The following is a 125322-nucleotide window of genomic DNA, read 5'->3' on the forward strand; positions in this document are numbered from 1 at the left end:
TGCTGCCCCGGCCCGTCTGCAGCGGATGATGCTACAGCTACAGCGGTTCGATTTCAACATTGTGTATAGGAGGGGTACCGAGATGCATGTTGCCGATGCTCTGTCGAGGGCACCTCGGTCCTCCTGTGCCCAGCATCCTTACGAGCAGGAGGACCTGCACGTTCTGAATGTGAATTTTGTTCCTTCAAAGCAGCTGCGGTGCCTGCTCGAGCACACTGCTGCCGACCCCGACTTGCAACAGCTGTCTGCTGTCATTATGCGCGGGTGGCCCCGCAAGCCTGCCTCTCTGTCTGCTGGCGTGCAGCCCTTCTTCCTGGTTCGGGATGAGCTTGTGGTTCGGGAGGGTATCGTCGTGAAAGGTCACAGGGTGGTGATCCCTGCCTCACTCCCAAATGATGCTTACTACTCTGCTGCTCATTTGGGGCATCCGGGCGCTGACGCTACCATTGCTCATGCTCAAGGGCAGTACTATTGGCCTGCCATGGCCAAGTATATCAAGGCTCGAGTGGCGGTGTGCTCCGAGTGCAACTCCATGGCCCCTCACCAGCAGCGGCAGCCCCTGTTGCAGCAGCCGGCCCCCGACATGCCCTGGTCTTCACCGGCTGCAGATATTTTTGAGTGGCGTGGGAAGCACTACCTGGTGGTGGTGGACTCGTATTCATCCTGGTTTGAAGTGGACCTTCTTCCCACCATTACATCGGAGATGGTCATCGGCAAGCTGCGACGTCATTTTGCTGTCTTTGGTTCCCTGGTCAAGCTCCAGACTGACAACGGCCGTCAATTTACTAGCGCCGAATTTGCTGCCTTCGCTACGAAATGGAACTTTACTCACTTTACTAGCAGCCCTGAATTCCCTCAGAGTAACGGACTGGCTGAACGTGCTGTGTGCAGCGCGAAGACGTTGCTGGAGCAGTCTCGCTTGTCAAACTGCGATTTTTATCAGGGACTGTTAAATTTGCGAAATGTGTCTAGAGACGGTGTTTTGGGTTCACCTGCTCAGCGGCTCATGTCCCGTGTCCTCCAGCCGCCAATGCCGATCGCTCAGCAGTCGCTTGTGCCGGTGGTACGCCACCCTGATGCGGTCCACCGCCGTATTTCTCAACGCCACGAAATCCAGCGCCGGTCCCACGACAAGTCTTGCCGCCCCCTACCCCCCCTCACGACGGGTCAGGTTGTCCGTTTGCAGTCACCTACCGGATTTTCCAAGCTTGCCACTGTAGTAGGAGTGGCGGACTCACCCCGTTCCTATTTAGTAGACTACGAGGGCACTATGTACCGTCGCAGTCGCCAACATCTGTTAGCTGTCCGGGAGCCTGCGCCCCCGCTTCCATTCCCGGAGCCTCCCTCTCCGTGGCTCGACTCTCCTCCTCGGATTGTGCCGCCTAGTCCTGTTGTTGTTCGTGCCCCAACCGTGCCTCTAACGGTGCCTCCGAGTTTCGCCTCCCCGGCTGGCACGTCTCCTCCATGTCTTTCGTCTACTGATTCTTCTTCTTCTTCTACTTCTTCTCATCCGCCTCGGCAGTCGCCATCTAGCAGTCCACCGGTTTCTGGCCAGTCTCCTGTTTTTATGTCTGATCCGCAGTCCCCACGTTGTTCTCCGCCTCTGCCTTTCTCTTTGGGGGAGGGGAATGAGGGTGAGGGTGCTGTACGGACCCGCTCAGGTAGAGTTGTCTGGCCCCCTGATCGGTATGGCGACTTTGCTTAATATTGTGCTGTTTGATTAATTGATACTGTTACTATGTTGCAGGTCTGTATAATTACCCTGCTGCTGTTTATTCTACGGGAGAGGATGTAGGTGGTTATGCATGCAACCAAATATGTAGCTGCCTCATTACCATTTGACACTCCCACCTTAGGTAGTATAACTGTAGTATCTGCATGCACCCTCCCCCTGTTGGTTCCAGTACGTGTGTAGACCAGTTGTGGTCAGTGCTGGGACGTGTGGATGTAGTGTCTTAATAAAGACTTAGTGAAGGACTAAGGACCACGTCTATAGACCTTTACAGATTCATTTACATATGCCTTTGCAGGAGCACAAGCACTTGGTGAACGTTCCATTGTGTGATGTCACAATGCCCAATGTTCAAATACATTGTTGCCATAGAGGGAGTACAGAGAAGGTTCACCAGACTGATTCCTGGGATGTCAAGATTTTCATATGAAGAAAGACTGGATAGACTCGCCTTGTACTCGCTAGATTTTAGAAGATTGAGGGGGTATCTTATAGAAACGTACAAAATTCTTAAGGGGTTGGACAGACTAGATGCAGGAAAATTGTTCCAGATGTTGGGGAAGTCCAGAACAAGGGGTCACAGTTTAAGGATAAGGGGTAAATCTTTTAGGACCGAGATGAGAAAAACATTTTTCACACAGAGAGTGGTGAGTCTCTGGAATTCACTGGCACAGAAGGTAGTTGAGGCCTGTTCATTGGTTGTATTTAAGAGGGAGTTAGATGTGGCCCTTGTGGCTAAAGGGATCAGGGGGTATGGAGAGAAGGCAGGTACAGGATACTGTTGGATAATCAGCCACGATCATATTGAATGGTGGTGCAGGCTCGAAGGGCCGAATGGCCTACTCCTGCACTTAATTTCAATGGTTCCATGTTTCCCTCTCCTCACCCCTCTGCCTCTCCCACCCATCCCTCTCTCCCCCACCTTCCTTCCCTCTCTACGCCACCCCCTTCCCTCTCTCCACCCGCCCCCTTCCTCCTACCCCTCTGTCCCTCTTCCATCACTCCCCCTACCCCTCTCCACCTCCCTCCCCACTCTTCCACCTCTCCCCCTTCCCCCTCCACTCTCCCTCCCCACTCTTTCCCCTCTCTCCCCCACCCCTCTCCCCCTCCCTCCCTCCTCCCCTACCTCCCCATCCTCCCCCTCCCCCACATCTCTCTCCCCATCCCCCTCGCTCACCCCCTACCTCGCTCTCCTTTCCCTCCCAAATCTGTCCCGTTTCCTCCACCTCCTCTCCCCTCCCTCCCCTCTTCACATCCCCCCACCCCCCACCTGTGTGTTTGGGGGGTGGTTAATGTGAGTTTGATGCCGCAGCCCCCCCCCCCCCCCCCCCCCCTGCAAAACGCCGTTGGGGAAACAGACCCAACGGGTCTGCACTTGGTCTAGTAAAGATTAAAAAGGACTGGGGACAAAATCCCCCCTTGTCTAACATCATTGCTAATCACGAATGGGGCTGAGACCCTATTGCCCCATTTTATTTGCATAGTCTGGTGGGCATACCAGTAAGCCAGAATTCTCACAATGTATTTAGGCACCCCTCTTTGACTCATTTTAACAAACAGCTTTCTGTAATTAACACGATCAAAGGCTTTGGAAGCATCAATAAAGCACATAAGGATTGAAGAGTTTTTGCCTCTATATTTGTTTACAATCTCCTTTAGGGCATATATGCATAAGTCAGTGCCATGTTTAGCTTTAAAACCAAACTGGTTATCTGTGGAGTTAACAAACTCATTTACTCTATCCAGCAGAACTCTTTCTAAAACTTTTGACAATATGTTGGCTAAAGCTATGGGCCTGTAATTATTTAGGCTGCCTATTTTACCAGCTTTGTCCTTAATGATCGGTACTAACAGACAGACACCATTGAGTCTGGTAATATACAAGTTCTCATAGAATAATCCCTTCATCCTAGATCAGTCTAGTGAATCTACACTGCACTAATTTATAGTAAATACTAGACTAAGTGGGACCCGTTGGGTCCCATGTTCACACGGGAGAGCTGGTCCCCCGACGCAATATTCCACCTCTCCACCAATTCCAATATTGGTGGCCAGTGGGGGGGCTTTCTGGAGTGCTTGTATGGGTTCTTGGGGTGGCAGCTCAGTGCCTCAAGCCTGATCTGCTGGCAGCTCACTCACGGCTGGTGGGCTGACAGTTGACTCATGACTATTCCTTGAAATTGCATTTCAAGCAGGGTGCAAGGCCACCAAATTCAAATCCATGTTCCTACCATTACAAGCAGGGTGCAAGGCCACCAAATTCAAGTGCAGTTTCTTCCCACTATGAGCAGGGTGCAAGGCCACCGAATTCAAGTGCAGTTTCCAACCACTTCAAGCAGGGTGCAAGGCCACCGAATTAAAGTGCATTTTCATACCACTTCAAGCTGGATCCAAGGCCACCAAATTCAAGTGCAGTTTCATACCACTTTCAGCAGGGTGCAAGGCCACCAAATTCAGTGCAGTTTCATACCACTTTAAGCAGGATGCAAGGCTGCCAAATTCAAGTGCAGTTTCATTCCACTTCAAGCAGGGTCCAAGGCCACCAAATTCAAATGCAGCTTCTTACCATTTCATGCAGGGTGAAACCACCATAAAACAACACCAAACACCTAACTCACAGTTCAGTAGACATTCAGTGTGTTCAGTTGATTCACAGCTCAGACAGAGTCATGACAACTCCCTCCCCCATCATGCAGAGACTGAGCCACACCCACACTTCCGGGTTTTATAACCCCTCCCCCTCCCACCGGAAAAAGGTGTGGCTTTCAGGGCGTGATTGACAGGAGAGAGATTCTCAACATTTTTTAAACACTAATAACACTTTTATTTTTCAATGATGGGAAGAATTCTCTGCACCTGCACAGCGGACGGGGGACTGAGTAAGATGGCCAAAAATCACAGCCGTAAGTGGTAGCGTTTTATCTAAAATCAATATACAGTGCAAACAGGAAGTAAGTGCATTTGCAATATTGCCTTTCAACTTCAAGCCAATGCACCCAAGCCACCATTTGCAGTAAGTAGTGCCTTTCAACTTCAAGCCAAAGCACCCAAGCCACCATTTGCAGTAAGTAGTGCTTTTCAACTTCAAGCCAAAGCACCCAATCAACCATTTGCAGTAAGTGGTGCCTTTCAACTTCAAGCAAAAGCACCCAAGCCACCATTTGCCATAAGTAGTGCCTTTCAACTTCATGACACCATTTGCAGTAAGTAGTGCCTTTCAACTTCAAGCCAATGCACCCACGCCACCATTTGCAGTAAGTAGTGCCTTTCAACTTCATGCCACCTTGCAGTAAGTAGTGCCTTTCAACTTCAAGCCAAAGCACCCAAGCCACCATTTGCAATAAGAAGTGCCTTTCAACTTCAAGCCAAAGCACCCAAGCCACCATTTGCAATAAGAAGTGCTTTCAACTTCAAGCCAGTAGTGCCTTTCAACTTCAAGCCAAAGCTCCCAAGCCACCATTTGCAGTAAGTAGTGCCTTTCAACTTTAAACCAAAGCTCCCAAGCCACCACTTGCAGTAAGTAGTGCCTTTCAACTTCAAATCAAAGCACCCAAGCCACCATTTGCAGTAAGTAGTGCCTTTCAACTTCAAGCCAAAGCACCTAAACAACCATTTGCAGGCAATGTCTTTTTACTTCAAACAAACCATATTTTCATTTTCAAACCACATTAAGGGTACTCACAGTTGTGTAGACATTTGTTCAGTGTTATTCAGAGCTCAGAGAGACGTGACCCTTGTCTTCATCCATCTTGCAGAGACTGAATGAGGCCCACCACTTCCTGGTTTTTTAGTCCCTCCCCCTCCCTCCAGCAGGGGCAGCAGAGAGAATGGTGAATTTTTTAAACTTCAAGCCAAAGGTCCCAAGCCACCATTTGTAGTTAAGTAGTGCCTTTCAACTTCATGCCACCTTGCAGTAAGTAGTGCCTTTCATCTTCAAGCCAAAGCACCCAAGCCACCATTTGCAATAAGAAGTGCTTTCAACTTCAAGCCAAAGCACACAAGCCATCATTTGCAGTAAGTAGTGCCTTTCAACTTCATGCCACCATTTGCAGTAAGTAGTGCCTTTCAACTTCAAGCCAAAGCACCCAAGCCACCATTTGCAATGTAGTGCCTTTCAACTTCAAGCCAAAGCACCCAAGCCACCATTTGCAATAAGAAGTGCTTTCAACTTCAAGCCAAAGCACACAAGCCACCATTTGCAGTAAGTAGTGCCTTTCAACTTCATGCCACCATTTGCAGTAAGTAGTGCCTTTCAACTTCAAGCCAAATCACCCAAGCCCTCATTTGCAGTAAGTAGTGCCTTTCAACTTCAAGCCAGAGCACCCAAGCCACCATTTGCAGTAAGTAGTGCCTTTCTACCTCAAGCCAAAGCACCCAAGCCACCATTTGCAGTAAGTAGTGCCTTTTAACTTCAAGCCAAAGCACCCAAGCCACCATTTCCAGTAAGTAGTGCCTTTCAACTTCAAGCAGTGCCTTTCAACTTCAAGCCAAAGCTCCCAAGCCACCATTTGCAGTAAGTAGTGCCTTTCAACTTCAAGCCAAAGCACCCAAACAACCATTTGCAGGCAGTGCCTTTTTACTTCAAACAAACCATATTTTCATTTTCAAACCACATTAAGGGTACTCACAGTTGTGTAGACATTTGTTCAGTGTTATTCAGAGCTCAGAGATGCGTGACCTTTGGCTTCATCCATCTTGCAGAGACTGATTGAGGCCCACCACTTCTTGGTTTTATAGTCCCTCCCCCTCCCTCCAGCAGGGGCAGCAGAGAGAATGGCGATTTAAAAAAAAAACATTAATATCTCTCTGATTTGCCATCGATGGGACAAATCCTCCACTCCCGTAAGGTGGAGGGGGGCTCTGAGCGAGGTGGCCAAAAATGACGGCCGCAGGTGGCGGCGTTCTGTCGGAAATTGCAGCACAGTGGGCCAAAAGTGGTCAAGATCAGAGATTTAGTAATATAAATAGATTAGACTAAGTGGGACCCGTTGGGTCCCATGTTCACACGGGAGGGCTAGTCCCACGACGCAATATTCCACCTCTCCACCAATTCCAATATTGGTGGCCAGTGGAGGGGCTTTCTGGAGTGCTTGTATGGGTTCTTGAGGTGGCAGCTCAGTCACAGCTGGTGGGGTGGCAGTTAACTCATGGCTATTCCTTGAAATTCCATTTCAAGCAGGGTGCAAGGCCACCAAATTCAAATCCATTTTCCTACCATTTCAAGCAGGGTACAAGGCCACCAAATTCAAATCCATTTTCCTACCATTTCAAGTAAGGTGCAAGGCCACCAAATTCTTTTTTTTTTTTTTTAATATTTTTATTAGAAGTCATACACAGTAGTATAAACCAAGAATAATATAATACATTTCAAGTACAACTTTTTAATTTTAAATTTAATAATAAAAAAAGTAGAAGCAAGAAAGAGAGAGGAAAAGAAAGTTAGGTAAGGTGGTGAAAGTGATAGTTCGTGAAAAATACAAGAAAAAGAGAGAAAAAAAAAAAAAAGAAACGAAAAGGAAAAATAAAAAAAAATTAAAATAAAATAAAAAGGATATACCTGCTTCGTATCTTTGCGCATCCCACACCCGGTTCTGAAACAGTTAATTTCCAGGGTTATGTTGCACCATATGCTTGTAATAAGTCGATAAAGGGAGACCAAATCTTTAAGAATTGGTTTGATTTGCCTGCTAGGACGAATCTCATATCTTCTAGGTGTAACACTTCAGACATGCTTGAAATCCACATTTTAAGCGTTGGCGTTGGTGCATTTTTCCAGAATTTTAATATGTTTTTTTGCCGTTATTAATCAATAGTTAAGGAAACTCTTTTGGAATGAAGCCAGCACAGAGCCGACTTCCAATGTTCCAAACATAATCAGTTCTGCATTGGGGTTCAATTTTATTTTAAATAATTTTGTAAAAATTTCAAAAATGTCCTTCCAAAACTTCTGAAGTTTTATGCAGAAGACAAAAGAGTGTGCTATAGTTGCATCTTGAGATAAGCATTTATCGCAGATGGGAGACACATTTGAAAACATTTTATTCAGTTTAGTTTTCGAGTAATATAATCTATGTAACATTTTTAAATTAAATTAAGGTGTGTCTTACATTAATCGAACATTTATGTACATACTAGACCAAGTGCAGACCCGTTGGGTCTGTTCCCCCAACGTGCGGTTGCGGGGGGGGGGGGGGGAGGCGGCATGCAGCGTCACACACTAACTATCCCACCCCCCCCGCACTCACGCTAATTACCCCCCTTGATATTATATTAATATTATTAATTTGCTCCTTTTACCCCATAACCACCATTCTACTGACGCATAGCCCCCAACTTGCAGTCACATCTAGAGAGGGGGGGGGGGGGTAGAGAGTGAGGGCAGAGAGAGAAGGGGCAGAGACAGAGAGAGAGACAGAGACACAGAGAGAGGGGCAAGAGGGATAGGGGGGAGGGGGGGAGGAGGGGGAGGGGGGAGGAGAGAGGGGGGGAGGAGAGAGGGGGAGAGGGGGAGAGAGAGGGTGTGCTGAGAGGGGGGGGAGATGAGGGGCGGGGAGAGGTGGGGAGCAGGGAGGGGGAGGGAGGGGGGAGGGAACGGGGTAGGGGGTGAGGAGGGGAGGGGGGTTTAGGGTAGGGACGGTTGTGGGAGGGGATGGAGGGGAGGAGGGGGAGAAAAAGAGGGGAGAGAGAGAGAGAGGGGGGGAGAGGAGATGGGGGGGAGAGGAGAGGGGGGAGTGAAGAGGGGGGGATAGGAGAGGGGGGAGACGAGAGGGGGGGGAAGGAGAGGGGGGGGGGAGGAGAGTGGGGGAAAGGAGAGGGGGGGAAAGGAGAGGGGGGGAAAGGAGAGGGGGGAGAGGATGAGGGGGGAGAGGCGAGGGGTGAGCGGAGGGGGGAGAGGTAGAGAAGGGGAGGAGAAGGGGGAGGAGAGGAGGGGGGAGGAGAGGAGGGGGGAGGAGAGGAGGGGGGGAGGAGAGGAGGGGGGGAGGAGCGGAGAGGAGGGGGAGAGGAGGGGGGGAGAGGATGAGGGGGGAGAGGACGAGGGGGTGGAGAGGAGAGGAGAGGGAGGGGGAGAGAGGAGAGGGAGAGGGGCGGGAGAGGAGGAGGGGGGGGAGAGGAGAGGGGGATAGAGGAGGGGGAGAGGAGGATGAGGAGTGGGGATGAGGAGGGGAGAGGAGGAGAGGGGGGAGAGGAGAGGGGGGAGAGGAGGAGAGGGGGGAGTGGGGGAGGAGAGGAGAGGGAGGGGGGGAGAGGAGAGGGAGGGGGGAGAGGAGAGGGGGTAGAGGAGAGGGGGGGAAGAGAGGAGAGGGGGGGGAAGAGAGGAGAGGGGGGGAAGAGAGGAGAGGGGGGGAAGAGAGGAGAGGGGGGGAGAGAGTGGGGTGGAGGAGAGGAGGGGGGGAGAGAGGAGGAGAGAGGAGGGGGAGAGGAGGAGAGGGGGGGAGAGGAGGGGGGGGAGAGAGGGGGAGAGAGGAGGGGGGAGAGAGGAGGGGGGGAGAGAGAGGAGGGGGGAGAGAGGAAGGAGGGGGGTGGAGAGGGGGGGGGAGAGGAGAGGGGGGAGAGAAAGAGAGAGGGATAGGGAGAGAGAGAGAGAAGTGGGGAGAGAGAGGAGGGGAGAGAGAGAGAGAGAGTGCCTTTTTACTTCAACCCAAACCCAAACAACCATTTGCAGGCAGTGCTTTTTTACCTCTAACCATATTTTCATTTTCAAACCAAATTAAGGGTACTCACAGTGCTGTAGAATTTGTTCAGTGTCATTCAGAGCTCAGAGTGACAGAGACTAATTGACAGAGCTCCATCTTGCAGAGATTAATTGAGGCACACCACTTCCTGGTTTTATAGTTCCTCCCTCCCCCCTGCCACCAGCGGGGGCAGCAGAGAGAATGGGAAATTTTGTAAAAACATTAATATCTCTGTCATTATTCATCGACGTGAAAAATCCTCGGCACACATGCGGCGGAGGGGGCTCTGAGCGAGGTGGCCAAAAATGACGGTCGTAGGTGGCGGCGTTCTCTCAGAAATCGCAGCACAGAAGGCCAAAAGCGGTCAAGAACAGAGATTTAGTAATATAGATAGCAAATATTTATCCCATCTGTCTTTCGAGATATTTATAGATAATTCTTGATCCCAATCTTTTCTAATTGCATCAGATGATGGTATCTCTATATTTAGAATGATACTAGACCAGGTGCAGACCCGTTGGGTCCGTTACCCCAACGTGCGGTTGTGGGGGGGAGGCGGCATGCAGCGTCACACACACTAACTATCCCCCCCCCCCGCACTCACGCTAATTACCCCCCTTGATATTATATTAATATTATTAATTTGCTCCTTTTACCCCATAACCACCCTATCTACTGACGCATAGCCCCCAACTTGCAGTCACATCTAGAGAGGGGGGGGAAGGCGGGGGTAGAGAGTGAGGGCAGATAGAGAAGGGGCAGAGACAGAGAGAGAGAGACAGAAACACAGAGAGAGGGGCAAGAGGGAGGGGGGGGTGGAGAGGAGGAGAAGAGGAAGGGTGGGTAAGGGTGGAAAGGTGGGGGAGGAGGGGAGGAGAGAGAGAATGAAAGTGAGGGGGAGGGAGCAGGGAGGGTGGAGGGAAGAGGGTAGGGGGTGTGGAGGGGAGGGGAGGGGGTTTAGGGGAGGGAGGGAGGGTGGGGGAGGGGATGGAGGGGAGGAGGGGAGGAGGGGAGAGAGAGACAGGGGGAGAGAGAGACAGGGGGAGAGAGAGAGAGGGGGAGGGAGGGGGGGGGAGAGGGGGGGGAGGAGAGGGGGGGAGAGAGAGAGTGTGCTGATAGGGGGTTGAGGTGAGGGGAGGGGGAGATGTGGGGAGCAGGGAGGGGGAGGGAGGGGGGTAGGGGTGTGTGGAGGGGAGGGGGGTTTAGGGGAGGGACGGTGGGGGAGGGGATGGGCGGGAGGGTGAGAAAAAGAGGGGAGAGAGAGAGGGGGGGGAGGGGGGGAGAGGAGAGAGGGGAGGGGGGGAGGAGAGAGGGGGAGGAGATTTTAACCATATTATATTTTCAAACCACATTAAGGGTACTTACTCACAGGTGTGAAGAAATTTGTTCAGTGTCATTCAGAGCTCAGAGTGCCCTCCATGTTGCAGAGTGATTGAGGCACACCACTTGCAGAGACTGATTGAGGCACACCACTTCCTGGTTTTATAGTCCCCCCCTCCCTCCAGCAGGGGCACCAGAGAGAATGGGGAATTGTGTAAAAACATTAATATCTCTGTCATTATTCATCGACGGGAAAAATCCTCGGCACACATGCGGCGGAGGGGGGCTCTGAGCAAGGTGGCCAAAAATGACGGCCGTAGGTGGCGGCGTTCTCTCGGAAATCGCAGCACAGAAGGCCAAAAGCGGTCAAGAACAGAGATTTAGTAATATAGATTATACAAATATGATATTGAATTAATTGAATCCGCCTTTCTGTTCATAGCTTCATCTAATATATCTGAAGTCAAAGTTTGATGTTCTTGTGTATGTTTTTTCAAGTAGTCACGGATTTGAAGATATTTAAAGTATTGATTACTTTTCAGGTTGTATTTAAGTTGTAGTTGTTGGAATGATAAAAGGTTTCCCATTTCATACATATCTCCAAATGTTTTAATTCCTATTCTTTCCCAATGTGTAAACGTTTTGTCGATAATAGATGGTTTAAACGACGGATTATTAACAATAGGAGAGAGCAGCGATAGATTTCTTAATTTGAAAGTTGATTTTATTTGTTTCCTAGTTCGTATTGTACTATGAATAATTGGATTTTTCTTGTATATTGTATTATTCAGTTTTATCGGTGAAAGAAGGATCGCTCCTTCTTTCACCGATAAATTCAAGTGCAGTTTCTTACCACTTCGAGCAGGATGCAAGGCCACCAAATTCAAGTGCAGTTTCATACCACTTCAAGCAGGGTGCAAGGCCACCAAATTCAAGTGCAGTGTCATACCACTTCAAGCTGGATCCAAGGCCACCAAATTCAAGTGCAGTTTCATACCACTTTCAGCAGGGTGCAAGGCCACCAAATTCAGTGCAGTTTCATACCACTTTCAGCAGGGTGCAAGACCGCAAAATTCAAGTGCAGTTTCATACCACGTCAAGCAGGGTACAAGGCCACCAAATTCAAGTGCAGTTTCATACCATTTCAAGCAGGGTGCAAGGCCACCAAATTCAAATACAGCTTCATATCATTTCATGCAGGGTGAAACGCCACCACATTCAAATGCAGTTTCATACCATCTCATGCAGGGTGCAAGGCCACCACCTTCAAATGCAGTTTCATACCATTTCAAGCAGGGTGAAACCACCATAAAACCACACAAAACACCAAACTCAGTTCAGTAGACATTCAGTGTGTTCAGTTGATTCACAGCTCAGACAGAGTCGTGACCTCTCCCTCCCCCATCATGCAGTGACTGAGCCACACCCACACTTCCGGGTTTTATAACCCCTCCCCTACCACCAGAAAAGGTGTGGCCTTCATGGCGTGATTGACAGGAGAGAGATTCTCAACATTTTTTAAACACTAATAACACTTTTATTTTTCATTGATGGGAAGAATCCTCTGCACCTTCCGAGCGGAGGGGGACTGAGTAAGATGGCCAAAAATCACAGCCGTAAGTGGTAGCGTTTTATCTAAAATCAATATACAGTGCAAACAGGAAGTTACCCAAAGCACCCAAACCACCATTTGCAGGCAGTGCCTTTTTACTTAAAACCAACCATATTTTCATTTTCAAACCACATTAAGGGGACTCACAGTTGAGTAGACATGTGTTCAGTATTATTCAGAGCTCAGAGAGACGTGACCCTCTGGCTTCCTCCATCTTGCAGAGACTGAGTGAGGCACACCGCTTCCGGGTTTTATTGTCCCTCCCCCCTCCCACCAGCAGGGGCAGCAGAGAGAATGGCAAATTTTTAAATAACATTCATATCTCTCTGATTTTTCATCGATGGAAAAATCCTCCGGTCCTGGAAGGCGGAGGGGGGCTCTGAGCGAGGTGGCCAAAAATGACGGCCATAGGTGGCGGTGTTCTCTCGGAAATCACAGCACAGTGAGCCAAAAGCGGTCAAGATCAGACTTTTAGTAATATAGAAGATAGATAGATAGAAGTGCACCATTCTTACAATAGCCTCAGCTTCCAAATGAAAGATAATTGAACTGAAACAGGAACTCAATATTGTGAATGCAGATTATCTGAAATATAAATAGAATATCTTTAGAAAATGTAACTATCCTTAGCAGTTTTATAGGAGCATAAACTATGAAGATTTTAGACATGGATAAGGCATGGTTTGGCTAAAGAACATGCTGAAGTTAGGGCCTTGATGCCAACATTTGGGGGAGCAATTGATGTTGGGAATGAAACCCCCATCTGTATTCCAGATTTGCAGGTGTTGTTGGCAACGTTATTATTTATTTTTGTTCTAATTGGCACTGAACTGATAAGACTTAAGGGTCAACTATATTATGATTGATATGATTGGGTGGTGTCAAAGAGTCAAACAGCAAGGAAAAAGATGTTTTGGTCCAACTTGTCGATGTCAGCCAAGATGCCCCATCTACACTAGTCCCGTCTGTCCATTTGTCCCATATCCCTCTAAATATTTTCTACCCATATACCTGTCCATATGTCTTTTAAATGCTGTTATAGTACATACCTCAACTACCTCATTTGGCAGCTCATTCCATATACCCACCACAATGGGTGAAAATGTCGTGTGCGGACGTGGCGCCGACAGACGAGAGGCCGAAGCAAAGAAGTCGAAGCCAAAGAACGGAATAGAAACGAGGCCGAAACAACAATAAACCGAAAGAGTCCGAAAACGAAACGCCTACTAACCGAAAGGGTGGGTGCCTAAATGCAAACTAACCGAAGGGGCGGGATGCCTAAAACCCAAGGAACCGAAAAGCTGCGTTGCCTAAAAGCAAACTTACCGAATGGCTGCTCTGTCGAAATGCCACCTACCTGAAAGGCGGCGTCGCCTAGAAGCCAAAGGACCGACTGCCGCTCAACAGAAAAGTCCAATAAAGGACTTGACGTTGCCGCGGGGCGGGACTTGTCAGTGATTGGTCCATCACATCACTGTGAAGGCATGAGTATTGTCCCAAACCTACGCTCCAAGCAGCCGCAGAGGGTGGCCGTGGGAGAGTGGGGCTGTCCCGAGCGATGCACGCCTTCGGCCGCTTTCAAATTGGTGCTTGGGTTCAGATTGCAGTCACCTATGGCTTGTGTGGAAAATGAACCACATGCTCCCGTCGAGAACCTGGAAGACAGGGTCCTCTCTCGAGCGAACTCCTCTCAGAGATTTCGGAGAGAGAGAACGGATAGAAAGAGGAAAGAGAGAAGGGAGCTCTCCCAGCCTCCCTCTCCCCAGTACTCTATACCTTCGCATATCGCCATTCTCTCCCCTCTTCTCCTCTCCACTTCTTCTCTATCATCTCCTCTCTCTCCACTCTTCTCTCTCTCTCCTCTCTCTCCCTCCTCTCTCCCCCCTCTCTCTCCCTCCCTTCGACAGAGCGGCTATTCGGTAAGTTGCTTTTAGGCGACGCAGCTTTTCGGTTCCTTGGGATTTAGGCGTCCCGCCCTTTCGGTTAGTAGGCATTTCGTCTTCGGACTTTCAGTTTATTGGCGTTTCAGCCTCGTTTTCCATTCCGTTCTTGGCTTCGACTTCTATGCTTCAGCTTCTTGTCTGTCGGCGCCACGTCCGGGTACCGAAAATGTTGTCCCTTGGGTTCCTATTAAATCTTTCTCATTTTAAATCAATGTCCTCTTGATTCCCCTACTCTGGGTAAAAGACTGTGCATGAACCCTATCTATTCTTTCATGATTTTATACACCTCTATAAGATTACCCCTCAGCCTCCTGCACTTCAAAGAATAAGTCCTAGCCTACCCAACCTCTCTCCCTATTGTTTAGGCCCTCAAGTCCTGGCAACATCCTCGTAAATCTTCTCTGTACTCTTTCCAGCTTAACAACATTCTTCCTATAGGAAGGTAACTTTCCAGCTTAACATCCTTCCTACAGCAAGGTAACCAAAACTGAACACAATATTCCAAATCTGACCTTACCAATGTCTTGTATAACTGTAACATAACATCCCAGCTTCTGTTCTCAATACACCGACTGATGAAGGCTAATATACTGAAAGTCTTCCTGACAACCCCATATACCTGTAACATCACTAAGAATAACATATTTTATTTGAAGGGCATTAATGCACCCAATAAGTCTTTATGGCAGCCTTTTAAAAATCATTGACTTACTTATTTATAAAATTAAGTCCTCCCCCCCCCCCCCCCCCCCCCCCCCCCCCCATTACTTTTGATAGAAATACCTTTTGGGCTGCAGAAACCATTTGGAAGATGGCTTTGAAGACAGTCAATAAAAATAAATCCTTACATTTATGCAGCATCTTTCACAAGGAACATTACAGCCAGAGCTGTACCTTTCAAGCATTGTCACTGATGCAATGTAACAAAAATTGATATCAATCTCTACACAGTAAACTCCCAACTCTACCAATTAGAAAATAAACCAATAACCTGTTCTTGGCGACATTGACTATGGAATGAATATAAGCGAGTTCGGTAATACAACTGCGCATGCCCAGGTCATGGGTCATTTGGGATAAACATTCTCGCCGGCTGAGCTACTGTGTGTGTACGGACCTGCGTATTCATTTCAATTAGATTTATAAATAAATGTATCCGTCAAATATGTCAGCAATAGGCTGCAGCGCACTGCAGGCTGCACAAATCCACTATTGTATCTATTTAAATAATTGACAATACAGCACCAGCCTTGAAAATGCAAGAATGCCTGGAACAAACCTGTCAATTATCAAATGCCGGGCATTAGCCTGAGTCACAGCCATTCAAATTTGATATTGATTTACACAAATTACAAGTTGTGTGGTCAACCAATTTGAGACAGTCCTTACATTCCTATCTAAACAACCTTCCTGGAATGAAGGAAACAAAGAGAATGTGCTGTGTGTGGGGGGTAGGTTGGAAAGTTCAGATTGGATTCGAACAGACTGGTTAAACTTTCAAGGTGGGTTGGCTTAAATAAAGATGCTCTCGCTTTAACCTCTGGGGTTGGTTCCAGTCTGACAGGGCACACAGTTGGGAGCTGGGTCCAGGTGATCGGGTGGTGATAATTATGAGAATTTGCAGCCATTTGAACTGTAGCCAAACTAGAGGCTTCACTCAGGAGTTGGTCGTAGCTCCCCAACTGACGGGACGTGTTCCCGCTCGCTTTGAAGGAGGCATCGCCCGCACCAGTGAGTGGACAAACGCGGACCTAACCCATAATATGAGTGGGAGTATTTTCTCAGTCAGACTTTGTCGACTGTTGGGGTGGGGGATCTGGAAGAGAGAGAGTTGGCAATGTTGCACAGATGGAATAGTTTAATAACAACCCATTAAAATCCGTCCTTCAGCTACTCGGCAACCTGGGCTGATCTGATCTGACAGCCCTCTCGCTAGCTTGCTGCGTGCCTGATCCTAATGCAGAACCTCCACAAAACCTTTGGGCTTTGAGTAACACCTGCACAAAGAGCCTCTGTTAACAAGGCCTGGTAAACTGTGCTGGTCAATGTGCACTGGTCGAGATGGCTGGGGGGAAACGCACCGCAACCACCGCAAACTTGGAACACTCTACTCAATCTATCCAATACTAAAGGGCAGGCATTTCACAGTTAAATGTCTTATATCGGATTGGCGGCTCCTTCACAGGGCCAACCCTGTACTCAGTTTTCCTCGTAGATTAATCTTTGCCTTAACAGTACATTCACACCGCCCACATCATACTGATACAGTTGCTGCCTGCCACAGATTAAATATATTTTTACACATTAATTATGAATAAAGATACGAAAATGTTTCAAACAAGTTATATTTTCTTATTCCAGTAGCAAACACATTGATTAAATGAAAATAATAATTTTTTCAACTTTTTGCATATCTCATAATTGCAGATTAATGAACTGAACTAGAACTGGGACTGTGTAAGTAGTGTGCGAACAGCAGAACAAGAAAGGAAGCTATTGAGTTGACAGAATTCTAGATTAATTCCTTGGTAGAATAGTTAACAATTTATACAGTTTATACAGCGCTGCGTTCTTTTTTTTAATCCCGAATAAACTTTTGACAAATCCCATGATTCCTTGCATTTATCGAGATACCAAACTCGCTTATTGAACAAGATCAAAGATACTAGAGGAGCGCTCCTCTAGTATCTTTGAACAAGATTACCAGGGTATTTTTACATACATCTGGACTTTGGAAATGACAATGTAGCATTCCCCAAACTAAATAATTCTGTTCAAATCATTAGACTTTGGCTTGAACCATCTTTCCGACTCAAAGAGAGCTTATAGGGAGGTTGCACGAAAGGTCACTGGGTCATAGGGCTCGACGCACGGAGCCGCTAAATCCAACTGGAAGACATCCGTCATATGTTATTAATGCTAGAAGCGCGTACTTTCCTACCTGTTAAAAACCGCCAAAATGTTGAATTTCTGCGCTGAAAAAAATTGTGGGAGTCGGGGTAAGTGTGAGAGACATGTACCCAACTTTAGAATTCCAAACGTGAAGCGAAATGAAGGTACAGAGAAGCGAGAACTGAAGGGACTACAGCAGCTAAAGTGCTTGGTAAACATTGAAAATATTGGGAATTATCGCGTTTGCTCACTGCATTTCATCAAGTAAGGCATTATTTGTGTTTTTTCTTGATTCCTTTGATATCTAAAAATTCTCAGAAGTGATAAATCTGGCTGTAAATTTTTCTTCAGATGCGTTTTCATTTTGTATGTAAAAACCCACGAGAACCATGGGCGATTTAAAAAAATTACAGCCAGATTTATCACTTCTGAAACTTTTTAAGATGCCAAAGGAATCAAGAAAAAACACAAATAATGCCTTACTGTTGATGAAATGCAGTGAGCAAACGGCCAATGTTCGCCAAGCACTCTGGCTGTTGTTGTCCCCTTCAGCTCTCGTTTTTATCTACCGTAATTTCTCCTCATTTTTGGAATTCTGAAGTATGCTAAATGTCTCACGCGCTTATCCCGATTAACATAATTATTTACAGCGCAAAAATTGACAATTTCAGCGGGTTTTAACGGGCCCGCTATGCTGGAAACAATGGTAAGTGCCTACCTACAGTACATCGCGTGTAATCCATTTGGAGTAGCGTAGCAACAGTACGGGTCATGGATCGTGACCCGACTGCCGTGATTATTTGTGTTTTTTCTTGATTCCTTTGGCATCTAAAAAGTTTCAGAAGTGATAAATCTGGCTGTAATTTTTTTTAATCGCCCATGGTTCCCAAGTGGGTTTTACAGCCAGATTTATCACTTCTAAACCTCCCTATAGGGTAATTTCACGAAAGGTCACTGGAACGTTGATCCGCACCCACGTGACCGCAAAATTTAACTGGGGGACAAGCGTCACTTCCGGTACATGTTAGTGAATGGGAAAACACGCACTTTCACACCCGTTAAAAACATCGAAAACGGCCAGTTTTTGAGCTGCAATTTACTGTACCAGTCGGGGTGACAGTGAGGCACAGTTACCTAAATTTACAATTAAAAAAAAAGATAGAAACTAAGGTAAATTCAAGAGGGAGCTGAAGGTGCAAAAACAGCGGAAGTTGTTAGCGGACATTTGTCGTGGAGATTTAACATAGATCCAAAATATCGGGAATTATCGCGTTTGCTCGCTGCAAGTAAGGCATTATTGGCTTTGTTATCTTTATTCATTTGTTAGATGAAAAGTATTAAAAGTTAGAAATCCTTCAGTAAAATTGCAAAATCGCCCATTGTTCTCAGGTGGGTTTCAACATGCAAAATGAAAACGCTTCTGAAGCTCCATTTACCATTTAAATAATCGTAAACTCTCAATGCGTTTGGAAATAAATTTTACTCAGATGCAAGCTAAGGAATGGGATAATTGTCAGCTGTTAGTTGGACAAAATCAGGAGATTTTATTATTTGCCAAAATATATTTCTCAATGTTTCTTGTTTAAAGCCTGCACAATCACCCAAACTACTTATTTATTTATCATCTAATAACAGACAAGCCTGCAGCATGGAATGATGTCAACAATCCTGATTGGGCACCCACTGTGAGCAGGATAGACAATGTGCACAAGAACGCCATGCACGTGCAACAAGAAGAGAGTATTAAAGCAGATTTGGTCGCAGCTCAAGCATCTATAGCTCTGCAAGTTGATGCTGAACTTTGAACGGTTATTTAAATGGTAAATGGAGCTTCAGAAGCGTTTTCATTTTGCATGTTAAAACCCACCTGAGAACCATGGGCGATTTTGCAATTTTACTGACGGATTTTTCACTTTAAAAACTTTTCATCTAACAAATGAATAAAGATAACAAAGCCAATAATGCCACTTTTGATGAAATGCAGCGAGCAAACGCGATAATTCCCGATATTTTGGATCTTTAAATCTCCACGACAAATGTCCGCTAACAACTTCCGCTGTTTTTGCACCTTCAGCTCCCTCTTGAATTTACCTTAGTTTCTATCTTTTTTTTTTACTGTAAATTTAGGTAGCTGTTCCTCACGGTCACCCCGACTGGTACAGTAAATTTCAGCTCAAAAACTGGCCGTTTTCGATGTTTTTAACGGGTGTGAAAGTGCGTGTTTTCCCATTCACTAACATGTACCGGAAGTGACGCTTGTCCCCCAGTTAAATTTTGCGGTCACGTGGGTGCGGATCTACGCTCCAGTGACCTTTCGTGAAATCACCATATACCTTCATTTCGCTTCACTTTTGGAATTCGAAAGTTGGGTACATGTCTCTCACACTTACCCCGACTCCCACAATTTCTTTCAGCGCAAAAATTCAACATTTTGGCGGTTTTTAACAGGTAGGAAAGTACGCGTTTCTTGTATTAATAACATATAAGTGACGGATGCCCTCCAGATGGATTGAGCGGCTCCGTGCGTCAAGCCCTATGACCCAGTGACCTTACGTGCAACCCCCCTATGGGGAGAAGGCAGCAGAATGGGGGGGGGGGGGGTTAGGAGGGAGAGATAGATCAGCCATGATTGAATGGCGGAGTAGACTTGATGGGCCGAATGGCCTGATTCTGCTCCTGTCACTTGTGACATTCTGATCAAAGATACAAGAGCAAGATCTTTGCTCATGCTTACAGCGTGCAGAAGACATCCCCCGCCGCCGCCACGCGCATGCGCTGGGAAGGGAAGCCCGTGTCCGAGGCCCCGACGCCGTGAGCGCGCATGTCGATGCGTACAGCGCTCCGCGTGCGCGCGCGCGCTACGCTCGACGCCGTCGCCATTGTCTCCATCACCGCCTGCGTAGGTGCGTGCGTGCGCGCTCCCGCGGCGCGTGGTGTGGGCTCGACCTCCAGTCGGCGCCGCTGCTGCAAGATGGCTGCCCAGGATGAGCTGAGTAAGTTTGGAGAGAGAGGGGGAGTTAAATGGCTGATAAAAGGGGCTCGAAGAAGCATGATTACTCGACACGGATATAAATACCCGTTCCAATTTTACGCACAGCGGGAAGGGAGGCAATAAAATCCCCTGATGTAGGCTTATACCTTTAGGTATATATTTTTAAACTCTCAACGTCGGACTCTTAATCATCCTGAGCAGGTTTAAATTGCACGTGAATTATTCTGTGCTTTAAAAAGTTGGGTTAGAAGAGTGGCCGTGCCCCCGTGGAGAAGGTGAAGGCCCTATGGCAGGATCTCAGACCTCGGTCACAATCACAACCACATCTTTCGGCTGCAAAGCAGTTGGAGTCCAGCACTGCCACTGCCACTGCCACCGCCACCGCCACCGCCACCGCCCCGCGGGTGCTGACAACCTATTTTCTGATCATTCAGAGGCAGGTTGGAAACTGTCGACCGCTGTCGGGCCACAGATGTGTTGCAATTGATTCCTACTGGCGGGGAAGGTTTAATGTGAATCCACTCAATTTACAGTAAACCGAAAGTGAAATTTAATATAGAACCAAGTATGTAAATTTTAAGCCTGTTACATTCCCGTGACAAAGCTGTGTATTCCCACAATATTCTCCTTAATATACATTTTACTCTTGTATTAAACTGGTGAGATTCTTCGTATTGAAAGGCTGTCAGTTAAGACTGGTATGGTGCAAAGTCATTGCACCATAAAATGACAAGAGGCATGTAGACGGACGCTTAAATGGGCAAAGCATGGAAGTTATATAGTCTTAACGCGCAGAGGTGGACAGAAAGATCACCGTGAGCTTGGTAGGCCAGAGTCAGTATCTGTGCTATACAACTGTAACTCTATATCCCTAAATCTCCAGATCAGAACTCAGGGACTCCCCTAATACTATATTGTACTGTAAAAACCTCGATAATTCCTAGTCCAGAGGATGTCAACTAAACTTGAGGCAACTTTTTCACTGTCAGTGCGCCAGTCCAGGGAGAAATTATTTTTCAGGTTTAAATTTTGAAATCCTCTATGAAATGCTTTGTCCATTTTCTCCTTTAGAATGTAAATATATCTCTTTGATTAAGCAATTGATCAGCTGGCCTAATAATCTGTAATGTGTAATGTGACTGATAAAATTACTTCTGTGAAGAGACTTGGAATTACTTGCTACATTAAATATACTTTGTAAATATTAGTAGACAAAAATGCTGGAGAAACTCAGTGGGTGAGGCAGCATCTATGGAGCGAAGGAATAGGCGACGTTTCGGGTTGAGCCCCTTCAGACTGATGTGGGGGGAGGGGGGGTGGGAAAAAGAAAGGAAGAGGCGTAGACAGTAGGCTGTGTGAGAGCTGGGAAGGAGGGAGAAAGCAAGGACTACCTGAAATTGGAGGTCAATGTTCATACTGCTGGGGTGTAAACTACCCAAGCGAAATATGAGGTGCTGCTCCTCCAAATTGCAGTGGAACTCACTCTGGCCATGGAGGAGGCCCAGGACAGAAAGGTTAGATTCGGAATGGGAGGGGATGTTGAAGTGCTGAGCCACCAGGAAATCAGGTCGGTTATTGCGAACTGAGCGGAGGTGTTGGGCGAAGCGATTGCCAAGCAGTTGACACCTGGAACAGCGGATGCAATAGATGAGGTTGGAGGAAGTGCAGGTGAACCTGCTTGAGTCCTTGGATGGAGTTGAGGGGGGAGGTAAAGCGACAAGTGTAGCATTTCCTGCAGTTGCAAGGGAAAGTACCAGGGGAGGGGGTGGTTTGGGTGGGAAGGGACAAATTGACCAGGGAGTTATTGAGGGAACGGTCTCTGCGGAAAGCCGTAAGGGGAGGAGATGGGAAGATGTGGCCAGTGGTGGGATCCCGTTGGAGGTGGCGAAAATGTTGGAGGATTATCTGTTGTATGCCTTCTTGCGTATAGCGTGCACAGCCTAAAGTTGTAGGACAACTTGTTCTATTTGATCTTATTTGATTGTGCACGCTGGGTTGATTGCATTCGTCGAAACTGGGCGGACCACGTGAAGGTTGCAATCTTCCACATCTGTTGTATGTGACGGCTGGTAGGGTGGAAGGTGAGGACAAGGGGTACTCTGTCCTTATTTCGAGTGGGGGGGTGGGGAGTGAGAACGGAGCTACGGGATATAGAGGAGACCCTGGTGAGAGCATCATCTATAGTCAAAGAGGGGTACCCCCGTTCCCTAAAGAATGAGGACATCTCCAATGCCCTGGTTTGGAACACCTCATCCTGGGTGTAGACGGAGGAATTAGGAGTAGGGGATAGAGTCCATACAGGAAGCAGGGTGGGAAGAAGCCATGGGAGTCAGTGGGTTTGTAGTAAATGTTGTTCAGTAGTCGGTTACCTGCAATGGAGATGGTGAGGTCTAGAAACAGTAGGGAGGTGTCGGAAATGGTCCAGGTGAATTTGAAAATGTATTAAAATTAAAATATTAATAGAATTAAAAATATTAGTTGTCACTTCTGAGCATAGCTGCAATAGTGGGGACCAATTGAGTCTGAACTTAACTACATTACCTCCAATCAGTTAAAAAATATGTATTCAGACATGGTAACAAAGTTTGCCAGCACCTGTGATGATATACCTGAATGTTATTGGCAGTAAAAGTGAGAAAGTAATGACAGGTTAACAGTAATTGGGGTCTCTCTGGTTTTCGAAATGGATGGATATACACCATATTCAAATTAGTTTGTCATCTACACCAATGTGCCATAAAATTCCTTGTTCACATGGAACTCCTAGAGTAAACTGTACAAGAGGTTCTGCTATAACACATGTTTCCATACCACTAATTGGATTTAATGTGATTTATAAAGTAGGGAATACTATTTGTAATACATGGGCCAAATTAGTTATAATATGATTTCAATCGGGTACAAGAACATGAATTAAAAGTTACTTTGGAAATAGACAAGCTGAAAATCTGTCTCGCTAAAACAGTCTAGGAAAGGGAAAATGCTTCCAGAGAAGCTTTCCACAGTAATCTGCCACCTCTGTCTCAGAACACCGTCTGTCAGTTTCACTACATTTAGCCATTGAAGTTTACAAACAATCATTTCAATTGACACATGTGCAACAATAGTGTCAAGTCAAGTCACATTTATTTATATAGCACATTTAAAAAACAACTCGTTGGCCAAAGTGCTTTACATTTGTTATAACAATAGCACAACAAAACAAGCTACATACATCTATACATGTAGCCCTCACTCAGAGGACGTCAGGAAAGGCTTGGGAGTATAGATAAGTCTTTAGTCTTGACTTAAAAGAGTCGATGGAGGGGGCAGTTCGGATGGGAAAGGGGATGCTGTTCCACAGTGTAACCAATACAACATATGGCCTTTAGCATTTCTAGCTAGCAGTAACAAAAATAAGCTTAAAACTATAAAAAGACCTTTAATTTTGAAAATCCTGTGGATGGGAACTTTGTAATTCCGAATCTGAAATTCTCTTGTTCCTAACCCCCTTTTCCTATCCATAGATGCTACCTCACCCGCTGAGTTTCTCCAGCATTTTTGTCTCCCTTTCTTATTAACAATTGTTTTCCAAATGCAATTTTGTATAACACGAGGTTTCTTAAGGGCAGAACTATTGTGTTATAGCAGAACTACATGAAAATGATAGAAACAATAAATACATGAACAATGCAAAGCAGAATAGTGCAAAGGTTGTCATGCAATATTTTTTTTTTAAATTTCAAAATATACTTTATTCAATTGGTAAATATATACAATTTCTGAACCATTCAAAACAAAATTCATCCGACATTTTCGGAGACTATACAAACTTTTTCCAGTACAATTTTTTTCATTTGTCAAATTTCACCAAACAGTCCCCCACCAGTGCCACTCTGTGGCCCCTGTTCAAGTAATAAATATATACAATGTGTACACAGTGCGAAAATTTCCATCTGACATTTCAAGTTCCACAAAAAATGTCCCCCACCCGTGCCACTCATGTGGCCCTCTGGTGTGGGATACCTTCCCTTAATTTAATTTGAGGGGCGTCTCCACCATACTGTGCCCCCCATGTCCAGCAGCGGAAGGACCCTAGACTGTGGCCCTCCCCCACCGAGCCTTGGCGTTGGCTGCACCAAGCTTCAGCGAGTCCCTTAGCACGTACTCCTGCAGTCTGCAGTGGGCCAGTCGGCAACATTCCCTGACGGACATCTCGCTCTGCTGGGTGGTGAGCAACGCTCGGGCAGACCAAAGAGCGTCTTTCACCGAGTTGATGACCCTCCAGCAGCACTCGATGTCAGTCTCTGAATGTGTCCCTGGGAACAGTCCGTAAATCACAGAGTCCTCTGTGACGGAGCTGTTCGGGATAAATCGTTCCAGGGACCCTTTCATACCTCTCCAGACTCGTTTTGCATATCCACACTCTGCAAAGAGGTGGGCAACCGTCTCCTCTCCATAGCAACCGTCCCGGGGGCAGCGTGCGCTGGTAGTGAGGTTCCGACGGTGCAGGAAGGATCTAACCGAGAGGGCTCCCCTCACCGCCAGCCAAGCCAGGTCTTGGTGCTTGTTGGTCAGTTCTGGCGATGAGGCATTTTGCCAGACAAGCTGGGCAGTCTGCTCTGGGAACCACGCCACCGGATCCATCGAGTCCTTTTACCCGGACCAAACCTGTGCTGTACCTGGCAGGAAAATCTCAGACAGCCTAGCGCTGCTGAGAGATACCATCGCCTACGTGCAGGACAGACGGGTGGATGCCTGCCTAGTCAGCTTGGACCAGGAGAAGGCCTTCGACAGGATATCGCACACGTACATGAGGGACGTGCTCTCCAAAATGGGTTTTGGGGAGGGAATCCGAAATTGGATCAAACTGCTCTACACCGACATCCGTAGTGCAGTCCAAATCAATGGGTGGGAATCAGACAGTTTCCCTGTAAGGTCTGGAGTCAGGCAGGGTTGCCCTCTCTCTCCTGTCTTGTTTGTCTGCTGTATTGAACCTTTTGCCGAGTCCATCAGGAAGGATGCGAGCATAAGAGGAGTGACATTGCCAGGCAGTGGGGGCATTCAGGTCAAGACCTCCCTGTACATGGACGATGTCGCCGTCTTCTGCTCGGATCCAAGGTCGGTCCGCAGATTGATCAGCATCTGTGACCAGTTTGAGTCGGCCACGGGAGCCAGGGTGAACCGCAGGAAGAGCGAGGCCATGCTCTTTGGCAACTGGCCCGACCGATCTTCCATCCCCTTCACCATCAAGCCTGACTTCTTGAAGGTGCTGGGGATCTGGTTCGGGGGGGCTGAGTCGAGTAACAAGAATTGGCTGGAGCGGATAGCCAAGGTGGGGAGGAAGCTGGAGCTGTGGAGGCAACGCTCCCTCTCCATAACCGGGAAAAATTTGGTCATCAGGTGTGAGGTGCTCTCGGGTCTGCTGTACTTGGCACAAGTGTGGCCTGTCCCTCCCTCCTACGCCACGGGGATCACCCGGGCCGTCTTCCAGTTCATCTGGGGGTCGAGGATGGACCGGGTACGACGGGTCACCATGTACAAGTCGGCAGACAACGGGGGTAAAAGCGTGCCCAACGTCGCCCTCATCCTGATGGCCACCTTTGTGTGTGGCTGCATCAGGCGGAGTGTAGAGCCAAGGCACGTGGGCACTAAGTGCCACTACCTGCTGAGGTTCTACCTGTCCCCGGTGTTGCGAAGGATGGGCCTGGCGCAGATGCCACGCAATGTACCAGTCAGCTGGACATTGCCGCCCCATCTGACGTCTGTTGACAGGTTCTTCCGGACCAACACCTTTGACCACAGGTTGTCATGCAATATGCAATGTCAAAAATAAATACTGAAGTGCAATAACAGAATTACAAAATGAGATAGAATTAAGAGTAAGAGTATGTGGTAGCACCTCTGAGAAAGGGGTGTGGAATAGGTTATTAGTTCAGTTTGATAATAGGGGAAAAGATGAATTTATGATGATTATGAAGGAATGATTTTATGAGAGCTTAAAAAACATGAAAGTTTTCTTTATTCAGATACTACACAAAGTTAAAAATTATGAATTTAATAGCAGTAATTATAAGGTGTTAGAGGTCCTCACCACCAGGCAGAACAGTTGAAGCAGACAGCTTTGGCACAATTACAATTTGATTTAATGAATACAAGAGTAATGAATTTGAGGTATAGACAAAGTGGTAAATAAAGAGAGGGAAAACATGCATGGAATACATGCCCCTTCAATATGTTGGCCCAATATGCCTACTTCTTTGCCATCATTTTCAGAAGAGTTTCTCATGGTTGATGATGGCTTGTTTGTACTCCAGATCTTTGGAATGGAAGACGTTGGTGTGTAAATAATTTTAATGTAGGTTGGTTGTTGCACACCTACAGAAATTTTGACAAAGCAAAGTCAAGACAAGAAGTCAAGAGTTTAATTGTCATATGCACTGGGAACTGAACAATGCCATTCTTGCTGCAGCTTTACATACATGTTAATGCAACATAACTGCAAATAAGTATAATACAATAAATTTTCAGTAATACTAGGCAACTAGGCCATTATTGTGTAAATCGAAATTCGTAGTACAACCTTTAAACAATGTCCATAGTAGACTGTAGTTCAGGTATGGTTGTGGATATGATTGTGCAATGTGGTCCAAGATTTTGATGGTTGATGGGAAGAATCTGTTCTTGAACCTGGAGGTCACAGCTCTCGGGCATGTATACTGTCATCTCAATGGTAGCAGTGATTTGATAGTGTGACCAGGGTGACGTAGACCTTTGATGATATTAGCTTCCATTTTGAGGCACCGCTTCCTGCAAAGCCCCTTTCATGATGGGGAAGGTCAATGCCTGGCTAATGTCCACCACTTTCTGCAACTTCCTTTATTCTTGGGCATTCAAGTTTATAACCAGGCTGTGGTGAAACAATATAACCCCTACTGTACACCTGTAGAAGTTTGATAGAATGCTCGGTGATTTGTTGAATCTCCTGAGTCTTCTCAGGAAGTAGAGGCGTTGATGAGCTTTCTTTGTGATTGTATCAATGTGTTGGGCTAAGGACGGTTATTTAAGTTCCCAGCAACACAAAACATGATTCTCGCCACAGCCATCCTGCCACTGAAGACAGGTTCATTGAACCTGGCTTTCCCTTCCAGAAGTCAATATTCAATACAATACACCACCAGTTCCACTTCACAGGAGATTCATCTGTCTTCAACTCTTTGGTCTTGCTAATTTTAAGATCAAGATTGTTTTCTGGCATTATTCAAATTATCAATCTCCCTCCCGTAGAGGCATAGAGTCCTACAACGTGGAAACAGGCCTTTCAGCCCAACTTGCCCACACCAGCCAACATGTCCCATCTACATTAGCCCCACCTGCTTGCGTTTGGCCCATATCCCTCTAAACCTGTTCTATCCATGTACCTGCGTATATATTTCTTAAATGTTGCAATAGTACCTACCTCAACTACTTCTGGCAGCTCATTCCATACACCCACCACCCTTTGTGTGAAAAAGTTACTCATCAGGTTCCTATTAAATCTTTCCCTCCTCGCCTTAAACTATGTCTGGTTCTTGATTCCCCTATTCTGGGCAAGAGAATCTGTGCGTCTACCCGATCTATTTCTCTCATGATTTTGTACACCTCTGTAAGATCACTCCTCATCCTCCTGTGCTCCAAAGAATAGAGTCCTAACCTGCTCAATCTCTCCCTGCACAGGTCTGAGTCCCAGCAACATTCTTGTAAACTTCTCTGCATCCTTTCCAGCTTGATAACATCTTTCTGATAACATGGTGCTCAAAACTGAACACAATACTCTAAATGCAGCCTCACCAACGTCTTATACAACTTCAACATGACATCCCAACTTCTATACTCAATGTTCTAACCAATGTACCCTATACCTGTGATGCCTTTTTCAACGAACAATGTACCTGTACTCCTAGATCTCTCTACTCTACAACACTCCCCAGAGCCCTACTATTCACTGTGTAGGTGTTGCACATGTTAGTGCACCCAAAATGCAACACCTCATACTTCTCTGTATTAAATTCCATCAACTATTCCTTAGCCCACCTGCTCAACCGATCAAGATTCTGCTGTAATTTTTGACAACCATCTTCATTGTCTACAATACCATTAGAATCCGGAAGTGGCGGCGCTGCCCAAGCAGCTGCGGCTCACCTGCAATCTGTCTGTCTTTTATTTATTTTTTGTTTTCTTTTGTCCTGTTTAGTTTATTTCGTTTATTTTAGTTGTGCATGTGTGGGTGGTGTGGGAGAAACTCTTTTTAGTCTCTTCCTTCAGGGGGATGCGACCTTTTCTTGTCGTATCCCCCGTCTCCGTCTGCGCTGAGGCCTAATCCCGGAGCTGGCGGCCTCCAACTAGGACCGACCTCGAGGCTCCAAGATAAATCGGAGCCAGGACTTTCCAACGCCGGGCTGGCCGACTTCAGGGCTGTGGTGGTGTTGCGGCGGCGGCGACCCAACCGGAGGCTCGGCCGCGGACCCAGTGGACGACAACGACGGGAGCTCGCAGGTCCCAGGATGGTGACCGGTTTTCTGGAGCTCCCGCAACGACAGCTTCGTCCGCTGGACTGGAGGGTGGCAGCTTCGGCAGCTTCTACCGTCCCAGGCCGCGGAGTTTGAACCAGCCCGTTTGCAGAGCTCGGATGCGGCCGCTGGACTTACCATCATCTGGCAGGGTCCCTACATCGAAAGCTGGATCGCCTCAACGTAAAGGGAGACAAGCAAAGAAACAAGGACTTTAAGACTTTTGCCTTCCATCACAGTGAGGAGGTGCCTGGTAGACTCACTGTGGTGGATGTTAAACTGTGTTAAGTGTGTGTTTTGTTATTTTATTCTATGTTATGACTGCAAGGTATACAATTTTGTTCAGACTGAAATGTCTGAATGACAATAAAGGATACTTTACCACCCATTTTTGTATCATCTGCAAACTTGTTAATCTTGCCATGTACGTTTTCACCAAACCCTGAGTCACAGGCCTCCAGTCCAAAAAGCAACCTTCCACCATCACCCTCTGCATCCTTCTATCTGATTTTCTATACTTTAACTCATTACCTGTTATTCATCCAACGACTGTGCTATCATCTTGGTGCAATGTCAAGCAGGTCCAAGGCAATTGACAACAATACCACCTAAACTTAGTGCACACATGTGGCCACGCAGTTCAGCATACACATGATTTTGCCAACACACTTCCTTGCTCCTCCCATTAATCTCACTTCCCTGCTCTCCTTCCTCTTCAATCCATCCTTCAGTTTCTTTAGATCTTGCCAATTCCTCCCCTTCTTTCTCAGACTTTTATTCCCTTCTCTACTAGCTTCTCCTTGTGATCCTCCCAGTACTCACCATTCTCCAGCTGCCAGTAGTTCACTTTCTCCTCGGGGGCGGAAATCCCGGGGGGGCAGGGGGGATAATGTGTGTCTCCATGTACCTGATAATGTGATTATTATGTAAAAACTAAATTATTATTCCACCTGCAAAGAACCAAATGAACGACAGTGGGAGAGATAAATTACAGTGGGGTTAGTTGTAGAATAAACTCCAGAATGGTACCAAAGAATTGTACAGAATTTAAACCTTTTCACATCTAATGTTTGGTGATATTATTTTTAACAGAAGCTATCTAGCTTAGTTCTACTGTTGCATTTACTCAACATAATGTTCCCTTTCATGCTACTCCTTTCAATCAATTTCTTATTTTTGGCCATTTATTAAACTGTGGTTGGCAGCAAAGAGTTGCAAATTCAAGCCACATTTTGTCGAGAATTTTATTAAATTGATTAATTATTGCAATTAACCTTTTCATATTATTTATTTGCTTTTGCTAGCGGGATAACCCAATGTAAAGGGAATCACTAATTTTGCAATTCTCCAAAATTTTGAATTTTACACTTTGTCATCCATAAAACTTTCAATTCTAGTTTAAAATACAATTTTTATTTTATTTTTGTCTGAATATAACCTTTCAATCTAGTAATATTTTATTTAATCCAAACTACACCAGCTGTTTTTGCCTTTTCTATTGGGGATCTTGAAAAACTTAAGTAATGCTCCAATTGTAGGTTATCAAAATTTTGTGCAGATGTAAAATAATTTTACATTCTGTGTAAAGTATATTATTAATTTGTGTTTCCACGTTTTGATTATCTGTTTTTTATACTGAAGCTTCAATGCCTTTTGGACTTTTAAATAAAATCTTGCTGATTAATATTTTCTATCCCTGTTCTTACGTCCAAATATATTTGTTCAGTTTAGAGATAAAGCATGGAAACAGGCCCTTCAGCTCATGCTACCCCCCTACCCCCCTACTCAACAGCCTACCCCCCACATTGGATCCCTATCAGTTTGCCTACCGCAAGAACAGGAGTACGGAGATGCCATCTCAACGGCACTTCACTCCGCCCTCTCCCACCTCGACAACAGAGGCACTTACGTTAGAATGCTGTTCATCGATTACAGCTCAGCATTCAACACCATTATACCCTCTAAACTGATCACCAAACTCGGTGACCTGGGCATCGACCCCTCCCTCTGCAACTGGATACTGGACTTTCTAACCAACAGACCCCAGTCTGTTAGGTTAGACAAGCACACCTCTTCAACCCTCACCCTGAGGGCTGTGTGCTGAGCCCCCTCCTCTACTCCCTCTTCACCTACGACTGCACACCTGTACATGGTACTAACACTATCATCAAGTATGCAGATGATACAACGGTGATTGGCCTCATCAGCAACAACGATGAGTCTGCCTATAGGGAGGAGGTCCAGCTCCTAGCAGCATGGTGCGCTGACAACAACCTGGCCCTTAACTCCAAGAAGACCAAGGAGCTCATTGTAGACTTCAGGAAGTCTAGGGGCGGCACGCACACCCCCATCCACATATTATTACTCATATTCTATGTCGCTCTTCTAGGGAGATGCTAACTGCATTTCATTGTCTCTGTACTGTACACTGCACAATGACAATTAAAGTTGAATCGGAATCTGAATCTGAATGCCGATCACTTGCCGACAGTGAGTTCTGTGCGAAAAGCTGAATTTTATTTTGTATTCTTCAGATCAACTTGAGCGGGTTTTTATGCGCCTTGGCCTTGCTGAAACAGATGAGCAACTACAAAGCATTATCTCAAAGTTTCTTCCTCCGGTACTGCTGAAGCTGTCTAGTGTTCAGGAGGGAGTGCGTAAAAAAGTAAGTTTACTGGGCACTTTTGCCAAAGTTAAGTCTTCCATGCGTTAAAATATGCAGCAGTCTATGCAGAGAATTGGTTTGACATCACAGTTATTGCTGCAGAATAGAAATGGGGAAGGTTGCAGTGACTTGATAAAGAGATCATGCCGTGGCAAAGCTTGCAAAACGACAATTTGATTGTACTATCCTGAACTCACTCTTTTGTCCCTTTTTTCACATTCACAAATTATAGGAGTAGAATTAGGCCGTTCGGCCCATCGAGTCTATTCCGCCATTCAATCATGGCTGACCTCTGCCTCCTAATCCCATTTTCCTGCCTTTTCCCCATAACCCTTAACACCCGCTCTAATCAAGAATTTATCGATTTCTGCCTTAAAAATATCCACTGACATGACCTCCATTGCCCTCTGTGGCAATGAGTTCCACAGATTAACTACCCTCTGACAAAATAAATTCCTCCTCGCCTCCTTTCTAAAAGAATGCCCATTAATTCTGAGACTATGACCTCTGGTCCTACAGTATCCCACCAGTGGAAACATGCTTTCCACATCCACTCTATCTATGCCTTTCATTATTCTGTAAGTTCAATGAGGTCCCCCCTCAACCTTCTAAACTCCAGCAAGTACAGGCCCAATGCAGTCAAGCGCTCATCATATGCTAACCCACTCATTCCTGGAATCATTCTTGTAAACCTCCTCTGGACTCTCCAGAGCCAGCACAGCCATCCTCAGCGCCATATGGAGCCTCAGCATTACATGTCTGTTTTTGTATTCCAGTCCTCTTTTTATCTCTAGTGTTCATCCACTTATCTACCATTCATCCCCTCTTACTTGTATACTCCCATCATTTATAGGCTTTGTCCTATCCACGACTTTTCCAGCTTTCCTCCCCTAATAGAATCAGTCTAAAGAAGTGTCCCGACTCGAAACGTCACTCATCCATGTCCTCCAGAGATGCTACCTGACCCAGTGAGTTACTCCCGCATTCATACCACCATCGGCAGTTATTTGTGCCTACGTTTTATGACAATTTGACAACTTCATAGTAACTTTTTAAATTATAGCAATTTAACATTTCCAGATATTTTTGAAACAAATTCAAAATAGTAAACAGAATTTGATTTGAATTTATCCTCTCTAGATTTTTTAATCTGGCCACCTGAATTGTTACTCTAGCAACACAACTGACATAGCATCTTAGTCTAGTAAAAACTAAATTTCTGTGTAATGTGTAATTTATGTCTTTATGTATTGTGAGTCAATATATTGTGATGCCTCTGCAAGCAGGACGTTCATTGTATCTGTACCTCACCGTACTTTGTGCATATGACAATATGTTTAGCTTGAGTTAAGTGACAATTATGCTGTTGTTTGAAAATCAATTGTTTAGGACATAGATGTTTGAGACTAGTTGACCATCTGGTATGGCAGGTTTTTGGAAAAAATCTCTTCAATGTACAATGAAGTAAATGTTTGCTCTTCATTTAAAATTCAGGTCATGGAACTATTGGTTCACCTCAACAAGCGTATTAAGAGTCGACCCAAAATACAATTACCAGTGGAAACTCTCCTGGTTCAGTATCAGGATCCTGCAGCTGTTTCATTTGTCACGGTTAGTACATACCTGATTTATATTTCATAGCCTTTTATTTGGAGATTCTGACAACATAAATAAATAAATAGTTTTAGCTAATTTATTGGGAATGAGTGAGATTGAGTGAAATTAAGGGGAATTTGAAGCTAGTGGATTTTGCATGATGTTGCATGAGAATCATTTTATTTAAAAGGAATTGAAATTGTAAGCAGGAGATAATGATTTTGCTTCTGTGCTAAATCTGTGTTAATAGTTGCTTAGAGATTGCAGGAGTAAAAAAGTTGTTATTTATGATTAGGAATGTCATTTGGAGTTAAATAGACTTAGAACATGTTATGATCAGGCTGATTACACGGTCACTACAAAAAAATCCATCAGATCGTTTCACACCTTGCAGAAAGGACTTTGGCGTATGAGCATCCAAAGATATAAATCTCAAACTGGCTGATAGATTCGATCAAACTAATCATGGGCAGGGCTTGCCCATAGTCCTGATTATAGTGTGCAGGACCTCACTGATTAAGTCTAGGATGCTGTCAGCAAGCAAATTCAACCTTCTTGATGTGAATGTAAGTCCGGGGCACTGATTCTGGGCAGTAATAGGGGCAGTGATTCCCTCTCCAGCTATTTTGCTGTCCATATTCCAAGGTGGGCTCTGTGAGCGAACAACCAGACACCTATAATGCTCCTATTCAGCTTAACAATGTCTGAAAATAATAATTGAATAAATCAGATCATCAAAGGCGTTTGCAGCCAGTTTCCTCAAATTAAGTCATGACATCTTGGCAAAGGTGGAGATTGTGACATCAGATGTCTTACATTTATTGCTCTAATGTTTCACTTCTAATGCAGCCCTGCTTTAGAAACACTATTTAGAACAACCTGCAATGTATGTGATTGGAACTGTTTGAAAAATAACTTGAACTCTTATTGAAGGAAACATTTTTAAAAATGTAAAAAAGGGCATGAGTAAACCAGATTGTCCCTCAAGCATATTCCACCAAGGAATATGGTCATGGTTGATCTGATCTTCACCTCAACTTCAATATTATATATATTCCCCATAATTCTTGACTGCCCTATGTTTCAATAATTTGTCTATGTCAATCTTCAATACATCAAGGGTCTCAACCTACACAATTGTGGGTTAGAGAATTCCACAGGTTTGTAATCCACTGAGAGAAGAAGCATTTCCCATTAAAGGAAACAAAGTGTTGGCAGAACTCAGCGGGTCAGTCAGCATCTCTGGAGAACATGAATAGGTGGCGTTTCGGGTCTGGACCCTTCAGACTGTTCATCCCCATTCAGACCGTTTTACATCTCCCATTAGATTCAGTCACATCAGTTGTCAAAAGCTGGCCATCAAGCTCTTCCCAAAGACAATGTGGCCATATTTGATCAGCCATTGGCCACGTTCTTCCACTGAAAAGATGGAGGTTCTGCATTGAACCTACCTACATTTATTAGTGGGTATATGACTGGGAGTATTATACAAATGTATAAGGTGCAAGCAACTGAATTATTTATAGCTGCCAACAAGGGCACTGCATGCTGCAGTGGAGTGCAAATTTCCGTGGCTTCCCAACAATTATTCAGAAAGTTTTGCTCCTGCACCAAGTTAGAGAAAAGTGCAGCTGCTCCTCGACCTACAATGGGGTTACATTCCGATAAACCCATCGTAAACCGAAAATATTGCAAGTCGAAACGCATTTAATACTTTGCGATGACCGAAAGTGACGTGCGTCTCTCTGCCGTTACCGAGCGTTTGCCAATCATAAAGTCGAAATATCGCAAGTTGAAATATCACAAGTCGACGCATCGTAAATCGGGGAGCACCTGTATATAGTTATTTATGTTTTTTGATTGAACTGGATTTGTACATCTGGTGTCTCAAATTTATATGTCTAACGTTTGAAATTGTTAGCTCATGTTTTGATGCATTTATTAATTGTTTTAAACTTAAAACAGATTTTAATGGTGGATTGATTTTAAAAAGCTTTTTAATGTCAAATATTACAAATTTCAATTGGTTATTTTAATCAGTCGTTATGACAAGGACACATTTTAGTTAGATGTCAAAGCAATTAGTCTGGAAACTGGTGTGTGAAAGATTTAGTGCATGATTCAGCTGGTCAGCTGTCGGTGCGTACCTTTGGCCTCTCCATCAGAAGTTGTGATAACAATTTAGCCGGTCTGTACGCTCCTGATCTCTGTCTTCCAAACCTGTTGGAAAGTAGACTGAGAATGCAGGTTGAAAATATGATTAGTTTCAGGAAGTATGATCTTTGCAGTCAAATGGCCTGTGATTACATAATGGCCGAGATGACTGATTATACTCAGCTTTACAAAAAAACACCCTGCGTTTGAAGAAGGGACTCAACCTAAAATGTCACCTATCCATGTTCATCAGGGATTCGTGCCTGACCTGCTGAGTTACTCTAGCACTTTGTGTCCGAGGGAAATAGCTTTGGCATTATCACGGGAATGTTCTTGAAAGCTGTGGTGGAAATATGAATGAGAGAAAATTGTGTTCATTTTTTTAATTGATTGATATTACTGATACTTGGAATAAGACTAGCAGTCTGCGCTACTGTTTCTGACCTCAGATCATTTTACCAGTGACTCCACTCTGATCATTACCAATAAAGACAGGACATGTTGTCGAAGGACAGGGTTATCAGGGTTTTAATACACACCCTATCAAATATAATTATGTATCTTTGTATTGCAGAATTTTACTATAATATATATAAAGATGGGATATCCTCGCTTACCCATGGAGAAACAATGTGAATTAGCGCCTTCCCTGGTTACCGCAATGGAAAGCAAGCCTCAGCTACAGCAAGACGGGTACAGCATTTATTACTATTCCTGCTTTATATGGGATACTCAGAGTCATTGAATCAGGCCCTTCAGCCCATCATGTCTGTGCCAACCATTAAGTAATCACCTATACTAATCTTAACAGCAGTGGATCAATAGCCTCCCATACCTTCCACTTAAGTACTCATCCAAATGTTATGTGAGTATCTGCCTCTACCACCCACACAAGCAGTTCATTCCTGATCCCATTCACCCTATGGTTAAAAGATTTCTATAGAAATTTAAAACGGTAGGAAGATTGCAGGAATGTTTTCCACTTATTTTGATTAAGTTCTGAATGACCATGTAACCTATCCAAAAAGGCTTTTAATCCTTTTATGAATGTAGAAGGCAAACATAATTTGTAGTTTCACATTGTAACTTTTTCATTCAGCTTGAGAAAGTTGGAGAGATGACAATTAATAAGTCGAGTGTACTCATTACTCATAATATTTTCTCAAGGTCTGTGAGGTTTCTTTATAGCTTAACAGGTCAAGAAATCCAACGCATCTGGTATTCTGTATGTTACTGGAATTGTTTCAGGGTTTATTAAGTTAATGAGCAATTATTTTTGAGAAAGTGAATAATATTCCTAGCTGACACTTTAATGATGGCTTTTCTACATCCCTCAATAACAGTAAGCTTTCTTAATGTATATGTCACGTACTGATGCACAAAATATTCCATCTGTCTCATGGGCCAGGAAAAGAAGGGGTTTCAGGAGATTTTTGTTTTAGGAGGCAGAAAGAGAAAAAGAGACGGTCGTCCCATTCTAAGTAATTTTAGATCCATCTCAATGTTAGATTGTTAGTAACAACTGCCCATCATCACCATAATGCAATTACCTTGCTAACACTGACCACATACTAGCCCGTGAACAATCATTTTCTAGTAAGTTTAACGTAAATTATTTTTCAAAAACTATTGCTATTGATAGGTCTTGTCGTTTTTGTTAAAGTTTTCCAAATGACTAAAAATATTACAGTGCATGTTTATTTCGATTTTCGTTAACGGAAAGAGAACATTTATGAGTATATTGCATAATTTCCTATCAGCTGAGAATCTTTTCCTTTTCAGCCTAATGCAGCTGCTGATACCAACGTTGTATCATGTGAAATATCCAGCTGAAAAAGCAAAAGGAACATCTGTTTTCAACTTGGGAGAGAAACCAGAAATTGTTCAACAGTTATTAGACTTCATGTTGGACGTTTTGTTGATGCCTTATGGGTATGTATAAAAGCATAAGAAATAGAAGCAGATGGAGTTCATTTGGTCCCTTTATATCTGTTCCTGTACTTTCTAAGACCAGCTGATCTTTTTTTACCTCTGTGGCAGTTTTTGTACCAATCCATATTCCTTGATATCCAAAAATCTATTGATCTCTGTTTTAAATCAACTGAGCCTCCATAGCCATCAAGAACCAAAAAAAAGTCAAAATGTATTGTCCTTTGGGTGAAGAAATTTCTCCCCATCTGTTTTCAGATTGACTGATAGCAGCTTTGTATCATCAGCAAATATACATATTTTTTGCTTGGTCCTCATCCAAATTAATGATTACAAATAGAGTCTAAGAAGAAGGGCTGCAGCACAAACTTCTTCAACATCCCGCTGGTCATATCATCCCGACCTAAACATGAGCTGTTTCTTCCTAACTCTGTTTTTTGTCGTGACCAATTATTAGTGCACACTATTACATTGTTTCCAGTGCCATTTTGGCAAGGGCTATGACAAGGTGCCACATGGTACACTGGCTCAGGAGGCTGGATTATAAAAGATCAAGGATGAGCTAGCCAATTGGATGCAAAATTGACTTTGTGGAAGGATTTCGGAGAATGGTAGTGGAGGTTTATTGTCATTTAGGAAGCCTGTGACCATGGTGTGTTGCTGGGATCAGTTCTCAGTACGCCATTATTTTTCATATATATATTAACAATTTGAATGAGGATGTACGTGGCATGTGTAATAATTTTGCAATGGTACCAAAATTGGTAATGTTGTGGACAGTGAAGAGGTTGTCTGAGGTTACAACAAGATATAGATCAACCGGAAAGTGAACGAAGGAATGGTAGGTGGAATTTAACTCCGACAAATGTAAACTGATGCATTGTGGGAATGAAAGTACTGTAAAACGAAGAGATCCAGTGGTACAAATACAGACTTCCCTGCAGGTGGCAACACAGTAACACAAGGTGATGAAGAAGGCGTATGGCATTCTTGTCTTCATCAGTTAGGGCATTGATTACAAGAGTTGGGATGTCATAGATTTGCAAGTTGTTGATGAGATCACATTTGGAGTGTGTGTGCTGTTCAGGTCACCAAAGTTGAGGATAGATGTGTTTAAACTAGAGAGGGTGCAAACAATATTCACAAGACTAAGGGTGGCACGGTGGCGAAGCTGGTAGAGCTTCTGCCTCATAGGTTCAATCCTGATCTTGGGTGTTGTCCTTGTGGAGTTTGCATGTTCTCCCTGTGATTGGGGCCACAGTTTAAGAATAAGGGGTAAGCCATTTAGAACGGAGATGAGGAAAAACTTTTTCACACAGAGAGTTGTGAGTCTGTGGAATTCTTTGCCTCGGAGGGCGGTGGAGGCCGGTTCTCTGGATGCTTTCAAGAGAGAGCTAGACAGAGCTCTTAAAGATAGCGGAGTCAAGGGATATGGGGAGAAGGCAGGAACAAGGTACTGATTGTGGATGATCAGCCATGATCACATTAAATGATGGTGCTGGCTCGAAGAGCCGAATGGCCTACTCCTACTCCTGCACCTATTGTCTATTGTCTATTGATTGGATGGATTTCCTCTGGATGCTCCGGCTTCCTCCCGTATCCCAAAGATGTGTGGATTTGTAGGTCCATTGGCCTCTGTAATAATAAAATAAAAGTTGCCTGTAATGTATCTAGGGAGTGGATGAGAAAATGGGATAACATAGAACTAGTATGAACATGTGATGAATGGTCGGCGTGGTCTAGGTAAGCGAATGGCCAATTTTCATGCTCTTTTTTTAAAAAATGGAAGTAACTCAAGAAGGCATTGTTTATATCCTGTATAACTCTGACTATGACTCTTTTGTAATTTTGTTCAAAGATCTGCCAGAACCTATGAAAAGGTACTTACATTTCAAATACACCACACCTACTACTTCCCCTTTTATCTGTCCTGCTGGTTGTAATCTCAAAAAACATTCACAGATGTGTCTAACATAATTTCCCTCTCATAAATTCATGCTGATTCCATGTTGTCCATTCCTTCAGTTATTTCCTAACAAATCAGTTTTTTTTTAAATAATTAATTTGTTCAGAACTACAAAATAGAGGCAGCCTTTTTTATGAATCTGAAAAGATGCAAGTTTATTTTACAGCTCAATTTCCACCTCAGACATTTCGTTATATTTTGTGATGAGGAATGATGAATTTTGAGAATGATTGTTATCATATTGATAAAGACTCAGTCAAATGAAACAAGGATCAATTTCTCACTTTATTAATTTTAGTGGTCACCAGGGAGGCTTGGAGAAATGAAGTGCAAATGGTTTTAAGATTTCTCACAAGCTGTCAAATACATTAAATATCCTGTACACTTCAATACACTTCAGCATCTAAATTTAAAGAAATAGTTTTCTTGATTGGGTAGTCAGTTGAACAGAGCTGATGTACACGTTTTCACTGCTAGTTCATGCTGAAGCTACTTGAATTGCTTAAAAAGCCCCAACAACTTACCTTTATATTCACAACCTTTGATTATCCCATAATGTCTTGTTATCTACTTTTGAAGTGTATCAATTGTAAAAAAGAAAGCAGCGAATTGGCACACAGCAGGCACCCATTTAAAGAGCAACAAGGTATTGACCAAATCTTTTATTGATGCTGATTAAAAAATAAATTTTAGCCAGGAAACAAGGGATAGTTCAGGATGTTCAGAATCGTGTGTGGTTGGGATCGTTTATCTGAGAGAGCAGACTGGGCTTGTTTAATGTTTCATCCACAATTCACATTATAGCAGCTTCTCAGTAATGTAGATCCTAGGGCTCAGTGTCTGGATGGCACTTGAGCCATTAACTTTCTGACTCATAGAGTCATACAGCACACAGCATAGGCCCAACTTTCCCATGCCAACCAAGATGCCACAGCTACACTAGTCTGAAGTGCCTCTGTTTGGCCCATATTCCTCTAAACCTTTCCTATCCACGTACCTGTCCAAATATCTTTTAAATACTGTCTGGTATCTGCCTCAGCAACCTCCTCTGGCAGCTCGTTTCATATGCCATCACCATCTGTGCCAAAATGTTGTCCGTCTGATTCTTGATTCCCCTATGCTGGGTAAAAGACTCTGTGCATTCGCCCTATCAATTCCACTCATAATGATCATCCTTCAGCCTCCTGCACTCCAAGGAATAAAGTCCTAGTCTGCCCAACCTCTCCCTATAGCTCAGGTTACTTAATGAATGAATGATGAATCTTGAAGGACTATCATATTAAACTTCCACTGCTCCAATTAAAAGGTATGTCAGCCATGAAAAATCTTTGCATTCTCCACTGCTCTCCTAGGAATTAAAATGTGTGTGTCGCCCAGTCCTCCACTAATACTCCAGGAATCTCAAGGTTAACTCCTAATCTCAAACACTGGCCTTTCAAATCACTCTCAATGGTTAGCTCCACCGTTGGGACTAACCATGCACTGATTGGACACTGTGGTCTGAAAGCAAAGCTCCTAGTTATGATAAGTGCATTCAAGTGGTCTCCTGACATGACTATCATGTAGTAAAACAAAACAATTTTTTTTAACTTGCATATTCAGTCAAGATAAAGGGTCTCGACACAAAACGTTGACTACATTGCTCTCCATAGATGCTACCCGACCTGCTGAGTTCATCCAGCTGCTCTCCTATTTTTACTGCAAACAATCTAGCATGCAAATCCCCTTGCATTACACTCTCATGAAGTTATTTTGAGTGCCTCCATTGGTTATCATCAGAGTTGTTGTACTGTACATTCATTTTGGTACATTGTACGGAAATCAGAATTTGAGCAGTAGCATTTCAATAATTCGTGCTCCAAATTTGCTGACCATTTCACCAGCATTGAGTTATGGATGAGTCACAGAAATTCTGGGGAAATCAACCTGCCTTAGAATCCATTTATATATTTTAAAAAACTTGCAATAAACTCTCATGCATCTTACAAGGTAATCATGTTATCATTTGAATCTAAACTATCCTCTCTGTAATTACACTGGGTTCCAGCTTAAATATTGTGCTACATAGGTCACTGAAAATAATTCTTGTAGCCTCTGACAATTGATTCTCACTTTAGGTTTGTGTTGCGTGAGCCCCAAAGTCGGCCAAGTCAAGGTCAGCAGCAAGGTGTCAGTGGTGTTGGGCTTGCTCAGCCACCACCAGGCATGAGTTCATATGGAGCTAAACGTGTCGTTGGTGATAACCCTTGGACAGCTGAACAGTTGGAACAGGTAAAAAATTACCTCAAGAAATCTATTGCAATCTGCTCCTTCTGATCTGTTGAATATAAATCTGTCCACACTGTTATATCCAGTAATAATTGCGACCACGCCATTGCAACCCATATCACGTTTCTATATATCTTTCAATTGGTCATTAATGATTTTAAATTGGTCTTTCTTTGCTTTAATATACCTCACCCAATTAAAAGAAAACAGTGTGGCACTTCTCATGGTGTAGTATTTCGACTTTGCTTGTAGGGTTTGCCTTTCTACAGATCTGTAAAATCTGTGCTGTTTATGAAGAATGCGTTGGAACTATACTGTCTTTGAGTACTTTCACTGCACCTCCACCCTTGTGCACAATTCTCCCAATCCTCCAATACCAGAGTAAGTTTCTTGCATCTAACAAAAAGCTCATCCATAAGTTCCTGAATGGAAGTTCTAAAATTGTATGAAACATGAATGGAGACCAATGGTAAATACAAAGTATGTTATGTGTATACTGACCGACATGACCATCTACACTAGTCCCACTGGCCTGCATTTGGCCCGTATCCCTCTAAACCTGTCCTATCCATATACCTGTCTAAATGCTTCTTAAACAATCCGATAGTACCTGCCTCAACTGCCTCCTCCGGCAGCTCCTTCCATACACCCTCCACCCTTTGTGTAAAAAAAAAGTTACCCCTCAGGTTCTTTCCCCCCCCAACCTTAAACCTATGTCCTCTGGTTCTCGATTTCCCTATCAAAGGACTCTGTGTGTTTATGTGATCTATCCCCCTCATGATTTTGTACACCCTCATAAGAGCACGCCCTCATTCTCCTGCGCTCCAAGGAATAAAGTCCTAGCCTGCTCAACCTCCCCCTATAGGTCAGGCCCTCGGATCCTGACAACATCCTTGTAAATCTTCTCTGCACCCTTTCCAGCTGGACAACATCTTTCCTATAACACGGTGACCAATACTGAACACAATACTCTAAATGTGGCCTCACCAATGTCTTGATATTACTGCAACATGATCTCCCAATGTCTTTGAAAAATTCAGACCGGATCACCCCCTAACAAAGCCATGGTGACTATTTTTGATTAATCCTTATCTTTCCAAATGTACACTAATCCTCTCCCTCAGAATTTTTTCCAATAACCTCCCTGCTATTAATGTTTGACTTGCAGGTCTGTAATTACCAAGCTTACCCCTGCTGCCTCCTTGAATAAAGCTTTGTTTCAGTTAATGTTGGTAATCTTGCAATTGGCAAAAAACCAGAGTGGGGTATCGACGATTGCAACCTATCAGAAGAAATGGGTGGTATTTTTGAAATTGTTTATAAAATCACACATTATCCGAGACATTTGTAATGAAAATTTATCATCCTCTTGGAAAACAAAACTATCAGGTGAAATAGAGTAAGTAGGCAGGGTCTAATTAAACTAAAGGACACATATGTTTAGCCATTCCAATTGTATTTAAAGTCAAACAGTCTCTTGTTTTGATATTACAGTTCTAAATTCTCATGTCCACATTGTTAAAAAAACTGCCTACAGAAATATATTGCATTGAAACAACCATGTCACAGGTCATGGATATAATTTATATTCTATCACTAGAGAAATTACACCTTAATGACTTGTATGCAAACATTGGCACCACTATTAAGGGCCGTTAATATGTTGCAGCACTATCATGAGTATTCAGGGCAAAAATGGTAGCCAACACAGACAAATTAGGAGACTAGAATCTGGTGTGATGCAGATTATATGTACTTGTGTCACCTCCTGGATCATAGATACCTGGTAATGCTGGAGCCCAGAGACTTCCTAAGTCGAATTTCATTAAGAATTCATGAAGATGCAGTTGGACAGTAATTATATCTATAATAGTAACTATAATTATTTCAGATAATTGTTTTCGAAAATTGCGGGAACATTTTTGAAGGGGCATATATATTTAAAATTAACCCGTCACAAAGAAATTATTGCCTCCATTAAAATGATATGCTGCAGGAATTCAAAAAAAAATCTGCCCGCACCTCACTGATAGGTGAGAATGGAACGAGCTGACTTTATCATAAATGTAAAATAACAATTCACCATTGAGTAGGGAAAAGATGGGCAGTGACCCAGTTTAAAATTATCCTTCAGCACAAAACAAATGATCAGCACTTCAATCAGTCATTAGTTGATGCACTAATAACTTGGAAATACTTTTGGGGGTGTAATCAGACAAAAAAAAACAGCTTTGGTGACGGCAAAGAATGTGGTTTGTAGATATCTGAAATAGAAATAATAAAAGTTATAAATAATCAGTAGATTATGCTGTGTTTGTGGAGAGAGAGAAGCATGCATAACGTCCCATAACCTGAAATGTTAGCACTATTTATTCTCCAAGTGCTTCCTGGGTCTGCTGATTATTATCATCATGCTCTGTTTGCATTTTATAAAAAATACTAATTCATTTTAATTAATTTTTGAAAATAGTGCAAATTAGGAATTCTGAAGTTCATCCAATCAGAACAGATCCCAGAAAATGAAGCAATTGTTCATTTGGTGGTGGCATCAAGTGATACTCGGCACAGCGTGGCAACTGCTGCAGATATGGAGGTGAAAAGTTGCCAGGGGTAAGAAATGAAACTTGCACATAGATGCAGTGCTTAGAAATACTAACCGTGCTTGAAGGACATGTTGTTTATATAACTTTAATGGTGATGAAAGTTTTTAAAAGTGAAAGCTGTGCATGTCATTTCAGATGGGCTGAAATAGAAAATTTATATATTTTCCTTTCCTGATTCTGCTAAGTGGGACTTTGTCATTGTCACCATTTCAAAGCAATTAAAAGGCACCTGAATAGTGTCTTGCATCCAACCTAGCTATGTTTTGAGCTCATATTCTGCAAAGCCAACCTGTTTTCCATTGCTTTATACAACGTCAATTCAGTTTGGTATTTCATTGTATTAGTATTCTGTATTTGATGGGTCATGTTTCCACACAGTTTTTCATGATTTTTGAATTTTGGGATTTAAATCTGCTCTCAGCTTCAAAGGTAAAATTGAAGAATATAACATTTGTTATATTTTAAAGACTACAATTTTGTCTTTAAGTTCCTTCCTTTTATAGGTTATGACTTCTTTAATCTATTATTAACATTCCACGTGCAGTTTAAAGGAGAAGCATTGTACTACTAATAATTTTAATGAATCTTTTCACTGTAGTTATTATATGCAGTAGTAATTTAATCTTAATTTTCCAATATTCAAGTTGGTCTATTGTTTACATTTGTTAAGACATAAGTTTGCAGATTGGTGGAAATAATTTGAGGAATGTGTTCAACATGAAAAATTAACCTTCTGAAACCTTTCACAGTATAATTGACTGGAACAATCATATTATTGTCAATAAACTCTACAAGATTTACCTGGGGGACATACCACTGAAAACAAAAGAGGTATGTTTCTTTAGTTTGCTATTTTACCTTTACTTCAGAGATCCTGGTTACCTTGTGTCATTGACCAAATACCTGGCATTCTACTTTTATTACATGATTTTTTGAAATGCTGCAAAACTCGTGAAAACCTGAAAACAAGCAGCATGCAAAATCAAAGTGTGAATTCAAAATTGATTTCTTACAATTTCCTTGGGTGATTGGCAGCATTGCAAAGGTCAATTATTTACCACCTGTCCTAAAATTAACCTTTAAAAAATGTTTGTGAGCCACCTCCTTGAACTACTGAGATCTTTGCAATAAAGCAAATTCTAAGCTATTGAGTAGGGAGTCCCAGCATTTTGAACAGATGATGATGATGTTCTTACAAGTCAATAAAGTATTTGACCTGGAGGGTAGCTTGCAGATGATTATTGAAAATTATGCCCATACCTGCTAAGAATAAATTGTTAATATACATCAGAAAAATTGACGCCTGTGGAACTATACTGAAAATTTCATTCTTGTCTGAAAATCAAACTTTTAGTACTTTTTCAAAACTTGGCCAATTTTTTTTATCGACATCCCTTATTTCAGAGGGTTCGAAAATGTATTACTAGCTTATTATTTGACAGGTTGTGATGCACCTTTTCATAGTCTTTATGTACCGATCACATTTTTCCCCATTGACCAACACTGTTCGTCATAAAAACAAGTGAATTAGGCACAATTTGCTGAAGAAGCAAGGAACCTGGAGACACTCTGGCCATTATCTTCTAAATATTTATGGATTTAAGGATAGTGTCCGAGCACTGGTAAACTGCATGTGTTACCATCTTCAGCACCACAATATTCGCCATAATTAATACTAACACTCACCTTCCTTTCTTTTGTTCCCCATTTTTCCTGAACACCTTGCATCCAAGAATATTTAGAACTTATCCCTGTGCCTTTTTTAGCCTGTTTTTACTACAGCCATGTAATCCTCGGTGGTAACTGCTCTTGCGGCTTGACAACCTTCCTTTCCTGAAAGCTGTGACTGATGCTAATGTGCACTCACCTTCTGGTACATCCCCATCTTCTTTGCAGATGGGGACTCTGTTATAGAGCAATAATTTCATGTTATCCACATATGTCATGCAATATAAAGGGAGGGGTTAAATATTGTATATTTAAAATGCATTTAATAATTCAAGCAATGAGATGGGAAGACAGTGTATCAAAGGTTCAAATTGTTGTTTTCACCTTTGAGTCGTTTTGTCATCCATATGTTATATTTGTTTTAGCTGCCTGTCTCCAGTTTCTGTCAAGAAGTCCTATAATATTCATTGACTGGGTTTTCAAATAAGAAACAATATTTTTGAAAAAAAACTGGAGGGCAATCCATTCCTGTTGAATTTGCGCACAAATAAAAGTATTTGTAACAGGAAAATAAAATTCCTGATGATCTGCTATATTCTGCTCTTCTCTCTGCTATATTCTGCTCTTCTCTCTGCTACCATAGAGCACCTCATTTTACATGCTGTTTTGTGTAAAAATAAATTGGAAAAAAAACCAATTTCAAGGTGCTTAATTTTAATGTGAGCTGCTTTATTCCCCCTGTGTATTGCCGATAACATTTATTGAAGTTTTCTTTTCTGGTCCTACCTATCAAATGAATGCATACTGATCTTTTGCAGGGAGCTGCTTTAAAGCCTGAGCTAAAACGGGAGCCTGTTAGCACCAGAGTTAAACTGAAGATTCTTCCTCATTTGTTGCGGTCCAGGCAGGCAGCAGAGACATTCCCAGCCAGTATACAGGTATTAATGTTGTTAAGCTCGGCTTCTTTTATAACAAACCTAAAATTTATTTCAAGGAAGTTTATGTACAATTAAAAAAATCACAACCACAAAGGATTGAATTTCCATCTTTTCCATCTTGCTAAATGCCGCAACAATCTACATTTCAATGCAAATCGAATGCAAATAAATCTAAAACGTTCATGTGTTATGTATTATCACTTTTATCTATAAATTGGATACGTTCCGCCGAAGAGTCACATATTCCGTTGTGATCATTTTTTTGGCTAATTATAAAGGATGTATGCTATCTTGGATTTCTCTGCACCCCCTCCCCTCCAATATGACAATATAAGATTTGGACACAGCTTTGTGTTTATTGCAATTACATATCTCCAATGGTCTCCAAACGTGTAGCATTGGCAATTATATATAAAGCATACATAGCCCAGCAACATTCTCTTTGCAGCTGTACTAGATGTTTCACATGCAGAAAAAATAATTTTAGTGCATTCTCGTCATGGAATATAAATAACATAATTAAATCTCCATTTACAGGGCTATTCCATGGAGTTCCATAAATAGAATCAAATGAGTCACTGGATTGCTGCAATTTAGCACCAGGAAATTTGCATTCAGCGTGTGCCCATTGAGATGATACTTGTTGGTGTTTTTGGCTGTTTGAAGACTTGTCACATCTTTGTGTGATCACTAAAGAGAGGCAAAGACGGGCGAGGGATGGAAACAAGATAAATGCAACTAAAGCAGTGAAGGTTAATAGGCATTTAGTAGATGTGTTCAAAATTTTGAAAAGTATTGAGAGTCTAAACTAAGATGTTTCTTGCTTCTGACAAGCTGATCATTAACTTGAAGCAGACACAAAGCAGTTGGCAAAAAACAGATGAGGTTTTTTCCAAGTTGCTATCGGGAAATTGAAAAAAAAACAGATGCTAGAAATCTGAATTAAGACAGAAAATGCTGGGCACTGAAGGCCAGGCAACAACTAGAAAGATAAACAGAGATAACATCTCGGGTCGAAGACTCATCTGAACTAGGGAAGTGGGAAAACTTAAATTGTGGATCACAAGGTTGGTGCAGAGAGCAAAAAGAGCATCTCCATCTGGATGAGGCTACAGTCATCTGAGGTGAATCAGATATATACGGAACCATCTAGTTAAGAGATTGTTATCTAGAATGTACTAACAAAAAAGCTGGTAGGTATTCATTTGTTAGTAATTTTGTTAAATAAAATTGGATAAATATGTGAAAATGGAAGGTTTGTTAGGATTGTGGAAGGAGGCAGATGAGTGAGTCAAATTGAATCATTCAGCCAGCATAGGCACAACAGAATAATGAACATAATTTAAAAAAAAAAGTTCATTAAATTAAAAAAAGAAGTGTTATGGACATTGCAAAAAATACCAAGGTGTAAAATATTCAAGAAATCTGCTATCTTGAATTTATTGTGGGATGCTTTAGAACATTGTGTACACCGTTCAGAAATCCAAGGGCTGATTTTTTTTTGTCTTCTGTGACTAAATATGTCTTAAAATTATGATCGGGGGGAGGGGTGTTAAAGTAGGTATTTTCCATTTTTAAGGAATCCAAAAGTAATGACCATATTTCATGACCAAGACCATAAAGATCACAAGTAAATTAATTAAGGAATTTGTGCAGTGATTAAACCAAACAGTTTGCTATAAATGAATATATGTTATGCAAGTAAAAAAGAGAGAGAGAAATTGGAGGATATGTTGAAGTCAAAAGTACGGTGAATGGAGACTTTTCTGGCATTATTACACTGGGACAGTTTGCCTAAAAGGTACATAATTCCTTATGATATCAGAATGCCTTTTCTTGATTAATGTACTGAATATAAAATTTCCCAAAATAAACTCTGTAGTTCCTCAGTGCAAACTTATGCTACCTCACAAAAAACTAAAAACAAATGTATACCGAGGATTAATTTGATCTTTAAACTATTAATTATGTATGTGAGGACATTGTTCTGTTTAAATTGTTATTATTCACAGCCTTGTTTTCGCAGGTGGTATATGATGGGCTGTTTGGTGCAAATACAAATGCCAAGTTGAGAGGACAAAGCCTGCAATTTGTACACCACATATGTTCAGTGTAAGTTCAAATGGTTTGAAGAATTACGGGGCCATATTTTAACAGACCTCTTATAACGGATTTTGGTTACAGGGGATGAATTTTGGCTCACACTGTCCCCAGCCGCTTACAGGCCCAGCAGCCAACACCATCTGATTAACACGGCTGTTGTTGCGGTTCACGTTGTAGCCACTGGGGATAACGATTTCCTCAGGCCGCCGCCACCGACAGGACACGCTCAGTCACTGTGGGGCTCCCTCCCCCACTCACCGGCTGCCGCTTCTTCTTGTCAACCGTCGTTTTGTCCTCTCCCCTCTCCACTGCCGCCTCCTTCTCCCATCGTTTTGTCCACTCCACAGCTGCCTCCTCCTCCACCTCCCTTGGAGTCGCTAACTTATTCCACCGTAGAGGTTGTTGCCAACTACGGGGGAGGAGGGTCAGGAGGTGGCGATGGAGGAAGCAGCAGGAGTGGACAAAGCGACAGGAGAAGGAGGAGGAGGTACCAGTGGAGCAGGTATTGGACAAAGCAAGGGGCGATAGGAAGAAGCGGCAACTGGTGAGAGAGAAAGGAGCCCCTCTGTGACTGAGCGCGTCCAGTCAATAACCCGAAGAAAGCGCTGTAACCAGGGGCAACAACAGCCGTGTCAACCAGACCATGTGGCAGTTGGTGAAGAAGGGGTCGCTGGTGCAGACCAGCAGCATCGGTGCCCAAGGTGAAAGTGCTGGAGTAATTCAGTAGACTGACTCCGTCTGAAGGGTCCCGACCCGAAATGTCACCTATCCATGTTCTTCAGAGATGTTGCCTGGCCTGCTGAGTTACTTCAGCAATTTGTGCCCTGTGTTTTAACCAGCACCTGCAATTCTTTGTTCCTACTACCTACAACGATAATCCCCCCCCCCCCCCCCCCCCCCGGTCTGTTATGAGGAGGGTGTATTTGAAGAGATTAAGATTCATGCAGTTGTTTTTGTGGCCAGTGAGTTTGCTAAATAGCTTTTGTGGATATAAATATAATCTTTAACACTGGCATCACATGCATTAAATCATAATTTTGAGTCTTTACACACTAAGAATTATTTATACGTATCTGAAGCACTTACCTGAGCACTAATTTCTGACTGTAATGTACAAAGAGTGCTACATATGAGGAGAGAGGACTCACTGACAGCAACTGTGGATTTCCTCATTATATTACACGGTTCATTCTCATAATTGTATAGTCATAAAAGTTGATATCAGTTTTGCAGTGAAATAATGGAGAATACTATCCACTTCATTTTCAGTACTACTTTATTTATGTATATTGCAGAAAATCTGAGGCCATTGTAGATTTTAAGCATCCTTTAAAACTAGAAATAAAATGTTGTCTTAATTATCTCTGAAATATAAGAGTGTAATAAGCTACATCCTGCCACAGAGCCTCATTGGTGAAACATGTATGTTAACAGAATAGGTAGTGCCAGAGAAGGGTGGGTTGATGAATTAATGTTCAACATATTTTGAAAACTGAGAAAATCAATCAGTAGAATACAACCATAGGGAATATGCTGATTCAGGTTGTAATTCCACATGCAATGATTCCTTGACCTTTGTTAGCCTATAGGGAGGGTGCTGGAAAGGAAGAGGAGTTTATGTGAATAGCCAGGGAAAAATGGAAGCTATCAGTCAGCTGGTGCAGGTGTAGCATTACCACATGCTAGGAAACGAGTCGCCAAGAAAAACCTAATGAACTTGGAGGTAGAGAAAGTGATTTAATGGTTCAAAGTAGTTTTGCTCCATTGAACTGTTCTACCTGTGTGGCTGCATTATCTGCTACAATTTAATTCCTAGCTATCCCCTTTTGTGATATTCATTTATATGGATCTTAATTCAATTGTAATAGAAATACAGCCACTTAAGGAAATCAATTCCGTCACTGATATTTTTAATGTGATATTACCTACATTATCTAAATAGGCGAGTTTGGTTTAGTACAGAGATACAGCATAGAATTGCGTCCACCCCAACCAGCAATCACCGATTTGCTGGTTCTATCCTACAATTTACAGAAGCCAATTAACCTTCAAACCTATACGTCTTTAAAGTGGGAGGAAACCTGAAGAAAACCCACATGGTCACAGGGAGAATGTACAAACTCCATACAGACAGCAACAGGATCGAACCCAGGTCTCTGGCGCTGTAAGGCAGCAACTCTACTGCTGCGCCACTGTGCCGCCCCAAGTTATTTGCTCCATAGTAGTGTTGAAATTTAAATGTGTGGTTATCTAGATGGTAAACCTAGATTTGCCTACTCTCTGACCCTAAAATAAAGTTTAAATATAAAACAAAAAATGTTCGAAATCCTCAGCAAGTCAGGCAACATCTGTGAAGAGGTAACCAGCATCTAACTTTCACATTGACGTTCTTTCAATAGAACTAGGAAACATTGGTTTGAAACATTTTTTAAGTTACAGAGAAGTGGAGAGGATGGCAAAAACAAAGAAATATATGCATTAGGATGGAGACCAGGAGAAGGTGGACAAACCTTACAATTATAATTAATCTATCTGGGAGGAGATTCGATTAAAAAACAATTAATAAGGAGAGAAAAAATGTTGTGAGATAAAAGCACTAGCTAATAGAAATCTTGAAATAAACAATGTTGTCTGACATACTGGGTAGTTCCAGCATTCTCTTTTATTTCAAATTCATAAGGCCATCAGCCTGTAATGTTAACACAGTTATTCTCTCTTCCCCGACACTGCCTGATGTTGGGGAAGAAAGGAAGGTTGAGGACCTTCCGATAACATCCGCTGGTTGTGAAACAACCTGGAAAAACTGATAATCTGAATTGCTAGTCATAGAGTCATACAGCATGGAAGCATGCAACCTGCCCAACCAAGATGCCCCATCTGCACGAGTTCCACTTGCCCACGTTTGGCCTGTAACCCTCTAAACCTTTCCTATCCACGTACCTGTCAAATGTTGTTATAATACCTGAACTACCTCCTCTGGTAGCTCTTTCCACATACCACTGAAATATTTACCCCTTAAGTTCCTATTAAATCTTTCCCCTCTCACCTTAAACCAATGTCCTCTAGTTCTTGATTCCCCTACCGTTGGTGAAATTCAGTGTGGAGACCTAAGGGCTATGATATGAGATAACGAGATTCTATTGTTCAAGCTTGTGGGCATTGTCGTAATAATAAAACAGACTAAAGATTGAGGTCACAGTGGTAATCATCCAGAGAATTAAAGTAATAGGCTATTGGAAACTGACAATTAACAGGCTAATCAGAAGTGTTCTGCAAAGTGATTCAAAATCTGTGGTTTGGTTTCTCCCCCATGATGGTCTCCTTTACACTGGAGAAGCCAAACAAAGAATGGGTGACCACTTTTCAGAACAGCTTTCTTTGGTCTGCAAGGATGAATCTGACTCCCAGCTACAAAGTAATTTTAATCCCATGCTCCTCTAACTCTGACCTTTAGCAGTGCTCCATTGAAGATAAATTTAAATTGACCTTTGTTCCTTTAGACGTTGGAAATGCAGCGCAGAAACAGGCCCTTCGGCCCACTAAGTCTGCACTGACCAGCTATCACACCATACACTGCACACGAGGGATACTTTACAATTTTACTGAAACCAATTAACCTACAAACCAATACGTCTTTGAAATGTGGAAGGAAACCCGAGTACCCGGAAAAACCCCACGCTGTCACAGGGCGATCGTACAATCTCCATACAGACAGAACCCATAGTTAGGAACAAATCCAGGTCTCTGGTGCTTTAAAAAAGTAACTTTACCACTGTGCCGCCCCAGGTTTCTGACTAAGCACTTTACAATTTCATGATTAACGCTGAATTTGCCAATTTCAGATGATTAGCTTTCCTAGTTTGTATCAGACCAGCCAGTTTTAACAAAGGATCATCAACCAGTAATGTTATCAGTATATGTGTTTTTCTCTTCACATATACTGCCTGACTTTCTGGGATATTTCTACTGTTCCATGTTATATTTCCAGCAGCAGCAATTGGTATTAGTTTTCACATTTTTTCTCTCCACTGCCATCATTCATCTTCAGTTTATATTTCCTCCAGATAGAACAGCTGCAGTTAACAAACCTTCACTCAACCAACACTACTATTTTTTGTGACTTTCAATCGCTCTTGATCTCCATGCTATCACAGACTCCTTTCTCTGTCCCTAGTTGTGACCATGCCACCTGACCTACATTTGATTATTTTATTCCAGAACGCCAGAGCTGCAAGTTTATTTTTGCTTTGTACTGTATTTACTGAAAGGAAGCTTAAGCTGTCAAAGACTATAACTATTAAACTAGTTGGAGAACATTTTAATTTGTTTTTAACCAAATGTTTCATTTCGTGCTTTTTGTTTAACAATTTGAGATAAAATAGACCATTATAACATTTTCTATATTGATTGCATTAATCCATTCTATTGTTCTCACAGTTGTCCTGATAACAAAATAAAACCTTTGGGACCAATGCTTCTAAATGGGCTTACTAAGTTGATCAATGAATACAAGGAGGTAAGTCTTCAGATATCTCTCTGATCAACAAAGTTACACTTCTTTTGACATCTGTTATTTTACTCCCTTTCTCTATTTTACTCTGTTCCTTGAATGTTGTATCGTGAATTGGGCTAGAGATTCTCACTATGCCAACAATTTTCTATTTCATTATCTAAAACATAATCCTTCATAGTATGTCAGGAGAGTATGAAACATTGGGCAGCATCACAATCGTGTAATCTAGCAGAAGCTCTGCAGCAATTAAGAATAGAAACAAAACACTAATGCCAATTAAAGCACTCGCACCTGCTATGCCCAAACCCAGAATCAAATCTGGCATTTGGGTCCACTTTCTATTTTCTCTCAACTGAAAACAGTGAGAATAATTCTACATCATGCTCCTCTTTTGTCAGCCAAATTAAAATCCATATGTCATGTGATTTAAGTTATTAGGTTATTCACCTTTGTGTGCATTATTTCATAGAATAATAGAATCATACAGCATGGAAAAAAATAATTTGACCCAACTCATCAGTGCTAACCAGTGGGCACCTTTCTGTATTCATCTCATTTTTCAGCTCTGGTTCATAGCTTTCCATGGAGAAGAGATTCACATTCTTATTTAGACACTTAAGTGCTGTCAGTGACACTGCCTCGACCACTCTCTGGATCAAGATAGCCCCCCTTCATATTTTCTCTAAATTTCTTCCCGTACTCTAAATCTATGGCCTGCAGTTTTATCTACCTCCAACATGGAGAAATGTTTCTTACAGTCTACTTATATGTGCCTCTTATAATTTTATATACTTCAGTCAACCCCCCTCATGACCTCTTTTGTTCCAGGAAGAAAATACCTAGCCTCTCCATTCTTTCCTCATAACTGGTCTGCTCCATCCTGGTGAATCTCCTCTACACCTTCTCCAGCACTATCATCTCCTTCCTAGTGCAAGGCGGCCTGAATGGCATTCAATACTCCAGCTGTGTTTAGACCAAGTTTTTATAAAGTCGAGGCATAAACTCTCTACGTCTAATTCAATGCCTTAACTAATGAAGGCCAGTAACCCATATGTGTTCCTAACTACGTTATCTACCTGTGTTGCCACCTCACTTGTATGCCATGCTCCGTCTGTTTCTTAAGACCCTAACATTCATCCTATATATCCTAATCCCAATAGTATTTCCAAAATGCATTATCACACAGTTGTCTGGATTTAACTGTATCTTCCATTTTCAGCCCATTTTACCACCAATTGATATATTTCCACAACCTAAAACTCCCTTGTTATACCTGTGTTTCCTTTTTTCTCTTTAAACAACCCTCAATATCCCTTCACATCCAGGGTTCCCTGCATTTGTTATCCCTGGCCTTTTATCCTCACAAGAACACCATGGCCCACTTGATTGCTTGCTATTTCGCCTCTAAATGCTTCCCCGCTGTGCAGATATGGACTCATTTGGAAGTAGATGTTCCCAATCTATCTTTGTCATCTTGCATTTAAAAAGCTCCCTTGCACACATCTCAAACATTTCCTTCTGAGCCTTTAACACTACGGGAATCCCAGTTATTATTTCGGAAATTGTAATTCCCAGTACAATAACCTTATTTGTATTCCATCTCCCTGATATCTGCCATATATATCTTTTCTCCTGTCTCCTGTTGATTGACTATTTGGGGGACTGTAATATGCTCCCAGCAAACTGATGACATCTGTTTTGTTTATAATCTCTGACCATATCTCCTCGTTTGAGGGGTCTTCTAGAATTTTCGCCCTCAATACTAAAGTGATTAGGCACATAGAAGCATAGAAAATATGTGCAGGAGTAGGCCATTCGTCCCTTCGAACCAGCACCACCATGGCTGCTCATCCACAATCAGTACCCCATTCCTGCTTTCTCCCCATATCCCTTGATTCCGTTAGCCCTAAGAGCTATTCAATACCTCCTCCCACTTTATCTCCCCCATGCCTCACTTTAAAATCCTATACCCCGGAACATTTCCACCCACGTCCGACCTGTCTTCCAGAAGGAAGTAATGAATAACCCCAGGCTGCTTGTCCTCTCACTGAGCCCATTTGTCATACCTGTACTGTTCACCAGGTGGAACAGGCTTTAGGGTTTGAATCGGAACCTTTCTCCTTTAGTTGATAGATACGCTCACTATCTTGTCAATTTTCCCATAAGCTAATAATTTAAATGCACAAAAGATGATTTAAAGCTAATTTATTTTTTATTTAAACAAGCCTCAAATATTTCTGCTGGTTCTCTTACAAAACTGTTTGCCATCTTAATTAATGTCTCAACCCTCTAGAAACTATAATATATTGAACTATTTATAAAAAAAACTATTATTCCTTCCAAGGATCCAAAAACTCTTTCTTTGGCATATTCAGCAGTTGGAAAAGTGTCCAGGTAAAAATTTCTACATTTATTTCAGTTTTTTAAATGATGTCTTAACTATTTGTAAGTATGTGTGGATTAAGTATTTATAAATAATTGTTAAACATGTCCTCATTCAAATGTGCAAACAATTACAAGTATTTATAAATGGAAAAATAATTTGCACTTTTGCAGGTGACATGTTTAATAATATAATTATGTGCTGATTTTTAAGCAAATATTTGTGGTGGGATTCCTTTCAGTGGGATGTCTGACTGCATGTCTCCAGAATACAACATCTTTACAAATTAACGTACTTGACTATATCATAAAGATGTGTCAATTACAAAGATAATAAAAGAGACTAGATGGAATATGAGAATTTATTTTAAGTTATTTTACCTAGGGATTCATAATCTGGAGTCCACTATCCAGAGAATTTGAATCACATTTAACCACATCTTTTAAAAGTAACTTGGATAATTGTATGGTAAAAATTTGCAGACTTTTGGGTAAAACGTAAAGGGTATGAGATTAATTTGGATACCTTTGTCACAAACATGGTATACGTCACGTCAATCAATTCACCTTGTTTATTTATGTATTGTATTTATTTACCTTTCCTGGACATCAGTGGAGCTGCACACTAAATCTCGTTGCACTGACGTGCAATGACAATAAAAGATATATTATTATTATATTATACCAAATATTCCCCTTCTATATAGTTCAATTATGCAAAAAATATTATGTAACTAGTCCTTTATTCATGTGCAATTTACATTGTTAGAAATGGTTTGAGTGGACTATGTTGCACAATGTTACCCAGGAAGCAGTAATTTAATAAATTGGACTGTTAACTGAAGATGAAATTTCCTTAAGAAATGTTGCCTTAATTTTACCTTTGACTTACATGCTGAGTAGAGAATACATTTTCCAATCTCTAGTTATATGTAAGCTATTTTGGGGTGCATCATATTTAGATTCTTCATAGTCCAATGCTCTTACACATAAATCAAAAAGCATGGTTTGCTGGAGCATGCATCAGCTGAAGGGCTTGCCTGGACTTAACACAGTGTCTATACATTTTCATGTGTTTTAGCTGGAATCATGGTGAAATGTAGAACATAGGAGACACTTAGAACAGTCTATGATTACATTAATGTAATCTGAAAAACATGGCATAATGCTGATGGAGGATTAACAAGTGGAAAGAATGCAGGCAATTTAAAGGAATGGATTCACCATGAATATACACTTGCATCTTTTGAAAGATCACTCCTTTTCAGAGTAATGCATATTTTCCAATCCAAAACATGGTAGACTTGTATGCGTACTGAACCATTATATTTTTACTAAATTGTGTTTTGTTTTGCTCTACATACATTTAGTCGTTTACCACAACTTTTCACAAAAGATTTAGCCCTGGTGCAGCAGTTTTTTGAAGCTATGTGCAAGGTAAGTGGAAATTCTCAAGAATTTGTTTTACAGTGTAGTGTTTTGTTGTGTTTCTCCACAATTGCAGCACCAACAGTACAGGGAAGTTTTATTTGCTTCATTATTAGGAAGGTCCCGATGTCCGGCTTTCCATTCAGGAAGCATTGGCTATGATGGTGGGAGCCTACTGTTCACTGCAAGGAGCTTCTCTTACGCTAATGGAAGCTTTGGTTGCTGCATATCTGGAGAAGGTATGTGAAAACTATAACATCAGTCCCATTATTTGGTTATAAAGAACAATGCAATAATGTGAAAGCTGCTTTATTTTTAGTGAGTGCTTTAATGGAGAATATAAAATATTTTACAACCTGTATATAGTGTTTGTTGCAGGGACTTTATGAACTAATGGGATGATCTAATACTAATTACCAATGGTCATATCCGCATTATCATTTTTTGCCATACATTTAGGGCAGTTTTTCCCAATTAATTGTTAATTCGGAAAGGGTTAAAATTTCCTCGCACAATTGCACCTACAGAAAAATTGGATACCAGAGGAAGCTTTCCATTGGAATATTTGGAAACTAGATAAATACTAGTAACACCACTAAATGTTGAACTCCATTAAAACGTTTAGAAAGTCGCAGTAAATTTACTTGAGCTGTGGATGAATAATCATTTGGAATCCTATTCTTTTGTTATTTTTTTCAGCCAGAAGTGCAAGTCCGGCAAGTTGCTGTGAAGTTTGCCAGTACAGTGTTTGCCTCCGACCATATACCATCCAGATACATGTTGTTACTTGCTGCTGGAGACCCGTGAGTGTTCTCTTGGAGAGGGAAATATAATGCCTGCACTTATATAGCTTTGTTAAAGTGATAAACTATGCAATGGCATTTCCCGGCCTGTTATCAAATAAAATTACCGTGGATAGATAACAACTGGCAATCAAAGGTTTATACAATAGAGAGACATTAGCTAGACTTTGAGAGATGGCGAGGCTTTGGAAAGAAGTTAAGTTTAGTATAGTTTATTATTGTCACGTATACCGAGGTACAGTGAAAAACTTTTTGTTTCATGCTATCCAATCAAAGAAAAGCTACACATGATTACAATTAAGCAGTCCACGGTGTACAGATAAAGCTACAACTTTTAGTCCAAGATAAAGTCCGATTAAAGATAGTCTAGAGGTCTCCAATTAGATAGATTGTAGGTCAGGACCACACTCGAGCTAATAAGAGGACAGTTCAGTTGCCTGATAACAGCTGGGAAGAAACTGCCCCTGAATCTGGAGGTGTGTGTTTTTAAACTTCTCTACCTCTTGCCTGATGGGAGAGGGGAGAAGATGGTGGATGTCAAGGCCACTGGACGGTAGTAATTAGGGCACAACTCTAACCCTAACCCAGACCCCAGAAGACGATTGAATTTTGGGGTGCACAGCAGTCCAGAATTAGAGGAGCTCACAGTTCTCATTAGACCAGGGAAGGCTATTTAGATGGAGAGAGAAAGGACATGGAATATTTCAAAAAAACAAGAAAATAATTTAAGACTTAGGGGTAACGCCAGGTGGTTTGGACCAATGCAGGTCAACATATACATTGGTGGTGGGTGAGTGGGGTAGACTTGGTACTAGTTCGGATAGGGACAGATTTCGGATGTTCAAGAATTCCACGTAATGAAAAAAATAAGCATGCTTATCAAAGCATTTTTAACTATTCAGCATCCTAAACTATTCACTTTAATTGAATTTCAAATTAAAATGTATCGTGGCCAGTATATAGCTAAATAATTACAATCGGCAGTCAAATTGTGCTTTTAGATTAATGTTATCAAAATCGCAAAGGGAAAGCTTAACAAGTGTTTTTATTTTTCGTCATTTAACATCCAATGTTTAATTAGGAGAGAGGAAGTACATGGGGAAGCAAAACGTGTTCTAAGAGCTCTACCAAATCAAACAACGGAGAAGGAAAGCACCCCTACAATCTTGCCACCATTTCCTGAAATGGTCCATTATATACAGGACAAGGTAAAGTTTCTTAACATTTTATTCAAGGGCTTTAGTTTGAAATCCGATAATGTAGCATGCTTGTGACATTGGTAGATGCAGACTAGTGGATGTTGCTTCTATTAATATGTCAAAATACCGCTCATTTACTTTTTTTTAAAGTTGGACAGTGCACTACCCAGTGTACTTAGTAAGTGTAAATGGAGGAACCAGGCCCCACTTAGTGAAAGTGGACCATTGGAACAGGGGCTGCAGTGAGTGGAAAGGGAGGACAGAAATGGGGTAGAGATAAGCAGGTAGGAGGCGCGGGGACAAGGGCCGCAGCGAGTAGACTGAGTGGACAGGGAGCACAAAAACCAAGGTCCTAGTGAATGGGAAGATAATGTAGTCCATAGAACCTGATGAGCCAAATGCCAAACCATCAGGATTTACGAGTCATCAGGTTACGCATTATCTGAATTTTACTGCATTAAAAAAATGGTGTACAGTGGGCAGAAAGTCCTATTTCTAACCTGTACAACCCTGTTCGCCTCAGTAGATTTAATAACAAGAGTTAAGAATGGATGCTGGGTTATCATTCTGATATGTATAATCTGCTTGCTAGTCCATTTCACTTAATTTACCGTATCAAAATTATTTCAAAATTGTACCACAGTCAACATTTACAATCCAAGTTGCTTTCAAAGGTCATTTATAAAGATGCATGTGGTCAGTTATTGGTATTGATAACAGTCTGAAGAAGGGTTCCAACCCGTAATCCATCTATCCATCTGTCCATTCCATCCACACATGCTGCCTGACTCGCTGAGTTCCTCCAGCACTTTGAATTTTGTGATTGATATTTTTAGTCAAGACTGAAAACACTCAAAAAATTGACCATTTTTGAGCTTTGAAAAACTCCTTTGTTGCTTGAGCAGTATATTTGGGATCATTGGCTTGCTGTAGAATGAACCGCCGAGTTTTGAGTCATTTGTTTGAACTGGAGCAGATAGGATGTGTCTATTCTTAGGCCCCCCTCGGTCATGGCTAACCATGGGTGTCTCCAGGGTTGGAGGACATCTGTGCGTGACTTTGTTTAATGTGGGGAGACTGGTGCACAGACAGACACCACACGGTCCTTGACAGATCTGGGTCAGGATCAGTGGCATGGAGTCCAAGATGACCGGAGACCCTTTTCTGCTGCAGCTTTCATCCGCCTTCCCAAATGTTGTGACGCTCCACTAAGGTCAGCCATCATCCTCCGCCTGTTCCACCATTGAGGTCTTGGTTGGATTGCTCTTTGCCGACCTTACGACCATGGGTGGCCCTACCAGGAGCATAGCTCCAGACAGCATTGCTCTCAGGACCACACAAGCTTCTCCACCATGACATGGTGACAATCCACGGAGAAGAATTGTCTATACACTTCAGAATTCATTATGTTACTACCATCAGCAGTTGTATCATCAATGAAGATAAGTGAGCCAGTACCTTCAGCAGCCATACAAGCCCATGACATAACACCCCCACCACCGTGTTTCACAGATGAGGTGGTATGCTTTGGATCTTGGGCAGTTCCTTCTCTCCTCCATACATTGTTCTTGCCATCACTCTGATATAAGTTAATCTTCATCTCAACTGTCCACAAGACCTTTTTCCAGAACTGTGGTTGCTCTTTTAAGTACTTCTTGGCAAATTGTATCCTCGCCATCCTATTTTTGCGGCTAACCAGTGGTTTGCATCTAGCAATGTAGCCTCTGTATTTCTGTTCATGAAGTCTTCTGTGGACAGTGGTCATTGACAAATCCACACCTGACTCCTGAAGAGTGTTTCTGATCTGTCGGACAGGTGTTTGGGGATTTTTCTTTATTATGGAGAGAATTCTTCTGTTATCAGCTGTGGCCTGCCAGTCCATTTGCAATTAGTAAGCTCACCAGTGCTCTCTTTCTTCTTAATGATGTTCCAAACAGTTGATTTTGGTAAGCATAATGTTTGGCTGATGTCTCTAACAGTTTTGTTCTTGTTTCTCAGTCTCATAATGGCTTATTTGACCTTCATTGGCACAACTTTAGTCCTCATGTTGACAAACAGCAATAAAAGTGTCCAAAGGTGATGTAAAAATTGGACGAAAGACTGAGTGCTGAGAGCTCTCTTATACCTGCATTGAGGAGGCATTTAAACACACCTGAGCAATTACAAACACCTGTGAAGCCATGTGTCCCAAACATTATGGTGCCCTGAAATGGAAGGGAACTATGTATAAACACAGCTGTAATTTCTACATGGTGAAACCAAAAGCTATAGCGGCTCTGAACCGGCCCTAATGAGTGCCCCCCCCACCCACCCCCTATGGACAGTCTCCCTCAGATGGTCACGTCAATCAATCCAGCTTGTTTATTTATGTATTGTATTTATTTACCTTTCCTGGACATCAGTGGAGCTGCACACTAAATCTCGTTGCACTGACGTGCAATGACAATAAAAGATATATTATTATTATATTATTAAATGTATAAAAATACCCTTTAATAAAATTTGACAATGTGCACTTTAACCACATGTGATTTATTTCCTATTACAAATCTCAAATTATGGAGGACAGAGGCAAATAAATAAATGATTGGTCTTTGTCCCATTCATTATGGAAGGCACTGTTTTCCCAACCATATGTTAAGTTACAACCCCATTCCTATGGTTTTAAAGCTTTGATTTGAATCAGTACCTGGATTTGACTGCAGACAATCCTACCAGTCCTGACGTGGTTCTTGTTTATCTCATTCCTGGTCAAGGATATTCTCTGCCGTGATAGCCTCTTAAATTTGATTTTGGCCATAATGCCATGACAGACCATAATGTCATGGTCTAACATTAGTGGGGATGTTTCTTGCAGCTCCATTAAAAAAAAAAAATCACTTCCCTGATTTTAATTCCACATAAGCTATGTTACAATATTTAAACACAATTATACCATCTTATTCTGCATATTGGGAGTAAGAATATTCATTCATTTTTTTTCTATCTTTTCAGGCTTCTCAAAGGATAAATAGTTCAGCAAAGTACACCACTGGAACCCGCGTCCTGCCATTTAACCCAGCTACGTATGCTGAGGTAAGAAAGGCTGAATAATGGAAACTGGTTTCCTTATAAAAGACTACTGCTGCTTTATCCCCGAGTGTCAGTATCTAATATAGAAAAAAATAATGCTGTAGAATGTAAATTGAATAACATTGAATTGAAGAAAGAAAGAAATTATATGGGAGGAGAAAACTGAGTGCATGCTGTTAAGAGTTTCCACATTACATTTTTATAGCAGTCTATTAAATTCGTCTCAGTGTAAAGATTGGAATCGTTATCCATTCATTAGCCGGTAGCTTATTTTAATTTGTAGACATTTGTTGTGTGGGGGTGCTGCTCCTTTTAGAAAGAACATAGAACATAGAAAACAGGTACATGAGGAGGCCATTCGGCTACTTCGAGCCAGCACCGCCATTAATTGTGATCATGGCTGATCGTCCCCAATCAATAACCAGTGCCTGCCTTCTCCCCATATCCCTTGATTCCACTAGCCCCTAGAGCTCTATCTAACTCTCTCTTAAATCCATCCAGTGATTTGGCCTTCACTGCCCTCCGTGGCAGAGAATTCCACAAATTCACAACTCTGGGTTTTTTGGGTCACTATTCTGTTGTGTTCAACTTGAGTTTATGCAGAACGTAAAGATTTTTTTCATTTAATTCTTGAATGTGGCATTTGGGGTGTGCTACTGTTAATATCATAATTTGAGCTGAATATTTTAATATTTATCATGGACAATTTTTCTAGCTAGTGTTCGCTTGGTTATTTCGTTCTGCTTGTTCAATGGCTTCCAAAGATGATCCTTTCACAAACTATAGTAATAAAAACTTTAATGTTATTTCAAGCTGGCTGTTTACCAAAGAGCTTTCTGCATCTAGCCAATGTAAACTTGAAAGGCAAAAGTGAAATCCTGACCTAAGCTGCCACCTGCACACAGCAGGCTGAAATATCTTGCACAGCATAGTAAAGTGCTTGAAGATTCCATTGGATGCTACCCCCACCCCTTCCTCCCTTTGGAATTTTAAACCTACGTGTGACTCATGAGTTAGGGAGGTGTTGGGTTTGCAGAGAACTGTCACAGTTTTCCATAATGTGAAAGTCTATTTCCCATTGAATCCCATGTTATAAGCAGAGATGCTATAGGATGTTTTTTCTCTAAATAGTAATAATGAGTACCACAGCTGTGGGTTTGTGACACAGGTTCGCTTAAGAGATTGTCTTGACAGTCTCCCAAGCATGTTTGTTAATTGGCCAGAGGTTCCTTTGGGAGATGCAAGCAACTGCATATATAGCAAGCCACACCTTTAACTATTACACAAAGCTATGGCAGCATCAAATTTTTGAAAAATATCAAGTTTTACCTCCAGTCTAATTCCTTTATGTGGTCATTTATGTTTACAATTTGCACTTAATTGTTTCAGACATTTTGAGAGTAAATAATACGGAGAACTCTTGGTGGGTGTAGGGGGTGGAGTGGCATTGCAAGGGAGCAAAATGAACCTACCACAGTAAAAGGCCACATTATTTGTGCATGCACCGTTGAAAATATAAAAAATAGGCAAAATTTGTTTATTCAATATTTTATTAATTTTTCCCCACATAGATTTCATAATAGCAAATTTTATTCCGTATCTTAGATTTCCAGGCAGTGATTTGAGAATTCTATAAGGGGGTATTTCCATAACCTGTAAGCCTGTCTGTATTCCATCTCCATTCAAATGCTTAGCCTGCAGATATTCTCGTATTCCCTCCCCACAATATTCAGGCTTCTAACCATAAAAAAGCCTTGCGGTAAATGCGTCCAGGCACATTACTCAAGGGGACTGTTAAAATTGCAACCAGGTAGGGTCAAGTAAAGTGCTGTCCTGTTGAAATACAAACTCTCACCACTAATATTTAAACCTTGTGAAAACAACAACAATTGAATGAAAATACAAAATAATTTTCTGTGTGATATTGCACGTAATCCACTCATAATGATATTGAGATTACAAGTCATTGTTTTACTTTTTCTGTTGCCTCCTGAAGTTAGTAAATCAAAATGAATATACAGTAGTTCTTTGATAGCTTTTTCATGTGAAAGATGTAACAGAGTTCATATGAGAAATAAATGTCTTAACTTGTTTCTCTAACTCTGTTTCGCTAATACTGGATGATAACTAAATTTCTGAGACATTTTCAGAACTTTTCACCATATTTTGCTGGTGCTGAAGATCAATTTAACATCATAATTAAATGATCACAGCTTAGGAGGGGGTAGACAAAAGTGCTGGAGAAACTGCGGCAGCATCTATGGCCCGAAGGAAATAGGCAAAGTTTCGGGCCGAAACCCTTCTTCAGACTTTTTCAGCCACATCCGCTGAGTTTCTCCAGCACTTTTGTCTACCTTCGATTTTGCAGCATCTGCAGTTCCTTAAACAGCTTAGGAGGAGCTTGTCAATTCAATACTTGCACCATATAAAAGCAATATAGTTTGTCCAACTGATCTGCCCTCTCTTTTGAATGCAGCAATGCACCTTTCTCCACTGACTGTGGTTACTGTCTATCCATTGCAGGCCAAGGGCATCTTTCCATTTCTTTGCCTTTCCAACTCCAGATTTAGGTGGTGCTGGACAAGCAAATTTTCTTGGCTGTCGAATGACATTCTTATTAATACTCCAGCATAGATTTAATTCACTTTTTAAGATATTATTCAGTAGATTAATACATTTATCAGTGAACCCTATAAGTTTAGATGGGGAATTGGAAACAGATGAGTTAAGTTTCAAGGGAACGCAGCCAGCAAAACCAGATGAGTGTAAGGAAGTATGGGAACCGGAGCCCCAGTGAGTGCGCGAGATGCACAGGGGCCTGGTGAATGGATGGGGAATGTAGTAAGTATTACCTGGTGAGCAAGATGTTAACAACGTGATTGTATCTGCAGGTTATCCTTTACCTGCGAATGTGTCTAGCACACAGTGCAGGGGTGGTACCCACATCTCGAAGTTTTGTTGACATGCAAGATCAAGCTCCAGCCATTGGCTGTTATGTCAGAAATTTGGCTTCCAACACTTTCATTTCACCATCATCCTCAAAGAATGGTGAAACTGATCCAGTGCAAGCATACATTGATCTACTCGAACAATTGTTAACAACCATTGGAGGTAAGAATGAAAACAGGTTGAATTTTCCCAACTGATTGTGATCTTAATGTATTCCTAATTTTGACAACGTGCCAGATTATGATAGAGTCGCATTCTCGAACCTTAGGCACTTCTATATAATTCCTTTAGTTTTATTGTATGGCACTGAACAACCAATATCTAATTTATTATTGAGATGTGCCTTCATTACTGGTGTTCATTACTTGAGAGGAAGCTATTTCTGTATTGTACTCAAAATAAAATTGTATGTTTTAATACATATTGACTTGCAACCGTTTGTAACCAAATATCTTCGGCGGCAGGTCAAATCCAATTTTTTACAAACTAGCAGACTACATCAAAGAGGAACAGATAAGTATGTAATCAGTAGATTCGTTGTCATTTCTAGCTATTATGACAATTACTGGCCTTGGGACCAGCATAAAAGTTTCCATTAAAAATATTAAAGGATAGGTTAATGCATTTGTGTAAGAGAAGCAAATAGAGAAATAAAGGTGCAGGAAAGGAGCCAGCGGAGAGAAATATATGACTATTAGTATTAACTTAAATCCACGAAGAAGAATGGTTCATTACTATTCTTCATGCTCTTGCATTGAGACACACACAGAATTAAGACAAATTATGCTTTTGTTCTCTGAGTCACAGTGATGATTGGGTAATCACATAATGTTTTCATGTTATAAGCAGGGGTGTCAATCCGCTCTATTGAACTGGAAGGTGATGTCTGATTTTTGTGACAGTTGAATGTAATTTCATGCGTTATGAAATAAAATTTCAATTAATTTAGAGGTTTTTTTTCTATCTTCCCCCTGGAAACAATAGGATTGCCAGTGATGTACTGTCTATTGGAAATAGTCTCTGTCTATCCACAAAAATTAGCTGCACAGTTCACAGAAAAAATAGATTGGATTAAGGTATGATCACTTCTTTGCTTGTGAGGGACAGGCTCTCAGACTGCTGGGATGTATAATGCTGGTAATTGGCATACATTGTACCTTTAACGTTGCTTGTGCAGAATTCTATTACATGTATCAAACCCAGGAGAACACTGAATCAGTTCCAAACTGTAGTATCGAGACTTGCGTCTCAGATAATATAGGGTTCCACTGCCACAAGCCTGAGCCATCCATCACTCTCCACCTAGATGTCGCATTTAACTTTCCAACATTGATTACACCCTTGTCTCTGTCATCCAACTGATGACACAGCCATAACCCATTCACTTTCCTAATCGTTGGTCCGACCCAACCTCCTCCACAATCATCTGCCAGACCCCACGCTAGTCCCATCACTGTTCGACATCCGTAGGTGCCTGCCCTAAAAAGTGTGCATGCTGCGGGTTGGCACCAAGCTGCGTCGCTGTTGCTGTCTCTGTTTGTTGTCCTTTGCCGGACTGAGGTCAGTTGACGGGGCTCACCACGGGGAGGTCGACAACATGAGCCACGGCGGCACAGTGGTGTAGCGATACAGCAGTTGCCTCACAGCACCAGAAACCTATGTTCAATCCTGAGCTCGAGTGCTGTCTTTGTGGAGTTTGCACATTCTCTCTGTGACCACGTGAGTTTCCTCCAGCTGCTCCAGTTTCCTCCCACATCCCAAAGACGTGCGGATTTGTAGGTTAATTGGTCGCTGTAAATCACTCCTAGTGTGTGGAGACTGAGATAATATAGTACGAGTGTGAACGGGTGATTGATGGTTGACACAGACTCGGTCGGCCGAAGCGTCTGTTGCCATGCTCTATCTCTAAACTAAACAATCCTCTCTTTGACATCAAACCGCCTCTGAAGATACCCATATTCACGCAAGCATAGGACATGTGGATGTATGTGCACCACACACGCACATAACAATCATGCATGTGCATCGCCCACACAGCTGTATCACCCAGTCCTTGTCATTCTTTCTCATATCCACAACCAGTCTGATCCTTTCACCAGCTTATTTCCTCTTTGGTGGAGGCAGAAGTGGGAGATTGTAGAAGAGGGACAAAGGGCATGGGCATTGATGTTCAAATCTTTTATTGGAATAAGACATATATTTGCTCTATGTTTCTTTTCTCCTCCCTCCACTATAAAGATATTTATGAGCACAAACAAAGATGAGATGCGTGAGCTGGCAGCACAGTTTTACGCAGTGGTGCTGTCCACCATGTCTGGGAATGATTTCCACTTGGCCGTTCAGAACCTCATTAAGTGCGCTAAAGATAGTGTAAGTATTCACTTTAATGAATATTGCATTAACCTTGAAATACTGTCTTCCCTGTTTTGTCCTTTGAGACTCCTCAGTAAGTATACCACCCCCCATTTCAGAATAAGGTTAGCTAAATGGAAATAGGCAGTGAAGTTGAGACACAATTTAATTTCATACAATAATACTTCCATAATTCTTTAGATTATTTGTGTTGCCCGTCCCCAGTTGATGAAGGTTCTGTTATCCAGATAGTTTTGGTGTTCGTCACAGGGAGTTTCAGAATTCTGAAGCAGAGACATTGCAGCCTTGGTGATAAGTGTTCACATTAATATGGTGTACTTGGAGGAGATGCTCGAAATGTTGGCTTTCCCACACACCTGTAGCTCATTCATCTCGTGATGCAAATTTTCATATGTCAAATTAGTTCTTTTTGCAGGATGTCATTTGCTCTATAAATGATACATATTTTGGCCCCAGTGCTGTATTGGAGCTGTGATAGATGTTGCAATTAGTGAACGGCGTACTGACTGTCAGAACTGATTTGTCATGAATGGATTTTTGAAGTTGCATTGCAGTACTGAAGCTATACCAGTCCAGACAAGTACTGAGGGATCATCACCCTTCTAGGTTGAACTGATGAGCGTCATTGCTACATTTAATGGTGAACTAGACCAAGTGCAGACCCGTTGGGTCGGTCTCCCCAACGTGCGGTTGCGGGGGGGGAGGGGAGGTGGGTTGGAGGGGGCGGCATGCGGCGTCACACACGCTAATGACCCCCACAAACACACTAACTACCCCCCCGCACACAAGCTAACTACCCCCCTTGATATTATATTAATATTATTAATTTGCTCCTTTTACCCCATAACCGCACGTCATCCCATCCACTGACGCATAACCACCCAACTCGCAGGCACGTCTAGAGAGGGAGGGGGCAGTAGAGAGTGAGGGCAGAGAGAGAAGGGGGAGAGGCAGAGAGCGAGTGGGGCAAGAGACAGACGGAGAGGGGGTGGAGGGGAGGAGGAAAGGGTGGGTGAGGGGGGGAGGGTGGGGGAGAGAGGATGAGAGAGAGGGAGGGGAAGGAGGAGGGAGGCAGAGAGGTGGGAAGGGAGGGGGGGGGGGAATTATTCAATGCTACGGTCCCATCGCTGTAGAAGTCATGAGACTCGTCCAGTTGAATCTTGATACTTTCCAGTTCTCTGGATACTTTCAAGAGAGAGCTAGATAGGGCTCTTGAAGATAGCGGAGTCAGGGGACGGGGTACTGATTGTGGATGATCAGCCATGATCACATTGAAAGGTGGTGCTTGCTTGAAGAACCGAATGGCCTACTCCTGCATCTATTGTCTATTTAATCATTGGTGAAGCATTGATATTGATTTTGAGGGGTTGAACAATAATATTGTTATTGATAATCAAGGACTGATTCTTTCTTGTTATCCACTCAACCTTGGATGCTGCTTCTGGGCATTAATTAATTATCTAAGGAACTCACAATGGACTGCGAATCCTCTCTATGTTGAAGCTCTAAGGCACTGGTAAAGCCGCATTTGGAATATTGTGAGCAATTTTGGGCACCATATCTGAGGAAGGATGTGCTGGCTCTGGAGAGGGTCCAGTGGAGGTTTACAAGAATGATCCCAGGAATTAGTAGGTTAACCTATGATGAGCGTTTGTCAGCACTGGGCCTGTACTCGCTGGAGTTTAGAAGAATGAGGGGGGAACCTCATTCAAACATACAGAATAGTGAAAGGCTTGGATAGAGTGGATGTGGAGAGGATGGTCCCATTAGTGAGTGAGTTTAGAACTAGAGGTCATAGCCTCAGAATGAAAGGACTTTGTTTTAGGAAGGAGATGAGGAGAAAATGCTTTAGTCAGGGAGTGGAATTCGTGTCACAGAAGGCTGTAGAGGCCAAGTCAGTGGATATTTTTAAGGCAGAGATAGATTCTTGATTAGTACAGGTGTCAGATTATGGGGAGCAGGCAGGAGAATGGGGTTAGGAGGGAGAAATAGATCAGCCATGATTTAATAGCGGAGTTGACTTGATGGTCTAATTTTACTCCTATTCCTTCTGACATGATCTATGTTGTTTCTGAGGAGGTGATCCTGATGGAGCCTAAAGGGCCTGTCCCACTGTACGAGGTAATTCAAGAGTTCTCCCGAGTTTCCCCTGATTCGAACTCGGAGAATTACGGTAATAGCCACTCGTAGATACTCGGGGCTCTCGTGGACATTTTTCAACATGTTGAAAAAACTTCATGAGCTTACCGCGTTTCCCGAGTACCTGCCGTTAGCGTTACGAGCCGCTAAGAGACGTCCTGAGCTCCGACGTACCCGCTACGTACATTCTACGTACTTACCACAAGTTTTTTTTTAAAACGCGGGACAGCTCTTGGGTAAACTCGTATAGTGGGACAAGCCCTTAACTGAGCACTAATTGAACAGGTTGTTGCTGGAAAAAATCCAACTGGATAGAATTGTTGATGTCAGCCTTCAATTTGCTGCTTATGAGCACTAACATGATGCTGTAATAATTGACTGGATTAGAATTGCCCAACTGTTTGTGGACACAAGCCTGCATAATTTCCCGTAGTCAATTAGGTACAAATGCTAAAGCTGCACTGGAATAGGTTCTTCAACTGTTCCTTGATTTATATTGATGCAGTTTCATCAGAAAACAAAATAATAGACATTTCTTTATATTTTCTGTATCCTTTTCTCATAGAGCCCTGAAACACAGCACGGAGCTTTACTAGCTTTAGGATATATGGTTGGACGCTACTTGAATAGAAAGAAGAAAGCAGGATTAAATATCCAAGATATGGAAGAATTGGAAGCTGAGGAACCTCTGGAGGACCAGTTACTTCAGTTAACCACTGAAGCAATTAGTAATTAAATTGGAATATCATTCTGCATGTGTTTAATAGTTTTGTGAGGCAAAGGTGTTTGGGCTCTCAAAGAGCATTAAGGTGGATAAACACCCAGGGCCTGACAGAATTTCTCCCAGGCTATTGAGAGAGGCAAGAGAGGAGATTGTAAGAGCTTAATTTTTTTTTTCTTCTTCTTCTCTGGCCACAGGCAAGATCCCAGATTACTGAAGTGGCCAATATTCTTCCTTTGTTTTAGAAGGGAAGTAGAGTTAATCCAGGAAAGTATAGATCGGTGAGCCTTACGAAGTCAGTGGTTATGAAGCTATTGGAGAGGAATCTTTGGGATAAGATTTACCAACATTTGGAAAAGAATGGGCTAATTAGAATCAATCAACGTGGCTTTGTCTGGGTACATGGGATCCACAGGGATTTGGTCATTTGGATTCAGAACTGGCTTTCTCATAAAATACATAGGGCAGTTTTATTCTAGCTGGAGGACTGACCAGTGGAGTTTGCAGGATCTGCGCTGGAACCTCTGTTGTTTCTGATATATATAAAAGACTTGGATTTAAATGTAGGTGGGTTGATTAGTATGTTTGCAGACCACATGTTTCCAAAGACACTTGCAGGTTAATTGGCTTGCTATAAGTGTAAATTGTTTCTAGTGTGTGTTAATGTGCGAGACTCGGTGGGCTGAATGTCTAAACACTGCTGTAATTTCTACACGGTGAAACCAAAATGTATAAAAATGGCCTTTATTAAAATCTGACAATGTGTACTTTAGCCACATGTACTTTTTTATATTACAAATCTCAAATTTGTGGAGTACAGAGACAAATAAATAAATGATGGGTCTTTGTCCCAAACATTATGGAGGGCACTGTGTGTGCTGATCTTCAAGAGTCAGTGCACTGAGATGAAGAGTCAGCAAGTCATTCTGCAGCTGTATGGGACTGTGTTAGGCTGCATTTTAAGCATTATGTGCAGTTCAGGTTGCCTCATCACAGGAAGGATGGGGAGGCTTTGGAGAAGGTGCAGAAAATGTTTGCCAACATACTGCTTTGATTAGAGGTTATAAGCAAAAAGGAGAGGTTTCTCTGGCGACTTGGAGGCCGAGGGGCGACATGAGAAGTACCTAAAAGTATGAGAGACATAGATAGAGTAGACAGTCAATATGTTTTTCTAATGGTGGAAAAGTTGTAGTCTAAAGGGCACAGCTTTAAGGTGAGAGGGGCAAAGTTTAAAGGACATATGGTTATACCAACTTTACTTTTGGCAGGCAGCACAGTGGTGCAGCGGTAGAGTTGCTACTTTACAGCACTAGAGCCCCAGGTTTGCTCCTGAGTACGGGTGCTGTCTGTACCCTGTTTGTACATTCTCCCTGTGACCACGTGGGTTTTCTCCAGGAGCTTTGGTTTCCTCCCACACTCCAAAGATGTACAGGTTTGTAGGTTGATTGGCTTTGGTGACAATTGTAAATTGTCCCTAGTGTGTAGGATGATGCTGGTGTACAGGGATCGTTGGTCGATGCGGACTCGATGGGCCTAAGGCCCAGTTTCCGCTCTGTATCTTTAAACTAAATTAAAGAAAGTGGTGGCTGCCTGCAGTGTGTTGCTAGGGGTGGTGGCAGAGGCAGATATGAAAGCATCATTCAAGAGGAATTTGGATAGGCATGTAGATATGCAGAGAATGAAGGGATATGGATCACGTGCAGGCAGAGCAGACTAGTTTAACTTGCTATGGCGTTTGGCACAGACACTTTGGGCTGAAGGGCTTGTTTCTGTGCTGTACTGTTTTATGGTCACTGATTAAATATATGATTTACTTGTATGCATATTTGTGCACACATATTAATCATAAAATCTTTCAGCTTCATTTTTAGATGATGCGTCCCCTTCTCTGGCTTTGGCTGCTTGTGTGGCAATTGGTGAAATGGGGAGGAATGGTGCTTTACCCATTGCAAATGAAGGCCCAGGGTTCACAAAACTGCGCTTAGTTGGAAGCCTGTTGGGTAAACTCTCGTTAAGCAAAGAGAGCAACAAGGTAATGATTCATCTTTATACTATCAGTTATTAATCATGTTTTTGTTCATTCCTTTTGTTCGATCACTCACCTGTAAATAGCAGTCATTAATTATTCCCCTTCACAGTTTGAATTGTCTGTATTTGCGCATTCCTTTGGTTTTTAATTCATCTTCAGGTGACTAATCTATGTTGTTGGAGGAACTCGCGATTCTATGGTTCATGAATAGGTAAAATTGTAGTAGGATAAGGCACTTAGCCTTTCCAAACCTGTTCTGCTATTTATTTTAAACGCGAATAATATCTCTATGCACCATGTTCCCAATATCTTCCCATATCCCTTCATGCCATCTGTGCCTGAAAATCATCCATCTCCCTAAATATATTCAGCAATTTGATCTCTGGACCCTTCTGTGTTAGATAATTCTCCCGTTTATCTCCCACCATCTGAGTGAAGAAATTTCTACTCCTCCAAGTCATGAATTCGCATTTCTTGACACTTGTGCAGATGATGTGGCTTCACATTACGGAAAATCACGATGTGGATGGTTTTCTAGGAATTCAACCTTGCCTGACTGAAGCGCTTGCCAGTAATGTTGATTGAAATTTTTCAGTTCACTGCACTCTAACTCAAATTTTCGTACTCAAATTTTTTTTTAATGTTCAATTATGTACAATTATATTAATCAAATAAAAAAAGGCACAAAGTGCTAGAGTAACCCAGCGGATCAGACAGCATCTCTGGAGAACATGGATAGGTGACATTTTGGGTCGGGACACTTCTTCAGACTCATTATGGGATATAATTTCATTCTATTTCTATAGATGAAAGAACGGGCAGTGCAGACACTGGGTTATTTGCCAATTGGAGATGCTGATTTTCCTTATCAAAAGAAACTATTACAAGGATTGATGGACTCTGTTGAGGTAAGCATTTCAATTAGCATTTGTAGAAAAAGCTACCAAATTTATCACTAATACTGTTATCAAACAATATAAGTATGTATTTTGTTAATGTATCCATTATCCTGATATATTAATCGGCATCAACTACCCCATCTGTTGCTGATGTACGGACGTGCTATCCTCAACCACCACAGTTCATGTCATGAAGTTAATGGTGCAATTAAGCAAGGAGCTTCTGGTTCGAAAGACAATGTTGGGTGATGGTGGTCAACAATAAATTGTAGCTCGTCCCTACTTACCCCGGCCAAAATTTTCCACTCAAGGACTTCTGGAATGTCCTTCTACAAGAAAGATGGCTTCTTCTCTGCCATAGTTGATAGAGCCCCCAGTCACATTTCCCACATGTCTTACATGTTTTCAATCCACCAGAGACAGAACGTAGATAGTGTTCCCCGGTCCTCACCTTTCACCCAACTAGCGTCCAGATCCAACATGTCAACCTTTGCCACTTCCCCCAGCACTAATGTGATCCCACCGACAGCTGCATCTCCTTCCCTCCCACCCCTACTGCAAAGACCACTCTCTGTGACTCCCTGGTCTACTTACACCTTCCCACTATCCATCCCCTGGCACTTATCTTTGCAACCATAGCAAGTGCAGTATTTGTCTCAACTTCACTCCTTCAACCTAATCAGTTGCATTTGCTGCTTGCGATGTGGCTTCCTCTACAATGGTGAAACCAGGCATAGATTAGGCAAATGTTTTGTAGAGCACCTGTGCTCCGTCCACAATGACCATCTTGAGCTGCCTTCCCCATCCCGTACTGATCTATATGTCCTTGGCATTCTCCATAGTTACAAAGTAGCTGGCATTGGCATAATTGCAAACTGGAACAGCACCTTATATTCCACTTGGCTAGCCCACATGTCAATGGTCTGAACATTGAATTTTCCAGTTTCATGTATCTCTCTCCCCCTGTGTTCCTTTCCAACTACTACCAGTCCATCCAAGGGCCCTCTCAATTTTTTCGGATTTTCTACGCATCACACTTTAGATTTGTGCCACATATTGAGAATGAATTCTCTCACAGGATACTGTAGAAAAATGCATTCACTCCAAATGCATTGTTTCCAAAAAAATGTAATTACATTCCATTTATCCCTTAAAATGTATACCTTAAATAATGCATTCAAATTCATTTCTTCCCAGGCAAAGCAAATAGAGCTGCAGTTCACAGTTGGTGAAGCAATCACTAATGCTGCAATAGGGACTAGCTCACTGGCAGCACGTGATCTGTGGATGGTTGCTGAGAGAGAATACACACCTCCGGATAGTAAGTTGAAGACAATTTGTACACTTATGCAAGTGCATTCAAAATGTTAAGTTCATGACAAATTCTTGCAAATTTCCTTTTAACATTCAAGTAGACTGGAGCCTTTGATAAGATGCCACATGATAGGCTGCTCTGAAAAGTTAGATCACATGGGATCCAGGGAGAGCTCGCAAACTGCATACAGAATTGGCTTCATGGAACAAAGCAGAGGATGGAAGTGGAAGGGTGTTTTTCAGACTGGAGGACTGTGACCAGTGGTGTGTCTCATGTTTTTGTGGTTTATGTAAATGATTTTGATGAGAATGTACAAGACATGATTAGTAAGTTTGTAGATGACACTAAAGTGGGTGGTATCATTGTCAGTGAAAATAGCTATCAAAAATACAGCAGGATCTTGATCAGCTCAACATATGACCATGGCAGGACTTTTGCACGGAATGATAGGGCCCTGGGAAGTGTTATAAAGCAGAGATATATAGCACAGGTACATAGTTCCCTGAAAGTGGTGTCATGAGTTGATGGGGTGTTAAAGGAGGCTTTCAGTACATTGGCATTTGTCAGTCAGGGTACTGAGTACAGAAGATGGAATGTTATGTTACAGTTGTACAAGACATTGGTGAGGTTGCATTTGGAGTATAGTGTTCTGTTTTGGTCTCCTTGCTATAGGAACAATGTCATTAGGATGGAAAGAGTACTGAGAAGACTTGCGAGGATGTTGGCTCGATTCGGGAGCTTGACCTGCAGGGAAAGGTTGGGCAGGATAGGACTTGATTCCTTGGAGCACAGGAGCCTGCGGGTGACCTTGCACAGGTGCATTAAGTAATGATGGGAATTGATAGGGTAAATTCAGAGTCCTTTACCCAGGGGAGAAAAGATTTAATATTAATGGGAATAGGATATCAATGTAGGAGGGAAGGAGAAAGTCAATCCTTATGAGGAAACAGAGTCTGGTTAGAGCACTTGAAAACCTGTGAATTGTAATGGGCAAGAAGCGCAAGTAAAGTATACTGTGGAGGCCGAAGGCATTGAATGATCTTGATGGCAGATAAGTTAAAGTATTTATTTGTATCCCCTTCAATACAGTTGGTCATGTTTAGCAAAGATAGAAAGGCAGTGTTAACTATGCAAATCTGGCATCTGTGCAGGAATCCTCAAGATCCAGCATTTGACTCACCAAGTAAATGTGATTTGGACATTCAGATTGCAAGTACAATATAAGGTCAGAACCAGAGATATGAATGCAGCCAGAGCCAGTGGTCCGGACTTTGGGCTGGGCATGCGGCTAGAATCAGTGTTGTGATCAGAAAGGTGGGTAGGTTTGCGGTCAGAGCAACAAATCAGAGTGCTTGTGTTTTTCCCACACCCTTTAAACTCGCCAAGTAAAATGGAAGATTTATTTGATTAGTTTTGGTTTAGTTTATTATTGTCACGTGTACTGAGGTACAGTGAAAAGTTTTTGTCATCCAGTCAAAGAAAAGTCTTTACATGATTACATTCAAGTCGTCTGCTGTGTACGGATAAAGGATACAAAACGGTTGCTGTTCTTGAATTTTGAACATCATTTATATTTGACCACTCGTTCCCCAGCCCCGCACGGCCCAGTTTTACCTTCTCCCATAATCCATAAACACAGCTGTCCTGGCAGACCCATTGTTTCTGCTTGCTCCTGTCCCACTGAAATCATTTCCATGTACCTCAGCTTCATCCTATCCCCCCTGATCCAATCTCTCCCGGCCTATGTCCAAGATGGGACTGACATATGATGAGGATGAGAGGGGATCTTATAGAAATATATAAAATTCTTAAGGGATGGGGCAGGCTAGATGCAGGAAAACAATTCCCGATATTAGGGGAGTCCAGAACCAGGGGTCACAGATTAAGAATGAGATGAGGAAAAAACAGAGCGTTGTGAATCTGTGGAATTCTCTGCCACAGAAGGCAGTGGAGGCCAATTCACTGAATGTTTTCAAGAGAGAGTTAGATGTAGCTCTTGAGGCTAACGGAATCAAGGGACATGGGGAGAAAGCAGAATGGGGTACTGATTTTGTTTGATCAGCCATGATCATATTGGATGGCGGTGCTGGCTCAAAGGGTCGAATGGCCTAACCTGCACCTATTTTCTATGTTTCTAAGATAACTCACATGCCTTTCGTCTCCTTACTGACTTCTGCTCTCCGAGCCCCCACTCCCTCATCTTTACTCGGTCTGAAGAAGGGTCTCGACCTGAAACGTCACCTATTCCTTTTCTCCAGAGATGCTGTCTGACCCGCTGAGGTACTCCAGTTTTTTTGTGTCTAAAGATTAGTTTAACTGGAAGTGCGTAGAAAATTGCACATTTTGCCATGCACCTAATCTGCAGGCCTAGAAACCCTAGTGCCACTGTTGGATTCTGTGCCAAATCGGATTTGTTTTAGAATCTGAGATCTATTTTTCTCCTGCCTCTTAACCCCCCCCCCCCCCTTCGTATTGGGAAAACTAGACTATTATCAGGATCTGTATGGAATCCTGCAGCAAAGCAAATTGATAAATTGAACCCTATGACCTGTCATCAAGTACTGGACATGTGCTCAAATCAGGGCCTTATTTCAATTTAACTGACTGTACCCAGCAGTAAGATTTATCCAACAGCCTTTACTCTTCCCAAAAGAAAGATGCGTTCACATGGTTTGGATATTGGATGTGTCTCATCAACTCAACCATCTTTGTTTTTTTTTAATCCTGAAGCTATTAAAGTAAATGATGTTGTTCCATGGGTACTGGATGAAATCCTCAAGAAATACATTGTTAGTCCTAATCCCCACCACCGCCAAGCTTCCTCTCTCTGGCTTTTATCACTGGTGAGAAAACTGAGTCAACACAAGGAGATCAAGGTAAGGGCATTAATATAATTTAATTTCAAATGATAATGTTGCGAAGTGTCCATAATTTATGAATGCATAGGGAAGAATAATGAAATAACAGTGGATGCAATGAAATGGATTTTTTTAAATATTAAAATTGTTCTGTGGCACGGGCATCGTTTTGAAATGGGTGAACATACTAGAATTGTATCAAAATGTACCTGCATTTATATTGAAAAGATTTTCAAGACTGAGCTGTTTGTTTTTTAATGTTTCAAACTAAACTTGTTCCGTGGAAATAATATTCCACATGAGAAATTGATTGCTCATTAGTACTATTTCTCATGCCCCAAAATGTCAGAATAGTTACTACATTATGTTCAAAGTTTGATTTATAAAAGGATTTCCTTTTCAACAATTTCTGCAAACTCAGATGGATTGTTCACATAATTTTTTACAGAGTCATTTAAAAGAAATTCAGGGTGCATTCATCTCTATTTTATCAGAGAATGATGGTAAGTTTTCTTACATTTTAATCTGAGCTCATGCTATTTCTTTTGCTGCTTATGAAGGAATACTGAATTTAAATATAAATACTCAAGCTTGTTACTCATTAACTTTCTCATCCCCAGAGCATATTTTTTACTGAATCAGTTCAATCCTGTACATGCAAGTCAGAAATGTGCTTAATTCCAAATGTAATAATGCATCAAATAGAAACTGCTTTTATTTATCATCAAAGTTAAAACTTTTAAGGCAATTAATAAAATATTTGATTGAATAAATAAATATTCAATTTTTCAAATTTTGTGAACGAATAATTGCAATATTATCTATCTCAAGATTTAATTAGAATTGAAATCTTAAAAAGCCGTGAACATCCTTTAACTATGTACTTTAATTTGGATAGTGCACTGGGCATTACAGAAAAATATGAACATAAAAACAAAACCTTACAATAAAGAAAATTCAATGTCAGAAATTATCACTAGGGAAACAATTTACTCAATTTAACGTATGAAGTTTGAAGGCTCTGGGCCTGTACACGCTGGAGTTTAGAAGAGTGAGAGTGTGGTGGGGTGGGGGGATCTCGTTGAAACCTACCGGATAATGAAAGGTCTAGATAGAGTGAACAAGGAAAGGGTGTTTCTAGTAATGGGAGGGTCTGAAACCAGAAGACACAGTCTCAGAAAAAAAAGGAGGTACTTTTAGAATGGAGACGAGGGGGAAAATTGTTTTGCCAGAGGGTGATGTATCTGTGAGATTAGAAACATAGATTTCTTCCCATATTCCTTGATTCTGTTAGCCCTAGCAACTCTCTCTTGAAAATATCAAGTGAATTGGCCTCCACTGCCTTCTGTTGCAGAGAATTTCACAGATTCACAACTCTCTGGTTGAAAAGGTTTTTCCTCATATCAGTCCTAAATGGCCTACCCCTTTTTCTTAAACTGTGACCCCTGGTGCTGGACTCCCCCAACATCAGGATCATTTTTCCTGCATCTAGCCTGCCCAATTCCTTAAGAATTATATGTGTTTCTATAAGATCCCATCTCATCCTTCTAAATTCCAGTGAATATAAGCCCAGTCGATCCATTCTTTCATCATATCAGTCCCGCCATCCCGGGAATTAACGTGGTGAACCTGAGCTGCACTCCCTCAAGAATGTCTTTCCTCAAATTAGGAGACCAAAACTGCACACAATACTCCAGGTGTGGTCTCACCAGGACCCTGTACACCTGCAGTAGGACCTCCTTGGTCCTATACTCAAATCTTCTCGCTGTGAAGACCAACATGCCATTTGCTTTCTTCACTGCCTGCTGTACCTGCATACTTACTTTCAGTGACGGATGTACAAGCACACCCAGGTCTTGTTGCACCTCCCCTTTTCCTAATCTTACACCATTCAGATAATAATCTGCCTTCTTGTTCTTGCCACCAAAGTGGATAACCTCACATTTATCCACATTATACTGCATCTTCCATGCATCTGCCCACCCACTCAACCTATCCAAGTTACCCTGCAGCCTCATAAGTAATTAAGTAAGTATGTTTATTGGCCGAGTATTCACATACAAGGAATTTGCCTTGGTGCTCCGCCCACAAGTAACAACATGACATACAGTGACAGTTACGAATGACTCAGAAAACACTAAACACTAATAATAATAAAACATTAATGATAAAACACCATTGATCAAGCATGTGAACCAACAAAATATCCTGCTAGCAGCTCCAAAATATCCTCCTTGCAACTCACACTGCCACCCAACTTTATGTGATCTGCAAACTTGGAGGTGTTGCATTTAATTCCTTTGTTTAAATCGTTAATATATATCAGGGGCTTCCAAACCTTTCAGCATGAGGGTCACATTATATATTTGGCACATTTTTGCGAGCCGTTGGAAAATATAAAGAAATGTCTCACACATACACACACACAGTGACATACACACACACACACACACACACACACACACACACACACACACACTGACACACACATAGAAACACACACGTGGACTCCAACATACTGAGACACACACACACACACACACACACACACACACACACTGACACACACACACACACTGACACACACAGTGACATACACACACACTGACACACACATAGAAACGCACACGTGGACTCCCACAGACTGAGACACATAGACCGACACACACACACACACACTGATAGAAACACATACACATACTGACACACACCTAGAAACGCACACGCACACGTGGACTCCCACATACTGAGACACATAGACCCACACACACACACACACACACACACACACACACACACACACACACACACACACACACACTGACATACACACACATACACTGACACACACATAGAAACGCACACGCACACGCACACGTGGACTCCCACATACTGAAACACATAGACTCATAGACCGACAAACACAGACACACACACACACATACACACACACACACACACACACACACACACACACACACACACACACACACACACACACACACACACACACACACAGACAAACACACGTAGACAGACATAGACACACACACACAGACTCACATGCAGGCTCTCTCGCACTCTATCTCTGTCTCTCTCCCTCTCACACACACACATGCACACGTACTGTGATCACCCCTCAGGCATATTAACAAAGACCCACGCATGCAGAATGCTCACCCATCGGGCACACACACACACACAGAGCCGGCTACCAATCCGCTGATCTCCGCAGGGTTGGCGAGAAAGAGAGAGGGGGGGGAGAGAGAGAGGGGGGAGAGAGTGTGTGTGTGAGAGAGAGAGAGAGAGAGAGAGAGAGGAGGGGAGAGAGAGTGAAAGGAGAGAGAGAGACAGGAGAGAGAGAGACAGGAGGGGAGGGCAAGGGAGGATTCCCCTGCCATGCCGGCACACGTCGGCGGAGACCCGGTCAAATGGTCCAGGTCATTGTGGCGCCCCGGAGCTGTAGCTGTTCATGGGTCACCCTCACGGAGGGAGACCGCTGCACACCGACCCTGCCGCCAACTAGCTCACCCCCTCTCCCATGATCAACTCCCCACCCCATGCTACCACTCCGCACAACTTGCCTTTGCAACACAGGAGCAGTGTCACGTTGGTGCAGCGGTAGAGTCGCAGTCTCACAGTGCCAGAGTCATGGGTTCAATCCTGATTACGGGTGCTGTCTGTACGGAGTCTGTACTTGTGCGGGTTTTCTCCGCGTGCTCTGGTTTCCTCCCACACTCCACGTTTGCAGGTCATTTAAATTTGTCCCGAGTGTGTGTAGGATAGTGCTAGTGCATACGGGCATCGCTTCAATGGGCCGAAGGGCCTGTTTCCGCACTGTATCTCAAAAGCTGTGCTGCCATAGAACCCGCTAAATAGCCCGCCGCATGGAACGTGTTAAGAGCTTGCTGCAGCCCGAATAAAATCTCGTGGTGGGCCAGATGTGGCCTGCGGGCCATAGTTTGGAGACCCCTGATATATATTGTAAATAACTGGGGTTGCAGCACTGAGCCTTGCAGTACCCCACTAGTCACTGCCTGCCATTTTGAAAAGGACCCGTTAATTCCTACTGTTTGCTTCCTGTCTGCCAATCAGTTCTCTATCCATGTTAATGCCCTACCCCCAATTCCATGTGCTCTAATTTTGCACGCTAATCTTTTGTGTGGGACCTTGTCAAAGGCTTTTTGAAAGTCCATTGCCACAGATGGCTATAGAGGCCAAGACATTGGGTATTTTTAAAACACATATTGATAAGTTCTAGATTAGGAAGGGTGTCAAAGGTTACGGGGAGAAGGTAGGAGAATCGGGGTGATAGATCAGTCATGATTGAATGATGTAGTAGGAGGCCTAATTCTGCTCCTATGTTTTATGGTCTTATGGTATAGTCAACAAATTATTTGAGACAATACAGTTCTTTGATCACAAATATAGCTGAAATATATTAAACAATTTTTCCCTGATTTATTATTTGCTTAATACTTTAGAGCTTAGCCAAGATGTGGCTTCAAAAGGCCTTGGATTGGTATTTGAACTAGGCAGTGAACAGGATCAACAGGAGCTGGTATCATTGCTTGTGGACACACTTATGACAGGAAAAAGGTAAGAGTACATCCTTCAATTGATCACTTTTGTATATAGCTACAATCTGGTATAAGTGCAAAATATTTCAACAATGTTAATACCCTTTCCTCAGGCATTTGGATCTGAAGTGGTTCATATTCTTATTTGCATGTTTAATGTATTGAATTAGCCATATTAATCTTGCCGCCTGTTCTAGTGCTCTTTTTTGCTGCAAAATCCATTCAACTACAGAATGTTATATGTTAAGAGTTAATTTATTTGCTGGGAATTAACAAATTTAAGTTTTAAGTGGAGGTGTAACAAAGCCTTATTGATTGATCCAATACCAAAGAGAAATTCATGAATTGGCAATCTAATAATTGCTTCTATTTTACAGTACTTTGACTTTGGTTCTCGACATTTTATAAATAATTATTTTGTAATGTATAAATCATTATCTTCAATAACCTATTACTGAAGAGTACTGTTTATTCATCACATCCTCCCACACTCATCAATGTCATAATGATCGGATAATCCTACATGATGTTGATAAGGGATAATTATCATTGTTCATTTATTGAAAATCTGTGATTCTCTTCACAGGGTTAAACAGAATCTGTCAGAAAATACTGAATTGTTTCAAGGAGGCTCAATGGGGCAAACCCCTGATGGGTAAGAAAGGCCTGGAGTTATATTTGCTAACATCTGCATATTTATGAAACATTGAATGGAATAATTTATTTGAAAATTTAGATATTTTACATATTTAATTAGATTCATGTAATTCATGTACAAAAATTCATGTAAAACAAATTTGCATGTTGAGTACAGTTTTTAAATAATTTCCATGAGTCATTCTCAAAATATATTCGAATTAGTAGCACAGCAACTGAGCTCTGGCATTTTACATGCCATCATTTTTCATCTTACTCTGTTGTCATATTGTCTGTTGCTTTCACCATGTACTTATCCAGCTTCCTCCATAGATCAACTGTGTCCATGATTTATATAACTAGTCCATGTAGTATCATGTTCCACGTTCTTGCCATACTTGTAGGGAAAAAAATTCTGCAGAGTTCCTGTTTAATTTAATGGTAACATTTGTATATTGAGGGCCTCTTTTTTTAATTTCCTCAAGATTATCCAGAGCATTAAATGACTGCACATCCACAATTGTACTAGTTATTTTGGAAAAGCTTGCATACAAAATGTCCTTTATAAGATTCTGCCTGATCAAGTTTCCTTATCTTAAACGGGAGTATTCCTGTGATTTCCATATATATTGACTTCATAATTTTAACTGAACAGCTTCCAAAGCAATTATCTCACAGATGGAAAACAAAACACACCAACTTAAAAGAAATGAGGAAAGAAATATGCATAAATAGGAACATTACTCTCTGGATATTAGGACCATCAGCGTTTGAAAATGAGGATCATGGGTGGAAACTGTCAAAAGGAAAGACAAATGTACCACATGAACAGGACTCGACTAAAATGCATGTTATGATTTTAAAGTATGGAATATCAGCATAAGTATTTTATGTGTTCTGTAAGCTTTCATCACGTACTTAAAATAGCTGGGACAAAAATAAGGTGACAGTGAGCAGAATATAAAAGTGATAACTGGATAGGGAAGAAAAAAAATAATGTCCACATTTGTAATCAAGGGAAGAGGGAATAAAGGTTGGAAGTAAATGCAAAGATTCTGCAAATAGAAGAGTTTTAAATTAATTTATTTGAAAGGCAGAAAGCGTCTTTGCATAAGAAGCTGATAGGAAACAAAGTTGCATTTCTACACTAGCTTTCACATCCTTTTCAGGATGTCTCAAGTTTCACCAATGAAGTATTATCACTATCGTAACAGAAGAAAATAAGACTTACGGCCACTTTATGTTGGGTCTGTTTTCTTTTAGGCTTGAGTAAAAACATCTTTGTGAATCCTGTGTTTCTGTGAGGTGCCAAATTATCTTTATCTCTATCTCCATCAATTCCCATTATTTCTGTTTCACTCTTGATAAAGCTATAAATCCTGGTGTTTGACCATCATTGACTTGCCTTTTACTGCCTTCATTAGACAGGGACTATCAACTTACAAAGAACTTTGCAGTCTTGCCAGTGATCTTAATCAACCTGATCTTGTTTACAAATTTATGAACTTGGCCAATCATCATGCAATGTGGAACTCTCGAAAGGTAAGTAATTGTTGATTGTTGTCCTTATAATAACAGTGGCCTTACACCAAGATAAGGATATATAGACTTTATTGGCTACAAAGCAATACAACCTCTCTCTTTAAGTTCCACTTTAAACTAAAGGAATGCAGCAGACCGTGATGCTGACAAACTAGTGGGCATAACTACAAAAGCATGAGTCATAACATGAGTCATTAATACTATAGTCAGTGGACAGACAGAAGGGTTGAAGGAAATTAAACCCATGTCATGGCATGCATCGGCACCCAGTATGGATGGTACCTCCTCACGTACCACGTAAAATTCCAGGATGTGGGCACGCGCGTTGAGACTGCAACATAACTTTACTTGGCCGATAGGGTGTAGTAGAGAATCATCAAACTAGATGAGTGATGCAGTTGGCTGAGTTAGTGTTTCTGTGTTTTTTAGCTGTTGGAAGACAGCAAGTGATGTAGCATTACAGCGTGCCCCGCTATCCGCTTTGAGATAAAGAATTTTGCCGTTAATGAGCAAAGCGACCTTTGGATCCAGCTTGTGCGCTGAGCCAGACAAAGCATGCGCATCAATCTCTGTGCTATCACCATCTATTTGTGCGAACTCGGAGCTTGGACATTCATCCTGGCTTAACGAGTTGACAGACTGTCTCATTTGAAATCTATTACTGCGTGAACGACAGCATTTGACGAAGTGGTTTCTTTTATTACAAAACCTACAGAGTTTTCCATACGCTGGGCACCGGTCGCGAACTGCAGTGTGTGAGCCACCACAATTAAAGTAATTAGCAATCCAAGTTTCAAAAAAGTACAAACTAAACCATGATGGGGATTATCAGAGTTTAATCTTGATTAAAGCATAATTCATTGTGTCGGAAAGAACTGCGGATGCTGGTTTAAATCGAAGGTGGACACAAAGTGCTGGAGTCACTCAGTGAGACAGGCAGCATCCCTGGAGAGAAGGAATGGGTGACGTTGCGGGTCGAGACACTTCTTCAGACTCTTATTATTTTATTATTGATTAGTTGTTGCTTGTCCCTGCAGGGTGCGGCTTTTGGATTCAATGTCATAGCAACAAAGGCCGAAGAACAGTTGGCTCCCTATTTATCTCAACTTGTCCCACGGCTTTATCGATATCAGTTTGACCCAAATTCTGGAATCCGACAAGCAATGACTAGTATCTGGAATGCCCTCGTCACAGATAAAAGTGCTGTAAGTGGAGGTTTTATTCAGATCTAAGATGTTTTGGTTTATATTTGCAGTTACTGATTGGATAACCTTATTTGAGGCTTAATTTTTTTTCTCCCAAGACTATTAATTTGTTTATTTGGACCAATTGACATTATTGGCCACAGTTACTTACTCACACATAAAAAATTTTTTACTTCAAGTGGTTTCCGCCTCATGTTTTTACGTACTAATCAATAATGCTTTCAAAGGATAAGACTCAGAGGCATGATGATCCTTTAAATGATGATTCATCATATTCTTATGCTACGGACAACATCTGTGCAGGATTAAGGCTGGTTTCGTGCTTCGAAGCATTGTTCTTTCAAAGATGTATTCATTTATGACATGAACATTGCTGGCAAGACTAGCATTTATTGTCCATTCAATCTGCCTCCTGAACTGATTGACAACTGGGCTTGTTCAGAGGGCACTAAGAGTCTTTGTAGCAAACCTTATACCACGGATCTGCATGTAAACTTTAAAATATGTTAGAAAGATTTAATTATATGTTTCTTCCAACAGATAGATAAATACTTAAAGGAGATCCTTCATGATCTAATAACCAATTTAACCAGCAATCTTTGGCGTGTTCGTGAATCCAGGTATTTATTACTGAGTATTTTGGAAGTGCAGCATGGTCTTGTGTAGCTGAAGTACAGTTCCACAATTGTGGTTTTACATGGGGGTTATCTGAATTGCATTGTCATGAGCATTCCTAGATCATGCCAGGCGAAAATTGGATACATTTCTCGTTGTCTAGTAACTATCCTGAAAGGCTAGTGTTTGAAGGACACATGCTTGGATGTATTATAACAAATAATGAGTCCTTTCAATATAGAAGAAATATAAAAAGAACAGCAGGGTAAAGAAGATGGGTGTAAAATAACTTTGGTAATTAATACAAGTATTTGGTTATGTTGTTCAGTGATAGAGATTGAAGTCCAAATGAATAAGATTTCCCATTTTCAAGAGAAAAAGAATAGAATGAATTAATTAAACACAGCTGTAATTCTCCTGAAGTCTAACCATTGATCAGTTCTTTATTAGAAGGCATTTTGTTTTTGTTACAGTAAAGTGTAATTCTTGGAAATTTGGATTATGTATTAATGTATGCTACATACTGATTTTCACTGTGCTCAGTTTGCTGTTGTTGACAGCAAGCCATTTGTCTTTTGGAGACTATCTGCTCAGAAGTTTTGTTCTTTCAAATGTTTATTTATTCATTTATGAGATGTGGACATTGCTAGAATAGTTAAGGTTTCCTACTTGTGCCACAAACTTTAATTTAAGAAGATACCAGTGTTGAAGATGACACTTGAAAGGGAGGGTAGAGAGGAAAAGGAATACATTTCCATTACACTGAATGCCATCTAATATTGTCCTACTCATGAAGATTCACTGTAAGCTTTTGGCATATCATATTCCTAGGAGAAGTTTGGAATAAATGTAAAATAATCTGTTCATATTTTGTTGAGTTGGGTCTCACGTTGAGTTTTGTCATCAAATCTTGTTGCATGAAACTCTGTGACCATCATTTTATTTAAAGTATTTTGAGAGGGACTAGGGTTTGCATTGGTGGCTCTTTTTGTCCCCTTGTTAATTGCTCTGAGCTAGCACCAAGCTTCTGGCAAGTAAACAGCAGTAATTCATTTGCAAATCTATGCCTTGAGCACAGCAACTACAGGAGACGCAGTCACTTGCATGTATAAAAAAAAGGATGAAAATAAATTCCTTTTTTTCTGGAGCATATACCAAAATATGTTACAGCAAATATAGGGCATTTGAGGCATAGTTACTGCTTTTGATGTGTCGAAAATGATCATCAAATATTTATCCACAGGGTTTAAATGTCCATACTGTTATAATGACTATGATCTGCTTCAGTGATGTTAAGCAAGTCATGAGTAACGGCCAGAATATGCTGCAGATATAACCTGCTTCTTAAATTTTGCTACAAGATGGTTTGCATCTACCCAAGAGGCCAGATTGAACTTTGCTCAAGAGCTTATCCAAAAGATAGCACTTCTGATAATAAGACACTCCTTCAATACTGTACTGAGACTATCAGCCTATGTCTTATGCTCAGGTCTCTGGAGCGTCATAGTCCTACACCATGGGGAAAAAGGCCTTTTAACCAAACTCATCCAGGCTGATCAAGATGCCCATCTGGACTATTCCCATTTAACTGTATTTGGTCCATATCCTTCCAGACCGTTCCTGTCAATTTACCTGTTTGTTCCATATACCTACCACCCTGTGTGGAAAAAGGTGCCCCTCAGGTTACTATTAATTCATTCATCCCCTCACCTTAACCCATGCCCTCTACTTCTTGATTCCTATACCCTGGGAAAAAGGCTCTGCAGTGATCCTATCTATTCCCCCTCATGATTTTATACACTTCTTTAAGATCACCCCTCAGCTTCCTGCACTACAAGGAATACATTTATAGTCTGTCCAACCTCTCCCTTTAACTCAGGCCTAACCTCTCCTTATAACTCGGTCCTGGCAACATACTCTTTATCGCTCTTTTTTGATAACCATCTTCATTGTCTATGATACCACTTATTTTAATGTCATCTGCTTTGTACATTCTCATCCAAATTGTTTATATAGATGACAAACAGCAATGGACCTAACACCAATTCTTGAGGAACATCACGAGACACACATGCTTCCAGTCTGAAAAACAACCTTCCACAACCAGCCTCTGCTTCCTACCATGAATCAATGATCTTTTTAATTAATAAAGCAACTCATTCTTGACTTTCACCCCATGTCTTGCCTGTAGCACCTGTACCCTGAAACAGTAAGCTACTATACCTGTCCCACCTGTAGCCAGGTTTCTATAATTGCTACAACATCCCAGGTGCACATATGTATCCACGTGCTGAGTTAATCCACCTTACTTGTCAGGCCTCGAGCATTGAAATAAATGCAATTATTATCCAACCATCTTTCCTCGTTCCCGGTGAGACTTAAATGTACAGCCTTTGGACATTGGGCAAGAGTGTCACCTCAGCACAGTTGACCAAAGACATATATTTTACAGTACACCTTTTCCACTGACTGAGGCCATTTGGAATGCTAGGTACAGATGAAATGTTGTGATTTTATATAATTTTCTTACAATGGAAGTAAAATATTTTGTGAATATACATTTAACAATTAATATTTTAATTTCACATATTTCTTGATCTCTTTGGGGACCAAAAATTTATGCAGTGAAAAATATCTGAACAGCTTCTCTTTATTCCTGTTTCACCCCAATATGCTTCACTAATCTTGCCTTCTAACCTATAGACATTTAGATTTTGAACTATTATAATTTTCCTTCTACTCAGTATTGCTCCCACTAATATAGAAGTGCCTATTGTTGCTTGCAGCTGCTTAGCAATGAGTGAACTATTGCGAGGAAGAAAAGTGGATGACATAATTGATCGGCTTGCAGAAATATGGGAAACTCTCTTCAGAGTGCGGGATGATATAAAGGTAAGGTGGTGTTATCTTTTTTAAATTATCTTTCCATGAGACTCGGTGCTGGCTCAAAGGGCCAAATGGCCTCCTGCACCTATTTTCTATGAGACAAGTATGTAGGCTTCCTACTTAGTATATCTCTCTATGCTATTCTATTTTCAATGTATAAATTCCCTCACTTTTTATACCATCCACAATGCATAACATTTATTTAACACTTGTCTACTAATTGCCTAAGTGACGACTCCATGGCCTAATATTTCCAGCATCAGTGCTAAGCCTAATATGAAGAACCTTTCATCTGGTACTACCTCACACACCAGAGACTGTAGTGCTAATGTCAAGTGCCGTCTGTATGGAGTTTGTACATAGGAGTCTGACCGTGTGGGATTCCACTGGGTGCTATGGTTTCCACCCACATCGCAAAGATGTGGGTTGATAGGCAACTGTAAATTCATGTGTGGATGAGAATGTGGAGTTGTTGAAGAGAAGGTGGGATTAATATAAAGTCTGTGTAAATAGTTGGTTGAATGATCAGTGTGGACTGAAGGGCCTTATTCTGTGCCGTATCTCTCTATGACTCTGGATATTTCTCCAAGTTGGGCATTAGTGCAGAAAATTAAACATTGTTGGGTGACTTTGTTTAACACTTGCAGATCCAATTAAGATTAAATGCTTGGGTTTATAAATGAAGAATGGCCTGTCCAGGGGTGACCACCAAAGTAGCAAAAATTGGTGCCTTAGAGAGAGAAACATAGACATAGAAAATAGGTGCAGGAGTAGGCCATTCGGCCCTTCGAGCCTGCACCGCCATTCAATATTATCATGGCTGATCATCCAACTCAGTATCCTGTACCTGCCTTCTCTCCATACCCCCTGATCCCTTTAGCCACAAGGGCCACATCTAACTCCCTTTAAATATAGCCAATGAACTGGCCTCAACTACCTTCTGTGGCAGAGAGTGCCAGAGATTCACCACTCTGTGTGAAAAATGTTTTTCTCATCTCGGTTATAAAGGATTTCCCCTTTATCCTTAAACTGTTACTCCTTGTCCTGGACTTCCCCAACATCGGGAACAATCTTCCTGCATCTAGCCTGTCCAACCCCTTAAGAATTTTGTAAGTTTCTATAAGATCCCCCCTCAATCTTCTAAATTCTAGCGATTACAAGCCGAGTCTATCCAGTCTTTCTTCATATGAAAGTCCTGACATCCCAGGAATCAGTCTGGTGAACCTTCTCTATGGCAAGAATGTCTTTCCTCAGATTTGGAGACCAAAACTGTACACAATACTCCAGGTGTGGTCTCACCAAGACCCTGTACAACTGCAGTAGAACCTCCCTGCTCCCTGTTCCTATACTCAAATCCTTTTGCTATGAAGATTGTTAGAGTGGAAAAAAGAGTTATCACCCACTTTTGACAGAAATCAAAAATTAGAAACAAAATATTAAAATGCTGGGATTGTGGATGCCTTTACTCTTCAACTGAACTATCTTATTTAATTGACAGGAATCTGTTCGTAAGGCTGCAGAGCAGGCGCTTAAAACCCTGAGTAAGGTAAATATGCATATTTTGAATGCATATGAGTATAGCTTAATTTCTGTCATCGTATCAGCAGTTATTAAGTGAATGAGTTTGTTAATATTCACATATTGTTATTGGCTAACACTTCAATTATTTGCAGCAACATAGTGGCTTAACTAATTGAGCATGCTTTCAGTATTCTCAGCTAAAATATGATTAAGGCACTTGACTACCTCATCCACAGAATGTTGTTTTAAATTTACTTTTGCAACTTAATCTATATTTACATTTTCTGCCTTTGAGTACCTTTTGAAAACTTTAAGCAACAAAATCTCTTTATTTCACTATTGGAGGAAATGAAATGGTGCAACTACAGTGCCCTCCATAATGTTTGGGACAAAGACCCATCATTTATTTATTTGCCTTTATACTCCACAATTTGAGATTTGTAACAGAGAAAATCACATGTGGTTAAAGTGCACATTGTCAGATTTTATTTATAGGCCATTTTTATACATTTTGGTTTCACCATGTAGAAATTACAGCTGTGTTTACACATAGTCCCCCCCCCATTTCAGGGTGCCATAATGTTTGGGACACATTGCTTCACAGGCATTTGTAATTGCTTAGGTGTGCTTACTTGCCTCCTTAATGCAGGTATAAGAGAGCTCTCAGCACCTAGTCTTTCCTCCAGTCTTTCCATCACCCTTGGAAACCTCTATTGCTGTTTATCAACATGAGGACCATTGTGCCAATAAAAGTCAAAGAATCCATTATGAGACTGAGAAACAAGAATAAAACTGATAGAGACATCAGCCAAACAGGCTTACCAAAATCAACTCATTGGAACCATTAAGAAAGAGAGCACTGGTGAGCTTACTCATTGTAAAGGTACTGGCAGGCCAAGGAACTCCACAGCTGATGACAGAAGAATTATCTCTATAATAAAGGGAAAAAATCCCCAAATACCTGTCCGACAGATCAGAAACATTCTTCAGGAGTCAGGTGTGGATTTGTCAATGACCACTGTCCGCAGAAGACTTCATGAACAGAAATACAGAGGCTACACTGCAAGATGCAAACCACTGGTTAGCTGCAAAAATAGGATGGCCGGGTTACAGTTTGCCAAGAAGTACTTAAAAGAGCAACCACAGTTCTGGAAAAAGGTCGTGTGGACTGATGAGACGAAGATTAGAGTGATGGCAAGAGCAAAGTATAGAGGAGAGAAGGAACTACCCAAGATCCAAAGCATACCACCTCATCTGTGAAACGCGGTGGTGGGGGTTTTATGGCCTGGGCATGTATGGCTGCTGAAGGTACTGGCTCACTTATCTTCATTTATGATACAACTGCTGATGGTAGTGGCATAATGAATTCTGAAGTGTATAGACACATCCTATCTGCTAAAGTTTAAACCATGCCTCAAAACTCATTGGCTGGCGGTTCATTCTACAGCAAGACAATGACCCCAAACATACTGCTAAAGCAACAAGGTTTTTGAAAGCTAACAAATTGTCAATTCTTGAGTGGCCAAGTCAATCACCTGATCTGAACCCAATTGAGCTTGCCTTTTATATGCTGAAGAGAAAACTGAAGGGACTAGTCCCCAAAACAAGGATAAGCTAAAGATGGCTGCAATACAGGCAGAGCATCACCAGAGAAGACACCCAACAACTGGTGATGTCCATGAATCGCAGACTTCAAGCAGTCATTGCATGCAAAGGATATGCAACAAAATACTAAACATGACTACTTTCATTTACATTACATTGCTGCGTCCTAAACATTATGGTGCCTTGAAATGGGGGGGGGGGGGGGGGGGGGGGGGACTATGTATAAACACTGCTGTAATTTCTACATGGTGAAACCAAAATGTATAAAAATAGCCTTTATTAAAATCTGACAATGTGCACTTTAACCACATGTGATTTTTTCTATTTTCTCAGACTCTACTGAGAACTGGTTGTTTGGGATCTGAGAGAGAAATGTCAGAAGTAATGGTGTAAACATGGTAGGGGGAGAGATAGTGGTACAGTGTGGAAACAGACCCTTAGGCCCAACTTGCCCACACCGGCCTCATGTCCCAGCTACAGTTGTCCCACCTGCCAGTATTTGGACCATATCCCTCCAAACTTGTCCTATCCAAACTGTCTAACTGCTTCTTAAATATTGGGGTAGTCCCTGCCTCAACTACCTCCTCTGGCAGCTTGTTCCGTACATCCACCGCCCTTTGTGTGAGAAAGTTACCCCTCAGATTCCTTTTAAATCTCTTCCCCTTCACCTTAAACTCCTCTGGTCTTCGATTCGCCTACCCTGGGCAAGATACTCTGTGTATATACCCGATCTATTCCTCTCATGATTTTGTACACCTCAATAAGATCACCCCTCATCCTCCAGCGCTCCAAGGAATAGAGTCCCAGCCTACTCAACCTCTGCCTATAGCTCAGACTCTCTAGTTCTGGCAACATCCTTGTAAATCTTCTCTGTACCCATTCCAGCTTGACAATATCTTTCCTATAACTTGGTGCACAGAACTGAACCCAATACTCTAAATGTGGCCTCACCAATGTCATACAACTGCAACATGACCTCCCAATTTCTATATTTAAGACTCTGGCTGATGAAGGCCAATGTGCCAAAAGCCTTTTTGACCACCCGATCTACCTGTGACTCCACCTGAAGGTCAAATTAATGTGAATCCATTATTTTGAGTTTGTTTTCATTTTATAGATCTGTATCCAATTGTGTGAACCTTCCAACGGTGCTGCTGGTCATCGACTTGTTGCAGTGCTCTTGCCTTGCTTATTGGACATTGGCATTATCAGTCCTGTGGCAGAAGTTCGTTCTATCAGGTACTTACTGTGGAGGAGCAAAATTAATTAAACCCTTTTTAATGCATTGAATACATTTAGGATAATATGTATGTATTGTAAATTATATGTACAATATATATTTGTGCAAAATTGAAAGAGTACCATTATTTATGTATTTGGTTTAAAAGAAAGGCAAAAGGGTCTCGACCCGAAACGTCACCCATTCTTTCTCTACAGAGATACTGCCTGTCCCGCTGAGTTACTCCAGCATTTTATGTTTATCTTTGATTTAAACCAGCATCTGCAGTTCTTTCCTACTCACTAATCAAAACTTATTTTTAATTCATCTTTCTGGTATTGTCGAGTAATTCCATTAGCACCACATTTTATGTTTGTGTAATGGAGGATAATTAAGTGAATAAATCATAGGTTAAACTTGAAGGAGCTTTAATTTGAGTTGATTGTTCTATTTACATCACATAGTTTTACAGCATCTATAATTTCTATAAACCAGGTTAGTGTTTAAGTAAATTATTTATCTTAAATCTGCTGGCCATCACTGGAAACAGATTCTTCCTTTTCACCCCCATGAAATTCCTTGTAAATAAATCATAACATCATTGCAGCATAGAAAGATACCTTTTAACCCATCAAATCTTTGTTGAATCTCGTTCAAATTCACATTTATTGTCAGTGCACCAATTAAGATACAGTGATATTTGATAATCTGAGCAGAACAATCCCATCAGTCCCATTCTCCCTTCGTCCTGCATTTAAACTCTGACTATCTGTTATCCAAAGGTTCAGAAGTCCTAATAGTTCTGTATCAGACTCATAAATATTATATACTATATATATTTGTGGAATATTGAAAGAGTGCCATCACTAATCTATTTGGTTTAAAAGAAAGACACTAATCAAAACTTATTTTTATTCATCTCAATCTCACTTTAAACTTGTTGACCATTTCTTATGCTCATTTTAAACTCATCAGGGCCATTTCCCACACACCCATTAAGCCACATGAGTTCAATGAAAAATTGTATTATCTGCATAAAAATAAAATGAAGTAAAAATATGTTGGGATACCAAAAAGAGTAACGTTCAGTCTAATCTGGCAGCCCAGAGCAACCTTTTTTTTAATGTAAATACTGGTTCTGTTCTGTTGTTTTGTATAATCCGACAAGCATTGCCACTTTCATTTCACTGTACATCTTGTATGTGTATGTGACAAATGAAGTTGACTTGACTTGATAGTCCCAAAGGTGCTGGATTAGCTAAATTTTACTTCAAATATTTTGTTAATGTTTACACGTAATAATGTAAAATTTCAATGTACCAGTACTGCAAGGAGGGTTTAAAACAGTTCCAATAATGATTGTAACTGTAGGAAATAAATTGGTTGTGATTAAAATTGCCATGTACTTTAGGTTGTGGGAACAACAAGGAGGTAGGCTGGGCCTTGCCTACTTATAAAATCACTTTAGGCAAGCAAAATGTCCTGGATTATGGCTAATATAATAACTAAACAGAATGAAAATTATACTTATAACTAAACTAATTAGTCCATAAAATCTTGGAACCTGTTGCTTGGAATCAATTTTGTAATGGTAATCAAAACAGTAAAGATGTTGAAAACATGATTATATTTTAGAGTTTTTAGACAAAGTGCCTCACAAAAGGCTTGTTGAAAACTTTTAGAGGTTTGGAGGGTGAGTGTAATCACTTTGAACATTAAATTTTGCTGCATATCCAACCATGCCAAGCATTTAGCTGGGTAATAGTTCTCTCAAATGCAAGGATGATGCAGTTAAATTATCAAGGCTCGATAACTATACAAGTTAGCATTGCTTTTGGACTAAACAGTGGTACATGCATCATTGTTTGCTATCACAAACTACTTACAAGTCCCCTTTCCCTTGTATACATTTGTGAAAACTTCCTGAGTTCTAGAAAATCTAATAATCTGATTGCTTAATTTTTTTCATGATATTGCAATATTAAAGAATATGAAGGTAGACAAAAGTGCTGGAGAAACTCAGCGGGTGCAGCAGCATCTATGGAGCGAAGGAAATAAGCAACGTTTCGGGCCGAAACCCTTCTTCAGACTGATGTAGGGTTGGGGGAGACGGGGGGGTCTTAAAGAATATGATTTTGATTTCTTTGTTTTCTTTCCATAGCATCAGCACCCTAGTAAAAATTAGCAAGAATGCAGGGCCACTTTTAAAGCCTCATGCAGCAAAACTTATCCCCACTTTATTGGAATCACTTAGTGTACTTGAGCCACAAGTCCTCAATTATTTGAGTCTACGTGCCACAGAACAAGAGAAGGTGAAGTATAATATCCAACATTAGTATTGTACAATATATTTTCTCATATTCAGATTCAGTGGATAATTTTACTTTTTTTGTTGAAATGCTAGACTGCTATGGACAGTGCCAGACTGAGTGCAGCTAAATCATCTCCGATGATGGAGACTATCAATATGGTAAGTGTGAAAAGGCTACGCCACTAACTAATGTTTCAATCTGAAGATCAAAAGAAAATGTCTTGCACAACATGGAGGCTAATTTGTTTTATGTAAATCAATATACCTAATATAAATATATAATTACATAGAAAACTGTAAGGGCGAGGGGGAGAGGATGGTGATGGGGAGGGGGTGGGGGAGAGGGTGGGGGAGGGACTAGGAGGGTGGGTGAGGGAGTAGGGGAGGAGGTGGGTGAGGGGGCAGGGGAGAGGGAACGAGAGTGCGAGGGGTTGGCGGAACACGAGTGGGCGCTGGCAGCGGCCGGGGGTGAGGTGGGCCGGATGCTGGAGCGGGATCCCGGGCTGCTGAACCGGCAGGACCCGGTGAGAGGGCCGACGACGGCGCACTGGCTGGCAAAGCGCGGCGATGCGGAGGCGCTGCTGGAGCTGTGGCGCCTGGTGGGGAGTGCCGGCTTGCAGCTGGATGTGGACGGGCGGGGCGGGTTACACGCCCCTACACCTGGCCGCCATGCAGGGCCACCACATGGTCATCAAGCTGCTGGTCGGCACCTACAACGCCAACGTGGACGCCCACGACTACGCCAGCAGGAAAGCCTGGCAGTACCTGGGCAGCGGGACGCCCGGGGAACTGCGGGAGCTGGCTGGGGCACAGGAAGAGGAATGTCCGCCTCGGACTGTAGCCCGACCCCAGCGGGCGGGCAATGAGACGGAGCAAGCCCACGGGCCGCAGAAGAAGACCCAGTCCTTTGCAATCGCCTCTGTGCAGAGATTCTTCCAACTGAACTACTGGCGCCAGTGGAGGTGGCAGCGCAGCGTAGACTGAGAGCCAGCGGCAGCTGCTAACACACGAACACTGGCATTTCCATAGCGCCAGTCACGCCCCTGACTATGGGACGTCCCAAAGCACTTTGGCACCTGTCGTGTTGTAGTGAATGCCCCAGGGCAGTCAATGTACTACCAGCAAGACCCCACAAACCATGTGTGTAGGAAGGAACTGCGGATGCCGGTTTGCACCGAAGATAGACAAAACATGTCAGATTTGTTGAGAAGGTTCACCCGTTCCATCTCTGCAGTGATGCTGCCTGCCCCGCTGAGTTGCTCCACTATTTTGTCTACCCACTAACAACAAATGACCACGCAAACATTTACGTTTGATGCTGACACTTAACATTGTTTATTCTTCTAAATTGTTGGGCAAAAGCACTCAACGTTTTTTTCTCGAGTGTTTGGTGTTTGGTTTCAAATTCCAATTGTAATTCTAGTTTCCATTTACCAAATGGTAAATGTATTCATAGGAGCTTTTTAACTTTAAGAATCTTTGCACAATGAGATGCCACGTCCATTATTGACATCTCTACATTTTCCATTAATAATTTTGGGAATCGTACCAAATTAAAAGATTTATCTGCCTCAGGGAGTGGTGGAGGCAGGTTCTCTGGATGCTTTCAAGAGAGAGCTAGATAGGGCTCTTAAAAATAGCGGAGTCAGGGGGTATGGGGAGAAGGCAGGAACGGGGTACTGATTGGGGATGATCAGCCATGATCACGCCAAATGGCCTACTCCTGCACCTATTGTCTATTGTAAACATATATAAATAATATGTAATATAAATAAAATGTAGATCAAACACTTACAAAATTATTGACCCTTGAAAATTGTGATTTATTTTTTTTGTCCTTCTTAATTGCATGGTCTTTGTGCCGCTTGACAACTTACATAATTGATATATTTACCTACAACTTTATTTGTAAAAGATGTTATTTTAAATAGTAAAAGATGCATTTCCATTTTTGTTTAAATCTTTGTTTTATTTTATAGTGTCTCCAATATACAGACATATCTGTTTTAGGGGATCTGGTTCCAAAATTGTGTGAACTGCTTAAGAGTGGAGTAGGTCTTGGAACCAAAGTGAGTCTTAAACTATAACAAAATGTTTGATTACAAATGTTTTGATCATATTTGCATATTTTAAACTTGTACTTGAAGACTATTGAAAGTTTACCTGTTCATTAATTAAAATACCAGAGCTGGTTGGAAACTGCAAGATTTGAATGATATGGTGTCTTGACAGTGCACTCACCAGCATCATAGATTTGAAAAGTAGTGCAGTATTTTAAGTGGTAGTAAAATTGTTACCTTTATAAATAAATCTGCAAGTCTGTATAAAGTTGGTTTTAACTTTAGCTTGTGGCTCTATTGCATCATTTCATTTCAATGTGTTAATCTTGATATGAATGATGCATTTAATTCTTGCATCTTGATAGATTAGTACAATTGATAAATCCTGTTGGAAAATATGTCGGCCCTCGATGAGGCTGTCATAGCCTTCCTTTATTTTTTACTTGAGATCATTGTTTCATTATTGTGTTTGTGCAATGGCGTTTGTTGGATATATTGCTGCAGATGATGCTAATGATAGATGTACGGAGTGCTGGAAGTCAGTTGCTGGTACACGCAACCACTTATTCTTCCCCTGAACTACTGAACAGGAGGGCCGGATACACGATATCTAGCCTTTCTGTGGTACTCAAGCCAAGCAGCATTAAAATAGTGACCCCGCTCATTTGAGTGAGATATAAGGTAAATGAAGGAGGCAGATTGTTTAAAGAAATGATTTAATCTAACAGATTTTTAAATTTGTTTTTAGTGTTTAATTTTAGAGTAATATAAGTGTATTTCAGCTGTTTCTAAATGTCTCTAATGATTGGAGACATTTAGAGATGGTAGAAAACACCTTGACAGCACAAGTTGTCAGAAGAATCTCGTCGTCTGTGGATTCAGTGCCCTCCATAATGTTTGGGACATAGATCCATCATTTATTTATTTGCCTCTGTACTCCACAATTTGAGATTTGTAATAGAAAAATCGCATGTGGTTAAAGTGCACATTGTCAGATTTTAATAAAGGCCATTTTTATACATGTTGGTTTCACCATGTAGAAATTACAGCCGTGTTTATACATGGTGCCCCCATTTCAGAGCACCATAATGTTTGGGTATTTTGTTGCATATCCTTTGCATGCAATGATTGCTTGAAGTCTGCGAATCATGAATATCACCAGTTGCTGGGTGTCTTCTCTGGTGATGCTCTGCCAGGCCTGTATTGCAGCCATCTTTAGCTTATGCTTGTTTTGGGGGGCTAGTCCCCTTCAGTTTTCCCATTTTCAGCCTATAAAAGGCATGCTCAATTGGGTTCAGATCGGGTGATTGACTTGGCCACTCAAGAATTGACCATTTTTTAGCTTTGAAAAGCTCCTATGCTGCTTTAGCAGTATGTTTAGGATCATTGTCTTGCTGTAGAATGAACCGCCGGCCAATGTGTTTTGAGGCATTTGTTTGAACTTGAGCAGATAGGATGCGTCCATACACTTCAGAATTCATTATGCTACCACCATCAGCAGTTAGACAATAGACAATAGGTGCAGGGGTAGGCCATTCGGCCCTTCGAGCCAACACCGCCATTCAATGTGATCATGACTGATCATCCCCAATCAGTACCCCGTTCCTGCCTTCTCCCCATAGCCCCTGACTCTGCTATCTTTAAGAGCCCTATCCAGCTCTCTCTTGAAAGTATTCAGAGAACCGGCCTCCACCGCCCTTCATCAATGAAGATAAGTGAGCCAGTACCTTAGCAGCCCTACATGCCCAGGCCATAACACCCCCACCACCATGTTTCACAGATTAGGTGATATGCTTTCACTCTAATCTTCATCTCATCTGTCCACAAGACCTTTTTCCAGAACTGTCGTTGCTCTTTTAAGTACTTCTTGGCAAACTGTAACCTGGCCATCCTATTTTTACGCCAGCCAGTGGTTTGCATTGTGCAGTGTAGCCTCTGTATTTCTGTTCATGAAGTCTTCTGCAGACCGTGGTCATTGACAAATCCACACCTGACTCTTGAAGAGTGTTTCTGGTCTGTCGGACAGGTGTTTGGGGATTTTTCTTTATTATAGAGAGAATTCTTCTGTCATCAGCTGTGGAGGTCTCTCTTGGCCTGCCAGTCCATTTGCGATTAGTAAGCTCACCAGTGCTCTCTTTCTTCTTAATGGTGTTCCAACTGGTCTCCAACAGTTTTATTCTTGTTTCTCAGTCTCATAATGGCTTATTTGATTTTCATTGGCACAACTTTGGTCCTCATGTTGATAAACAGCAATAAAAGTTTCCAAAGATGATGGAAATACTGGAGGAAAGACTAGGTGCTGAGAGCTCTCTTATACCTGCATTAAGGAGGCAAGTAAGCACACCTAAGCAATTACAAATGCCTGTGAAGCAATGTGTCCCAAACATTATGGCACCCTGAAATGGGGGGGACTATGTGTAAACACAGCTGTAATTTCTACATGGTGAAACCAAAATGTATAAAAATGGCCTATAATAAAATCTGACAATGTGCACTTTAACCACATGATTTTTTTCTATTACATATCTCAAATTGTGGAGTACAGAGGCAAATAAATAAATGATGGGTCTTTGTCCCAAACATTATAGAGGGCACTGTAGGGTCATGATTTGCAGCATTTGAGATTGAGTCTCCATTCAGGAATCACTTCCAGATAAGCCAGCATAGGCCTTTGGAACATTTCCAGAATGCAAAAGGTAAATGAAATCTTGGGCATTTATTAAAGCAGGTCAGCATATTAAAACTCTTGGTTAATATGGTGTTGTGATTTACAGGGAGGCTGTGCCCATGTGGTAGTGTTCTTGACAACCAAGTGTCCTCAAGACTTAAGTCCCTTTGCAGGTCAGTGTGTAGTGTACTTGATGTTTAGTACTGTTTTACTTATTTGGGAAAACTGTGGAAATCCACGGTGGCAACTGTTTAACCTTGATACCTATGTTCCATATTAAATACTTTAAATGTGCAGCACAAAAGTGTTCAGTCAGACAGTTGTGCCTGCCCCCTCTTTAAAAGCGTTCTGTAGTTAATCCCATTCCCTGCTCTTTTAACCAAAATCTTGACTATTTTTCCCCTTCAATGTTTTCAACCAGATTTCTTTTGAATCTGCATTCACTTCACTTAAGACAATGCATTTCAAATTGACTATAGATTCCAATCCAAAATCATGCATATCTGCTTACATTTTGTTAACAATGTTAAATACTGAAGTTGCAACAATGGACAAATTATGCACACACAATGTGATTAACTGAAATGTCAAGCCATGTACAATGTCTAACTCTATTGCAACATTATTCTCATTATTGGCAGGTAAATTGATGAGCGCTGTATTGTCTGGTTTATGTGATCGTAATATTACAATACGAAAAGCTTATGCTGTTGCAATCGGTCATTTGGTTCGGGTGAGTTTCTACGGAACAAAGTGTTACGTTACTTTAAATGCTAAATAACTGGGAACCAAAAGGAAAAATTGGGTTAGGAACTTTGGGCTGTAAAAGACAATAGACAATAGGTGCAGGAGTAGGCCATTTGGCCCTTCAAGCCAGCACCGCCATTCAATGTGATCATTGCTTATCATCCCTAATCAGTACCCCGTTCCTGCCTTCTCCTCATATCCCCTGACTCCACTATTTTTAAGAGCCCTATCTAGCTCTCTCTTGAAAGCATCCAGAGAACCTGCCTCCACTACCTTCTGAGGCAGAGAATCCCACAGACTCATCACTCTCTGTGAGAAAAAGTGTTTCCTCATCTCCGTTCTAAATGGCTTACTCCTTATTCTTAAACTGTGGCCCCTGGTTCTGGACTCCCCCAACATCGGGAACATGTTTCCTGCCTCTAGCGTGTCCAAGCCCTTAACAAACTTATATGTTTCAATGAGATATCCTCTCATCCTTCTAAACTCCAGAGTGTCCAAGCCCAGCTGCTCCATTCTCTCAGCATATGTCAGTCCCGCCATCCTGGGAATTAACTTTGTAAACCTACGCTGCACTCCCTCAATAGCAAGAATGTCCTTCCTCAAATTAGGAGACCAAAACTGCACACAATACTCCATGTGTGGTCTCACTAGGGCTCTACAGAAGGACCTCTTTGCTCCTATATTCGATTCCTCGTGTTATAAAGGCCAACAAGGGGAGGCAAATAAAAATGCTTAGCAACATTTGGAATCTTCTGTGAATTCTACAATCTTGAACAAGTGTAGCATCTGAAGGAGAAATCTTATTTTACTTTGTCTGCAATCAAACTTGCCTGTTTGCTCCAACCCAGCACAGCAGTGCTTTTCTAAATCCAGCTTCCTTCAAATATCAATGCAAGGACAGTCAGGATGTGTCAAATTGTAGGCTGTACTGCCTGGATGATAGTTAACCCACTGAATTAAATATCGCCTCACATAGTAAATGCAGACTCTGCATGCAGAAGAGACTTATGGACCAATTCCTCATTGAAAAACAGGCATTATGTAAAAATCTAAGTGGCTTTTAAGCGTTAATTTACATTGCCCCTGGAAACCAGTTCACCAAAAGACAAGGGGGGGTGGGTCAAAGAAAATGTCTACTTTTGTTTCTCCTCCTCCTGTACTTGAACTGTGAACTTAACAATACTCCCGCATATTTTACACGTCCCTTGAGATAACATGATCAGAACAGACTGGTGCAGCAATAATGCTCTGAGCATTCTGTTGGCAGGGTTCCATGGATCACATGTTATGTTCATATATGGTATTTATGCTGATTTGTTATGCAAATCTCTAACAATCCAAAACTTGTATGTTATCTTACAGGCAGCACGACCCAGCAGCACAGAAAAGTTATTTCAAAAACTTAACATGTGGTATCTTGAGAAGGATGGTGAGTATATTTGATAGAGTTTATTGACATGTCGAAGTGTAGTCAAGGAGAGCTGTTTTTCTAATTGGAGGCCTGTAACCAGTGATGTGCTGTCGGTACTGGGTACAGTATTGTTTCTTAACAATTTGGATGACAATGTAGTGAACATCATGAGTAAATTTGAAGATGGCACCAAAATTGGTGGCATAATGATAGCTGAGGAGGATATCTGTTTTCATCAAGATTTAGATCAGTTGGGAATGTGGGCCAGGAAAAGGCAAATGGATTTTAACTTTGACAAATTTGAAATATTGAACTTTGGTTTGTCAAACCAGAGCAAGACTTGCACAGTTAATGGCAACGCCCACGAGAGTGCTGGAGAACAGAGAGATTTCTCATCTCGGTCCTAAAAGACTTCCATCTTATCCTTAAACTGTGACCCCTTGTTCTGGACTTCCCCAACATCGGGAATAATCTTCCTGCATCTAGCCTGTCCAACCCCTTAAGAATTTTGTAAGTTTCTACAAGATCCCCCCTCAATCTTCTAAATTCTAGCGTGTACGAACCGAGTCTATCCAGTCTTTCTTCATATGAAAGTCCTGCCATCACAGGAATCAGTCTGGTGAACCTTCTCTGTACTCCCTCTATGGCAAGAATGTCTTTCCTCAGATTAGGAGACCAAAACTGTACGCAATACTCCAGGTGTGGTCTCACCACGACCCTGTACAACTGCAGTAGAACCTCCCTGCTCTTACACTCAAATCCTTTTGCTATGAATGTTAACATATCATTCGCTTTCTTCACTGCCTGCTGCACCTGCATGCCTACTTTCAATGACTGGTGTACCATGACACCCAGGTCTCGTTGCATCTCCCCTTTTCCTAATCGGCCACCATTCAGATAATAGTCTACTTCCCTGTTTTTGTCACCAAAGTGGATAACCTCACATTTATCCACATTATACTGCATCTGCCATGCATTTGCCCACTCACCCAGCCTATCCAAGTCACCTTGCAGCCTCCTAGCATCCTCCTCACAGCTAACACTGCCCCCCAGCTTCGTGTCATCCGCAAACTTGGAGATGTTGCATTCAATTCCCTCGTCCAAATCATTAATATATATTGTAAATAGCTGGGGTCCCAGCACGATTTAGTAGGATGTTACCAGAACTTGTCGGCTTAAGGTATATGAAGAGGCTGGATAGGCTGAGACTTATTTCTTTGGAGCATAGAAGGCTGAGGGATGACCTTATTGAAAAATCAAGAAGGGCGTGGAGAAAGTGAATATTGTGTCTTTTCCCAAGAGTGGAGGATTCTCAACTAGAGGGAATAGGCTTAAGGTGAGTGGGGGGAGATTTAAGAGGGACCGCAGGCAACATTTTCACTGAGGCTAGTATGTATGTGGAACGTCCTGCTAGAGGAATCTATAGAACCAGATACAGTTACGACTTACAAAAAAACATTTGGACAGATATTTGGATAGGAAGGGTTCAGAGCGAATTTGGCCCAAATGCAAGCAAATGGGACTGGCCTAGAATGCCTACTGGCCAAAGATTATTATGCCAGTAATCTGCCAATGTTCTTCATGAAGTCAATGTCACACCAGAGGGAACCTGGCACTTCAGCCTAGGTTGTCCATCTGCCCATGTTGCCTACCGAAGGTACTTCCATTTGCCTGCACATTGTTCATATCCCTCTAAACCTTACCTAACCATGTACCTATCCAAATATCTTTTAAACTTTGTGATTGTAATCTCTTTATGGAAATATCCATGTGTGCACCTGTTTATTTTAGTAATTCCATTTTGAATTATTAATCATTTGTAATGTTTTGATAACTATGTCTTTTCAGAACCAGTCTATCAGTCAGCTTGTGTACTAACTGTAAATGCCATTGGGCGCCACAGCCCCGATATAATCAAGCAGCACGCAGTCTTGTCCTTGCCCCTTGCATTCCTTGGAATGCATGAAATCCCAGATGAAGATAAAGGGGAAACCAGCGACTCTGACCTCTGGATGGAAGTGTGGCAGGAGAATGTCCCTGGTAGGTAAAATGTAATCCATGCGTTCCGACCTAATCATAGCACAGAGTGTTTAATCATAATCATGGTTTAACTCTCAGGTGCTTGTTTATACTTATTTTTATGCTTTATGAAGTCACAATTCTTAATTATTAATAAAACATGGTTTTGAATTTGTTAAAGTGGGAGCCCATTTAATAAGAGCATATTGGATACTCCGCAATTATTAACAGGAAATGTGCTGCCAGAAAAACTTAAGGAATGTTTTAAAGTGCTGGGAATTATTTAATCCTGTCTGAATCTACTTTAGATTATTGTCTCAGGCTTTATATCTACTATTATATATTTCTTCCACAATAATGTTTGCAGAATAAAGTGTTTAGAAAATTGTTCTTCTGTGTTCACCACTTCATTTTTATGTAATTTGCCTTTTTCTGCAACTTTTTTCTTTCATCTGACCGCCTGTCTGCGGTTCTCCTCACTATATGTCTGTTTATCAATCTCCGAGTCTTTCTATCTTTCTTTTCCATACTGCCTCTTCATCTCGCTGGTCACCTTTCCCGCACATTTGCCTCTTGCTTTTCTTCTTCCTTCCATTCTTCACCCCTTTATTTCCACTTCTCCTCACCTATCAACTTTACCAAGGGCACAAATACACCCTCGTTGCTTATATGAGAGACGAGGAAGGAGTACTGAAATTACAAAACTGGCTACGAGTTTGGACAAGCATAGAATGAATGTGTTTTTGTGCAGTGTGTGCATATTCATTGAGTTGGGCCATCTGTTCATAAGGCAGTTATGTGCAACCAGAAACATTTGTGTTTTGATATTTTATTAAAATCTTCAATTGCATGGATTAGACAAGCATGCCGATCTTTATTGCAGATGAACTAAATTTGGAAGAATGTTGGCCCTTTAAGTCAACCCATTTTTCTATTTTCTGCTGACACTGACAGGTTAATATCTGTGCTTTTGCTGCAGGTAGCTTTGGTGGAATACGACTGTACATGCAAGAATTGATTGCTATTACACAAAACGCTCTGCAGTCCCAGTCATGGAAGATGAAAGCGCAAGGAGCTGCTGCAATGGCATCCATTGCCAAGCAGCAGACTGGTTCATTGGTTCCTCCACACTTAGGGATGATACTGAACGCACTTTTACAAGGAATAGCGGGTCGAACATGGGCAGGAAAGGTGGGATACCACATCTCGCATTGCGTTGCATTTCAGAAATAACTCAATAGGAACTTGTAACGTAGGAATCTGTAGGAATAATCCAGCTTTAAAGACCAGATGTTGTAGTATTGAATCAGAATCTTACATTCATTTTTTCTCTATGCAATGTGGCAGATTTTATTTCTCTTCCAGTATTTTTAGTTTTACTGGTTAGTTATTGTGGAATTTCCATTGTCAGTACTTTTAAAATGTTACTTCTTTATTTGCCTATGTAGTTTTGCCTCATTTTGTAAAGTCAGGGTTTAGATTTCATATATACAAGCTCTAGAATTAGAGGAAGTAATTTAACTGTACAGAGCATGGTTAGGCCGATCTTGCTCATTGGGTTCTGCATCCACCTGTGGTCTCCAAGAAAGGAGCACCGGGACTTAAGTTGGTTTGGTACAGATTTTTGACATTTTTTTCATAAGCTCTGAGGAATACAATGTGCATCGTGAGAGATGAAATTCATGCAATCTCAAATAATGTGATGCTACATTGGAGGCTTCAAACATGCTTAAGGCTGGATGTGTCAAGAGGGCCTGAACTACCTTCCTTGTCTGCAATTTTATCAACTGTAGGAGTTACTGAGAGTCATTAGTGGGGGATGAGAAAGGTCCAGACTACTACATAACAAAAAATTGTTCTTCTTTCAGGAGGAACTTTTGAAAGCTGTCGCTAGTGTGGTAACTGCATGCAGGTAAACAGAAACATACATTAATCTGTTGTTTTTGCAAAATTGTATTAAGTAATTCGGTAGAACAATAAAAATTGAAACTGCCGTATCAGTAAGTTCATGTGAGCAAGGAAATTCATTGCGCTCTGGTGTATATGACAATAAACTAATATGAACTAATCTGAATCTAATCTAACTCTCTTTCAATATACTAAAGGGCCTGTCCCACTTTTCGCGACATGTTGAAAATTTCGGCGACCTATCACGGGTGCCAGCGGCGACCAGAAAGACTCAGGAGACCTCTCACGACCATACAGACTGTATGGTCGTGAGAGGCCTCCTATGGTCGTAAGAGGTCTCCAAAGAGTCGTCGCATCTTTCTGGTCGCCGCTGATTTTTCAACATGTTGAAAATTTCGGCGACCTATCACGGGTGCCAGCAGTCGCCTGTAAAGGTCGCGTAAGTGCCCTTAAGACTATTTGTATGCAATGACGGGTCTTTTCTCTCTCTCCACCATTACATTTTTTCATCTTTTGATTTGTATGCCCAGTGCCGAGTTGCAGAAATCAGTGCCGGACCAGCCCAGTATTGACACCATTATTCAAGTTATGTTAAAAGAATGCCACAAAGAAAATCTCCAGTACAAGATGGTTGCTTTAAAATGTATTGCCAACATTCTACAAGAGACAAAAGAAGATTTTTTCCAGGATTTGGTCGACATTCTATTTCCTGTTATTAAAAAGGTAAATTTACTATTACAAGTGGAATCAAATAAATCCCGTGCTTTGCGAACCAGTGTTTTGTAATGAAAGAACATTGTGGTGCCAGGTTATTTCTGGTAGCTTAGAAGTTTATTTCCAAAACCCTTTATATACTAACAACTCTGATAGTGGAATTTTTCTAAATGTATTTGTTTTCCCCCATGCCAATGACTAAATGATATGGAATTAAGAAAACACTTTCGAAGTTTGGAATATAGTTTGATTAGTGAAAGTACCCATGACTTGCAGCCCAATGTATTACCTTGATTAATACAATGTAATGAATCTACATGTGTCCTATGTTACATGAGCTAATGTGCTCATAATCCTTTTTACTAAAACTGGCGGCACAGCAATAGAGTTGCTGCTTTATAGGCCTTTCTCACGGGGCGACTTGACGCAAGAGTTAACCAGAGTTTAACATCGTGGGAACCCTGTGCGATAACAGTACGGCATTCGTGGACCACCGTGGCGCTAACGGCAGGTAATCGTGTAACTTGGTGACTCAGGAGAAAATTCAAGCAAGTTTGAATTTCTCCAAGAGTGACTTGTACACTTGTGGTTGAGCATTGCAACATTATATGAACGTAGTGGCCAGTGCGATATCCGTAATAACTCTTGCGGTTACCGTGGGAACTCCTGCGAACGGTGAACCCGGAAGCTGGACAGAGGGGACAGAAGGTGAGTAAAAATTGTCTTCTGTGGGATTGAATTTAAAAAAGAAAGATTTGCATCCGCATATGGACATCAACTTATTCATGAGTTATGTTAATGAGATTCAAGAAAATAACTCTAATCTTTAAAAGGGACTTTACTGAAAGGTCCCGCATTTCTATGGTCCGTGAGAAATTTTTCACATGTACTTCTTTGAGAGATACAGCTCGGAGTCCTCGCCGACTAGCGATCGATGCCTTTCCGAAGCAGGGTCTGGAACGCTACCAATCAATGTTTTCCAGAGACCCGTGTAATGAGTGAACTGCACATGCTGGTTTAAACCGAAGACAGACACAAAAAGCTGGAGTAACTCAGCGAGTCAAGCAGCATCTCTGGAGAAAAATAGGTGATGTTTCGGGACGAGACACATCTTCAGACTCAATTCCGATTAGGCTGTCTGAAGAAGGGTTCCGATTCGAATCGCCACCTATTCTTTTTCTCCAGAGATGCTGCCTGACCCGCTGACTTACGCCAGCTTTTTATGTTTTTCTTCCCAGATCTGACTTACCTGCTGAGTTACACCAACATTTTGTGTCCTTTTGTGCGTATTAACCAGCATCTGCAGTTCCTTTAGACATTACCTAACTTCAGGTTTTAGAGATATAGTGCGGAAACAGGCCCTTCGGCCCACCGAGTCCGCGCCGACCACCTATTCTTATCCGGCTTCAGAATGGTTCTTCCTTCCATTCGTTTGGGCACTGACCCGACCTACCAACCTACCTCAATGCGGACATTGGACTTTTTCCCCCTGGAACTGTCCTGAAAACATATATTCTGAACTCTGGTATTTTCCTCTTCGCTCTACCTGGTGTTCTTGTGCATGTGTCGGAAGGAACAGCAGATGCCGGTTTAAAGAGAATGCTGGAGTAACTCGACGGTTCAAAATGCTGGAGTAACTCAACGGGACATGCAGCATCTCTAAAGAGAAGGAACAGGTGACGTTTCGGGTCGAGGCCCTTCTTCAGTCTGTACGTGGCTTGGTTATATTCATGTATAGCATTATCTGATATGATTGTATAGCACGCAAACAAAAGTTTATTCCCTGCATAGAATCATACAGCGTAGAAACAGGCCCTTCGACCCAACTTGCCCACACCGACCAATATGTCCCATCTACACTAGTCCCACTTGCCCGCGTTTGGCCCATAACCATCTAAACCTATCCTATCCATGCTTCAGTCTAATGCGTCTTAAACATTGCGACAGTACCTGCCTCAACTACCTTAACGGATAGCTCATTCCATACACCCACCACCCTTTGCGTAAAATAGTTACCCCTTAGGCTCTCATTAAATCATTCCCCCCGATCCTAAACCTGTATCTGCTGGTTCTCGATATGAGACAATAATAACAAACCAAAGCGAGTTAGGACATCAACGGGGAGATCCTGGATAAACCCAAGGTAGACACAAAATGGAGGAACTCTGGGGAGAAGGAATGGGTGACATTTCGGGTCGAGACCCTTCTGATATGCTGCCTGTCCCGCTGAACTACATGTTGTGTCTATCTTCGTTTTAATCCAGCATCTGCAGTTCCTTCCTGGCCGAACCCGATTGAAAGATGAGAGGCTGGGCGATAGAGCACTGGGTGTGACAAGGATCAGGCTTCAGTAAGCAAAGTAAAGAGAGGTGGCAACGTTATGGAAATGAAGCGGGTAATCCGAGTGATGGCGAGACGGTATCCTCTAATGTGTCGGAAAGAACTGTAGATGTTGGTTTGCGCCGATGATAGACACAGTAATACTGGAGACAGACATAAAATACTGGACGGGCAGCATCTGGATAAAAGGAATGGGTGACGTTTCGGGACGAGACTCTGAAGAAGGGTCTCGAACCGAAACGTCACACATTCCTTCTCTCCAGAGATGCTGCCCGTCCCGCTGTGTTACTCCAGCATTTCGTGTCTATCTTCCGTATGCTCTGTGATGGTCATCTCGGAGTCAAGTGGCAACTCTGGTCTGTAGACACGAGGAACTGCAGATGCAGGAATCACGAGCAAAACACAGAGCGTTGGACGAGCCTGACCCTTTGAGTTCCTCCATCACTTTGTGTTGAAGTCAGGTCTGGACATTGCTTGTCTCAGGCGCCGGCTAACTAGGAAGGTCGAGTCAAAGTCCAGCACTAACACTCAAGAAATAACGTTTGCGACCTGATGTTCCCAATATTTAATTGAAATCATTAATAAAGTAAATAAATAGATACCGGTCTAATCAGTATCTACGGGATTGGACAGGCTAGATGCAGGAAGAATGTTCCCGATGTTGGGGGAGTCCAGAACCAGGGTCCCAGTTTTACAGTCTACCGTGGGAACTCTTTAACTCAGCGGGCAGGCAGCAGTTGATTGTTGCTCCCTTCAGTTTCCCAGGGGGTCGGGACGGGACTGGAGTTGGGAGGGAAAGGTGGGGGAGTCGAGGGAGAGGAGGGGGAGACAGATGGGGGTGTCTTCATTTACTGGCGGCGGGTGTCTGTCACTGAAACAGGCAGGTGAGATTTCACATCCACCTTGTGTGTGCCTCTCTCTCTCTCTCCCTCCCTCTCTCTTACACAGGCTGAGAGACTCTGCCTCTGTGAGTGTACGTCTCTTTCTCCCCCTCTCCCACACACAGTAAGACCGAGGTACTGTGCTCAGTCCATCTGTGTCTCCCACATACACAGTAAAACATGTCTCCAAATGAGCCAATTCAACCAAGGGAGGATATTTATAGTGTGTGAAAAAAAAAGTGACATCATTTGTGCCACGTGACGATTTAACAACACTTTTACAGTTCACAATGTTCATTCAAGATTTAACGGGAAAGCTCGGGAGACGGACAAGTCACTCGCACAAATAACAGAAATGCCGATTACCGTGGGAACTCTTTATCTACCCCCCGTTATATCGTGCTAGACCACGACCACTTCACTCTGGTTACATCTTGCGTCAAGTCGCCCCGTGAGAAAGCGCTTTTAGAACGCTAGAGATCCGTTTAATCCTGACTACGGGTGCTGTCTGTACAAAGTTTGTACATTCTCCCTGTGACCGCATTGGTTTTCTCCAGGTGCATAGTGAGAGAAGTGAAATTCCTCCCACGTTTAAATTTTTTTTTTTATTGTCCCTCGTGTGTAAGATAGTGCTAGAGTACGGGGTGAATGCTGGTTGGCATGGACTCAGTGGGCCGAATGGCCTGTTTCATCATTGTATCTCTAAAGAATCTAGCCCCTTACCTGTCTTCAATGCATTCCAGGGGAAATGCTTCATAAACAGATACAACCTCTGTGCCCTTACTCCATTCTGAAATGGCATACATTTGGTTGGGAGAGCATAAATTTGGGTGGGAGAGCTTTCTGTGTTGATATCAAGTGACTGTTCTATGCCAAAGTGTTTTTCTTATCCGTTTTCTCCTCTTTCACGCTTTGTCTGCCAAAAGAGAACCTTTGCTTAGCGATGTTACAATACCTACCTTCAGCGGCGCTGCAGTTCTGCCACTGGTCGTGTGCGCGACTTTGGCGCCTTTGAGGGGGGGTGGGATTAAAATGCCGTTTTCTCCTGCCTGTCGGAGTCGAACTTCCTCAGGCTGTTAAGCTGCTGAAGAATAATCGATCCGACTTCCGTTCTCGGAAGTTTTTTTTTAATCGCGTGACAATTTAATCCCTGGAGTAAAATAAAAAGCTACTTCTAACGTCGTCAGCGCCTACAATGGGACGGATCTCACGTAGGGGACAAAACAAAATGTAAGACGTTTATTTTACATATAAACTTGCTTCTTAGGATGCCTTTAACGCAACGTTCCAATCGATAGGATCGATTGGAACGTTGCGGTTGCAGTGAATTTGAACCCCATATCGGCAGGAAAAACTCTGCCGGTTTGTATGGGGCCAAAATCACATTATCGCCAAGGAAATTTTGATTAAAGGCATCCTAAGAAGCAAGTTTATATGTAAAATAAACGTAGCTGTCCCACAAAATCCCACTCGCAAGATGATTAAAATGCCCATTAATGTACGGGAATTAAACACAAAATTCCTTCCATTTTGCCTATAAATTCATGACAATGAGATTTAAAAATCATGTTATATTGTGAATTCTTGTGTGAATGTTATTTGGACACTTAGGCTATTTAAAAATGTTAACCTTTTCTTAAGAAATGGATAGATGTTTAGATCTAGTAATTGAATTTTGTAATTAGCTACAATTAGATAACTAACTAATTATATGCTTTAATTTCAGGTCATCCAAGTAAGATTATTTAATATTTGTTTCAGAATGCTTCAATCCATAATAACTGAAAATTTCATTCAGTTCTCTTAATTTTTAAGAAAGTTATGGGCTTTTGACTGTCCTCGATCACAGCTTTTGAGTTAAGTCAATGGAAACGCAATAGGGAACAAGATGCTAATTTCAGAGTATGAAAATGGCCATAACTTTTTTAATACTGAAGATATGAAAGTGAATTAGGTGTCAAATTAAACTTCTTTTTATGCTTTATCTGATGGGATAAATTGCAGACATAAAATCTCAATTTTTTTAAACATTGCTACTTTGCTTATACAGGAAAGGGTCTATGTGGACATGGTATAAAGAGTTAAAGAATATATCATCCATTAAAAAATGTCTTCAGGGACTCTTGAAATTTGATTCAGCCAGTTAAGTTGGAAAGATTGCCATAGAATCTGGGCATCTGCTGTGTCAAAAATCATTTATTGACAGCTTTCCAGTGAAGGCCATTCTCCCACTATGCCTTGGGGCGTCATGACACCGGGTTCGGCAGTGACCACTCCGACATTTGCAGTCGGATGAACTCACATGGTATATTTTATATATAGTGGTAAGAAAGTCCAAGACCATATGGAGGCACTGTCCCTCACCATCAGGGCGTGTGTGCAGTGGTGCTGATGATCTCTAGTTTGTCCTGGCAGCACAGTCCTGGCCTTCGAAGGGTGAAGGGTGGCTATCTCAGGCTTCTCTCTGTATTTCCCCCATGCCTCAAGAGGAGGCACTTGCAGTCTCAAGTTTATCCTGGCAGCTGAGCTTTATGCTTGAAGAGTCGGTGTTGGTGGTCTCTGGATTATCCTGGTTGGTTAATCTTTGCCTCTGTGTATGGGCACAGTCCCTCATTGTGTGTGGGCAGGCTTCCTCAGCCTCTCTGCCTTAGCTTCAAAAGAGGCATTAGCTGTCTTGGGCTTCTTCTTGGCAGCTAAGTCTTGAACACCTGATGGTCTCAGGTTTGTCCCAGTGTCTCAATCTTCCTCAAACCAGGGGAGCACAGGTATCAGAGACCTCTCTCACCAGAATGACTGAGCTTTATAAGTAGGTTGACAAGTTTCAGATGGCCAAACCAATATCAGCTAATTGGACTTGGCTCTTACTAATGGTGTTGGGGATTGGCATCTCCTAGCCTGTTAGCCAGTGATAGGGATCAGAGTGGACTTCAAGGGACGGGGTGCTGTTACAACCTCTGCAACACTTTAATAGAGCTGTCCAACTAATCTCACTTCCCTTACTAATTTTTTTCAAGGCTAATGTCAAATATTTTCTCAAGCTCTTCTGCCAGTGAAAAAATATTCTATGAATTTGTTTCTTTTTCCTTTACTGATGCACAGAGTCTCTTGGTGAATCAAGGACCAGAGGACATAGGTTTATGGTGAAGGGAAAAAGATTTAATAAGAATCTGAGGGGTAACTTTTTCACACAGTGGGTGTATGGAACAAACTGCCAGAGGAGGTAGTTGAGGCTGAGACTATCCCAGCGTTTAAGAAACAGTTAGACATGTACATGGATAGGACAGGTTGGGAGGGTTATGGACCAAACGCAGGCAAGTGGGACTAGTGTAGCTGGGACATGTTGGCCGGTGTGGGCAAGTTGGGCCGAAGGGCCTGTTTCCACACTGTATCACTCTATGACTCTATGATCATAAACATTCTGTCTGCTGGTTATTGGTGTATCCACCTCTAGAAATTGGTTCTCTTTACGCACCCTATTCAATAAATTTGTGATTTTGACCATCCTAATCATGTCTTTCACTAACTTTCTCTGCCCACGAAAGATAATCCTTAAATCTCTTCAAGAAAAAGGATAAGATTGGCAAGGATAAATTAAAATATATATTATGGAATGAGAAACAACTTTTAATATAGTTTGTGGTTTTCAATACCTTAATCCTAAAGTACACCTGGCCATGATGTATATAATCTCTGTGACTCAGTGTGGAGAGAGCAGCATTAAGTTAGAAGCAAGGAACTGCAGATGCTGGAAATTAAGTTATGTTGTCCAACATTTCCAAGTTTCATAACGTTAACCACTTTGGGTGAATTGTATGGGATTTATATAACTACATGTTGAATCTCTGAAGCCAAATAGGAAAAGTCTTGGAATAGATTTTTGAACATTGAATTTTCCATTTCAGAGCACAGCAACGGGATCTTCCAGGAAAGAAGATAACGAGGAAGAGCAGGAGGAGCCGAGAGAGAAAGAACTACGGATGGAATATCTGCTTTGTGCTTTTGATACTCTTGGAAAGGCCTGGCCTAGAACTCCGGAAACACAGAGTAGGATATTACAGTAAATTGTGTAATGTTCTCTCATTCACTGAATGCTCAGCTGCCACTTCCAGACGTTGGGAAAGTTCCCACAATTTTTAAGCAATCTGCAGTGTAATCATTTGTACTTGAGTGATAAGTATGGGCAACTGTCTAGATAGGGCACTAAAATAAATACCTTTATACAAAAAATACATAGTTAATCTAATTTAACTTAAACATGTCTGGCATTTATCTCATCTGTGCAATTCTCCTCTCTGTTCCCACTTTGTTGCATTCTTAGATCATCCTGGTGATTTGACAGAGTGTATATTTTGTCTTGTCTGCAGCTCGGTACCATGTTGAATTGTGTCATTTAATGTGTGAAAGGCTGAAGCTAAGTACGTGGAAAGTTCAACTAGGGGTGCTCCAAGCAATGAACACCTACTTCCAGGGGTAAGAAGAGTTAAGCGATATTTTGTGCTTGCAATCTGATCAGTGTTTTTGTTAATGAAACCCGGTAACAAACAGCTACATTTGTTCCTGCAGTTTACTGCTTCTCAGCCAGGGCAACAAAGACACAAGTGCATTATCTGAGATCTTAAAGGATACTTTCTCTGCACTCGCCTTCCCATTAGGTGAGTTGAATAAAGGTTGAGGTTTTGCCTGGTTTACAGGAATAGTTTGGAGATAAACTCACAGGTTTTAACTTTTCCTTTTTTTAAGAAAACAAGAGCTACTCTTCAGTACGGGCAGAAGCTTTAACAATATTAGAACTTCTCTTTAAAAAACTTGAGGGTAAGTAATTAAAATACAATTATGCACTATACAATATTTGGAAATATTCTCTTCCAAATATTTGCCCACTTCCACCTTTAGTACATTCAATCGACAGAGTATCTTAAGCTTTCGAGTTATGCAATTCCAAACGTTTACTAACCTATTTGATTTGATTTGATTTGATTCCTTTATTGTCATTCAGACCTTTCGGTCTGAACGAAATTTTGTTGCCTGCAGTCATACACAATAATAATAAATAACAAAACATACAATAAACACAAATTAACATCCACCACAGTGAGTTCACCAAGCACCTCCTCACTGTGATGGAGGCAAAAGTCTTAGTCTCTGTCTCTTCCCTCATTGAGTAAAGAAATTCCTCCTCTATTGGCCAAAACATATTCTGAGACTGCTTCTGACTTCTAAACTTTCAAGAAAACATAAGCTCAGTGTTCTACCCAGTTGAATATTTCAGAAACCTGTTTCTCATTCATTTAAACTACATAGGCCAATGTTCCTTAATCTCTGCATAAAACAACACCCCAATCATCCCATTCCAAGGATCAACTGAATTAAATCTTTGCAACTGTAACTCCAAGGCACATGTACCTTTCCTTGTGTATGGGGATGAAATTGTGTGCACAACCCCAGGTATGGCTTCACCATACTCTCTACAGCTTGCTCCTATTGTTCTTATGGATCATACATTCTACTAAAAGTTTGTTTACAACTATATGTTTCTTTTCCAGAGACTAATCAGTGGGCAACTTTAACATCTGAAAAGAGGGATGTAATTCTGAAGGCTCTAACCAGCATGGAATCAGACAACAGGCCAGAACTGAAAGATAGAGCCTCAGACCTTAAGAAATGTCTTGCAAGTGTCCCGTAAACCTGCCATGACCTATTCTTCATCTGAAGACTTGACAACCCCGATTCTTTCTATCTAGTTTGGATATATTAGACCTAAAATGTTGCTTCGTATGTTGTCAGGTTGGCCTGTTTAAGAGTATAAGTGAAATGCTGTACCTGCAACTTAGAAAAGGTGCGAGTGTGGTGAATTCCATTTTCTGATGTTGGTTTGTGTGTGCTCGGTTAATCGTGTTTTGCAGATTCTCATATCTGCACAAGATGCACATTATATCTCTGTGTCTTGTCTTCCTCCCATGAAGCAGGAAATCACAGAGGCGGAGGGCTTTGGTTGTGAAACATTTAATGCACTGTGTCAAGCAATAGTTCAGAGTTGGAGGTGTAATGATGAGGTGCACTCATCAATTCAGTTGGAGCCAAGTTTAGTGAAGTTGAATGTTAGTCCAATTAATTGCAACAAAAATACATTAGATTATGTTGAATTTGAAAAATGGAAAAAATAGCTGTCAAAGGTGCAATGGGCTCCATTTATGCCACTGAACACTGTGTTGTGGCAGCATTTGTAATATAATTATTGCACATGGTGGTGCAGTCCAAAATAACATTTAGACATCAATTATTTTTTTGCCACTCCAGAATTGATTTTAGCAGTTAACTCCTTCCCTTTAGCTGACTAAACATTTAGCACTTCTTATTTCATGTCTGGATTTCCATGCTGCTTCAAAGATTTTAGTACAGTTTTTGCATCATTTGAAGTGAGGAAAAAAATATTTAAAAATGTTTTAAATATTATTACTGCCATGTTATATCTTTCTGCACCATTTCTACTGTGAAATGGAAGTGGTGTCAGAAATTATTTTAATAGTTCTGAAAATTCACCGTTGCATTTTACACTGGGGATGGGGTTCAACTAGCTATATTGCAAAGTATTTTTGCAGTATACATAAAAGTATTTGATTTTTAAAGACTCTATTAGCTCATTATCAAGATTTCCCATTTCTCTTTACTGTTTCTAATCTGTTCTCTAGATAAGCTGAATTGGAGTTTGTATATTTTTAGTATGTAGAATATACGCTGGACTTTTAAGCTGCAATCTTTCTCCTCCCCCAACCCAAACAAAAATAACTTTAGACTTCATGTGTGTTCAGTAATTTTTTTTTTTTTTTAAACTTCTTAATACTTTAAGTTAATTCATCAAGCTATGACCAGTTTTCAGTTTCTTCATTATAATCGGATTTTGAAAAGCAATCCAGAAGGCTCCCATCAGATACTCTTGACATCTATGCCAACAGCCCTCCTAACTTTCCATCAGTGTGGAATAATAAAGAGTGCTAGTGCTCATTTTTTGTTTCATGTATGCACTAGATCATCAGGAAGTAGTGCATTATAACTCTCCTTCCCATGCATTAGATTGTAAGATGTATCGTATGATTCTGTTGGTCACTTGCACTTTTGCAGGAATCAAGGGAAACGCTAAATAAAGTTGATTCTGAAATATTTAGAAAGGCAAAGTGGTAGAATAGTCTGTGATCTAGAGCTCAGGGTTTGATTTTACATCTGTCCATTACTCGGATCAACCAGTTTGTTCCTAATTAAGAAATCTGGGTGGAGTATCTAGCACACAAGATAGAAGGATTGGTCCACTGCTTGAATCCTGGCATGTGTCAGCCCACTGTAGCTGGTGAATGATCTGCAATGAGACGTTAAAATAAATTATATAAATGGTGATCTTTGTTTGAAGTATGTTATTCTTGTAAGTATGTGAGGGAAAAGGCTTGTAATTGCTATTGGGGTTGTCATTAGTGTTGCATTGTACAGTCTGTGGCAGTTGGTTTATTGATCGATATGTCACCTAGGATGCTCCTCTTGTTTGAGTTCCTGATAATTTCTAGCTAAACTTAGAATGGGGGAGCGATTGACGCCAGCCACACCCAGATAGAAAAGTGGCCTTCCTCAAGTTTTCTATGAAGAATGATTGCACTATTTTGCTAACCATGAACACTGTACCATGCCCCATGTGGGGAATACTTGCTGCTGCTCCAGCCATTCACTGGTAATCCTTTGTACTGATAACTAAATTTTGTTCTGCCTATCAAAACGTGTTCTCAACAGAATTGTCTGTGTTGGAAAAAATCTGGAACTTGACTAACAAAGAAGGAAAAATACCCTAATTCAAAGTCCATTTAACTGCTGTAGGGTTGTATAGTTTCAAATGAACTTTTAAATGGAATTGTATGAATGGTGATGATTAATTTACTCAGGTCAGAGTGAACAACTCCAGCCTCCAGTGCCAGGTTAAATCTTTATTCTGAAGCTAAAGGTGAGCGTAAGAATTGTAATTTCTGTAACAATCTTATTTGGCCTTACAATTGCGCACCTGTAGCCCGCTTGCTTAATTGGGCACAGTAAGGATGTACATTCTTAATCTACGTTCATAAAAGCAGTTAAACATCAGATGGATCGGATTCACTGTGTCAATGAATGTCATTTAGAACTGGGGAGCTGAAAAAAATTTGAGGAAACTGGTGGGCCCCATGAAGAATGTCCATATGAATTGTGCTTGCATGATGTGTATAATAAAATTATGCTTGGTCTTCTGTGAGACATTGCTTATGGGTGAGGGAAGGTGTATACAAACACTTTAACATTGCCAAAATCAATAAATGCTCTTGTTCTGTTATATTACTTATTTCTGCCTTTCATGCCTTCAGCTGCCAGATAAAGTCAGATGCAGTGTATAGTAAATAGATGACAGTGACATCTAGTTTAGAGATACAGCGCGGAAACAGGCCCTTCAGCCCACCGAGTCCGCACTGACCAGTGATCCCTGCGCACTAACACTATTCTACACATACTGGGACAATTTACAATTATACCAAGCCAATTAACATACAAACCTATACGTCTTTGGAGTGTGGCAGGAAACCGATGATCCCGGAGAAAACCCATGCAGGTCATGGGGAGAACGTACAATCTCCATACAGACAGCACCCGTAGTCAGGATTGAACCCGGGCCTCTACCGCAGCGCCACAGTTGCATGTCAATCCATCTGGAGTTGGAATGAAAATGGCATGCAGGGTGCTCACATTAAAAGGAAGATATCAGAGCTCTCCCTTTCTGTTGCACTCTAATTTGTTTTTAAAGTCCAAGAAATAAACTGAACAAAGCCTGAGAATATAGGCAACAGGATGACACAAGAATGAAGATCATTCCAGCAGGTGGCTGGAGTTTGTTGTCAAATCCAGTCACACACATTCTTCATGTTGCTTTATTTCCTGCGGCTGTTCCAGAATGACATCTGATGGCAGTGCCAGACTAGAAGAACAGTTGTTGGAGCATTGCGTGAACTCCGAGTGTCACTGCGGGTTACTCCTGAATATCTAAATTGGCTTTGTTCAGTGAATGATCTCTGAATTTGAATTATACATATCAAGAGACCATCTTATTCTCTTCAATGAAAAATAACTTTTATACAATATAATTCAAGTTATAGCTATTTGTGAAAACACCCCCTTTGCTGTTTTGAACTCAACTCAAGTTGTACAACAAGACTTTATACATGGCAGATTATGTCTTACTAACGAGTGAGTTTTTTGAGGCAGTGACAAATGTGTTCGATTTGGATAGGGCGGTGGATGTTGTTTACATAGATTTTAGTAAGGCATTTAACAAAGTTCCCCATGGTAAACAGATCCAAAAGATTAAGATGCATGGGATGAACCGTGACTTTGTCATATGGATTAATAACTGGCTTACTGATAGAAGGCAGAGGGTTGTTGTGGATGGACAATATTTAAGCTGAAAGTCTGTGACTAGTGGAGTTTCACAGGGATCTGTGCTAGGACCTCTGCTTTTTGTAATATATCTATACCTATAAAAGTCTCATCTTGTGTGTTGTATGTTCGTTCTTTTTGTATCTTCCTCAAAACGCTACGCGCTAGCGCTTAAATTTTTACATATTCTGACGTATCTTTTCCCACTACGTCTTAATCAGGTTCACTTAAGATTTCATCCTATATTTCACCAGTTATTCACGATTAAAGTTTAAAAGTAAGCCAAAAACCGCTTCTCACAGCCTTTTTCTAGGAGCTTCCAATGATGATGTCAGAATGCCACTCTCAGTGCACCAATCATAATGGGCTCTCAAGCTGCCGAGTGCCACATCCCCAGCCCCCTCCCCGCTCTCCCACCCCTGGGTTATTCGCATCATCTTCCCCCCCCCCCCCCCCCCCCAGGTTATCCACACCCCTCCTCCCCGGGTTCTCCACACTCCCTGCTGCCTCAAAAGGGCAGCCAACACCCCCGCCCCACCCCCCTCTCTGGGTTGTTCACAGCCTCGCCCCCACCCCAGGGTTATTTACACCCCCTTCCCCCTGGGATATTCACCCCCCCCCCCCCCCCCCCAGGTTATCCACACCCCTCCTCCCCGGGTTCTCCACACTCCCTGCTGCCTCAAAAGGGCAGCCAACACCCCCGCCCCACCCCCCTCTCTGGGTTGTTCACAGCCTCGCCCCCACCCCAGGGTTATTTACACCCCCTTCCCCCTGGGATATTCACCCCCCCCCCCCCCCCCCCCCCCGCTGCCTCAAAAAGGCAGCCACCATCAGCAAAGACCCACATCATCCTGGCCACAGACTCATTTCACCATTGCCATCGATAAGAAGGTACAGGAGCCTGAAAAATAATGTCCAGGTTCAGGAACAGCTAGTTCATTACAGCCAAGCAAGCAAGAATTTCATTGTCCTATCTTGACTCTTGGTCCTCGGCCCACCGCCCCCCACCCCCCACCCCCATTTACCTTCTGGGGCACATTTGCTCTGGGGTGAGTGCCCACGGGACCCACTTGGTCAGGTATATATATAAATGACTTGGATGTAAACAAGAAGAGGTGGGTTATTAAATTTGCAGATGACACCAAGATTGCTTGGACTGTAAGGAAAGCTGTCAAATTATACAGTGGGAAATAGATCAGTTACATTAAGGGGTGGAGAAATGGAAGATGGAGTTTAATCCAAGCAAGTGTGGGGTGTTGCACTTTGGGAGGTCAAATGTAAGGGGAAAATATGCAATTAATGGTATGACCCTTAACAGCATTGACGTATAGAGGGATCTTGTCATCCAAGACCATAACTCCCTGAAAGTGGCAACAGAAGTTGATAGTATGGTAGAGAAGGCAAATGGCATGCTTATTTTCATAAATCGGGGCATTGAAAATAAGAGTTAGGATATCATGATGCAGCTTTATAGGACTGGTTTGTCCACATTTGGAGTATTACACACATTTCTGGTCACCCCATTACAGGAAGGATGTGGGGGCTTTGAAAAGGGTACAGCGGAGGTTTGCCAGAATGATGCCTGGATTTGGGGGTATTAGTTACAGGGGGAGGTTGAACTGACAGATTATTTTCTCTGGAACACCGGAGGTTGCGAGAAGACCTGGTAAAAGTATATAAAATTATGAGAGGCATTGATGGGGTAGACAGTCAGAACGTTTTTCCCAGAATTTAAAGAATGCCTAACGATTTCTAAAATTCTAAGACAGTCTAAGAACCAATAAAGAGTCTTTTTCTCGGAGTGGAATTATCAAATACTCAAGGACAGCTTTGAGATGAGAAAGGTTTGAAGGAGATTTAAGAGGTGTCTATTTATTCGCACATATGCCTGGAGCCTGGAATGCTCCATCAACGGTGTTGGTGGAAACCGATGCAACAGCAACGTTTAAAAGGCATTTAGATGTGAACAAGCAGTGAATGGAGGAATATTGACCATGTGCAGGTAAATGGGACAAGTTAATTTGGCATCAAGGTGTTGGCACTGACATCATGGGCCAAGGATCCTGTAACTGCTGTAGTGTTCTGTATTTTATTCGCTTTTTTGTCGTCAATATATTAAAAACAAGAAATGTATCGTTCTTTCTTGAAGTAAAGATTCTATAATTTGGACATTTTTATTGGGAAAATACAATTCGAAAACTTTCCATATATTTGTATGGTGAACAATAAAATAGGTTTTTAATCAGTGCTCCCACACAACAACATTGGTTAAAATTAATCTGCTTTTTAGTTTTTCACCTGTTTCCAAACAGTCTTAAATTTGTGCTGCTACCCAATATAAGTGTAAATTCTGTTAAATTTTTTTTTTTCTCCTAGTGAGATTAGTTTAGGTCTATAATCATGTCATGCTTGCTTTTTATTAGCTGCAGGAAACCTGCTATTCCCCATCAGTTGATCACACCTCTTCATTCATTAACCCATATTTGGTGATGGTTCGAATAAATTATATTTCTAAAAAAAAAAGTCGATAGAATGGTTAAAATAACCACGGTAGCTGTATAGTCGTTAGAATGTAACTGTTTATCAGGATAAATGTTCTTGTAAATCTGAATTAAAATATTATCCAGTTTTTGATGCTTTGGAAAGGATAACTGACATCTTTCCTGAAGAGTTCTACTTCCTAAGTCCCCTGGTATCCCTTTTGCCTATTTGGAGCAGACGTATGATTTAATCCCTCCCTCCGTAACTCCCTGGTCAATTCGTCCCTTCCCACCCGAACCACCCCCTCTCTGGGCACTTTCCCATGCAACCACAAGAAATGCTACACTTGTCGTTTTACTTCCCCCCTTGACTCCATTCAAGGACGCAAACAGTCTTTCCAGGTGCGGCAGAGGTTCACCTGCACCTCCTCCAACCTCATCTATTGCATCCGCTGCTCTAGATGTCAGCTGCTATACATCGGTGAGACCCAAGCGGAGGCTGGGCGATCGCTTCGCCGAACACTTCCGCTCGGTTCGCAATAACCAACCTGATCTCCCGGTGGCTCAGCACTTCAACTCCCCCTCGCATTCCAAATCCGACCTTTCTGTCCTGGGCCACCTCCATGGCCAGAGGGAGGACCACCGTAAATTGGAGGAGCAGCACCTCATATTTCGCTTGGACAGTTTGCACCCCAGCGGTATGAACATTGACTTCTCTAATTTCAGATAGTCCCTACTTTCCCCTCCCCTTCTCAGCTCACCCTCAGCCCACTGGCTCCTCCTCTTCCTTTCTTCTTCCCCGCCCCCCCCCCACCCGCACATCAGTCTGAAGAAGGGTTTTGACCCAAAACTTTGCCTATTTCCTTCGCACTATAGATGCTGCCTCACCCGTTTCTCCAGCATTTTTGTCTATGTATGATGTAATAACTTGTCTGGCAGGCAGTACCACATTGTTCAGTGGGTCTTCAACATTAGTACTTTGGTTTATGGCAAGTGGGCATCATTGGGAACACCAGCATTTAATGTCAATTGACCTTGAGAAGGTAGTGGCGAGTCTCCACTTTAAACTGCTAGAGACTGTGAAAGTATGCAATGCGCTGCAAGATGTGGACCCATTGATGCCTTTCCAAGCCAGATGACATGCGATCATACAGGTAATGCAGTGTAATGTGTATGCTGTCTCTGTCTTATATGGAAGAGGTTGTGCATTTGATATCAGCCTAGGCTCTATGTTTAAATATCTTGAATGGGACTTGATCCTACAGTTTTCGGAAGAAAATCACAGTGACACAGAGTTCAGCTTCAAATGCAATCTTTCCATCCAATGGATCCAAGCCAGCAGGATGACCAATGTCCCAATTAGAACATAGAATAATACTTCACAGGAACAGGCCTTTTGCCCACGATGGCTGTGCCATCCAGGATGCCATGTTAAACTAATCTTCTCTGTCTGCATGTTATCTAACTCCCTCCATTCCCTAGATATCCATATGCCATTTTAAAAAATCACAAATGCCACTATTACAGCGCGATTCATGGACATCACCAGTTGCTGCACTCTACCTCGTCAGTCCCCTATCCCCCTCCTCCATTATCCTCCCTCTTCCCACCCTCCACCAACCCTCCTCTGCTTCCTCCCCTCACCCCCTTCCTCTCCTCCCTCTTACCCCTCCATTACCTTGTCATCCCTCTTTCTTCCCCTATTCTCCATTCCCCCTCATCCCCCAGCACTCCCTCTCCCTCCTCTTCACCCTCCCTCTTTTTTCTCCTCCTCTTCCCCACTTCCTCCCTCACCTCTCCCTCCCTCACCTTTCCTCTACCCTCAGCACTCCCTCCCTCTCTCCCCTCCATACCCCCTCCTCTCCCTCAATCCCACTGCTCCCCCATTCCTCACCTCCCTCTATCCCCCAATCTCCTTCATCACCTCCTCCACTGCCCTCATCTCCCTCTATCCCCCACTCCCGACCTCCCCCCCTCCTCTCCCTCCATCTCCCTTCCCTTCTCACCTCCACCACTTTCCCCTCCCTACCCACCTCCTCTCTATCCCCCTGCTCCCCCACTCCTCACCTCCCCCTATCCCCCCCCCCCCCCCCCACCCCTTAATGAAAATCACGATTTTGTTTTTAAATGAAATTCTCAATGCAAAAATTTCTAAACACCTGTTTTCACTTCTTCATTCTGGGGTATTTGATGATTGATAGATTGATGATTAAAGAATGATTTTAATCCATTTTAAAATAAGGCTGTAACTTAACACAATGTGAAAAAAGTGATGGGGTCTGAATATTTTCTGAATGCACTGTACCTATTTCTACAGATGCACCATAGAACATGTCTGATTGGGAAGTATCACAACTTGGTCTGGCAACTGCTCAGCCCAAGGCCACAAGGAATTACATAAGAGTTGTGGACGCATTGCGTCCCATCACATACACTAGAGTGGATGTTGAAAGTATGTTTACCCCTGTGGAACATTTAGAACCAAGGGTCACTGTTTAAAAATAAGGATGGGCCTGTGTTTAAAATCTGGGAAAGCAATCTACCTATCATTGGAAACAATGTCTCATCGAGGATTGAATTGGATAGACTATCTCATTGATTCATTTTAACGTCAGTGATAACTCATGTTTAATACTTCATTCAGGCCCCAAATCTGCCACCACTGTTCTAACTCTCATTATAGACGTGGAATCTTTAACTCGCTTTTTGTGGTGATGCACACCTCGTTGTTTAGTTTAATTTAGCAAAACAGCACGGAACTGGCCCTTCAGCCCACCCAGTCCACGCCGACCAATGATCACCCATTCACATGAGTTTGATGTTAGCCCACTTTCGCATCCACTCCCTGCGCCACGGAATTATGTACATATATTTTTCAACATATTGATTCAACCTTTCAAAGTTTTACAAAACTTGACATCCATCTTTGTGATCAAACTGTTGGCCATGAGTTTGAATCTCTCCCTTAAGGCTTCAATGACCATGTTCTTACCAACTGCACTGGTGAATACAAAGCAAGAAAAATGAACAGTATTGAATGCAAGACTAAAAACATCGTACAAATGTTGACAACCATCCAAGATAGAATATCCAGGAATGAGGATTAATCTTCAATCAGAGAAAAAACTAAATCAGGTACTTTCAATTGCTTGTTTTTTCTTTTTTATGTTTGTTAATTACAAAAATATTGTAAAGATATGTTTGACTGTCAGTCATGAGTCGTTAATTTGGGCAATGAAGAGATATTTTGCTTCTCAGTTGGCTTGCCTCACCATGA

The 125322-nt window shown here is 41.9% G+C and overlaps 1 protein-coding gene across 1 annotated transcript; it reads left to right on the forward strand.

The window, feature by feature from the left end:
* Window positions 1–20078: 20078 nt before the first annotated feature.
* Window positions 20079–118476, forward strand: ecpas (Ecm29 proteasome adaptor and scaffold). Its single transcript, XM_033018170.1, has 49 exons — window positions 20079–20165; window positions 31227–31357; window positions 32852–32968; window positions 35682–35800; window positions 36890–37039; window positions 41120–41273; window positions 43741–43880; window positions 44623–44704; window positions 46360–46479; window positions 48506–48591; window positions 53020–53098; window positions 55440–55489; window positions 56848–56914; window positions 57022–57144; window positions 57605–57708; window positions 58790–58916; window positions 61902–61982; window positions 64871–65090; window positions 65913–66004; window positions 67167–67298; window positions 70006–70168; window positions 72021–72193; window positions 72997–73098; window positions 74287–74410; window positions 77135–77280; window positions 77711–77765; window positions 81747–81861; window positions 82429–82497; window positions 83903–84020; window positions 85058–85225; window positions 85766–85845; window positions 88627–88732; window positions 90225–90272; window positions 92970–93091; window positions 95233–95383; window positions 95476–95541; window positions 97362–97451; window positions 100217–100283; window positions 100752–100843; window positions 102220–102286; window positions 104117–104308; window positions 105267–105478; window positions 106156–106199; window positions 106726–106918; window positions 114033–114174; window positions 114495–114600; window positions 114694–114782; window positions 114871–114942; window positions 115674–118476. Exons 1-49 carry the CDS (start codon window positions 20144–20146, stop codon window positions 115811–115813), a joined length of 5508 nt encoding a protein of 1835 aa, XP_032874061.1. The 5' UTR covers window positions 20079–20143; the 3' UTR covers window positions 115814–118476.
* Window positions 118477–125322: the final 6846 nt, after the last annotated feature.

The sequence above is a fragment of the Amblyraja radiata genome, chromosome 3 (genome assembly GCF_010909765.2).
Source record: "Amblyraja radiata isolate CabotCenter1 chromosome 3, sAmbRad1.1.pri, whole genome shotgun sequence".
NCBI lineage: Eukaryota > Metazoa > Chordata > Chondrichthyes > Rajiformes > Rajidae > Amblyraja > Amblyraja radiata.

Coding starts and splice junctions, on each gene's coding strand:
- ecpas (XM_033018170.1), top strand. CDS start 20,144: ATGGCTGCCCAGGATGAGCTGA. Junction 61,983..64,870: donor ACCCAGCTACGTATGCTGAG/GTAAGAAAGGCT, acceptor TTGTATCTGCAG/GTTATCCTTTACCTGCGAAT. Junction 66,005..67,166: donor AAAAAATAGATTGGATTAAG/GTATGATCACTT, acceptor TCCACTATAAAG/ATATTTATGAGCACAAACAA.